The sequence below is a fragment of the Saccostrea echinata genome, unplaced genomic scaffold (assembly GCF_033153115.1).
Source record: "Saccostrea echinata isolate AGI-Se365-2 ecotype Australia unplaced genomic scaffold, CSIRO_AGI_Sech_v1 ptg000015l, whole genome shotgun sequence".
Lineage (NCBI taxonomy): Eukaryota > Metazoa > Mollusca > Bivalvia > Ostreida > Ostreidae > Saccostrea > Saccostrea echinata.
Window position 1 is genome coordinate 14368296 of NW_026889764.1, and position 144179 is coordinate 14512474.

General features: G+C 33.3%; 5 protein-coding genes across 9 annotated transcripts; 3 read left to right on the forward strand and 2 right to left on the reverse strand.

Moving 5' to 3' along the window:
• Positions 1-2714: 2714 nt before the first annotated feature.
• LOC133187651 (uncharacterized) lies at positions 2715-4262 on the reverse strand. The gene has a single exon (XM_061323067.1). The coding sequence runs from the start codon at positions 4260-4262 to the stop codon at positions 2715-2717; it is 1548 nt and encodes a 515-aa protein (XP_061179051.1).
• Positions 4263-10448: 6186 nt separating this feature from the next.
• Positions 10449-18085, forward strand: LOC133187652 (ADP-sugar pyrophosphatase-like). Its single transcript, XM_061323068.1, has 7 exons — positions 10449-10458; positions 13854-13949; positions 14940-14995; positions 17146-17191; positions 17394-17402; positions 17779-17832; positions 17948-18085. Exons 1-7 carry the CDS (start codon positions 10449-10451, stop codon positions 18022-18024), a joined length of 348 nt encoding a protein of 115 aa, XP_061179052.1. The 3' UTR covers positions 18025-18085.
• A 7181-nt stretch (positions 18086-25266) lies between these two features.
• Positions 25267-51325, forward strand: LOC133187903 (uncharacterized). Its single transcript, XM_061323296.1, has 2 exons — positions 25267-25500; positions 49825-51325. Exon 2 carries the CDS (start codon positions 49879-49881, stop codon positions 51007-51009), a length of 1131 nt encoding a protein of 376 aa, XP_061179280.1. The 5' UTR covers positions 25267-25500; positions 49825-49878; the 3' UTR covers positions 51010-51325.
• A 5803-nt stretch (positions 51326-57128) lies between these two features.
• Positions 57129-65617, forward strand: LOC133187904 (uncharacterized). 4 transcript variants are annotated; one of them, XM_061323299.1, is made up of 7 exons: positions 57131-57952; positions 58094-58168; positions 62541-62685; positions 63068-63213; positions 64176-64356; positions 64600-64711; positions 64991-65617. In XM_061323299.1, exons 1-7 carry the CDS (start codon positions 57295-57297, stop codon positions 65351-65353), a joined length of 1680 nt encoding a protein of 559 aa, XP_061179283.1. In that variant the 5' UTR covers positions 57131-57294; the 3' UTR covers positions 65354-65617. The 4 variants fall into 4 exon arrangements, with proteins under 4 accessions (XP_061179281.1, XP_061179282.1, XP_061179283.1 ...); XM_061323297.1 differs by having other exon boundaries at positions 57129-58168; XM_061323298.1 differs by having other exon boundaries at positions 57129-58168; positions 64179-64356.
• A 10410-nt stretch (positions 65618-76027) lies between these two features.
• Positions 76028-83258, reverse strand: LOC133187905 (uncharacterized). 2 transcript variants are annotated; one of them, XM_061323303.1, is made up of 5 exons: positions 81360-81424; positions 79684-79821; positions 79075-79198; positions 77657-77750; positions 76028-77399 (listed from the first exon to the last, which is right to left on the reverse strand). In XM_061323303.1, exons 1-5 carry the CDS (start codon positions 81403-81405, stop codon positions 76458-76460), a joined length of 1344 nt encoding a protein of 447 aa, XP_061179287.1. In that variant the 5' UTR covers positions 81406-81424; the 3' UTR covers positions 76028-76457. The 2 variants fall into 2 exon arrangements, with proteins under 2 accessions (XP_061179287.1, XP_061179285.1); XM_061323301.1 differs by lacking the exon at positions 81360-81424 and adding an exon at positions 83195-83258 and having other exon boundaries at positions 76029-77399.
• Positions 83259-144179: the final 60921 nt, after the last annotated feature.

The window sequence follows — 144179 nt, forward strand, 5'->3', positions numbered from 1 at the left end:
TACAGTTAAGGTCTCCAACAAGTATGATATTTTCATCATTTAATGTGTATTGGGAAACCCACTTCATAACTTTTTTGAAAAATTCTTCTCTTTGATTTTCTGAGTTTGGAGCATATACATTAATAAGAGAGATAACTCTTTTCTCATATTCAATATTCAACAGTAAAATTCTGCTATCAGCAGATCTATGAACATTAAGAATTTTAAACGAAAAATTTTTACTAAATAATATTGAGACACCTTTACTATGTGACGAATCTGAAAAATTATGATAAGAGGAGCCATGCCACCTTGAGTCATATATATTAATTCGATCTTTAACAAAATGGGTTTCTTGTAAAAAAATAATATCACATTTAATATCATTAAGCCATTCATATAATATTAATCTTTTATCATAATTATTCAAACCTCTACAGTTAAATGATAGGAGCTTAATGTTTGCCATTATCTGGATAGTTACCTCTTAAGGTAGCTGTCTAGACCTTGTTGACTTGATTTATTGGTGGAGCCTGCTCTCCTTGGGCGAGACCATGTGCGTCCTGGAGCTTTACGTAGCTTTTCAGCCACTTTAAGCATGATCTTACCCATATTATTTTGACCTGGCCATGCCTCTGGTTTAGTGTGAAGGGTCTGAGTGGCGTTTAAACCGGTTCCCCAGAATTGATCGTACACAGAATGGGCATAGATAGTATCTGCAGTGGAGGAAGTGAGAAGATCCTTCATTTCATTACATTGTTGTAATTTTTCTATAATAATTTCCTCCATGACGGAGGGGGCATCCTTCTGCCAAGAATCAGATGTACGAATAGCTTTTCCAATAAACTTGCACTCTAGTGGAGACTTAGCCTGGCGAATACGTTCCGCTGCCACAAGATCACCGGAGCGCATTGCCTTAGTGAGTTGGAAAGCCTGCTCAGCTGATTTGAAATGCTCTCCAAATACTTTCAGGTCACAGGGGTAGAAGTTAGAAAGGATATTTTGTTCCCCATCGAAGGCTGCCACTTTTGAGTTGTTTTCAATGAACTGGGGGCAAACCTCATCGCCTGGTTTGTGGCCTTCATTTTTACAGACTGAGCACCGGGGTCCATTTTGGCACGCCTTGAAAAAATGACCGGTTTCCCAACAGTTTGTACAAGTAGGGGGCGGTTTTTCTACGAATTGCCCACGGTGGAAAAGAGCTTTGTTGGGTCCCAGAGGTTCTATATATACAAATCTGTTGCCATTTAGGACGCTTGTCATTTTGTTATTTTTAGGGTTCCTAATTTTTTCATATTTAAGATCACTTTTAGGATGGGCCCCAAGCTTATGAAGCATTTCATAGATGGCAGTGTCATCTACAGATAGCGGAACACCGCAAATAGTAATTTTTAATGTTTCGCTTTCTGGATCCTCTAGCACGGCGGAATATGGGTTTGAGTCATAAACTTGAATGTGCTGATTATTTAAATCAAAGCCTTCTATGAGTACTTTGTCTCTGTTTTCCTTATCACTGACATAAATTCTCCATAGGTCACGGTCTAATTGTACGCATTTGACCATGTCGCCTACACAATGCATGACTGCTTCTAATAAATCAAAATTTGTAATTCTTTCATTGGATAATTTTGGCAATTCACTGTCTTTAAGATATACAGGTTTCAGTAGTTGTGCCATTTTTTTCTAACTCAGGGTGCTGCACAAGGTATTACCGTTACAATACCCCGAATGCTTAGTGAAGCTAAGTGAAAAGGTACTCACTGATCAGATATTCACAATAGTCAGGATCCATATATTAATCCATGCAAACACAAAGAAGATACAAAAAGCAAATGTCAAACACTGCTATAAACGTATATACACAATTTGATGCACAAATTTTGCCTCAAAAGCACCTCAAGATGCAAAAAAAGCCAAAAATTAACGGAGCCCAAACGAAAGCGTCCGTTCGTCTCCGTCACGTGACATCAGCTTTCCAATTGCTCCTTGTTGTTTTAGGAAGGATTTCATTGAGAGGTCTTCCACAAAAATAGCATCAATTCCAAGTTCTCTAGATCCACCAATAAAATTGGTTCCTCTATCTGAATAGAATTCCTTCACTTTGCCTCTGATTGATGTGAAGCGACGCAAGGCGTTGATAAAGGAAGATGTGCTCATTTCTTCGATTACTTCAATATGGATACCACGACATGATAAACATGTAAACAACACAGCCCATCGTTTGGAATTCACAGAACCATCACGTGTACGTCGGGTGACAACATTCAAGGGTCCGAAGCAGTCGACGCCAACATAAGTAAATGGTGGGCAAGAAACCAGTCGTTCCTCAGGTAAGTCTGCCATCTTTTGATAAACAAAGTTGCCACGAAGTCTACGGCATTTTACACAACCAGATAAAATGGAATATATCAGTCGTTTGCAGCTCGGTATCCAGTATCCTGCAGCTCTGATAGCTCCAGCAGTCAGATGACGTCCTTGATGACGAATTATTTCATGATAATGAAGCACTAGAAGTTTCGCAATATGGTGTTGATTAGGTATAAGGACTGGATTCTTTTCTCCTAGCGATAATTCTGAACTTCGCTTCAGCCTTCCGCCGAACGCAAAACTCCTGACGAATCAAGGAACGGGTCTAGCCTTGACACTTTCCTGTCTCTTGGTATAGGTTTTTCACTCTTTAGGTTCTCAATTTCTCTACTGTAAGACTCTTGTTGAACCAGTTGAATGATGAATTTTTATGTTTCTTTGTGTAATTTTGGTTGTTCTTCAATGGTTTCACAGTTCACTTTTGTTTTACTTCTAATGAAACGTCTCAGAGTTGAAATGGCTTTCACAAGACTCTTCCAGGTAGAAAATTTACAAAAACGACTCGAGTCCAAAATCTCAGTTGAAATTTGAGTTTTGCCTGAAACAACTTCTTGACGAATTTCTCTGTCACTTTCCGGCTCAATGAGGGGATAAACAGTCTTGGTTTCCTCTGGAACATTTCTCAACCATTGGGGTCCCGTTATCCAGTTTTGTAGAGATGTGGTCAATGCTGTATGTGAATATCTTGTCGCTGTATCTGCAGGGTTTTTATCTGTTGAGACATAGGACCACTGAGATGGAGATGAAACTTTGTGATTTTTTTCTACACGGTTCGAAACATAAACAAAAAATCTGCGGGTGTTATTGCAAATGTATCCTAAGACAATTCTGTTATCACTGTAGTAATGAAACCGATCTCGTGGAATGTTCAAATAGTCATATACTGCTTCTCCTACCTCTGTGGCCAGGACGGCGGCACATAATTCCAGTCTTGGTATGTTGTGACCTTTAAGAGGTGCCAGCTCTGATTTTCCCATAAGGAATCCAATAGAAACTTCTCCCACTCTGTCAATGACTCGGAGATATGCAACGGCAGAAATGGCATGTTCTGATGCATCAGAGAACACATGGACATCCAAGCAATGTGCCTGAGATATGGAAGTAGATACGATCATTCTAGGAACTCTATAGTCGTTAATAGAGTGTAAAGAATCAAGCCAGTTTTTCCATTTTTTCACGTGTTCCTCTGAGAGTGGTTCATCCCAGTCACATCCAGGAGGTACAAGTTCACGATGCAGAATTTTTCCACTGATGGTTGCTGGAGAAATAAATCCAACTGAATCAAACACACGGTTCAGTGTAGATAAAAGACCTCTTCGGGTACAAGGTTTCTCTGCATTAGAGATTTTGAACACAAACATATCACTGTTCAAGTCCCACAACATTCCTAAACTGTGTTGAACAGGTAAGTTGCACATGTCTGTACTACGATTCAGTTCTTTAAGGTCACTTCCTAAGTCATCTGTAGGGAATGATTTCATTACGTTTACACTGTTTGAAATGATTTTATGAAGACGAATATTTCCGTTTTCTTTTAGTGCTGCTTGTGTTTTCTTCATAAGGGTCACTGCTTCAGCTTCTGTGGGAAGGAAGGTAAGTCCATCATCAACGTAAAAATTATTGTAAACAAATTTACGAACATCACAATCACCGACAGCTGATGCTTTATGAAGTCCGTAAGTTGCCACATCTGGAGATGGTGTATTTCCAAATACGTGTGCTTTCATACGATATTGTATCAGAGGTTTTTGAAAGTCATTATCTTCATACCAGAAGAACCTGAGATAATCACGGTGTTTTTCATGAACACGGAATGCATAAAACATCTGCTGAATGTCACCACTGATCGCTATTGCATTCTCACGGAAACGCATGAGGATTCCCACAAGGTTGATTGTTAAGTCTGGTCCAGACATTAACACACTGTTCAATGAAATGTTCTTGTACACAGCAGATAATCGAAAACTCCTCGGATTTGATCTGACTTTTTAGAATTGTACACCATAAAAAGAGGTAAGTACCAGCATTCCCCGGGTATGTCGGATGAGGCAACTTCGGCTGCCCCGCTTGCTAAAACTTTTGACATGAATGCAAAAAAGTGTTCTCTTTTGTGAGGATCTCTCTGCAGACTTGAGTTGAGGATCAAAGCACGTTTCCAGGCCTGTGAATAATTGTTTGGCATCGCTGGTTTAGAATCTTTAAAAGGGAGTGGTGCAGACCAATAGCCTTCAGCATCCTTATGAAACTCTTCATCCATGAGAGTGAGAAATTTGTGGTCATCAACAGAAAGTCCAATCTTGTTGTCAAATGGAGTTTGTAGGAATATGCTGTTATCACTGTCCTTGACACTGATGTTATTCTGACACAATTGGAAGGTGGTACACCGTCCATCATTGAGAATATGCGTTTTGTTTACATTTACTTCCTTTGGGGAATGAACTTTTCCAATACAAACTTCACCAATAATAACCCATCCTAATGATAGAAGTTGGGCAAAAGGCTGACCTATGCTACCAGTTATTTGGTCATGTACATGATGTACATCAGGTAAGTCACGTCCAATAAGGAGTTCAACATTAACTGTACGATCAAAGGGTGGTAAGAACAATGCAATGCGTTGTAGATGCGGATATGAATCAGCGACATCTGAAGTAGGTATTTCAAGGTAATCACTTGGAATTGAATCACATTCAATAACTTCAGGTAAGTTAAATGATGTTCCATCTAAGGATTTCACACACAATCCATTCACACGGCGTCCATTGAATGTAGATACACCAGAGCATGAGGTAAGTGTGTAGGACTTACAGTCTCCCGAAACACCAAGTTGTTCGATCAAGTTAGGGGACACTAAAGTACGGTTGCTTTGGTCATCGATTGTAGCATATGCACGAATTGTTTTCTCTGGGTTTAAAGTAGAAAACACCTCCACCAGAACTATTTTCCCACATGAACGTCCACCAACAGAATTTCCACACAGCTGAGTACAACACGATTTCACTGTTTCATCATTTTCTGGAGATGGCTCCCCGCCATTGTCCGAAGTAGTTTTGACTGCGATTACGGCCGTGTGTGACAGAGGTCTTTGAGGACGACGATCAATATGCATCGCTGTGACATGACGAGAATTACCACATACATCACATTTTATGTCTGCCGTACAATTTTTAGACATATGACTCTGTGAAGCACAACACCGGAAACACAAATTCTTCTCACGTAAGATCCTTTGACGCTCTTGTAGTGATTTTCTTTTGAAGCCACGGCATTCATTCAGTGTATGTCCAGCATTGTGTATGGGGGCAACGAGTTGGCGGTGTTAGTGACGAAATTTCAGCTTTACGAGAGGTGGCATTGCCAGTAGATCTAGGCGTGCTGTACGCTACCTGTGGGTTTGTGGACTGTTGACAAATAAGTCCTGGGTCATTACGCATATCACACATTTCACGGATGAAATTGACAAAGTATGAAAATGGGGGAAATGGTACACAATTCCGTTTCTTATATCCAGCAGCTTGAGTAGTCCACTTATCTTGTAGAGATGTTGGTACCTTGCTAACTATCGGTAGAACTCCAGTGGAAGAGTTGAAGTAGCTGAGAAGAAGGTTATACTGTGGATTTGCCATAGCAGATTCAATTTCTGTAAGAATGTCCACTAGATCATATAATTTGGCATGATCTCTATTCGTAAGGTTTGGAAACAAGTGTACTTTCCTTTTAAGAGCATGTTCAACCATCTCTGGTCTTCCATATCTATCATACAGTCTATCCCATATGCGTTTCAATCCCAGATGTGGATCGTGGGTGTTTGCTGAGCGTAGTGTACGTGCAAACTTTGACGATTCTGGGCCCAGCCATTTCACGAGTAAATCCATTTCCTCTAATGGTGTGACTCCAAGTTCTGATACAATGCTGCGGAATGAAGAAGTCCAAGAGTTGAAACTTTCTGGACGATCATCAAAGTTTGTGAATCTTGTGAGGAGAAAATCCTTGCGCAACAGAAACTTAGAAAAATCGGTTATTGCTGAAGTATTAGACACTACTTGAGGAGCAGGATTAGGAGGTATAAACAATGGCGGAGCTGGATTTGAAGGAATAAACATTTGTGGCACAGAATTTGGATGCACATACATAGCTGAAGTTTGAGAGGCAGGAAGTGGATTGGTACTCACAGGATTATACACACTGATGGGTGGGTTGTGTATTGTGTTTGATGGGTTTTGTTCAAAGCTTCGTTGATTTTGTTGAACGTTGTCAATACCAGTATTTGCAGAATTATGGTTCATTATATAAGCACTGGTCAATTGTTCTTTTGTAGAAACTGGAAGATCTATTTTATGTTCTTCTGATAAATCTGCTTCCGCTGAGAGAATTTCTTTTTCTTGTCGAACAATGCTTATTGTTGTTTCAATGTCGGTCTTTTGTTTTAAAAGTTCACCCTCTTTTTTAATAAGTTCTAGTTTGGCCTTTTCAGCTTGTGCTTTAGCTCTCTGAAGACTGCTCGAACTTGACACATGAGGTAATGTTTCCAGTAATTCAAATTTTGTTGTTTCAAGTTCATTACTTGTTTTCTTCACTATTGAAATACACTTGTTCACAAACATACCAAATTCTTTCCACATATTGCGAGCATCTTCAGTGTTTTGAGAATCAAGATATTTCTTGTAATCTTCTGAGACAATACAAAATTCTTTAAATTTCACATTGAGTAAGCGTTCTACTTCCCTTATTTTTCTGAAGTCTTTTTCACACGAGCCTGAAGTTACTAAGACATCCTCTACTTCATTCCATGCTCTGTCCACTTTTCCCTTTAGTTTTTTACACTGGTCTTGAAACATGGTTTGGCCTTTCTCTGTTAATGTCCGTACTCGTCTACCAAGGGCGTCAGCCATGTGAAAGTAACGAAACCACTATCTTTTTACTATTCCGCCTGGTGCAGGCAGATAGCTAACCATTGACATTGTACAACACATGAGAAGTCAAAGTCACACGAAATAAATTTATTCTTCATGTTGTGTGGGTCATGAGTGTACACTGTATGAGTATGAGTGCACGAGTTTGTTTGGTAAAAAGCTACAAAAAATATAAACAAATGCTTACAAATAAAGTACAAAAAAATAGTTCAAACAGATATAGTATTTAAACACAAGTTGTAAAAAAGTATTACAAAATTTAGTGACCAAAATGACATGCCATACTTTAGAGAATGTTTTTACCATAAGAAAACCTTTTTTATCTAAATAGAAACTTTATAAAATACGTTCAAATAATGTGAAAATATAGCTCAAAAATAATATAAAAAGACTTACATAGTGGTTTTAGGCACTCAAAATGTCTGATGCATTAGGATTTCTAATTAAGAAATAGCCACACCAGGGCTGCCCGGCTGGTCAAGCAGGTCAACAGGAAGTGAGTAACATTGGAGTTAACTCATACCAAAAATAGATACATAATCATAGTATTTAAGTTGTACCATGTAAGTTTTCAACAACAATAATAATAATAGACAACACAATCGAGCTCTTCAAACCGCACGTGATATATTTGGTACGTCTAGACTCTGACATCACATGACGTCGTATGTAATGTTTTATTACCGAAACAAAGTCTGAACAGTGCTAATTTTGATAAAGAACATTAAAGTTAAATTAAAGCTACTATTAATCTGCTATATATCCATTAAACCAAGGTGAGTTAATTTATTTCTTTTTGGAACTTCTGGGTACCGCAAGAACGTACTTTGCGGCGAGATGCAATTCGCATAGCATTATGGGACCACAGGTAACTGCGGAAAAAAAAATCGTTTGGATCAATGTGCAAAGTCCGAATTTTCTCTTCGCCCAGGCGCAGTGACGAGCGGCGCTTCGCGTCGATCGCTGCGCTCGCTATAAAAGAGTAATATATATGTTGACGGTACGATCGTTGGGGCGAGCGCATTGTTCACTTCATTCGTTAAGATCCGCCTCTTCAAACCGCACGAGACATTTGCAACGTCTAGACTGTGACGTCACATGACGTCGTATGTTAGCTGCATTTCCATAAATAAAGTTTAAAAAGTGCACTGATTTTAACAAAGAACGTTTAATCTACTATCTGTTTGCAATATCCATTAAATTAAGGTGAGTTTATTTTTTGTGAATTTTTAGTTGTTGTTACCGCGCGAACGAAGTTAGCAGCGAGAACAAGAAGCGATGCATTGTGGGTCCAGAATTACTGCGGAAAGAATGTGAATTAGTCCGAATTTTCTCTTCGCCCAGGCGTTGTCGTTAGAGCTCGCAGTGACGAGCGGCGCTCCCGCTCGCTGCGCTCGCTAATATGTTGACGGTGCGACCGTTGGGGCGAGCGCATTGTTCACTTAATTTTAAGATCCGCCTCTTCAAACCGCACGAGACATTTGCAACGTCTAGACTGTGACGTCACATGACGTCGTATGTTAGCAGCAATTCCATAAACCATAGACATATAATTTAATTTTGTTCGTATTCTAGCATCTGATTGGTTAATATCCAAAAAGGAATACAAATTATTTCTGTATAACCTGGTTTGGTATGGGAACACACCCCCCTGACAACCAGCCGAATCGTCTGTATCCATGCAATCCTCTCATTTCCAGTCCTCCTGATTCATGGAAAATTCCAGATTTAATAAATGTACCTTTAACTTCAAACAGTAACTCGGATCTTACCACATGTAAACAAAAAACATGGCTGTTAGGACTATGTATCAGTTTTTACCTCCCCTCTCTTCCCATCACTTCTGTTACTTCCGTTACTATGGTTGTATTATTGAGCGGCAAATTTGAACTAATAAAAAGCAACGAAATTTTACACCCATAGTTATTTAATGATTTTAAAATTAAATTATAAGGAATGACTCTAATTCTTGGCCAAATTATTCGAGTATAACCTGGTTTGGGTCAGTTTACGCTGTTTTATAATCCGCTTCGCGGATTATAAAGCGTAAACTGACCCAAACCAGGTTATACTCGAATAAATTGGCCAAGAATTAGAGTCATTCCTAAAATAAGAGAAGTTTGAAAAGTGCAAAAAATTTAACAAAGAACGTTTAATCTACTATCTGTTTGCAATATCCATTAAATTAAGGTGAGTTTATTTTTTGTGAATTTTTAGTTGTTGTTACCGCGCGAACGAAGTTAGCAGCGAGAACAAGAAGCGATGCATTTTGGGTCCAGAATTACTGCGGAAAAAAATTCTATTGAATGAATGTGCAATAGTCCGAATTTTCTCTTCGCCCAGGCGTTGTCGTTAGAGCTCGCAGTGACGAAGCGCCGCTCGCTATTAAGATGGTATTTACAAATGTGTCTTCTGAAATTAACGTACGTAGTAAGCATGGCAAAGCCTGCCTCATGAGCAGATGAGGGGCCCACCTTATGTATGCATTTCATTCGTTTCGATCTAATAAACAGTTCATGTAGGATCCTATTTTTACTATATAAGACTAAAGGAGTTGTAAATATGTCTTTCTATAATTATTTCATCTTGAAAAATATAATTCAGATGTCGTTTCTTCATTCCTTTTATTTACCATCTAGCGTTAACCTTTTATTTATGGAGTAAATTTCGTGACCATAACATTAGATTCATGTATATGAAACTCTAATCATTTTAGATATGGCTTGGTTTAATTAAATATTGTTTATACATGTACACTCTTTCCAAATAGTGTTGAAATCTTTAAAATTGGCTTATGGTATGGCTTCCTGAGACGTCCAATGTACTTTTCTTTAGTTAGGCCCTTGAAAATAGGTTGTTTCTTTGCTTTGGAATACCTTTTAAATTTTGCTGACAACATTTGAACACCTGCCTGGTGGAGGGCTCCTAATTAAGACTTTTACTCGGCACTTATGGTCATTGATCGTTAAGAATCAGTAAGGGGTCTTTTTCGTGCCAACATCTACATGTATACTGCGACACTGGACCTGCGTTTTTTACGGTCTCATTCGACTGACCAGTCTCCACGTCCCACGTCGGGACCTGTGACTTAGAATAAGCTCCTTAACTGCGTCGTGATTCCAAAACGAAACACTAGAGTCACTGCGCCACGCGAGGCCCTTGACAATTTGTCTGTGTACGTACTCGAAGATGATATTAGGTTTGAAAAATATACTCGGATGTCCGATGGTTGAGTATTTGCGAATCTTGTGTCTTTGTTAATATTCGATTTCAATAAAATTACGCTGGCCTGAGATATTTCACAAGTTCAAACGAATAATATTTGTGAATTAATTTACAATACATGTTGCTGGCATATAGCATCTATGGGTGAAGGGGAACAAAATTTGTGAATTTCATGTTCCCTGCCCCCCTGGGGCCTGAGGGGTGGGGCTAAAACCACCAAAAATAATGCAATCTTTAAAAATCTTCTCCTTTACTCCCAGACATCAAGCAGTCAAACTGTTGACATCATTGTAATAAGCATTGAGCCCTCTACCAAAATTGTGAAATTCATGGCCCCAGGGTCAGGGGTTCTGGCCCCAGGGTGGGGCTATATAGATCATATAGTGAAAGTGCATTATTTCTTTGAAAATCTTCTTCTCTGCTCCTGGGTATTAAATACGGTAACTAAGTACATAGTTATGAAGAGCAAGAGTGCCTCTTCCAAAATTGTGAAATTCATGGCCCCAGGGTCAGGGCTTCTGGTGTTAGGGCGGGGCTCTGTAGATTATATAGTGAAAATGCATTTATTCTTTGAAAATCTTCTTCTCTGCTCCTGGGTATTAAATAAAGTAACTAAGTACATAGTTATGATGAGCAAGAGTGCCTCTTCCAAATTGTGAAATTCATGGCCCCAGGGTCAGGGGTTCTGGCCCCAGGGTGGGGCTATATAGATCATATAGTGAAAGTGCATTATTTCTTTGAAAATCTTCTTCTCTGCTCCTGGGTATTAAATAAGGTAACTAAGTACATAGTTATGAAGAGCAAGAGTGCTTCTTCCAAAATTTTGAAATTCATGGCCCCAGGGTCAGGGCTTCTGGTGTTAGGGCGGGGCTCTGTAGATTATATAGTGAAAATGCATTTATTCTTTGAAAATCTTCTTCTCTGCTCCTGGGTATTAGATAAAGTAACTAAGTACATAGTTATGATGAGCAAGAGTGCCTCTTCCAAAATTGTGAAATTCATGGCCCTGGGGTTAGGGGTTCTGGTATAAGGGCGGGGCTCTATTGATTATATAGTGAAAATGCATTAATTCTTTGAAAATCTTCTTCTCTGCTCCTGGGTATTAAATAAAGTAACTAAGTACATAGTTATGATGAGCAAGAGTGCCTCTTCTAAAATTGTGAAATTCATGGCCCCAGGGTCAGGGCTTCTGGTGTTAGGGCGGGGCTCTATCAACTATCTAGTGAAAATGCACTAATTCTTTGAAAATCTTATCTGCTCCTGGGTATTAAATTAAGTAACTAAGTACATAGTTATGATGAGCAAGAGAGCCTCTTCCAAAATTGTGAATTTCATGGCCCCAGGGTCAGAGGTTCTGGTGTTAGGGCGGGGCTCTATTGACTTTATAGTGAAAATGCATTAATTCTTTGAAAATCTTCTCCTCTGCTCCTGGGCATTAAGATGATAAACTAAGTACATAGTTATGATGAGGAGGTGGGCCCCTTCCAGAATTGTGAAAGCCATGGCCCCTGGGTCAGGGGTTCTGGTGTTAGGGCGGGGCTGTATTGATTATATAGTGAAAATGCATTAATTCTTTGAAAGTCTTCTCTGCTCCTGGGTATTATTTAAACAAACTAAGTGCATGGTTATGATGCATAAGGATGCCTTTTCAAAAATTGTGAATTTCATGGCGCCAGGGTCAGGGGTTCTGGTGTTAGGGTGGGGCTCTATTGATTATATAGTGAAAATGCATTGATTCTTTGAAAATCTTCTTCTCTGCTACTGGAGATTATTTAAACAAACTAAGTGCATGGTTATGATGCATAAGGATGCCTTTTTAAAAATTGTGAATTTCATGGCCCCAGGGTCAGGGGTTCCGGTGTTAGGGCGGGGCTCTATTGATTATATAGTGAAAATACATTGATTCTATGAAAATCTTCTTCTTTGCTACTGGAGATTATTAAAACAAACTAAGTGCATGATTAAGATAGGCAAGGATGCCTCTTCCAAAATTTTTAAATACATGGCCTCAGTTTTTGGGGTTCTTGGGGGGGGGGGGGGGGGGGCTCTATTGATTATATAGTGAAAATGCATTAACTCTATTAATTAATCATTAACTAATCCTGTCTGCTCCTTAGTGTTGAGCTGATAAATAAATTGCTTAGCTATGATGAAGATGGGAGCTTCGAACAGAATTTTTAAATCTTGTGGTCCTAGGGTCAGGGGTTCTGGCATAACGAGGAAGGGGGGGGGGGGCTTTTGATAATATAGTGGAAAAGTGTTAATTCTTTGAAGTCCATAGTTATGATGATGAGGGTAACTCTTCCAAATTTGTAAATTTCTTGACCTTTGGTCTTGGGTTCTGGTGTTAGGGTAAGGCTTTGTTGAATCTGTAGTGAAAATGCATTGTACCTGTGAAATTCTTCTCTGCTTCTGGGCATATTGGAAGCAAACTGAGTAAAAGTTTAAATGATATAAGTAAGCGTATTTCTACCAGATTTTTGAACATCTGGACAATTTGTCTAAGCATTCTGGTCCTGGACAGGGCTCTATTAATTTGTATTCTACTGAGAGAAGTTATTCCCCTTTTCCATTCACCTTTGATAATTAATCACTGTAAATAATGTATTTGAAAGATTAATAGAATAAGATAATTATGCAAGAATGTTTATCGTATAATTCAAAAAGTACTTTCTTAGTTTTAATAATCAGGCAGACCTGTAAGTAATAGATAAATAAAAATGAGACAAAAATAACTTATCTTATTAAAAGTTCTTCAAAGACCATAAGAGAGGTCAATGCTAGAGGTCTTAATATGGGTTTAAAAATAGTACAGAAGCACTAATAGTTTGTTAATAGTCTGCATGGTGATAATGTTAAGTGGGGGATAGATTAGAACTTAAGTTATGAGTTGATACTGAATACTAGACTAATTATTTTGTTGATCCTGATCTTCCTACTTCTCTTGCTTTAGGGCAACAAAGCTTCATCTATCAGTGTATTTAACTTCTAAATTGTTGTATTATACTCAGGTGACCGTTAAGGACCTTGGGCCTCTTGTTTATTACATGTGCAAGTGGGTTACAAATCAATGTAATTTTTTCTGCAACGATTGCAACCCTAATTCACCTTTAAATAAAGAAAGACATTTTGATTTGTTTTCTTAATTCATGTATATGGTTTTTTTTTGATTATTCATGAAATGATAAATTATTTGAGTACATTTACCTGTATTTGCTAAGTCAGTGACTTTTAGGCACTGTAGTCTACCATGCATTGGGTACATGTTTTCTTTTTGATAGCTCAGATAGTAAAACAGCTGGCATGAAATTCCCTGATCTTGTGTCCACTTTAAAGTGGTGGTTTATCAGGCCTTCTTATATTATATAGGACTGGTTGATGAGGGAGAATCTCCAGAAACAGCAGCACTGAGAGAGCTGTATGAAGAAACAGGATACACTGCCAGTGTTAAGCATGTATCTCCAGGTAAATTAATGCTTGGTATATGACAGATGTTTGCAACAACATTTAAAAGAAGTAGACCAGTCTGCTTTGTCAAAGAATTTTTTTCTTCATTCTAATTTCCCAGTTTTAATGTACTATGTTGTAGACATAGAATTGAGCCAATTTAAGTTACTTACTCTAAAAATAATTCTCTGGACTCTTGTATCTGACAAGTGCTTGCAAAATGAAACTAAATGTGGCATGGTATTAGTTAAGCATGTTAAGTGATTTTTTTGAGTAGGAAAACCTTTATATATATATATATATATATATATATATATAAGCCAAGAAAAATCACAGGTATGTAATGAATAACTATATTGCTAAAAGTGAATTATAGGTCCGATGGGTCGGATGTTGTATGATTATTTGTCTGATGAATGTAAAATTATGATATACACAAGTCACTATAATGAATTATTTACTTACTTACTTCCTTATATATTATACTTACCTATCATATAACCCCTGACAAAGTCCATGTTGAATACATGGTGATCAAAATTATTTTTGGTACACCTGAGCCAAAAGCTCAAGTGAGTTTTTCTGTTAAACATTTGCCTATGTCTGTTAGAATAATTTGTCTGGCATGTCCTCTGTTAACTTTTCACATATTTGATATCTTCTCAAGAACCAGCTGGATGAATTTCAGCCAAATTTGGCATAAAGCATCAAATGAAGAGTAAGTCTTATATCAAGGAGAGAATTTAAAATAGAAAATAGGGTAGGATGACTAGGATCATATCAAAATCTTGTTCTCAAGAACCACTGGGCCTTAGCATAGGACAAGTAGAAAATTCATTTATATTTGGCTCTTGAATGAATATGTAAGGCATTTATTAAAGATTTATAATATGTAGTTTACATGTACTTAATTTTTTCTGTAAAAGTTTTATTGTTGATGGGATTCATGAAGCTTGCAAACAATAATATTTTTAATGGCATTTTACAAAGATAATTTTTTTGTTACAGCCTCCTGCCTTGATCCTGGTATAGGAAACACAACTGTTCAGCTTGTGTCTGTAGAGGTAGGGAAAGTAGTTCGTTTTTCACCTTCCTCACCCTCCCCCATAGGCACAAACATATATTATTACCTAACCTACTATATAAATTGTAATTATAAGCATTTTGAACTGTTTCCTGATTCATTTTCATGTTTTTGCAAATCATGAAACAGTCAAAACTGTTTACCCAGTCACAGAATGAACTGTTGCATGGCTGAATTGATCCATTATGATGTCATAATTAATTTCCCATACTTTACAGCTATAATATTGAATTATTTATAAATTGAAGCATTTTCATGGCATCAAATTTGAAATTATCATTTGAAGAGTAATCCTGATACCCATATAAATATATATTCATTTAATATCACTTCAAAGAAGAGGCCAAGAACACCTTTTCTGAGGGTAATATAGGAAAAATGTAGGCCCCTTTCACTCACTATAGATCTTTGCATTAAACATCTAATTCAGCGTGTTATATTCAAAACCTCAAGTCATCTTGATGTTGTTTACTAAACAATACATGTAAACATCAGTTTATTAGTGCAAGATAATACATGTACCAAGAAATAATACAAACTTTTGTCGATGAGTCTATATCATTACTTTAAGAAATTATATAGTAGGTTAGATAATAAAACACTTATTTCATGACAACTCGAGGAACAGTCAAACTGTTGTCCCTCGATAATGGGGAAGACCTGGGAAACTGTTGCCCAGGTCTTCCCCATTACCTCGGGACTGTTCCCCTTGTAGTCATGAAATAAGTGTATACACACTTCTCCTTGATTTATTGCTCAGTAAAAAAAAAATTGATGAAAGATTTGAAAGAGCAATTCCACAAAAGATAACAATATGTGGACCACTGGGTAATGGGAATAGAAATTTTTTTTATAACTGTTAAGCTCTATGTCCATCACGTAACCGTCACAGTAGCTCAGTCAATAGAGTGCTCGCTCCATGATCGGAAGATCGTGCGTTCCAATCACGGCCGCAATTGACCTTCTCATGAGGTTTAAAAATGGCGCCGATCGGATGGGACACATAGTGAGCTTGGTCATGTTTGGGGCCTTAAACAAGTTATATTTATCGCCATATGGACGTCTAGTGTGACCTTCCCTGTCTTCTGTATCTGAAATGTGTGACTTTTGATGTTTTTGGGAGATATAGGAGGTATAGGACACACGATATATTAGACTTTGACTTTATCGTGAGTAGTGGTTACTTTCTATTTATAGAATATGTCACAGAACACCTCAAGTGAAACACGAGAGCATGAATTTTCTTGTGTGTCCAGTTTGTGTTTATTTGTGTGTTTTTGTTTAGTTGTTAACAATTTTGCTGCCATTATGTCGGAAAGAGCCACTAGGGCATCTGCCTCTATGAAAATTGAGTCTAGCCCCCAAAGTTTGCATACCAGTCAGTAGAGCGCTCGCTCCATGTTCGGAATGTCGTGCATTCCAATCACGGCCGCAATTGACCTAAGTCAATAAAAAATAGGTAGCAACTGTTCCTTCGCTATGAGACCTTAAAAACCGAGGTCCTGTGTCATATGCTAGGTTTTGGCACAATAAAGAACCTTCACTGCTCAATGGCCCTAAGTGCCAAGTAAAGGTCTAAATTTGAAGCCCTTCACAGGTATATGGTGACGTCTCTATATGAGTGAAAAACTCAAGAAAGGGTCATAAAACAACAACAATCAATCAATCAAAGACGTATCATAGGTCTGGAATGTTTTTGCTGCATCATTGAAAGACTCTTTTTCTTAACAAACATTTTGATGACTCAATTAAAAAGTTATTAAATGCCCTCAGCTCAGAAGTCAGAAACAAAAGTAACTACAGTGTCTATTTTCCAGCATCCCTACTCTCTTTTTACTAAGTGTACAATAGGACATGTATTTTAACATTGCTTACATGTATTTTGACTAAAATGCCCGAATGTCACTCTTATGGCTCTTTTCAATATAAACTCTTAATGCTTTAGTAAATGCAAGATACATAACTCTTATCTTGCTGAAAAGTTTAATGTTATTGTGCAGAAGGAAAAATGATGCTGTACAAATATCAATATGAAAATTACATCCACAGAATGTATCCAATGAAATATAAAAAATATATTGCGTGGAAACTATCTTTTGTATAAGATATTGTGGAATTTCTTCTTCACAGATTGATGGCAATGATGAGAAAAATGTCAATCCAAAGCAGAAAACAGGTTAGTGCTACTCTCTCTGTCTTTGATATTACTGGTTTTTCACTTTGCATAAAAATATCACTCTCTCTCTCTCTCTCTCTCTCTCTCTCTCTCTCTCTCTCTCTCATCAAAATCTCTCTCATGAAAATGTCAATTTCAGTCACTGATTTTCTTTAAATTATTGACTATTAACAGTATTTCTTTTTTTTTTCACTGGTAATAGATGAGACAGGTTAGTGGGTTTTTTTTTTTTTGGATAAAATTGAATTATTTAATTTTTTTAAATAATAATTGACATTGACAATGATTATTTCTGTTTTTTGTGTAATTCTTTCAAAACCCTTTCTTTCATACAAGAACAATTCTAACCTGATAACCCATTATGAAAATTTAAAATATGTGTCAGCTTTAAATTTACCAGGTTCTCATACCAGTTAATTTGCATTTTATCATTATTGCTAGCATGATTTGAGTGTAAAAATATGTTTGAAAAGAAATAAATAAAAGCTTGTTTTCTAAAACATAAGTTCTTACACATTTTTGATATTGTTGAGTATGATTTAAGCTGTGTACCAATAACACTTATAATTTAACATTGTTTAATGTAGAGTTTATAGAAGTTGTTTTGATACCACTTGATGACCTCTTAGAAAGACTGGATGGTAAGCAGTTGATTAACATTTCAGGAAATGTCATCACTATACTGTTACTGTACATGTACTGTTAATGTTTTAGTCATTGCTGTATTGATGCATTACATGTATATCTTTTCTTTAGAATATTCCAGAAATGGACACAGTGTTGATTCACGAGTTTATTCATATGCATTAGGCCTACAGCCAAGGATATCTTGAATCTTTGTACTTATTTATTCATAATTAAGAAATAAATATATATCTTTACCAACTGTTTAGTGTTACAATAATTAAGCTTGATACATGTTAGTAGATGTTTGTTTTTGTCAAAGAAAGGTTTTCTTTTTGATATTTAAAAAAAATTGTTGTAATCACTGTACTAATTAAGTGCAGTAATCTAGTAGAAGAACGTTTAGAAATAAGGCTGAGGTAAGACCTGACATATTCATTTGGTGCTAAAAAAGTCCTGAAAGTTTTTTTTTTTTTTTTTTTTTTTTTTTTTTTTTTTTTTTTTTTAATAATAATTAAGCTGTGTGCCATTTAAAATGTATTGTGCAATTTATCTTTTTTTGTGGAAAGCAAATAAAAATTATGCTTTTTAGAGATGGCCAGTTTATAAAATGTTCATGTATTGTTTGGAATTAGATACATGTATCTAGCTAAATGCCATGCTCATACAGTCACTTTTATCTACAAGAGATGTTAAGAAATCGTATAAAGGATTAGAATCTGGTTTAGAATGATTAACAGAAGTGAAGGAGAAACTTCAGAAGTACTGCACAAAAATATATTTGAGAAGTGGTGTAAATCAGATGTGAATACTTAAAAAAAAAAAAAAAATCACAAAATTTTGCAAAATCTGGAACATCTAAACATACTTTTCAGCACTTTTTTTTCAATCAATCCCATTGATAAAGTTCATGCTTTTTGGCATCAAAGAAGCTGCTTTTTGATAAACATTGGTCATTTGCAAAATTATTTTATCAAAAACATTCTCATTGTACATGCACTTACATGTAAGTACTCCAAAGCTGATATTAAGGAAATGCTTTAGTTTCTTATTGACAATATCCATGTAGTGTTTGGGGATCAAATCTTCCAACAATCTTTTGGAATTCCCGTAGGCCTCGTTATTAGCAGACCTATAAATGTTGTATTGATATGAAGCAGAATTTATTCAAAAACTTCGAAATGAAAAGAAGTCTCTTGCTGTGGCATTCATTTCGACATTTAGATGCATCGACGACGTTTTATGAATTAATGATATTCATTTTCATTCCTACGGTGATTCTATATATCCCTTTGAACTCGAGGTGAAAGAAACCACAGAGTCTTACACATTTCTTTCATATTTGGATATTTTGCTAGAAAAAGACATTTATAGCAACCTTACAACAAATCTTTATGATAATATTGATGATTTCAACTTTTCTATCGTACGCTTTCCTCATTTATGTAGGAATTATCACCTGCATATTGAGTCTATGTCTCCCAGTTGATTCGATACGCAAAAGCATGCTCTACGTACAAACAATTTCTTTAACACAAGCTATTGACAAATAAGTTGATGATATTAGGATATCAACAGTTCTATTTAAAGTCAACATTTTGCAAATAATATGGTCGATACAATGACCTTGTCAGCAAATGCAATCGATCATTCAGTCGAATCTTGACTGACTTTTTCAAAAAAAAAATTTAGACAATTATTTTCACATTGAATTGTCTACGGAATTTCCCTTTACCCTAACATGGTGGGTGTAACAGGCCAGCAGGGGGTGCTCACTCCTCCATGGCATCTGATCCCGAATTTGATGTTTTTAGAGTTCAATGTTTGCTCTGCTCCCATTTTGTATTGTATGGACTTTTGAGCTTTAGTAAAGTTCGTTATCTTCATATACATGTATTTCATTGAATAATTCATGTAGTTTGACATCCCTTGCAAATTAATTCACTCAAATGAGACCTTTGGATGCTGTTTAAGGGCAATTTTTACCTTAAAGTGAACAATTGCAACATATTTGTTATTGACTGAGGGCGAAAGTACATGTACGACCTTCCTCCGATCGCAGAGGAAGCTAGCGCTCTACCGACTGATCTATCGTGCGGGAAATATAAATAAAAATTGAAGAACTCAGTCTATGTTAACGGAGAAGTACGAATTTTAAATAAATTAAGAAATAGTAACACTGAAAGGCTGTATTTATCTCATCTATATTCATTAGTAAAATCTTCTTTTAAAGATTCATTTGTAAGGCAAAACAATGTGTTTTTATGTTCTGTTAATATAGTTACCAAAATTCAGCAAGTACCCAACTGTGACAATGCTTTAATTAAATTACAACCATGTCAGATTTCATAACATTTTAGTATTAAACTGAATACATTAAATATTTATACAGTCAATTAAATGACGTTCTAGAATTTTATTAAATTTTATAACATATCACAACGTGACTTTAATAGTACTGATTAATCTTTATCACGTTACATAACATGAGGTTTTTAATTACACATCCAATATCTTTTAGTCCACGTTTCATCACAACTATAGAGATTTCCAGATTTATAGGGATAGAGAGCATGTTGCCATTTAGTGCAATCTTCAAATTTAGATTTAGAAAAATAACTATTTCAAGTTTTTTTCTTTGAATACGTGGCAAATCGAAGACCATCAAAACTATTCCTGGTGTATTTTAATTTGCTGACACTACCGACTTCTTTGTCTTCTCTGGAGCACGGAAATTAATCCGTGGTCTGCACTTTGTTAATTATAAAAGATTGAATGCTATAACCTTTTCATAACGTTTGCTATTCACAACGGTAACTATTTCATATATATGTACTATGCATATGACAAACCTTTATTGGAGACATTTTGTACATTTACGCTGATTCTGCTTTTCTTCCTTAACAGTTAATGTGCTTGATCTTATGAAGCCAATTGATGAATAAGACTTTTTTATTTATTTATTTATTCTATTTTTTTTTTTTTTTTTAATTTTTGAAAGTTGCAGATATTTCTGTCATGTTAGTTTCGTAAAATTATTGAAACGCATTTTATTTTCATTTGCAACATGTAAATCCTTCTCAACCATTCAGGCATTTTGTCTTAATTAAGCTTGAGAATTTTTTTAATTATGAATTGGCGTTCATGTCCGTCCGTCCGTCTGTTAGCTTTTTCGTGTCCGGCTCATAACTTTAATACTATCAAGCCTAGAATTATATTATCAAACTTGAACAACTGATACATCTTGGGTAGAAGGTGTGTCGCACATTAAAAGTAGGTCACTCTAACCTTTAATTAAAAAGCTATGGCCAAAATGGAAAAAGTCCTGTCCGGCTCATAACTAGAAAACTATTAGACATAGAATCATCAAACTAGGCCAATTTGTGCATCTTAGATAGAAGGTGTGTCGCACCCTACTTCAAGGTCACCATGACCTTAAATTTAAGTGAAATTTAAAAAAAAAAAACTGTCTTCAATCATTTAAATCACACAATCCCAAAAGATGTAAGAGTATGGCAGTAAAAGAAAAGTAAAGAATAAAAGTAATTTGTTTTGATGTTTTATTAGGCTGTAGCATTGTTAATCAATCATAAAAACACAATAAACAAGCTGCAGATGGGCATTTGTTAAGCTCTAACATAACCATTTGAGAAATACATGATGTAGTATTTGTTATAATTAATACCTATACCACTGGAAATGTATGTACATCAAACATTATAAGGAATGGAATAATCACTGAAATCTTTGTATCAAAGTTAACATGATTTTCTTGCACTTTAAACTGTTTATGATAATTGAATAATATTTGACGGGCGTATCATACTGTGGCGGGTCACTTTATTTTTTTTTTTTTTTTTTTTTTTTTTTCGTTTCTAGGATTAGTATACTTGGGAAGGAGGACATAAATGACAGAAACGTTTTGTTGAAGGATTTTCAAGACGTTCAACAGACAATTTCTATGTAATAATCACCGAGACCTCCTTGTCGTTAAAATTAGACTATAAAACTATCATTACCGAAATGATTAAATCGAAATAAAAGAAATGTGTTTGTTGGTTTTGCTGTAATGTATATACATTACTAGTTATTGACACAAATGTTTTATGAGTATTTTCATTAACATGCTATGGCTTATCGAGGGTTTTGAGTTAACTGTACACAATAAAACATAAGTGAGTTCTGTTAAATTAGACATTACGTAGAATTTTATTGAGAAATAAACATATGAGGGTAAAGTGGACTTCAAAGGCTTATTGAGCTAGTAATAAACCACACTCTTTCTTATTGAAAATCTGGGTACATGTAAGAATGGTTAAGTGCTCTGCACATAAAACGGGGTTTATTTTTTCAACGAAAAGTGCATCTGTTTTCAGCATTCAACTTTTCTCATCAACGACGCTAATTTGTCCATCTGCAATAATTTACAAGAATCTGTGCAGATATTACGAATAACACTGTCTTAAGTCATAAACCTGATGAATTTCCTTGCCCAAAATATTTTTCTTAGACCATCAATAGTCTATTTATGTAGTGTTACAACTCTCATTTTAAATATAAAGTCTATGAAAATAACTATTTCTGATAAATTTGGTAAAACTTGAAAAAGAGAAAAAAATCTCTATACCAACTTTTAAAAGCGAGAGATGGTAGGTGCATTTCACTTAATTAAAAATTCCTGTATTATTGAAAATCATATCCTTAATATACCAAATTATTATTTCTGTGATAGAAGGGTTTCTAACTTAACCATTAACAAAGGATAATTTCTTTCATATCTGCCTATATCAATAAACGCTCGATAAAGATTTATCGCACTCTTCAGAATCTCAAGAAAAGAAATTAAAATCAATCTATTTTTTTGGAAAAGATGTTAGACTGGAATGTTGTAATACGCTACTGATTAAACATTTTTTTAAAAAAAATATTATAGTTTCAAGTAGTTGCCTAATGCATTGTGATTAATCAAAGTGGAATTCATCTCAAGTGGATAAATTCTTGTATTTGACTGGATGATCTGAATTAAAGAAAAAAATTATGACAAAATATACACTCATTATTTAGCCTTACCAAACGATTATGTATTACACTTTTAATTATTCTATGCAATGTGCAATGTTTTAACATTAATATACTAGTATTATATCTTAGCCCTTACCAAAAACTGCCTCCTACAAATATTTGCTGCAAGTCTGCTGCAGACATTGTTGCAAACTTGCAGCAATGAAGCTAAAGAAGCCATGACAGCCTATACAAAGCCTTTCTGTTTGCACAAAGTTTACAGCAAACATTTTACCATGCAAATGAGGTCTGCAGCAAACAATAAAAGAATTTTCCAAATATGGAAACCCTGCTGCACCCTTGCGGCAAAATTGCTGCAAACATGCAAATATTACTGTAAATTTGCGACATACATATCAGTTATTGTTTTTGGCACATTTCTGTGTAAGCAGCAAGTTCGCAGAAAACCATTGCCTTGACCTAAGTTATATACTAATCGATCCCATTTGTTTGAAACAATGTAAGTTTCTGAAGTGTTATAGTCTTCTTTATGTTTCTAGACAATGTTTCCGTACTATTTATAATTAAAATGTAATATAAACTGTTTAATTCTGAAATAATTTTACACACTTTAAAGAGATAATTGTTTCATATTAATGTAGTGTTTGCCAAATTACACCTATTTCCAGAAATAGGATTTTTTTGAAATGTGGTAGATATTCCTAACAAAATACTAAAACATCTAAAGCTTCATTCAAACTTTTCAAAATAATAAATTCTGTGTTAACCTCAGTACAATCTTCGTTTCATGAACTGATATGACTTATTTAGTGATCTTGCTAACACTGCAAACATTCAGTTTGGTAAATGCATTCTACCAAATTGCTGTGAACAATAAATTGGCATGTATGCTTCTTGTAATGCTCCTGCAAACATGTTGAGTTCCTGCAAATTTGCCGCATGCTTGCGGCAATCATCTGCGAACGAGAAAATTTTCTTCCTGCGAACAATTTTCTTTGCTGCAAACTTGCAGCAGACTTAATTGCAGCAAACACTACAGTCATGGGAAATGCAATTGTACTCCTCTCGTTACAATCATATTTATGATATAATTTTATTACCCTTATAAGGAATTAATTCAAACTTCATTGTATTTATTTTTGTTGTTTACTATACAAATTAAAGGGGCTGATTCTTCCGAGTTACATATCCACTTGGACATGTGGCGTTGAACCCGTCAGTGCAAAAACGATAAAATCAATTAAAAAATTTAATACGATAGAACATCAAAGATCGTTTCCAGGACTACCCCCTGATAGCCAAAAGTAATATAAGTGCCTGCTTCCAAATAATTTATTTTTAATGAAAGCATTCTAAATCGGTATATGAAGGTGGTAAGAGTGATAAGTCAATTTCTAATTTCCATTCATCGCTACTTTCGAACAAATTTATCTTTGCCAAGGACTGCTTTCTCTCCCAGATTCTTAGAGACTATCAAATATATCTTACCACCCGTGTTTATTAATCTATATTTTGATGAGCGTTTGTCAAAAAATCAGACAATTTTGAAAACATCTGATCTCATCTATCATCTTTCATGTGGCATTTGTTTTGCTTTATTTCAAAAAATTAACATTGGTTTTGAGTCTTTCGACATTTCTGGTTTGTAGTAATGCGAAACATTCACTGTATGTTTATTTTTACAGGTAAAAGGAAAAAAACAGATTTTTTAACATTACCACAATTCTCTTATATGTATGTGATACTTATTTCGTTGAGGTACAAACACTTAAGTACGAAATAGTTTTTAAAACTGTGTCAAAATAGAAGTTGGATTATAACTCTCCATCCTTTTTTAGAATGAATTCAAAAAATTTCATTGTTGGCTTTAATTCATAAGCGTGTCATTTAGTGCCTTCACAGAATGCAATGTAATATGAAAGTTTAACATTCACGTGATCTAATATTAGCTCTTTCACATGTCACGAATGCCAAGGTCATGAGGAATGCAGAGGGGTAATTCATGTAACAGATCTTGCTCGAGCAAGAAATTTGTAAATTTTGAAAGTAAGGGAATTTTTTTTGTTCCTTGCTTAAATTAACATCAAATCTGCAAATATTCCTAATTCAAGGTCTAATTCTCAAGGTCATATAATGATTGCCGGATTTATTCTAAATATCTGTAGACCTTAGAGTAATTTTTTTCTTAAATAGAGCTGTTAGTAGTGATAAAATATGTTGACAACTTTTAATGAAACGCAAAGGTTTAATACAATAAAATATCTCTAAAGGAGACGGAAACGGATTGACTGTCAAAACAAGTCCTCAAATACCGGAGTGAACTGTAACTGTAGTACATCAGTTCTCGTTTCCTACAGAGTAAGGGAGGACAACCAATATATCATGTAATTGTTGCTTCCAATCTCATGCAACGGATGGAGGAGATCGTGAATACTGAGACAATAATACTTCTGCTTCGTGACGTCATTTTTCATTGCAAATGTCGAGTTTCCGGAGCGATCCAGCACTTGGATAGATTGTACACCAAAGTCTTTATGTTAGAAAGGGATAATTGAAAATTGATCCACCGTGGCATAGTAGTGGTGAGGGCAACACACGGAACAGAACAGGTGAAATTTCCGTCTGCACATAATCAACGATGGAAGGAATTTTGAACAATAAATGTAAGTCATAATATTATGTAGCCAGTTGCAGTTTGAATTGAATTTATATTAAAAACGTTTGATATATTACCAATAAGTTCATATTCTAGAGTGTGTATATGTAAATAAATGTTTTTGAAAAAATGAAGAAAAAATTCAATTATTAAATTAATTTCACATGTACATTGTAACATAGCAGAGCGCTTTTCAAACAATTATATATATTATTTTCTTTTTAGATATAAGTTATCTCAAAGGTTTTTATATTACACATGTATCTAATTAAAGCAAGACATTCACAATAGTGAAAGGTATTTCTTCTTTTCTCAGCTGCCTGAGAGAAGACAACGCGCAAAAAGACTGAGATATGTATTATGTCTTTAATCTTCCAAAACCTTTAGGACAATAATTTAGTTTTTATAAAGTGTGTAATTATCGAATTTTAAAGATGAACAAGACATTTTTCCGATCTCCTCAACCTTTCACAACACTAATACTAACTACTATTCTAGCTTTGTCGTTTTAAATGACATTAATCCCTTCTGAGATAAGATCGGATTTTGGAGCTCTCTGTTTTCTTTCATGTTCTGGCTATATATTCCCAGGCAGTGTTATCTATTAGACAGGTTGCTGTGTGATCGTTAATTACATAGGACTTGTTGTTTATGTGTCTTTTAATTAAGTAGTATTCTTATGTGAGTGTCAATGCCTTTTCTTTTATTATGATTTTTTTTTTCAAAAATGGTACTACCTTGCAAATTATTACAGTAACTGTTCTTCCATTTTCTTTGCCTAGTGAAAAATTAAAATACTGTAATAATATTTTTATATTACTCTATTCCATAATTGGAGCATCCCCTCTGTTGATGAAGTACTTAATTATGACTGGAAGTTTGTAATAATTCGGAAACTATGGTTTTCTTTGACTATTTTCATAAATTTAAGCAAGGCCAAATGCCATTAATTTTGTTCCAAAAGAGCATTGTTGTATAGATTTCTTGAGAGGTATATAAACATCTAATTCTGGCTGCAATGAATTTCTCACTTTTTGAGAGAATTTCATCGGAAAATTGATTGCTTTTGTAGAAATAATTTATCAGGTCTAATAGAATAATTAGGTTTTGACATGAAGCCCTATCATGGAACTCTTATCTTATCACATAATTACCTTTTCTATGCTTAGTGCTACAAAATCAATGAAAAGTAAACACTCATTTATTTCTTTTCTTTATTAATCAAAGTACTAATTTGTAAATTCCTCATTAATTTATGAGCAACTTAATTTTCCTTAAGTCAAGCAATTTAATTTTAATAAGATCTAGATTTTTTTCTTTTTAAACATCTATCCATTTTTGATGTCAATTGTTTTTAAAGAAGACATTTTTGTGCAATCTCTCAAAAATTGCATGTACAAAATTTCAATTGCAAGAATCAAAAGTTATCTATTCACTGGCATCGTTGCACAAAAAAGATAATTAAATGGTAACACGAGAACTAATTTATATAAAATATTCCACTTTTCATTTGGAAATTGAAATATCGATCAGACTTAGTACGTTTACTCCGGATTTACGTTGACAGAAACAGATTCTTAAAATATACAATATCATAGATCATAAATGGTCTTAATAACAAAGGTGAAGATAACGAACATTGTTCGATCTCATAAAACCTATAAACAATACACATTTGTGGGGTTGGCACAAAACAGGGACCCCTGGAAATACAAGAGGTGGGAGGTGCCTCCGAAGCGTAAGCGCCCCCTGTTCTGAACCTTATGCAATGATCAGTAGACGGAAAAGTCAAAGTTTCAAGTCGCCCGCGTGGCACAGTGATTAGAGCGTTTGCTCTAGAGTCGCGGAGTAGGGAGTTGATCCTTACGTCGCTGGTTCCAATCTCTCCGCGGGACGTGGGGACTGGTCCGTCGGATGAGCATATACAATCTATCATTAAGTCAAATGCTGACTGATGTTTTTCATACTAATTATCAGCCTATTTACACACTGAATTTCTACGAATTTCCCCTTTATTTCCCGATCATGATGAAATGCAAGGAGCACACGGCGGGTGTGATCGGTCGGCATGGGATGCTCACTCCTCCATAGCACTTGATCCCACGTTTGATGTTTTAGAGGTCCGTGTTTGCGCTGCTCCTGATTTGTAATATTAAAATGGACTTTTGAGCTTGAATACTGTTCGCTATCTCCATATTTCACCCGTAAATCGAGGTCCCGTGTCGCAGTAGGTGCTGGCACGAAAAAGATCCCTCATTGCTTAATTGGCCTGAGTGCCGAGTATAGGTCAAAATTTGCAGCCCTCCACCGGCAAGTGGTGGCGTCTCCATATGAGTGAAAAATTCTCGAGAGGGACGTTAAACAATCAATCAATCAATCAATCAATCAATCGAGGTCCCGTGTCGCAGTAGGTGCTGGCACGAAAAAGATCTCACTACTTAATTGGCCTGAGTGCCGAGTATAGGTCTAAATTTGCAGCCCTCCAGCGGCAAGTGGTGGCGTCTCTATGAGTAAAAATTCTTGAGAGGGACGTTAAGCAACAAAGAAACAAAAACAGAGTTTCAAAAACAATGACATAATAACTGGTATGAAATATGTTGGTTAAAAGACCTAATGATAGGTTGTATTTGCATACAAGATCATTGTAACGACAAATGATTTTACGAGATGCTGACATTAAATGAGGTTTTTGAAATCCCTTTAACATCAACTAATTTGGGAGATCTAAACATTATATGCAGATGATTGGTGAATATATTACTGCATAACTAAGGGAAGTTGTTTGTGGAGAAGCTGAGGTCATCATAGAGTTTAGTTGTTACATGTAGTTGTTCTTTGTCGTCCATAGACAGTAAAACATCCAAATATGAAGGAGGTGTGGCAGATTCTTTGGTGTCTTTTATTTCAACTTCACTGGTATATATCGAGTCGACATACCTGCATGAATGGGACTATATATTATTAAGTGATAAATCGTCGTCGATGTATCTGAAAAAATACATCTGTTATAAGTCAATATTAATATCAAAATTTGATATGTAACAATTGAAAGAAAATATACAATAGCAAATGTAGATATTTGTTATACCTTTAAAAATTAGTTCCTATATAAATCTATACTTAAAAAAAGTCTAAATTTCTAATGTTTTACTGAGCGGTCATAAAAAAAATCAATGTTTGACCGTAGAGTGAGATATTGGATCTGTGGAGGAGACATTAGACCGCTTACGTCACACTGTGACCGGGATTAGCAAAATTTTAATTGCATTCGTTGATATGGAAGCCAGCAAAAGAAACATGTGTTACAAATAAATAAATATAAGGTATAACAAAACATTTATTGACTGTGTTCTCGGGCAAAATGCGTTTTGTCGACCCTTCGAACCAAACTGTTTACCTTCGGCCCAACGGCCTCAGGCAAACAGTTTGGGTTCTTGGGTTCGCCAAAACGCATGTTGTCCTCGAACCCAGTCAATAAATGTATATTGCTAATACCTTGGAAGTTCGGATTTTTCCCTTAATTTGTCCTATAATATTAGATTAAAATTTGGTAAATTTAGAAAATCAACAAAGGAAATTCGGATTGGAATACTAGTAATTAACGTTTTCTGTTCAAACTTATAATTTTTCATTTAATATTAGCAGCACTATTATATTTTCATCATATTTCACCCAAAGAGCTTTGTTGTATAAACATTCGGTATTTTATTTTCTTAATAAGAAAAATATTAAAGTGTATAAATTTTGAAATATTTTTTTCTGAGAAATACTCAAAGGCCACTAACATGAAAAAAGTCAATCACTTCGTTAATAGCACTATGGTCATAGATCAACATTTCAAAATTAAAGTAGTTTTTAATTCCCTTTTTTGCATCTGAGTGAATGTAACCCTTAAATAGAGAAATGTTTCTAACCTTACGTATTTTAGCGGTAGTCATATTTTAGCGCCTTTCACTCTACTTTATGTCCGCTTATTTATTTACATACTAATACAGTCTTTGATGTTAACTAATACTTGTAGTTATCAAGACTAATGTTTGTGGTAATCAGTTAAAGAGGAAGATTGAATTAATTGAACTCGAAATACCTCTAGATGTACCTGTTAATGTCATTCGCTGGACTTTTAAAAGTGAGAATTCAGGGTCATGTTGCCATGAATAAAGAAGTCCTGTGTCATTGGAGTTGGTGAACATTTATGTTATTCTTAAATGTTGAAAATTATAAATAGCAATAGAATACATATCTGTACAGAAATGATTGATAAAAGTATATAAACATTACCCCTAAATGGACAGGAAGTAGGAAATATAAAACTGAAGTGTTCGGATAAGGTTACCTAATTAATTTCTCTATCTTTCATTCCATTCTTTGTAAACCAGCTGTAGAATTTTATGTCTACTCATCTGAGGTTCTGAAAGTCATATGATGTACAAAGAAAATCAATGAATAAAAATCTAATTCTGCTGTTAATGGTGATTAAAATTTTTATTTGGTATAAAATGTTTTTAGGTTGAAGACCTGGACGACAGTTTTATCATTGTCTCTCCATAGCAATAGAACCATCATTAGACAAGATCCTTTCTGGTTGCCGCTAAAACACACAATAAATGTGGCAGTAAAGCCGTATAATTTTCCTTTAAGACCTAGAGTATGATGTCTTTCTCTGCATTAACCACATTTGTGTCAACTGCCATAATTCAATAAAATCCTATTTTCAATCAAAATTAAGTGGTATTATACCTTAGCCATAGAATTAGTTTGCATGAAGAATACCTTATCGTATTTCAGCTGCATGCCTTAATAAGTAATTAATTAGATGATTATTAAAAATAAAGAAGGTGAAGAAGTAACGAACCGTTATCATCCTCATAAATCCTTCAAACAAAGCAAAGTAAGTAAAGGAAAGAAAGGAGTCTTGGAAACGTCAGAGGTGGGATTTCGTCCATAGGAGGAAAGAGTGCTCCTGTCATTCAAACCCACCTTGAGTTCTCTATATTGATCAGGCAACGGAGTAATCAGTCGTCAAAATAAGTATCAAAACAACGACCTGACAATCAGTATGACACATGTCAGTCATAATTCGAGTCAACTATTTGCAAACAATGTTATTATAACGACCATAGAATTTTCAAAATCCTGACAATTGCAATATCAACTTATTCATCAGTAGCCCGCCTTTGTTTAAAACTGAACATTCTCTTGCATTTCGAATCAGTTGAGAGATAAAATTCCATATTTAGGTGATTTTGGAATATTGCTTCTTAAACATGAGAATTTGACGATGGAAAATCGCAAATAAAGTCGTTTATCATATAATTTCAGTTGTAAGTTTGCCGTTGGTGTCAACATTCAGTAGAACAGCTAAATATTTAAGAGTTGTGGCAGGTTGTGTGGTCTTTTATCTAATGTATCCAGTCGACATATCAATTATGATTAGGGAAAAAATAAGCATACAAAAATTCCAAAAGATTGTTTGAGGACCTGGTCTCCCAAAAATTACATAGTTACATAATGTATATTATTCATAAGGAATCCCACTAATTTTTATACGTACTTCAGAGTACTTCTGTGTAGAATCAGAATAATGGACTAACGAAATATTTAAACGATCAATTGACAAAATTTGAAACTTTCCGTATTATTAAAGGAGCAGTTGTCTAGGATATTTAAAATCTTTACCTAGTTTTTAATTTATCATGAAAAATGGTTGTATTAAGTTTCGAAAAGTCGTACATTTTTCAAATTTACTGAATGATCTTTGTCATTTATGAGAATCCGCATTTGATTGACACCACTTCTTTCTTGATATGATGTAGCAATTTAGTACAGCTGACATTTCTCCTTCACATCAATTAATTTTTACTTTTTTAAGGATTAAATATAGGGACTTGGTAGATCATCAGCTGAACATTAATGTATCTTAAAATTTCAAATCTTGCAGGTATTGTATAAATTTTTTAATGAAGTATAGGTAGTTAAATGTTTTTCCTACGTTGTAATAAGAATGTAAAAATTACCCTTTTTTAAATCGAGAACCAATGAAGTAAGGAACCCTACTAGTATTTGTTTATCAGTCGCATAGATCAAAAATTGGGTCTTCATCTCTGCTGGGGACACGTGTTTTTTGTGGGAAAATACTCCTGGGTTCTTCAACTCTTTCATGTACATTCATATCTGATTGGAAGAAACCATACTTTTTTCTCACTTCAATACGCGTGCGTTCATAATTGAAATTGATTAGTAGCAAGCAACATTACTAGACAAAAAATAACATTGTTTAAGTTATCATATGAAAATTATTGCGAGCGAACGATTCCAATACTTAGAAAACAACTTTGTTTGAGCATTTAAGAGCCATTCTCTGTAATGACTTGAACTTTCATATAGGAGCTGTGGCACGCATAGTCTCAGAATTTCTCCAAACTCTCTATGATAAAGGTCTTTGATACGGTAAACTCAAATCAGGCAAAAATTGGTTGCTACGTGTCATGGTTACCATAGCAACATGCCCTAAAGTTTGAATAATGGCATTTTTCAACATGTTCAGAGTCCAACAGTTAACGTTTGCAGCAAAGCAAACAAGTGGCAATGACTGTTTCTGGAAGTTGAAGACCTGATGTCTTAAATGCATGATAAACATGTTTGGTAAATCAACTATTACATACTTTACTATGGAAACAAAGTATTCCAAAGTAATAAATTTGTTCTTTAGATTATATAAAGTCATACGCTTAAAAATAAGAACAATTAAAGGTTGAAATGCAAGCAAATAAAAGACAAAAGATCCTTGTAACATATACAAAGGACGAAATATGATAATTCTTATAGGTTGGCAATGGTTGCCATGGTTTTAATACCACTAAGGGATTTTTAATTTACTCTCTTAGTGTTTTAATCTTATCCTATCTTTTTGAAAAAAACATATTTCTATATAACTGATGGTCAATTTTTAAAGGCGTTGGTGTGACCCTAATTTTCACATTTCAAAAAAAAAAAATCAAATTCAATTCTTTAAATAGGAAATAAGCCGAAAAGATGTACATAAAAATCTGAAAATCATTCTGTTTCCTTGGATACGTACCCTTGTATGTAGGTTCCCGAAACTTTTATGATTGATATTTATAAACATCTAACATGACTTTCAATTTTGACTACAACCCAATCTCTAACTGGATGCAAAAAGCGGGCACATAGGGTTTACTATTGTTATAAAATTAACAAAATCGAACATTTTCCCTTCTTGGTAACCATAGCAACAGTGTTGTATTTTTCAACAAACTTTATCAAAATATAATATTCAACTTCAGTTCTACCAGATAAGTACTATTCAAGATGAGTCAAATAATATGTTTCTTGATTAAAAGGTAAGTAAATTCCTAAGGCAGCCAAAAAAAATCCCTTTAAACAATTGGTACGTTGTTTCTATGTTACACTGCAAAGTAACAATTAATCCCAATTTTTCTTATGTTGTCGGTGTTGCAAGGTCCTAAGGATGTATATGTGCCAGTCATGAATTTTATTGTTTTTCCTCAAGACATTAGCATTAACCCAGTCTTAGCAACATATTTTGCATGGTTACACTGTGTTACCATGGCAACCATGAAAGTTATCACTAGAGTAATATTGCCAATACCTAATTACTTAAGGTCAAATAGTTTTATTGTTTTTCTTTGGGTGTTGATTGAGTTTGATCATGTAACATCTATAATTAATGAATATTGAGCGTTTTTCAGCATTTTTAGCATCTAAAATGTATTCCAAATGTACCCATGGTTACCACTTACTTAGAGATAAATTCTAAATAGTTTCTTTATAGCATAAGTGGCAACAAGGTGTCATGATTTTGTGAGAATGGTTTGTTTGTTTTTCTTAGTCTTTATGAAGGCTTGATAAAGATTCAAAGTAGCTGAAAATCTCAATTTTTCAAATTTTCTGGCTGTTACCATGGCAACCAAGACACATAGCAACGAAATTTCATTTGATATATGTTTCTGGTGTCAAGTTGTAATAATTGGCAAAATTTCATCAAAATAGGTAACCATGCGTGGCAAAGAAATTTAAGTGGTTATAGAGATTGCTATTACAATATGCTTCAATTGTTTTATGTAATGTCTCCATCCACTGGCCAGTATTGTGACCATGATTCAAAATCAGCATCAAAAGCAAAATCAAACGAGTCGATGTCGTATAATGAACAATTATTCACCAAATATTTCAATTGCTTTGTAGTCTGCCACACAGTTCCAACGTCATCGCCTTTTCCATAATATTCATGGGCCTTTATTAATAAATTTATATGAAAAAAAATGGAAATTGTAACTCACTTCTGTTTTCAGTGACTGTGTAGTATAAGGCGGCGCTGCGAGAATTCAATCAGCATCAAAAGCAAGGTTTCAAACCATGGTTAAGTTCAAGGCGGGAGTGCATGAGAATCCTTATGAAGTGAATTGCTCTGTGCTATATATATACTGGTATATATTATTTTTGGATGTCACCGGTCCTGTAACAGTGCCTGGCCGTGCCGACAAATTGAATACCGCGCGTTAACTCCAGGTTTTCTAGAAATGCATTTGCTAACTAAAGAGAAATCTTTGTTTTTCTTGCAAGTTCTCTAAAATTACACACAGCATTCAGACTTTACTGTCATCCTCGTACAATTATCATCTCCCACGCCTGATAATCTGTTGCTTTATCTTAAACCTCGGGAGCATGTCATGCTTTTGTTATGCATTTGTTTTTATGACACTTTCATCCAGTATTGTAAGTAACAATCCACGAAGCTTATGAGAAATTAACAACTTTGCGCTGTGTTTATTTATAACAATGCTATATAATGCTTAATTATGTTGTGGATCAAGATTTTATGTTTTCTTTGTAGAATTCTCTTCATCAATGTCATCGTTTTCCTGTAAAAAAAAAATTAAATCATTCTCAGTACAGCCAGAATTCTTTTCATGCAATTTCTTCTGTACTGATAACCAGGAAGCATTTGATAATACTCTGCTAAAACTAACATTATAATGAATTTATTTACCATCACTCAGTACTAGAAAATATAAAATATATAAATGTGCTGCATATATATATGTAGAAGAAAATTGGCAGATTATTCCATTTAGCAATAAATGAATATCAAAGACTTAATATAATATTTCCATTTCTATTTGTTTTCTCTGTGATAACTCTTTGAAAGTTAGCTGAGTTGATTTCTTGATCATTCTACCGGAATGTAAATTTCGCCAAGCAAAAGGTCAGGAGGTAAGAAGACCTAATATGCATGTAATTCTCGTGTGGCTGTCTTTGTGTTTGACGTCAGTGGGCTGGGACTACTGAAATTGACATGTGAAGCCTCGTGTAATTTAAATCTATTAGTCTACATTTTTAAAATCTAAATTTACAATTTTATTTCACAGTGAAATGGAAATATAAGGAATCACTGTCTAGTTAGTAGAGTATGCCAGGGAATAATTTATGCATAACGGGCTTCGCTTAGGCAGTGATTCCTTAAATGTAAAAGGTATGCATTTTTTAAGAATTATTCAGGCATTGAAAACCCAGAAAATGTGTTTAAACGGTTCATCTAAATGTATGCAATACAACTTACCTCGATTTCATCTTCAAGTTGACAAATTTGACAACATATTTGAATCCTCAAAATGATTTTAAGAAAACAATCAAGTCATTTGATATTCTTCATGATCACTTGGTGTATTTTGGATTTCATTTTGACACAGCATAGTGAAGAAAAGGGAGGATTCTGTTATCCAACACGGTGTAATATTGTACTTTATTTTTATAAATGAGTTTTGATGTCAGAATTTTTAGTTACGAAGGCTGCAGTTCTTCCAAGAATTATAAATTGCACGGGTATGTTCAGGCAGCACCCAGATCGTTATTTTGGAGGTGTGCAATTTTTTGAGAAACGTAACTTTGATAAATTATCAGAACAACTGATAAAATATAAAAAATATTTTTATCATATATTTTTATTATAGACGTCAGAGTATCTATTTGCTATAAGAAATACTCCATCACGACATCATCATTTGACATCTATAACTAGATAAATATGAACAAGTGGAAAATGTAACACTACCCCGGAGTTCGCCATAAAAATGCTGTCAAAATGGTATGGACCTATCAAAGAAACAAATATCCCACACTTTCGTATCAAATCTTACAAAAAGTTTTACAGTTTCTACACATATAGTTAAAGAATTAGTTAAAGAAAAATCATGTTTATCACACGATTCTAGCAACATTATTAAAGAATTTTAAATTACACTCTTTTGAACATTATTATACGTAGTATTGAACATTTGCATCTCTGTTGTAAAAAATGGAAGAGGAAAGACTTATATGTAGCGGGATTTGATTGATTGATTGATTGATTGATTGTATGTTTTTTACGTCCCGCTGGAGAATTCTTCGCTCATATAGAGACGTCACCATATACCGGTGAAGGGCTTCAAATTTAGACCTTTAGTCGGCATTCAGGGTCATTGAGCAGTGAGGGTTCTTTATCATGCCAACGCCTACCGTGACACGGGGCCTCGGTTTTTAAAGTCTCATTCGAAGGACCCGCAACTGTCACTTTAAAGTGTCGGGCGCTTTGCGAAGCAACCGTTGCTACCTATTTTTATCGACTAGGTTAGTCGCGGCCGTGATTCGAACACACGATCTTCCGATCACGGAGCGAGCGCTCAACCGACTGTGCTACTGAGCTGGGATTTGGAAACAACTGCTTGTCTTCATACAAAGAAATTATGGATGAAAATAAAGCAGTGTACCTGATTAAGGAAATTTAATTCCTTATAAATCATATATGAGATATGCAGTGTATATACTGTAAATCATTTTTTATTCGCGAGAACTTAATTTCCGCGTAATTATGCGAGACGTTCTGCTCGCGAAACTTTCATTCTCGAATATATTTTCATAAGTATAGAGTATATACAACAAAACCCAGAATTCGAGAAAATTTTGTCTCACTTATAAATACCAAATACCTATCTCGCGAAAATATGGTATCGCGAAAATTTCGTGATTTATAGTAATCAAATTTCCCATAGTTACCACCTGTATTAAGGGACCTCCTGTCATACATGTATGCGACCATTAAAGTTTACCTTAATTCAACGACTCTCTGTCTTACGCGTAATGCAAATCATCACCTTCTGTCCCAAAGCAGTTTAAGACCTTGAATTTAGCGACTTTTATGCATGCTTTTGATAAGAAAAATAATAAAATGCTCACTCTTGCCCCCACTTTATAATATAATGTTTGCAAAACATACTCAATAATGAAAATTTTCGAAGTGTGTAACCTGGAATAGATTTACTTTGAAATGGTATCGACAAGAATTTTATTTGGGTACGTATTATGTTTCTTTGTTTGTTGTTAAACGTCCAATAAGAATTTTTCACCCACATGGAGACGCTACCATTTGCCGGGGGAAGGCCGCAAGTTTAGACCTATACTCGGCAATTAGGGCCATTGAGCTAGCGCCTACTGCGACATGGGCCCTGCTTTATATTGTCTCATTCGAAGGTCTCCACGTCCCACAGTGGGATTCGAACCCGCGTCGTAAGAATCAACTCCTTGCACCGCGACTCTAGAGCAAACGATCTAACCCCTGAGCCATTCGGGCGACTTTATAAGTATATGAATAAGACGTGGAAAAAAAAATCACTGGTTTGTTTCTAAAATAAGATGAACAGAGAATCTCTGTATGTATTTGGTCATTTTTAAATATTTTTAATATTCCAAACAATCAAGATGAATCTGAATTATCATAACTTTACTGGATTCCAAAACTCCATAAAAATCCTTACAAAGATACATAGTGGGTTCCAATCAATGTCCTGCCAAGCCTCTTTCTTTACTCCACACGAAAATAATTCACAGCAGTGAAGGAGAAATATCAGCGGTACTTTACAATAGTATATTCGAAAAGTGGTGTATTGTAATCAAATGTGGATAATTTAAAACTCCAAGACTTTATAAAAAAAATTGAAATCATAAAACTTCTACAAAATCAATAACATCAAGACTTTTCAACACTTTATACAACCATTCCCCATGATAAGTTAAAGTCTAGGATTTTTGACATCATAGACAGCTGCTTTTTTAATTAAAATGGAACTCGTAAATTTACTTACCTTGTCATTGGTCATTTGCAAAATTATTTTGTTAAAAACATCCTGATTGTACACACAAGTACTCTGAAGTTGATATTAAAAAGATGCTTGAATTTCTGATTGACAATGTCTATGTAGTTTTTTGGAGATCAGGTCTTCGAACAATCTGTTGTTAATTCTCATGGGAACCAATTGCGTCCCCTTATTAGCAGACCTATTTTTGTTTTCATATGAAGCAGAGTTTATTCAAAAACTTCTACATGAGAAGAAGAAAACGCGTGCTGTGGCCTTCAACTTGACATTTAGATATATCGACGACGTATCTTCAATTAGCAATAGTTACTTCCATTCATATGTCGACTCGATATATCCCAGTGAACTTGAAATAAAAGATATCACAGAGTCTGACACATCTGTTTCATATTTGGATAATTTACTAGAAAAAGACTTTAATGGGAACATTATAACAAAGCTTTATGATAAAGTGATGACTTCAATTTTTCAATCGTCAACTTCCCTCATTTATGTAGCAATATACCCTTATTACTTGCATACTGGTTTATGTCTACCAGTTAATTCGATATGCAAGAGCATGTTCTACGTATAAAAAAATTTCTAAGACGAGGCAAGCTTTTGACAATCAAGTTGATGAAACAGGGATATCAACAGTCTCGTTTGAAGTCATCATTTCGCAAGTTTTATGGGCGATACAATGACCTTGTCTTAAATACAACCTATCTTAAAGTCAAATGCTGACTGACGTTTTTCATACTTATTGTCAAGCCATTATTTACACACTGAATTGTCCACGGATTTTTCCGTTCTTCCTGATCATGACAAGGAGCACACGGAGGATGTGACCTGTCGGCGGGGAATGCTCACTCCTCCATGGCACCTGATCCCGCCTCTGATGTTTTAGAGGTCTGTGTTTGCTCTGCTCCCGATTTGAATTGTTTATATGGACTTTGAGCTTGAATACTGTTCCTATCTACATATTTCACATTTTGCTTGAAATATTTTATTTCAGATTTTAATCCACAGGCACTTGTTTCGTATACGGGGCACCCCTACTTATTTTTACCACAAGGTACCTAACTCAATTTCAGGCACCCCCACTTCAAGCTCGTATTTTGTTTATATATCAATCATTAACCTACTTTAAAATGACATCGTTCGCATTGAAAGACATTTTTCTTGTCAAATTAATCGTTTCGGACGTCTCTGGTCGAGCCTCTTTATTGTAAACCACTCATTTCTTCCTCAAAAATTATCTCGATACAAAATAAGACTACGAATCGGATACATTGACTTCCGGTTGGGTTATAAATGAAGGATAAAACCAGAGACCTCGGAAAGGAATTCTCGTAAGTCTCTGGATTTATCCTACATTTATAACCCAACCGGAAGTTTATGTATCCGATTCGTAGTCTTATTTTGTATCAAGACAATTTTCAAGGAAGAAATGAGTGGTTTACAATAAAGAGGCTCAACCAGAGACGTCCGAAATGATTAATTTGACAAGAAAAAAAGTCTTTCGAAGCGAACGATGTCATTTTAAAGTAGGTTAATGATTGATATATAAACAAAATACGAGCTTGAAGCGGGGGTGCCTGAAATTGAGTTAGGTACCTTGTGGTAAAAATAAGTAGGGGTGCCCCGTATACGAAACAAGTGCCTGTGTTTTAATCCCTTTTACCTGTTTTCTGATGAATAAAAAAGTTTGTTTGTAAAAATTTTAATGAATCTCTTGAACTACATTATAATATCTTCTGATATATGTATATAATCAAAAATATGCCAAAAAGAAATAATAAATTAGTTTCATAACAAACCTTGATTGTCAAGTTTGCTATCTGTATCACAGTATAAATAATGTCTTTGATTTATCGCTTGAACTTTTGTTTTCTTTCCCAATCTTATCAATCAATCCTATCAATCAATTAAAGGAATGCGACTCACTCACAGTGTAAGTAAACTTCATCAGTGTTATCACCTTAATATATCAATTATACGTGCCACAGAAGATATGATTTAAAAAATTACTGATTCTCAGGTACAAGTATCTTGAATGCTAATTACTTTCAAACTACAAAAAATGCATCAGTCTGTCTAGATACATATAACTAAATCTGTTCTCAGAGAGATACGCAGTTGTAATCTAGATAGCTTCAGAATGCAAAACTCGAAAGTTGGTCAAGTAAAAAAAAATACTAAGTTTCTTATTGTTAGTGATAAATAGGTGTATCAAGACACTATTATGTCAGAGAATAACTCAGATACAGAAAAAATATACAGAGGTTGTTTATTATTGTAACTCTAGAAACAATTTAGAGATCCCACTCTCATTAATCATTAATACCTAAAAATATATGAAAAATTTCCGCATGCCTCAATTTTAAACAGGATGATTCCAATCATTTTCATTGTGGTTTACTGTTATTCTGAAGTATTTAACAATGGTTACTTTGTGCACTGAATACATGTAAGTGCTACATGCCAGTTCGTTCGTTCTTTTGTTCGATTCTATTCCTGATCTCTAATTATCAATTAATGGATTGTAATTTTCTTTAATTTTCGGACATTTACGTGTATACATCACCATCAAGCAGTTTATGAATAAGAGAAACTCATTCTCTATAGGACCAGGTACACTGTATTTGGTGCTCTTGTATCAATTCTTTGGTTTTCAAATATTATGCGTTAGTGTTTTTGTTTTTAAATTTAAGAATCGAAAAAAAATATCTGCAAAATTCTACGCACGCAATGTTAACAAAAAGATTCATCTTAATGTTTGTATATGTAGACATGGTAGCTGTTCCCCGTCATTCTAATATCTACTTACCTGCTTGCATTCTTATTGCTGTCAGTCGAGGTTAAATCATAATGAATTGACTCCAGTAAATCAGATACATGAAAACGGAGTAATATCGCAGACTTTTATTTAGATTCAAAATTGCACTGGATTTAAGATTGAACAATCACCCTGTTCTCACATATAGCTGCATTTTTCATGGAATTCCAATCAGGTATGTTCTTTTTTATCTTTATTGAATTTGTACTAACTTTATACTTTACAAAGTCATACATGCAGTTACTACATGTAGTAAAATTGTAAATTTCAAATCTACTGATGAAATTCATTTTTAATAATGCTTTGAATGCATTTACACAAAGACATCTTTTAAATGCCAAATTTAATGTTCATTATATCAAATACTTTAAATTTCAACTATATCAATTCTTTGACCTCCTGTGTTTTACAATTTATTTACAATTAACGATTTTATATAGACTTTTGCTTTTCCTCACCTAGATCTGCTCAACTTCAACTTTTAGTTTTCATTCTAGCACAAGGAAACCGAACAGTTATGTTCACATCGTCAAATTTTGTGAATTATCGCTTGAGATTTTTTTTCAATTTATTTTATAATAAAACTTAGAAAGAACGATTTAAAAACAGTTATAGAGTCATATCGTCATTATCTTGTGAATCGTCGCTTGAGACGGTTTTTTTCCCCTTCAATTTATCATTATTTTACGATAAAAGGGAAATATGAAATATTGAAATAAAATTAAGGTCAACGATCAATACTCGGAAAGAACGCGCTTTAAATATATTTAGATTTACATCAACACATCTTGCAATTTATTGTTCATGAATTTACATAAAAATATGAATAAAAAGGGAGGTAGGAAATATTGAAATGAAATCAATGTAAACGAATAATACTTGGAAAAAACGCTTTTAGGAACTTTAGAACTTTTCATTTTTATTTCAAATGTGGTTTAAGCAAAGAATTTAAGTGTTAGCTTAGTTCGTTCACATTGACAAACATTTAATCATAGATTCTTTATAATGCAATAAAAAAGTTGAAGTGGGTAGACAGTTTTTCCTCTGCTTTACATCAATTTTCTAAAAAGCTGAACTCATATATTCCCCATCTCTCTCTCTCTCTCTCTCTCTCTCTCTCTCTCTCTTAATGAAAAGTTACATGTAATATGAACGAAGAAGAAAAGTATACATGTATACGTATATTTTAATGGGAATAATCTGAAGGAAAAAAAACATATGTATATATCTTATGTGAATACATAAATATAACACTGACAATCAAATCAGACTCCGGATCTGAGACTTAAATGTTTACAAAATAATTTGAGACATCAGCTAAATACATTGTGTTAAGATCAACTCCCCGCAGGCTGTGTTGGGTTTGTTGGCTTTATACATTAGGTTGAACAGAAACATGCAGTCACCATCAAACATTTGAAGGAATGTTTACCTCACGTGCAATAGATGGGAATGTTTGATCACTTTTACTTTTAGTAAAATAGGATCGGTAATATAGAGGAAACATTTAGACTTGCACTTGCTTTCTTTTGAAAGTTCACCTTAAATTTATTTATAGTAAGCTTATTTCAACATATTTAAGTGAGTGACACACAGACTGTGCCACATATCTCATAACGTTTTGTCGCTTTATACAAGAATTTCTTTATGCAGATCATGTTTTTTTCTTCAAATGTTGATGTCAATTTGAAAAAGTTGTAATAAGTCAGGTTTACCTTGTATAATATGATTTTCTTGAGATTGAATTATTCTTCTTTATGTGATTTTGCTTTCCTTAAATAAACTTAATTTGTCACGAATTTCCAATAAAAATTTTGTTCTTAATTTATCGATTTTTTTTATACAAGAAGTTTTTTTAAAAAAAAAAAAAAAAAAAAAAAAAAAACCTAGTAATTGTTTGAGAAGCTCCTCTATTTTCAAAACTTTCATCGATTGAATGTAAAAGATGATAATAACATAAAGTGATTGATTTCATAAATCAAGTAAAGGATAAGAATAGTTAACAGCGACTTCGGAAGCATCAAGAGTGGGATCAGGTGTCTAGGAAGAGTAAACACCCCCTGTCGACCGGTCACACGCAACGTGTTTCCTCCGTATCGATCAGGCAAACTGAGCAATTTGTAGTTAAAGATAGAATTAAACACTGGCCTTCCAATTGGTGGGGAGCATTACAGCCAAAACACGACCAAATGATAGATTATATGTGGGAACAAGAATTTTCTAAATTCTGACTTTGAACGAGATAGTTACAACCCTGTAAAATCAACTTATTTGTCACTAGCCTACCTCTAAAAAAATCATCGTGCTCAAAACATGTTCTTGAGTGTCGAATCAATTTGGAGACAAAAACACTTTCTATACAGGTGATCGTATAATATTACTAAATAAATAGCAAAATTTGACGTGGAAAAGCTGAAGTCATCCTATAATTTTGAATTTTGAAAAAAGTCAGTTGGCCTTTAGAGTTTAATGTCAGTATCTTACTGAGTATCCGAGTATGAAGTAGATTTGACATACTGTGTAGTGTCCCTTATTTCGAGTTCAATGTGATTTATCAAGTTGACATATAAATACAGTTAGCTTAAATTCGTCTATATATCCTATTGTTGATCTTAAATAGATTTCTTTTGCTCATGTAGGAGTTTTGGAAGAATTAATTATATTCTGCTTCATAAGAATATACAAACAGGTCGGCAAATAAAAAGTTCTGTCCATTAAAATTCTAACAGATTGTTTGAAGACCTGATCTCCAAAGAGTTTATAAATATCGCCAATGAGAAACTCCAGCCACTTGTTGATTTCAACTTCAGAGTACTTGTGTAGAATCAGAATGATTTTCAACAGAGTAATTTCTTGACGTACAATAACGATACATAAAAAGCAAGGACTTGTACTTCTTATTTGATGTCAATTATGAAATTGATATCTCTATAACTGTTTACACTGAAAGGGCAATATCCTTGCCTTCCCTAATATTTCTTTAATGCCTTACTTCTACATTGAATTCTGTAAGTCAGCAACTAAATCTTCAAGTGGTGCGAACACTTTCTTACTTACAGCTGTTAATCTTCCTGCTTGGAAAGGTCAGTGACTTCTACTCTCTGGTTAATTTTGACACTGTATGTGGTTCAATAGAGTCCATGCTACTCCAGTTCATACCTAAGCTATTATAGCGGCATATTGAACTTGACAAAATCACATCTGGGAGTTGTCTGTATTCACTACAATATCAATTCGCGACGGAACTACTATAGAATTAAGTAAGAGAGATGAGTTTTAGGCACAAATTCAATCCTGTTAAATGCTATTGAGATAAAAGATGCATTGTCTGCATCCGCGCTCTTTAACCAATGGATGATTTGTTCTTACAGTACAGGCGACCCCCTCAAGTTTATTGAATACGGAGATGCGTTAACCAAGGAGATTTTTACGCAGCACATTTAATTCGGTCACATAAGTACCAAAGACTTGGCATCAGCCATATGGATTTCTAAATTTTTTGGTGTTGATGGACATTTGTATAATATCTTCATTTTTGTGGAAGCCTTGATCAAAGTAATAATTCTAATATATATTTTAGAAATCATTTCAATTACATTTAAAAAATGCCAAGTAAATTTATGATTAGTCTTTCGTTATTATTTTTTCTAAAACACTTTTAAAATTATACTTTGATCTATAGTGCTTTTTAAGTCTTCAATCGTATAATTAACATCGTTATTGATATGGCATCTGTCAAGCACTGTCAAAATTCTAATTAAAGCAAGAATATTTTGATTTTAAAAAGAACTTTCTTCATATAGAACAATGTTTTCAAAAAGATGACGATGCGGTGCCATGTTGCTGCAGTAGTTCAGATGTCAAAATAAACAAGTTTAACCAAATTTTTGGGTGCAATTTGTCTGCACGATTCATAAAATCTTGCGGTTTCCTGCTCGAATGCGTATGGAAATCGGCAATTTGAAGAATGTAAATCTTCCTGTTTTGTGGATCTTGGTTTACGTTAAGCAAGGAAAAACCTGAATCTAAACTTCAAATTTAGCATATAGATCAATCATGCATGTGTTTTGTTCTGCTAATCTTGACAATGAAGATGCTAACAAAGACTGCTGACTAAAAAACAGGTAGTGTTTGGATAGCTTCACACTGGCTTTTACACCTTTAGTAAAACTTCGGGAATCAGCTCTGTGGCTACTGAGCTAGTCGCTTTCACAAGGGATCTGACTGGAACAAATCAAAAGTCTGTAATTAAATTGTTATAGATTGTTTGGAATTTCTTAAACATTTGTCTAGTTATATAGACAACTGAATGGAGATTACTTCCTTTAGACAATATGATATACATATGTTGATTTCATTCTTTAAATTCCTTCATCTTTTCTTGTTTGATTAGAATAAGTATTATGTTAGTTTCCTTTCTACTCTACACAACAAGGGAACTCGGTGTCTTTGACTTTATATCACTGACTTTTGCCTGAAAGTCTAATTAGGTCATGCTGTGTAACAATAAAATAAAATAACTTTCCTAAAATTACTTCTTTGTTTAAATTAATGTTACATGTTGTAAGACACAGAAATGTTTAATACCGTGGACATAAGGTCTCTTTTTTACATTTTTTAAAGATATGTCCTATAGCATTAAAACGTCTTCGTTACAAAGATTTCTTACGTCGCAGATTCGAATCCACTGTGGACGTGGAGACCAATACTTCGGATGAGAACGTATAAACCGAGGTCTCGTGTCGCAGATGGTGCTGGCACTTAAAAGATCCCTCACTGTTCAATGGCCCTGAGAGCTGAATATAGATCAAAATTTGCAGCCCTCCAGCGGCAAGTGGTGGCGTCTCCATATGAGTGAAAAATTCTCGAGAGGGACGTTAAACAACAAACAAATAAACGAAGATTTCATTCTTATGATAAAGAAACGTGATGACAGTAGTGAGACAAAAGACATAATTATACTAATCTGAGAGAGAGAGAGAGAAGAATCATTGTTTCGTGTGCTTTATCAAAAATCCATGGTGAAATTCTTTTTCATTTCAGAATTAACGGCATATTCTGGTTCATCTGAAATACATGTACAGTTGTACGCCTGTTTTTTCTACCACACGCAATTAAAGATACACTTTAAAATCAAGAAACTAATTAGCCATATGATTTTTTTTTTTTTTTGCAAAATGTCTGTTGAATGCATTACATCAGCTTAGCATCACATGCATATGTTTTTCATAAGAACGTCAATCATGACCTGCATAATGTATACTACAGAAATCTTAACAAGACGGATATCAAAGACTTTGATAATATTTGGTCAATTTTGTTCGATGATCGCAGGGTTGTGTGAAGAACCGTATGATAAATGACATCAACTCGGATTGTTAGATTAATTACTTATTTTAAAAAACTCTATCTTAGGAAGAATGAAAATTTTCCAATATACAAACTACCTGCATCTTACAGTTAGAACTTTTATATTCCGTCACGATCTTTGACGGAATCAACAATCGAGAGTCCAGATACATTAAATAACATCGCTAAAGAGCGGAACAGATGTACATTGTATGTACACAAAAACACCTCATCTTCAGTGTTGATGCAAGCTATTTACCTGCACTACTTCAGAAACTTCAAAAACAAATTTCTGGAATAGCTTCAAGATTTAAAGACATTCTCTTAAAATCATAACAGCAAAAGAACACAAAACTTTTCTATTTTCAAGGGCTACCTGAAAAAAATCAATACTAGAAATTACTAGTACCTGACTGTGTAAAAGTACACTTTTTAAAAGATTTTTATACATGTGTTTAAATAGTTAGATTTAATAATTACCCGACGATTAATTAAAACAAGTGCTGTTTTTTTTTTATAAAGTCCTTGACTATAAACGTCCAATGACTTTCCTATATGCTATTACGATGAGTGCATGTACACCCCAAGATTTTCTTTTTAAGGGATAATACATCGCGGCGAAAAACCACTGGACGGTAATAAATGTGTTAATGTAATATCCTTCCACATCTTCAGCAAGTTCGATGTTATTTGAATGATTTTTTAAAACCAAAATGTCGATAAAAACTAATACGCATAATAATGCTGGAAACAAATACACGGGGTAACATAAGTTATGCACGGGTAATCAAAACCCATGACCCACATGTTTGGATTGAAGAAACATGTAGCGTTGGCTATTAAAACAGCTTTTTAACAAATACTTGTTATTATCTGCTGATTTGAATGAAAGGAAAGCGTGATAATTAAAATAATTGAAAGACAAGCACTACTCGTAATTACTGAAATGACCAAGTACTGCACGTAAATATACCTATCGTAGTCTATTCCCAAATTTCCAAATAAAACATGGAGATTATTGAAAACTTATTCACTGTTTCTTGAATTCACGGAATTATTAACACCGTGAATATAGCGAATATTAACACCGCGAGTTATTTTCCCCCTATACAGTACCTGACTGTGTAAAAGTACACTTTTTAAAAGATTTTTATACATGTGTTTATAACATTTGTATTAAATTTATATTCAGAAAAAATAGACTATTTTCAAACAGAAATAAGCTTTATATAGAAGGTACATAATATAATCGTAATTTGGTTACCATCTCCAGATCAAATTCCCTCAATTTTTTTTTTTTCAATTTATCAAAAGCTGAAGCTTATTGCATTTAAAGTGAATTGATTTTAAATTATTATTATTATTATTATTATTATTTTGTTTACATGTACATTGACATTAACATTTCCCTTCGCAATGAGAATAACTGCTCCTCTCTCTCTCTCTCTCTCTCTCTCTCTCTCTCTCTCTCCTTATGATTTAGCAAAACCTGTACAATTCTAGCAATTTCAATTCGTAATTAAATTTTGCATCAATTTGATTGTGTTGATTTACATGTTCAATGTTGACACCTAAAACACTTAAATTGTAATAAACGAGTTGGAGCAAATTTATTGGAAGTGAAAATGATTTTTTCCCTGACTACCAGAAAAAAAATACGTAGCAGAAATATATGAAAGATACAAATTTTCTCCTTTTTATCTTGACTTTATTAAATACGAAAAAAGGTTAAGAAAATCACAGAAAATTGCATAAATACATGTCTGTGCTTCTAATTCTCTCAAAGACTACTAGTAAAGCTTTCTTAAAACCTGCAAAACAAAAACTTTTTAAAATTTTATTTTAGCTGTCTTAGTTACACGAAGTTAGCTAATTTTCGTCTTTAATAGAGGTCTTTAGATTCGTACATGCATGTAATCTTAATTCTTACGTAGATCAAAATCAAGTTTTCAAGTATGAACCAAGTCAATGCCGTAGTTAAAAAGTAATTATGAATAATTAGTTAAAGAACATACATGTAGGCTTAAGCTAAAAGTCTTCCTCATCTAAAACATTCTTGATGTTGACATGCATGAGGTATATTAAATGACTGAATCTAAAATGCAAAGCATTTTCTCCTCACGTCTTCGCCGTTGATGCGTTTGCATTGTCATTAAAATTGTATTATTTTGATGAAATCCAGATGTCGATTTATGACAGAAATATGAAAAATCCATGAATATTATTTTCCTTTTGGAAAAAAAAATAAACTTTTCTTTCGTTCATCATCTTGATCATAAATTAAATAATTTACATTCAGTGCCAAAATATCAATGAAAAATCAGAACATGAACGAGACATAACGGAAAGTGAATATATAAATTACACTATTCTTCATGAAACTTCTTACGCGACGTTTTTATATATTTAGTGCATTTATACCTATAACTTCATCTTTTATTCAATAATAATGCCTAGTTCAAATTTTATAGTAATTGAACAACAAGTAAAGAATTGATTTCTCAATATTTTTCCTATTTTATGCTGCATTTGTCGTTGGTACTTGTAATTTCGTTAACAGTGTGCAGATTATTGAATTGTCGCATATGACGTCAAAGCAGTATGCATATGGCGCCAAAATCCGATTGAAATATATATATCGCCGTTATTTGAATGTCAACTCTCAATATCGCTTAAAATATATGCTTGCAACAACGTTTATTTTGTTCAGTATTTTAATAAACATGATAATATTTTTCACAAAATAACGATTTTTTAAGAGCATGCAATAAGTCTTTTAAGGAATCTCTAAAACACTGTTCACTAAAGAGTTCTAATTTTAAGATAGATTTATGCAGATAGAGTGCTCTGCCCTTTGGACTAAATAAACGGAAATCAACAGTAAATGACACAATCTTACATAAATACATGTACATGTATAAGTATTCTTAACATTACATTAGACCAAGATCAAATTATTGAAAACCTTACTTGCATGAATCTGTGAAGAACAGATTATTTTATTAACTACATGTAATACTTCATTGATATTGTCTAATATGAATATTTCTGTTTTCCTGGAGAAATAAGGAAGATATATGTACCCTATGTTAAAAATCTTCTTAAATCAATGAAATATTTTATTCGCAATTGCAATTACTTTTTTTACTTGAAGTTCCACGAAGTTGTTTTCAAGCGAAAATAAAACATTTATGAATAATCGGTAAAGCAACTTTTCAAAAATTTATTTATTGTTTTAAGGTTTAAAATGCGAACAATAGCGTATGCTCAATGCGCAAAAATATAGTCACCCGAAATATAAACACATTTCAGGGTTTTTTCGCATACAATCATAAATTGTAACTGTTATCTTAGGAAAGTTTTTCATGACAAGTGCTTACCATATAGACATTTTTCATAGTCAATTATTTATTTGTTATGCAAATAAGTCTATTATAAGTTTTAAAAAGTTTCCATGATTATAAAACAAAAAGAAAAAAAAGAAAGAAAGAAAAAGAAAAAAGGCAAATGGAAATATACTGTGAATTGACGATATCCAGTCATTAGCTGGAACCTTTCTTATATCTCATATTTACAATTTCAGACTTTATGGATGAGAATTTATAGATTTCCACTAATTGATCTGCCCATCCCCTTTAATTTCCTCTGCTTTTTTGGAACAGACATAACGAGATGTTTACAATAAAAGCGTATATTTCCTTACTAATTACGCTCACGAGACTGCGATCAAAGAACGGTCTTGAAATAAATTAAAGAACTGCTGTGGTTATAAAGAAACACCTTTATAAACAAAATGTTCACAATCACGTTCGATTCCACGTCTTATTCCTTGAACGATGTGGGGGATTTTTCCTCTCCGCGCTGTTTACCCTGCATTTCATGATCAGTTAAAACCGTCATTGGAGCATGTGCTTACAATGGTGCGGCAACGTTTTAAAATTTGTTAGAGCATTTATTATGCCTTTAACTTATTCTTGTTTTATTTTTGCAGGAGGTGTTGTATTCTACGAAGAATGATTTCAATGAATCGATTAGAATTGGAAAAATGACTAACAACAGAACTTTGAACATGAGCTACCTGGAGAGGGATCTATCAGGGACACCTTTTGTGATTCTGAACACTATTTATCCTCCGATTTTAATCGTGGTTGGATTAATATGCAACAGTTTTATTGTTTGTGTCATGCGCACGCGATTTTTCCAATGTCAGAACATTTCCGTGTACATGACGGCACTGGCACTAAATGATGCGCTCAGTCTTAGTATTTCTATGACAACACATTGGCTTTATGTGTCTTTTGAAAATATATATGACAGAGACAAAATGACGGATATATGTAAATTCCTCCAAGTGTATGGATGGGGAAACTGTGATTTCAGCATTCTCCTTTCCACTACAATGTCCGTAAATCGTGCAATTGCAGTTTATCTCCCGTTAAAGAGCAGGGCATCAAAGTATTCTCACAGAAGACCAAAGTTTATTATTCTTTTTCTTCTACTCATTGTCCTTGTGAAAAATATTCACTTTGCATTCTCATCAAAAATTGTCAAATCTGGACACATGAGGGATAAGCTGTGCGATGTTTTTCCGGAGTCTGAAATTTACAAAATATTCTGGGAAAATGTCTGGCCTTGGCTACATGTGAGTTTCTTAGTTTTATGCTTTCTCGTCATCGCTGCTTCCAATGGAGTTCTGGTACGTCAACTCTATGCTTCATCACACTTGGAAATTCGACGTCATCATTGTTCCAACAGAAAAGAAAGCCTGATTGTGTCTGAAGAAGTGCCATCGCCATTGAAACATAGGAATTCGTGTTTCTGTAGCGAAAAGAGCAACGGGTCAGGGGAATTTAGGCAGTGGCAAACAGTTACTCCCATGCTGATTGGGGAATCCATTCTTATCCTCCTTTTAACGTTCCCTTTCAGTATGCAGCTGGCCATTTCTACAGCCGATTTTGGACACTCTGAGATGTTGTTTTCCATAACTTTCTACATGTTGTACACAAATAAATGTGCTACCTTTTTCGTTTACCTCATAACTGGATCTCGTTTCCGCCTCGGATTGAGAAAGATGTTTTATCGCTGTACTCACAGCCGCGGGGCTATTCGGAGACAACACTTTAAGGAAACCTTACATTGGATCAATTCACTGTCCGAGGGAATTGTGTATGGATAGTAAAAGGAAACTCAATAATTTTAATTTAATGAATTGTCGTATTATTTTCTGACTTTATATTTTTTTCATATTTTATTGTATGCTCTCTGAGTTGAATTTTTATGGATTTTAACTTCTACAATTGTTCTTGCTTTTCGTAATCTGCTTTTTGAAATAAATTGTTGTTTGTTTATTCATTGCTTCCATGTAAATGTGTTAGGAATTAAATTTCGTTACTTGACGGTAACCACAGAGTTAAACAAATTAAAAAAAAAAACCAGAATGATGGAAACTTGGAGATGAAACATAATTCAAAGAAAGTCCGTCAATGCCTGGAAAAGCAAATATATGTACATGTAACTATTTGACTTTTTTATTTATTTATTTATTTATTTATTTTTTTTTTTTTTTTCAGAATTAGTTATCCGTATTAATAGTAATTAAAAATTTAACTGTTCATAGAAATACATAATAAAATCATTTGATTCTGGAAACTTTGTTCCAGCAGACAACAAAATAGTTTAATGTACCGTCATGTTGAGTAAATATTTTGCCCCATAGGCATTAATTAGCAACGACGCCATGAGAACAAAAAATGTTCTTTTCCAGTGTTCTTATACAGTGTATATATAGTAGAGGCACAAAAAAGGCAGTTTTCCATTCACTTCTGATCTTGTAATTAATTCAAACAATTTTAATTAATTATACTTTTCTGTACTATCATGTTTTACCATGTTTCTTTATCATCGGCCGCAGGATTCTAAACTATCGGCCGCAAGAGCAGCCGATCTACATGACAATGTATTTGTGATTGTGTCAGAAATGCACTTTGGTAAAATAATTTGTTATTCATAACATATAAAATTAAGAGATTAATGTTTTATAAACTTGCTTTAAACCATGTTTAATTGTTATAACTGTGTTTAAATTTTATTTTTATTTCTCATCCGATAATTATTAATTAATGATTTATAAAAAAGGGTTTACAATAAGTACTCTCCAACATAGGAGTTTGTTATATATGAACGCAAACAGTGGAATTTTCTGGATAATAATTACAGAGGTGAATAAAAATTGAACAGTTGATGGAACTAGTAAAAATTGTTTTGATCATGTTACTGCTGCGATCTATTGACACAATGATATATATTTTTTCTGCACTTTGCATTTATTGTGTTGTATATCATAGCCCGTGCATTAGTCTGTAGAAATCATCGGCATTAACACGTGAAAAATACCAGAGTATCAGCACGTGGAAGGTTTATCTTTTTTGTCATCTGGAGATCTGAATATCAATATCTTCGAAACAATACCATCATTTACCCCTGACTATCGATGAAGCAATTTGATTAACAAATGTACTGAAAATATGTACCATGTCTATTTATCTTTCAATTTAAACATTTAAAAAAAAAATATTTAATTTAACTTTCTTGCTTTTAAGACAGTAGACAGTATGAAATAAAAATGTTCACTCTTTCAACTTAGAAAATCTTGCACCTTCCTTGGACGCCTACTTGTGAAAGTAATTTTTATTAAATGCTTGATTTTGTTTGCGGCCAATTTGATGCTTTCGATCAATCTTACTTGTTTTGTTTGAAATGAAACTTTCATTTTAAGCACAAGAAAAGGCTGCTGTGTACGAGGAGGAGTTAATATATTCTCCACTGCAATGAAGCAATCTGTTTTTCACTTAAAATATTACATAATTTAGCTATACAGGAATAATTTCCTTATTCTTTTATCATGTAAACTGAAAAATATAGGACAAAACGTTTTAGCCTACCTGAGCCGAAGACTTCAGTGAACTTTTCTGGTCAAATTTTCTCCGTTATCTGTCGTTGTCGTCATAAGCCGAGTTTTTTGCAAACTTTTCACATTTTAATCTTCTTTTCCAAAACCACTTGGACATTTTCAACCAAACTTGCCACAGAGCATCTTTTGATGAAGGGGCTTTAAGTTTAGTCAGTTGAAAGGCCACGCTCACTTTCAAGAGAGGATTGTAAAGACACTGTGAAAATTTGATAGCATCATTTAGAAATCTTCTCCGCAAGAACCACTGGGCCAAAAAGAATAGCACTTAAAGTTTGTTCCAATTATTGCCCCTGAAGATAGGGTGTGACGGAAAAAAGGGAATGAAAGTTTTGCGAAGGAAAGTAAAAGAAATCAATGTAAAAAAAATCTTTTCTAGAGTAGCAGGGCAAAACATTCCAAATCTGTGTGGATTAAAGTTTTCTTTTAATTATTGACATTGGGGTAACATTGGATCTAATTTTATATAATATGCTGTAAAAACTTTCATGTGAATGAAGTTCGAAAAGAAAACGTAATGAAGAATAGTGGGACAAACCCTATACAGGTGAGCAATGTGGCCTGTACGCCTCTTGTCCTAGCGAAGAAAAAAGATCTGATAATAAAATTATTAAAGATTGCATTCACACAAATTTGAATAACAAATTCCATTCGTCAATGTTGCATTTTTTACTAATAGGAATGCTTGTAAACATTATACAGTAACAGTCAAATTGTCTATTTTGTATCAGAATTTTCCATTCAAAATTAAGAAAGTCTTGCGATGTTTTTCAACAAAGACGAAAATAGCAAACGACTTGACAAAGATCTAAGCTAATGTGATTCTAATGTGTAATTTGGAATGAAATTTTTATACAAACTATATCTGACGGTGACGCATTAGCACAAAAATAAGAATATAAAGATATATACAACATCGATCATTACGGAGCTGTAGGTGGGAGTTTCAGCACCTCAATTAATGAATCGTTAACAGACTTTGAAAATAAGTTTGGCATTAATGTTATGCAACTGGCACGGTTAACAGTAGAAATTTTACACAGGGTGGGCTAAGTAATGCGATTTCACCTTCCAAATAAATCAGTTATCGTGTTGACACACGATTTCTGCCGTTACCACCGTTTGAAACTGTATTGATAAGATAAAGTCTCAACAATTCTTTATCTAGTTCTTGATAAAAAAAAAATAAAAAATAAAAAGGTAAAATGCTTTAAATTCATGAAATTGGATTGAACTTTATTCCTGTTGAATGATAATTATCACAAGGCATTCTTATATAATTTGAATTTTTTTTACATAATTGCTGGAAGTAACGTAATTTCGGTACTGTAGTAACTGTTCCATTAAACTACTGTTTAATAATTAAACTCGTGTTTACCTTGGATCTCAATTACATTTCTCAATAAACATAATTACAAAGGCCACAAATCTTCGAAATATGATCTTAGAGCTTGTTAACAGTTAACATTCAGGTGAACGTTTCAATAACAGATAATACCGATCTTTGTTAATAGAAGACTTTTAACTATTGTCTTTGTGGATGCTCTGATCCTAACATGTCAGACAATTTGTTTACAATTGCTCACCATCATAAAAAAACGTTCCTTTGCTTGTTCTATCTTCACAACTTTTCATTTGATAAGTAAATGATGCAACACCACTATGGGGTAATCATATCTCTGTCTTAATGGTGTTATAAAAATGAAGACCCCACGTATCACAGTTTTGCAAGGCTAATGGATGAAGTTGCAAAGAATCGGCACCGTCTTTAAAGCATAACAACGTTTCTCATGAACCTTACCATTCCATGATATTTTTGTTTCGTTACTTCACATCTTGTCGATCTATTCTTGATTTTAATCACATTTCATTGTGGAAAAAAAAGGATGATTGCTTCAAGGAAGCAAATAAAAGTGTCTCTATAACGCCGTTAAGTATAATTACAATTTTCATAATTAGATTATAAATGCATTTATTTCCGCAAAATATTACATTGCGTTAGTGAACATGCACTGTGAAATGCAATAATAGGAAATAAGGAAATTATATAATTTGTAAAGTTTTCTTTTTTATGTCTGATCATAAAAAATGAATAACTATCTGGATATGCTCCATTTCAGAATTCTATAGGCTTGTAGGAAGCAATTTCAGTTTTGGGCACAACCAAACTTTTTCAGTTTGAGTGGGCACTATTTTCAGTTGGGTGGGCACTACGAAACATAAATTCCCTGAAACAAAAAAAAAAAGGGAAAAAAAAGAAGTTATTAGACGTAATTACTGAGGGGCACATCCATAAAGGAGCTTTTTACCTAAATACTATATACATGTATACATACAAATCGGCAAAATTACCCCCCCCCCCCATCCACCGGTTCCTACGGCCATGTGCTTTCATTTTTACGATGTTTCATCACAGGAATATAATGACCATTATAGAAATTATAAATCTACATATACATCTGTACAATGTGTCTAGTTATAGACACATTTTATGGTCTAATCAGGGTGTACTTCGATTCCAAAGTGAAGATAAAAACTCTAACTTTTCTGCGCACATGATTTCAGAAAAATTAATTTCCAGTGGATTTTTGTTACTTGTATTTGTAGGTTGTTAAATATCATGCTTATGATGTACAAACTGCTGACCAACCAATGAAGTGAAAAAGTTAATGTATTTTTTTCTTCGAGGTTTATCAAGAAATTTTTTTCTTAAAAAAAAAAAAAAACATTATAATTTAGTAACTCTCTCAACTTCGCCTTGAGCAAGAGATACCCCGGTATACAACTGTATCAAAACGAATGCAATTCTAAGTTAAGACCCTGGTAATTTTAAAATTATTTTTTTGGGATCCATTGACCCGATAGGTGTAGTCAGATGAATAACATGCTAGTCAATTTCCACTTGTTCAGTTATTTAGTAATTATGCAACATGTACAATATAACTTTTTGTAATAAATTATACGCCTTTCCGCTGAAAAGCTAATAAGAATCGTACAAGATTCTAAAAGGATAAAAGGTTACCACTTTTTGCATAAGGAACTAGAAAAAATAGTTCAGTTAGAACAACAATTTCAATTCCCACCATTTTCAATCGGCATATAAAGACAATCATCCTTTAACCACCCACATAAAATACAGCACAAGGTACCACGTACTATCATGAATTCTCCAAATCACTAGCACAAGCGAATCTTCCCAGTGAAAAATGAACTTTGCAAACAAAGTCTGAAATTAAGCGAAGATCACTTATTGTACGTAACAAATAACAACTGGCCGTCTTGCTGCACAGAAGAAATATAGGGCTGCAGTCTAATCAGAAACATCATCATGTTTGGGAAGGAGAGGGTCACAAAGGGTAAGGACCACAGGCACTTGTTTCGGTAATAATTTTTTAACCCATAGTATAATAATTATTATACTATGGGTTAAAATTTATTACCGAAACAAGTGCCTGTGGTAAGGACACAGAACGCGCCCCTACATTACAAAAATATGAACCTCAAAGAAATGATTGGGTTAGCGTCCTACATGACATATATGTCCTTTTTTCTTAATATAAAAATCTGCAATATAGACCTTAGGATGGAAAAGGTATATCCATTACACTTTTCTTTTTATTTAGACCAAGAAAAAAGGATAAGAAAATGTCTAGTTATAATGTTTTTAAGAAATTAAAAAAAGATATAATATATAGATATTTATATCAGGACTATGCAAATGCAAATATGAAAAAAAAAATTGTACTTGTTTAATCTGATGTAGCTGTAAAATTGACTACTGAATGGATTCTTATAAGAACCAAAATAAATCTTAGCACAATGCACATAGAAGTTAATATTACATGACATTGCAAGTATAATATCATAATAATCATATGCATGAATTACATGTACATGGGAGTTTCCAAAGTTGTAAATATGTTTGTGCTTGAAAAAATTTCAGAAATTTATTGTGTTATGATTGCGTTATAAATTTTAATCTCCCCCGCAATGTAGTACTTTACTGTGTAAATATTTATGTTTTGGTGTCAAATTCTTACGTCATTTCCACGGTGCGATGTCTGAGAAGTACGCCCGTTGATGCGAAGCGAAAACTGACAGTCGCCACTTGAATAGAAAAAAACCCTTAGAAATCTTGCACGAAGAAATTCACTGGTCAGCGATGCGTGTCCTTGGTCATCCATCAAACTTCGGTAATGTCGTCACGATATGCAATGAGTTATCATTGCGGCAATCATAGATCAGATGTTATCACTACGCTAATTCATAGACACCATCTCACTTAAAGAGTCATCCCAAAAATATAGGACGGAGACTGAGAGGAATATTTGTGGGAGGAAAGTCAGTTCTATAAAGGTGTCAACAAGATGAATTGATCAAACTTTACGTGAAATTAGACAAAGTGCTTCCAGAGTGTTTGTTGGTATTGTTTTTGTCTGAACAGGTGCGTGCGCGCATTTATCATAATTGTGAGAACATTTGCTGGAGGGGAAAATGGACAATAATTTGCTGGACTTGACGTCTTTGTTAATGGACGCTGATGAGGTCACTTCATCCTCTCGGCCCTCGACACCCTCACTCTTTCTAGAACGGACAAAGGCCTCTTTGGCGCCAGTTATCGGCTACGTTGAAACTGAGGCCGATTTCAAAAACGCTCAGTTCAGCCGACGCAAAAAGAAATTTCAAAAGGCTGAGCGGAAAGAAAAGAAAAAAATCAAAAGGAAGAGAAATAAAAATAGTGATAATTCTGTCCATGATTCCAATATGCAGAATGATGGAGTAAAAAGTGACATTGTGACCGAGGCACCAAAGAAACCAATTTTCGATTTGGCTGGAAATATTATAACAACTGCTCCCTCAGTACCATCGCCGGACAAGGGAAATAATGGGGACACTTCCACAGAGTCTGTTACAACAAAGTCCCCCGGTAGCTGGTTGGACAAAGGTCCGCCTCTGATTTTACTCACAACAAAATCCCCAAAGAGTTCCTCCTCATCTACCACTACGACGCCTCAAGAAGATGTTAGTACAACCAAATTTCCTACAACTCCAAGTGTCTCCACAACAAAAAATCCGTCTGTAACCACCAATGGATTCCAGGACTCCTCTGTCTCTCCATCAACCCCCTCGAGGGTTGATACCGGACAAGAGGGTATGTTGAAACCGAGTACCCCGTCCCCAACTCAAATAGACTTAACAAAAGATATACAGGACAAAATAAATTTAAATCTGAAAAATATTACAAACCAGAACATCACAGACTCAACTCAAATCAATATTGTCATTAATGTAGTGGATAAGGCAGCGGAAAGGAGAAGAAGGAAGTGGTTACGGAGACAGGCGAGAAGATTGAAATGTCCTATAGAAGGTGAGTAATTGCAATAGCAGGGTATTACTCTGTCCATATCAAACTGTAATCACGGGCTTGTCTAAAAAGTACTTTATCTGAAAACCGTTTTAGTAATATTTTGCAAAATGATTTGAATGATTTACGGATTATCACTACTATAAATAAACATGAAACATGAAGTATACAGCATAAATTGAACTTCAAAATGAATTCGCCTATGGAATGACAGTTCAGTGGTCGATATATAATGTGAGAATAACTGATCGGATAACTTGCATTAATTTTAATGCAGAAAAGTAAATTTGAAAAAAAAAACTTAAAAAAAAATAGCACAGTTTTAATATATTAATTAGATTTCTATCAAGGTAAACTGCATGTCGAAAAACACTTTTTTCTTCAAAGTATTTTATAACAACATTGTAAAACTTCCGAATCTCTAGCTGGGATTCTTAGATTACATATAAAAAGTTGTACCATAAATTCTCGTAGTAACTGCATTATCTTTCTCTCATCGCCATGTTCGATATTAATGATATAATTTGCTGTTTGTTTAGATGGGAAATGACATGATTAACTACTTAAGCTGTATTTATTTATAATGTAGACTAATATCGCTTAGGGCTACTCGATTCACATATCCATTGCAAAAACTTACAAGATTCTTAAAAGTAATATTGTAATAAATCACCACAGGCAATATTATTACCGACAATTACCTTTTTTTATTTTCATAGGCGTAGACAAGTAGAACGATGTTTATAAACTTATTACATTCAGTACTCCCAAATAGACTCCTAGTCTGCATTAAACAAGTACTCCCCCCCTCCCCCCCCCCAAAAAAAAAAAAACAAAACAAAACAAAACAAAACAAAACAAACTAACATACAAAAAAAAAAACAAATAAAAAACAAAAACAAAACAAATAAAAAAAACCAAAGAAAGGAAACTTCCCTTGTAAATAATAAATATTATATATTACATATTCTTATAATTAGTATATAAATCAAGAAATCGTCAGTACTGAAATACAAACATGGTATATTTTGACAAATAAAACTATGCATTTTGTGTGTTTGTTGTGTTTGGCTATTAATTATCTGCACACATCAAAATTCAATGACACTTCATGTATATTCCTTGGCAACGATTACTTTGCCCTACATTCACTGTTAGACTAGCAATGTAGTAACAGATTAACACGAAAATGAATGATTCGTTAAAATAAAGAAAGACAAAAAACTTCGAAGAACAATTTTAAAAAAGTATGAATAAAAAAAAGATTTGCGAAATGAAATAATGCTGGTTCCTTATTTATGAATGACGCATATCAGCTGCGAATAATATATATATATATATATATATATATATATATATATATATATATATATATATATATATATATATATATATATATATATATATATATTTAGAATAGCGTATAAAAAATAAAAATCATTATGTTGTTTGCTGATCAAAAAATCGGTGCTATATCTACATCTACAAGTAGATCTTACGGATTACTTTACAAATCTGTTATAACACCGTATGTCCCAAAGGCATATGTTGTACACGGCTAACAAACTATGCTAAGGAACAAAACATGATCAAACATGTTTACCATCTTTCTTCGAAACCTGTGAATCAAAGTAAAATGTAAAAAAAAGAAAAAAAAATCTAATTGCGAACGTTGCGTTTTTGAGGTTAATTTTTGTGAGGGTGAGAGTTTAAGTATAATTGCTGGTTATCGTGACGCTGAGGGTAAGAGTGTTGGTCATGCAGACAGAATTTTGACAGGATTTGATAAACGAGGTACAAGTGACATCATCAGTTGCTACTTGTCGGTATTCCTCTGTGTTCAAGCCGAAACATTATTGTTCAGTGAAACCTTGCTTATTCTGAAAAAGTGAACATCTTACGTATTGTGACTTTAGGGAGTTACGTTTCGTGTTACATGTATACGTAGCAATGCATAGGTTTAAAGATGGATTAAAGGTTCAAGAGGATATATTTAGACAAAAGACAGTGGACTTGCCGATGAACAAAAAACTAATGCAAACCAGGAATAATTTAAAATTTGGACCGTTTAAAGATGGAAGACAAAAGTTTCCAAGGACTGTTCCTGGTAAACAGGGGGACCTGCGGAACTCCAATCTCATTCCAGGAGCTTCGCAGAGAAACCACGTCCCGGCAGAGGCCAGAGAAAAGATAAGAGTACTGGGTCCCCGCGTATTTGACCAGTCTGGAGAGAAAGTAAAAATACAGGAAAACACAACCGAAAAGGTTGGCACTCCAAAAACGGATACGAATCAAAACAACCTAATACCACAGAACGATGCACCATCACCAGGAAATCAAACCCTGGGCAGAACAAAAGGGGATCCCAATTCAGACAAAACGGAGAAAGCCAGAGGTCTGGGACCAAAATCTCTTCCTTTAACTGGGTCGGGATCGGGATATTTATCCGGAAAAAGGAGTAAGCTTGATTGTGGAGACGAAAGTGCACAAGGTAAAGGATGAGGGAGTTTGATATCTGGAACTGCCTGTTCGCATATGAAATTGGCAACTATATTTTTTCTCCTTTTTTTATTTGGCCAGAGTTGATACATAGACTGTTTCTGTCTAGACAATAAATGTTAATTTCCCTTGTTTGAAGTTTAAGGTCTGAAATTTATTTGATAAAAATCTAAAAGGATCAGGAACATGCATTTCATTTATATCAGATGTTAAGACAACATTTCTTGCAACAGATTTAACAGGACTCATTTATTTTATTTTGACAAGACATAAAACAGTGAAAGATTTATTCCAAAAGAAAAAAAATTATCGTCATAAATTACAGTCCAACTACAAGCAAATTAACTTTGACAGCAGTAAAAGAATAGGCCTAATCCCGCGCAAAACCATTTACTATAAAGCATACTATTTTTTTTATATGTATATATTTTTTTTTATTGTTACTTTTGAAAAAAATCATTTTGTCAAATTGTTCATACACCAAGAAATAATGGAAAATTGTAAATGACATAGGAAATTGATACATCACAAGAACCCTATTCTTATTCACGCGTAATCTAATGACGTCGACATTTTCCTCTAACCTGTCCACCACAGCCGAGTCGCGTTTTTTGTGGCCATCTCTGAATTACCTGAATGAGTCATGGGAGATCAAACAAACAAAATAATCTGAAATCTTTGACATTTACTAAATATAACCATGCTGAACGCTACCTCCAATATTCAGCTCAGTGCTAGACGGCTGCGATCTTACAAAGTGTGGATCTGTAGACAATGGAGCGGGGTTTATCGCTGTAAGTCAGCCTCCATTTCTTAATTCATCCTTGAGTCCTCAATTCTGAATAGGAAATACATTAGATGTGAAAAAGAAGTTATCCCTCGCGTGATGACTGTGACGATTCATTCATTGGATTTTTTAAAATCAGATTTTGGTCTTGACTTGGAAGAATGTTTTTAAGAACAGTCTAGTCTTTATTAATGTTCAATCTAAGTTTAAAAAAAATAATGACAATATATTGTCAACAAAGAAAATAAATGGCGGCATTAATAAGGACTTACGATGAAAAAAATTTTTTTGTTCTTAATGATACGAAAACGGTCAATTTCATTATGTTTCAATATTCGTGTATATGTACCAATACGTTTGTGATTCATACGTGGTAAACTGACCAAAGCCAGTCCTTAACTGTACACAGAAAGCTGTTTTTGATTGCTAGTGTGCCGCCATGAAATGAGGAGTGATACGTCAAGAAAAGGAAGTTCATATCGCTTAGGGGCAAATATTTGGTTGATGTGTAGATGTGTACAGTCAAAAGTCACGCAGAGAGAGAGAGAAAGAGAGAAAGAAAGAGAGAGAGAGAGATGTGCATTATTTTTTTTTATAGATGTTTATGAAATGAATATAACATATAATTAATCTTGACAATGAAATAAACATTTTGCATCTGTCTACAAGCCCCAAAAGCTCCTGTCACCTTTTGTCTACAATTAACTAAAAACTCATTTATAAAGGTAACTAAAATGATATCCTTGAGCTTTTCACGGAGTTTTTACATCAGAGATGAGTTCATTTTTAAGTCATTTTCCGTGGAGGCAATGTAAAAAAAATTCTAAACAATGTTAGTTGAAGAACTCTGTGAAAAAGACGACTTCGGTGGTAAGCGTGTTTGTCACAAAAAATGACTTCTATTGCTTTGTGGAATAAGTAATATGGATGTATGCACACCAATTGTTATATTATAGTGATCAATGTACAAAATAGGATAACAGTGTCGAAGGATTAGTTGTGTCCACTATTCAGTTCATAAATACTGGTAAATGATTTTTCCCGCATTCATAAAAAAAATTATACTGATTGTGTTGGTTTATTTTGTAGATTTTCGAAATTCCCCGGGAGGTTACAAGTGCTGTCTAAAATCTGCCAAATGTTTCGAGAATTTACCGGAAGATATAGATGAGGTTACAGAGGCTGGGACCCCAAATGTGGGCCCCGCTGTCGGAAATGTTCCGGAGGCTTGTGGGTAAGGAAAAATAACTTGTCCTTAAAGTTTATTTCTTTTTCACAAACTTGATGATTTAATGCTGGTTAATGTCAATAGAATAAAACAGACATATGGAAAAAGAAAGAGATGTAACAACTTTAAATGACTTTTTTCCAATTCCAAATTTGTTTGTTGCAATGAAATTAAATTTTACAGTCAAGAAATAGAATCTTGGTTTTTTTCCCTTAATTTATTGAATTTTAGAAAGAAAAAAAATTCAGTTAGCATTTGTTGTTACATATAAAGTGCTTGTGTCTTCTTCAGAATGCACAGTTATATATCGAAAAATATAAGTGATAGATGTACGAGAATTATGAAGATTTTGCACGGTTTTTGTAAGCACAATTTGACATTATTTCAGACAAATTGACCAATCCTTGGTGTGTATGGCGAGGGTATTGGCAAAAGACCAGTGCAAAAGTGCGGCAGAAATTGTCAACAAAGACCTAAATGAAGAGCTGCTTATGGTCCAAAAATTCTACAAACAACATTGCCCTGGAAATTCGAGTAATTAGTCTTGCTTTTTTTTATCCGTCATATGCATAGAGTTAATTTTTCTAAAACACTTGTTTGGATCGATCATTTTGAGGAAAATTCAATGTTTTCAATTTTGTTGTTGTTAGTTTTGGCTTATTGCTCGATTGAAATTCTTGTCTTTTCAATTGTACTTTTACACTTATGTATTGAAATTGAAACAAATTACGTAGGGATAATAACTTCCGTACAAAACAGTCAAACAGTCTCCAGTGAAAGTATCATTAAGGATATCCGATCCTCAGCCAGGAAAGATAACTCTTAAATTTATCATTTTATTTAAAAAGTAAAGAGAACCAAAATATTGTATAAGCATATAAAAAAGACGCAATTTTCTCCAAATGCCTGGATACCTATATTTTTTTATCCTAAATTATATTTTATAATCAATTTTTAATTTGAAAATGCCTAGCTGGTGTTTTTATTCGCATTTCCTGAAAATATATTTGAGATTAGACAATTTTCCCTATTCAATATGATTAACTGTAATGATGAACTTTGATGAAATACCATGGGTAAATTCACGTTACTGTGTGAAATCAGAGATATTTTTGAGAGCATTTTCAATTACTAAAAAGCTGATTTTCAGAACCTGAGGATCGGACTACCTTAAATGTATTTTTAAATTGTTCGTTTGAACATAGCTCAAATTATTGCCATTGTAATTTCCTTTATTCACGTCTATTCAGGAAGCTACTCGGAAATGGCCTAGTTCAGATAAGAAAAATGCCATGATTGTGTTTTAACTTGAAACATGAATTCACACATGAGCACAACATTTTCTTAAATTTTGTTAACAGAGTGGAGTTAGATACCTTTACCTAGTGGCTTATTTTATCGCAAAAAAAAAAATGCGAAGCATTACTTTCACCTTGATTTGCCAATTTTATTTTTATCAGTACGAATGTCCTATTTTTGTTTCTGTCTCGTTCTAGTAGTCGGGACAACACCTTCCGCCCCACACGTCCCTGGCGCTGGCGGACAAGGGCAGATGGCTTCTTCCGGATCTGAGACCTCTTTACCGACGTCTGCTGTGATCGGGGCTGCCATTGGTGGATTATTTTTCATCATTCTTATTGTAGCGATAGCCTGCTTTGTTCGAAGAAAAAGATCGCGGTAGGTTTCAGTATTGTATAAGGAATTTTCATGATAATCAAAATAAATCCACCTTTAAGATAATTTCACATATCTGTACTTAATCATTAGAGCATGCAACATTACTTCTATTGGACCCACACAAAATGAACGTTAATGAAAGGAAACTTGGAAAAAAAAATTTTTTAATGATATTTATTGGATTAAGTATTAGAGTAATAATTTAAGTGATTAGTGTCAATTTTTGCAATGATTTTCTGTTAGACTTCCTACTCAAGACAAGGTGGCTTTTCAAAGTTCTCCGACCACATCCGCTCGTTACAAGGATTTCATGAGAACCAACTCGGAAGTGTACGCAGAAATTGATGAGAAACACGTAAGTGGTTAAGGCACAGTTTGAGTTTCATAAGAAGTGTGTTAGAACCCATTTAAGATAACTTATTATTTGTTAATAAGTGACACATATTCTAAACCTTGAGAGGTTATTTTAGAAACGACAAAATGTTCGATAAATATCCATTTTTTAAACATTTAAAAGCTTCTGTTTTGCGTGGGAAGCAGAAGTTCTTATGTCCCAAGTGTCATCATAAAATAGTAGAAACCAATATAAACATGCTTGTTTGATTCACATTTCTATTAAATCTAATGAATCCAGTTGCAGAGATCCTTCAGAGTTAGCAATGACACAACCACGTTTGAGAGAGAAGAAGGAAGTGGGGGAAGCACCGGAAGTAGGCCACTGCCTACAGCGCCCTCTGACGGTGTATATGAAGACAGAGCCGGATATGTTACTCCTAGAGCCAGCAGGGAAAACCTCAACGACAGAGCAGGATACGATGCGCTGTCCGCCGTCTCAATTGATGACGAAAACAGTGCTGAACCTTATGATAAGCTTGCACGAAACCCTGAAAAACCGGAAACGGAAGTTACAGACGGGGATTATATAACACCTGAATCTGGGAAACCGACAGAAAAAATCCCTGACAATTATCATACCTACTTTGTTCTGGAAAAATAAACACTTGTTTCATTCTTTTATGATTCATAACATATTTTCATTTTGCAGATACAGTGTACATGTAGCATTACATGAATTTTTGTTGATTTTACATGCATGCCCTCCATCCATTTTAATTTATTATTTTTTTATATGTGATAAATGTACATACATGTTTATTTTAGAAATTATTTGATATATTGTCAAGTAATGTGTAACATTTAAAATTCGACAAGGTAACTCGGATTTTTTAAGGAATAGTATTTGGTGCTTTTTTCGTAAATAAATGAGTACATGTAAATCAAATTGTTTTTATACACGCACTTTCTATTTAAAAAGAAAGTTTGGGTATATTGTTGTTATCCTGATCCGTTTGTCTGTCTGCCACACTATCTTCTTCCTTTAATTTTTTTTAGATCACCTAAGTCATTGATCAGGTGACCTATTCTATCTGGGGGGGGGGGGGGGGGGGAGGGGGTTCGTAGTCAGTCGTCCGTTATAACATTTGAACATAATCACTTCCTCTCTGGAACCGCTAAATCAATTTCAACCATTTTTGGCATAAAGTATCTTTGAGTAATGGGGAACAAATTTTATGAAATCCATGGTCCCTGCCCCCTCCCTCCTGGGCTTGAAGGGTGATGGGGCTGAAACCATCAAAATTAGTGTGTCTTCTTTGCTCCTGGACATCAAGGAACTGAATTGTTGCCATGATTATAATAAGCACTGAGCCCTCTACCAAAATTGAGATATTCATGGTTCCAGGGTCAGGGTTTCTGGAGTTAGATTGGGATTCTAATGATTTATAGTGAAAATGCATACATTCTTTAAAAATCTTAATCCCCCTGTATATTTAACAGATAAACTAGGTGCATGGTAATGATGGGCAATGGTGCCTCTACCAAATTTGTGAAATTTATGGCCCCAGGGTCAGAGGTTTTCTTGTGGAGTGAGGGGGGAGGGCTATATTGATTATATAGTGAAAATGCATTATTTCCTTGAATATCCTCTTTCTGCTCCTGGGTATTGAGCAAAATAAACTAGGTACGTGATTATGTTGAACAAGGGTTTCTATTCCAAATTTGTGATTTCATTGCCCTGGTGTTAGGACAGAACTCCATTGTTTATTTACTATTAGTCTTTTTTTTTTTTTTTTTTTTTTGGCTATTTTTTTTTCTCCTCCTGGGTGTTAAGGAAACAAACTAAGTATGTAGTTATAATGAGAGAGGGTACTGGTACCTCTTCAAAATTGTGAAATTTGTGGCCCCATGACCAGCGACTCTTATGTTGGAAAGGGGGAGTGTTATTATAAAAATAGTGAAATACATTCATTTCTCTAAAAATATTCTTCTCTGCTCCTGGGTATTCAGCTAACAAATTATGTGCAAAGTTATAATAAGTAAGGGTGTCTCTTTTCAAACCCTGAATTTCATGACCCCAGGATCAGGGGTTCTGATGCTTGGACGAAGCTCTATTGATTATATAGTGAAATGCATTTATTTAATTCTATAAAAATCCCTGCTCTGCTCCTGTGTATTTACAAATGTAGCAAGAAATGCATTGTTATGATTAGCAAGTTTGCCATTAAAAATTATTAATTTCATGCCCCTGGGTCAGGGGTTTCTGTGTCAAGGTGGGGCTCTTTATATGGTCCAGATTGAGAAAATGCATATTAAATTCTTTAAATATCTTCTTCTTTGCCCTTTGGTATTGAACTGACAAACTTGTGTTATGATGAGAAAGGATCCCTCTTCCAAAGTTATGAAATTCATGGCCCCTGGGTCAGGGAGTTTTGTGTTGGGAGGGTCTATTTAATATATTGTGAAAATGCATTAACTCTTTGAAAATCTTCTGCTCTGCTCCTGCGCATCTAGGAGGCAAACTGAGTACAAAGTTGTAATAAGCAAGGGTATCTTTTACCACATGTAAAATTATGGACCATTTGTTCAAGTGATCTCATACTGGGCAGGTTTCTATTCACTTATCTTCTTCTGAGAGAAATTATTAATCCAACTTTAAAGTTTGATTTTCCAACTTTAATCTTGGCTTTTCCAACTTCGAAGTTGGAAATTCCAACTTTAAAGTTGGAAATTCCAACTTTAAAGTTGACCTTTTCAACAATAAAGTTGGTACATGTAATTCCAACGTAGAGGAACTTTCATGTGAATAATGCATATAAGTAATTACATTTATCACCATATTGTGATAAATGATTTTAATACCAGTGCAAGGGCGATTAATCGTGCGTTCTTGGTACTAGTAAAATATTCTTGAGACTGTAAATTTTACATAGATTATGCAATATAATCAAGAACCTAATGAAACCGATTTTCATAGACAATAGCAGAAGGGTTAGAAGGGCAGACATTTTGGAAAGAACAAGGTACAGTTTCAATACAAATCTTGCTCAGTATTTTTCAATATGAAAGTGATGTAAGAAATTAAAACTCATGCTTTCTGAGTTGTTGAAATTCCATGCAGTAAGAATATAAAAATCATTTTTCTCATAATATGACTTCCTAAAGGCTAATTGTGACGTCATAAACTTGTGCATTTTCCCGTATTTTCTTTAAAAGTTGCAGAAGACATCAATTTTCAATGAATTTTTCTCTCAGATAATATAGAGCACATGCATCGCCCACAAAGATTTTCAGAAATATGATTTTTCAAAGGATTTTACACAACATATCCAAAAATTGTAGTGGGCGACAACTGTGGAGAATATTTTCTTAAGGAAAATAACCCCAGAAATGAGTCGTTTTGAGGCTTTTTCTGTTAAAAACTTAGAAATGTACCAAATTAATGACGTCATATATATTTCCAGAATGGTCCTCCTTCATGCCGTATTCTTTCATGATTTTTCACATTCATATACTCAACTCATATTTAAGCCAATTCCATTACTTTTTGAAAACATTAAATTTTTAGGGCACAATAAAGCCCAAACTGTACTTTTTGTCACAAAAATCCGCGCGGGTTCGAATCCACTGCGTGACGTGGAGACCGGCCCTTCAGATGAGACCGGTGTTGACACGAAAAAGGTCCCTCACTGCTCAATGGCCTTGAGTGCCGAGCATAGGTATAAATTTGCAGCCCTCCACTGGCAAGTGGTTGCGTCTCAATATGAGTGAAAAATTCTCGAGAGGGACGCTAAACAACAAACAAACAACTCAGCTATGTTAAGAAAGGAAATGGAAAATGCGATCTTGGTACATTCTTAATAGGTATTATTTTTAAAAATCTTTGTAACAAAGTAACTGTAAACATTTAGGAAAGGTAATATAGATATCCATAATGGATAGGTTTGTGGCTTACTCAGTACCAGTTACATCGCATGTATCAGCTGTGTGTCACGTGACTGGTATAAAAATAGAATTGTTGAGCAGAATGTAGAAAATGAGGCTAGTGCAAGGGCATACGCATGTTTTTGGAGAAAAATATTGATACATATTAAAAAAGATTTGTAAACATCGGCTTCCCGAAAAGTGCTGGGAGCTACTTTGAGCTGTTTCGGAAAGACTCGTAATTATGCCGAAAATATGTATAATAGATCAAAATTTCCACTTCGCTTAAATTCTGTCATGGATAAAAATAATGTTATGCCGACCAGAATCAGCTCCCAGCACTTTTCAAAATATACATAATATAAGCAATTGATATTCCATATTTCAGCTCAAACAGTCTTAGTCTATGCCCTTGCACTTTTGAGGTTAATCAGGCATACTGTTACACGTATCGTGTTAGGGATATTCTTTACATTCTCTGTCTATGTAGAGCTCCATAGCACCTACATAAATTAATAGTCTACATTATTGTTTTAAATAAATTATTTCCTTTTAATTTTATTAATTAGATTTAAACATTGGCGAATGTTTTATATTTATTTAAGCATTTTTGTAATTATTAAACCAATGGATCCACTCCTCTGGATCACTTGTACTTCGTCAAGTCAAGGCTAGTGACGTCATATATGACACAAGATTTGCTTCTAATAACTCGGCAGTATTGTTATCAGATGTTGTGATTTTACAAGCTTTTATAAATAATTGATAAGATAAATGAATGCAAGTTGTTATTTACGCATCAGTATGTGGTTAAATAGATTTTTGTCGCTTATTAAATTTTTAATGACGTCACAATAAAACTTCTCATACGGTGCATCACTAATGTGAACTCAGGCCTTCCTTTAACGTAGCTGAGAAACAAATATCCGCTGCCATCGGGTTGTAATGCCACCCAAATCAAGGAAAATCGGGTAGACTTTACTTTACCGGTCCCCAGATCCGCAAGATCCGCGCGCTCATTGCACTATGACGTAAGATTTACGTCACTCAACTGATAAGGGTTAGTCTTGCACATGTTTTGACTGGTTAGGGTTAGTCTTGCACCCACCTGAGAGATTAGGGTTAGTCCTTGCACAAGTTTTCAACTGATTAGGGTTAGTCTCGCATCCATCCCAGAGATTAGGGTTAGTCCTCGCAAATGGGATAGTCTAGCATCCGCCCGGGAGATTTGGGTTAGTCCTCGCATACCATCCGAGGGATTAGGGTTAGTTTCTTGTTTGTTTTGTTTGTTGTTTTTTTTTTAGATAAATTAAGAAATTCAGTTGCATATCTGTATTTTTTGCAAGATCTAAATTCAGCTTTCACGAATCTCTTTGGTTTGTTTACATGAAAAAATGGCTAAGTACGAAAGAAACGGCACTAAGCATGCGCCGCACGCGCTTCGTTGACAATTATTTTTCGTCTCCTTTTCACTGAATAAACAATATTAACCACTTTTTTTCAGAAAACTTGGTTAAAAACTTCGTTTAAAGAACGAAGTTTTAAACTAAACTTTTAACCGTAGAATTCGATTTTGGGGTCAAAAAGGCTAAAAACCTCATACTTTTAATTTTTTTCGATCGCTCACTCGATCTCATATATACTGAAGTCGCCTACGGAGACACTATATTTTAGCGCGTTTTTCTGGGGACCGGTAAAGTCGTTCCGGAAAATCAAGGAAGATGCGGAAACACAAGTAGACGTGAATACAGCAAAGCGTTTAAGGCTGCCAAATGATAGGTAATTGTAAACGACTGCTGACTTCTTTCAACGTTTCGAATCGAAGAGGCTTAATATCTCTTAATTTTGGGAGGAAAATATATTTCATGCTCATCGAGTGACATGTCATCATTTTTTGATTTTCTTTCCTTTTTTAAAAACAGAATTTAGCTTATTATATCAGGCCCGTAGGAAGCAATCTCAGTTTTTTTTTTCGGGGGGGGGGGGGAGAAAAAAAAAGGTCATCAGACATTTTTATTGAGGGGGCAGCTATGTTTTCTATAGTTAATATCCATATATCGGCAAAATTATTTGGGGGGTGGGGTCACGGCCCCCCGTGCCTTCCCCGGTTCCTACGACCATGTACATACCTGTAGCTCCCAGCCTAAACTCAAACATACGTAATTAACAAGCTTTTCATGACATCAATGGATAGTGCTTATTAAGTTATTAAAAATAATTTTAAAAAGATTCGCAGTTTTTAAACCGAATGACATGCCTTCATCTCAGCCTTATGCATGTACATTATATATTATTATGTGTTATCGAATGGATTTTTAGATCAAATGATGGGTGTGTTTTTTTTTTTTTTTTATCAGGGAATAGCACATGACATTGAAAGATAAATATTTCTCTTCCCTCAACCAGATATAGCTATTTCCTTCCTAGGGATTTTGGATTGAGAAAGTTGTAATCTCCTTCAACGATTATGTATTACATTGTAACTTGCCACATGTACCAGTTCATGCCTGGGCCGGGGAAGTCGTACGTGCATATGTACATGTTCGTGTAGGTCATATAGCGGCAGTATATAGTTCTTAACGATTTTTTTTTTTGCTCCATAAGTTTTTTGTACCCCCCCCCCACCTTCTTTTCATCAGAAAGAAATGCTGCACCACCCCCATCTGCCTGTACTTATAGCGTATAATTCCAGTCTCCAAAGTTTCTGTGTTAATTGTAGCGATAATTATTTTTTCAATGTTTTGGTAATTTAAGTTTCGGAAGAATGATATTTGTGTTTAGTCTATGTTTGTATTCTATCAGACACTTCAAGTGTAAAAATACTATTTGTAATATAATGAAATCACGATCACTTAATATTTTGCTTATTAGTTCCAAGAATGTTAGTAAAATAAACACATGACATGATTTATCGGCGGGAAGTGCAAAGAGGGAGAATTTTTCTGTGTGAAAAAATTAAGTTGAAAGTAGATTTTTTTTTCTGTTCACTGTATCTAGATCAAAATAGTCACTCATATGACCTATTTCTGTTTTCGTTCGTGCGTTACTATTGAACATTTTCAGCTTCTTCTCTGGAATCGCTGAACCAATTTCAACCATTTTTGGCATATAGCATGCATTTATGGGTAAAGGGGGAAAATTGTGAATTTCATGGTCCCTTCCCCCTGGGGCGTGGGCTTAGACCATCATAATTAATGCATTATTTAAAAATATTCTTCTTTACTCCTGGACATCAAGTAATTAACCTGTTGGCCTGACTGTAATAAGCATAAAGCCCTCTACAAAAATTGTGAAATTCATGGCTCCTGGGTCAGGGGTTCTGGAGTTAGATGGGGGGTCTATTAATCATATGGTGAAAATGAATACTTTTTTTTCAAAAAGCTTAATTCTTCGATTCCCTCCTTCTGTATATTTAGCAGACAAACCAGGTGCATGGTAATGATAAGCAAGGAAGCGCCATCCAAAATTGTGAAAATACATGGCTCCTGGGTCAGGGGTTCTAGTGTTAGGGCGGGGTCCTATTGATCATATAGTGAAAATGCATTTTTTTTTGGGGGGGGGGGATCTTTATCTCTACTCCTTGGTATTAAGAAAACATACATAGTGCATAGGTACATGTAATGATGAGCAATGGTGCCTCTTTAGAAATTTTGAAATTCCTGGCCCCTTGGACAGGGGTTCTGGTTTTAGGCGGGACTCTATTGATTATATAGTTAAAATGTGTTTTTCTTTGAAAATTTTCTCTTGCTCCTGGATATTAAGCAAACAAACTAAGTGCATGATTATGATAAGCAAGGGTGCCAATTCCAAAGTGGGAAATTCATTCCACTTGGGTCATGGGTTCTTGTGTCAGGTTGTGCAACGTTGATCAGATAGTAAAAACACATTAATTTCATTCTTCAAAAATCTTCTCTGGCCCTGGAAATAAGCAAACAAACTAAGTGTATGGTTTTCATGAGCAAGGATATCTCTTCCAAAATTGTGAAATTCATAGCCATTGGGTTAGGTTTTTGTTGTTAAGGAGGGTTCCTATAGATTATATAGTGAAAATGCATTAAAACTTTGAAATTCTTCTTCAATCATGAATTTTTAATATATGATAATTAAAAAAAATATTTGATCAGATAGACTTGTAAATAGTAAATAAATAAAAATGAGACAAAATTACCTTAAGTTTGTACATGTACATTATATATTCGTGGAAGACCAAGAAAGGCCTATGTGTGAATTTAAGGAATGTGAAGAGTTCTCTCAATGTTCTTTAAAAGTACTACAGTGTATAACTGTATCATTTAGTCTGCATAGTGATAGTGACATGTATATACGAGGGGTTATCAAAAAGTTCGTGGACTGATGTGATAAAATTAATACTATGTAGTCTGTTCTTAAAAATTCTTAAGGAATATTAACCAACAAAAGTTTAAGAAGTGTTGAAAATTTTAGCGTGATACGTTGATAATTTGCCAAATTATCATTAAATAAAAAAGACATTATATGATCACCCGGCGCTGTCGCTGTTTAGTTTCTTGAAGTCCGACAACGTCATTTTTTCTCAATGTCCGCTCCATCTATTTCATACACTCTACTTGATGAGATTCCCTGTAGTTAAATAACAATTTGAACTGGTCTTGCTTATATGATTTTACAATTTCACTAACAGCTTATTTCAGCTTATTTCAATGCAAATAATATAGAGTGAATGAATCTATACACAAGGAACACTTCTCACTTGATTATGCCAGCATAATTTTCTGGTCTGAGTTTAATATATATCACACATGATCAACGTCACATTTCGACGTGACTGACTTTGGACACCCTGACTACAAAGGACATTAGCTGCGCATCTCTCCTCTCTGTGAATCTTTTCCGGCATTTAAAAAGAAGTACTCTGGATGCATTTTATTTCTATGTAGCACGTTTAAACATTTCTTAGGTCTATTTTTTTTTTTTTTTCAGGGGTAAAACTTTATAGAAGGCTGGAAAAAGAAACTATTCCTCCTTTTGACGTCATTTTCAACCCATTAACTGTTTGGACATTCCATATAAATTTACAATAAAATTTCATAGAACTTAGAGAATGAAGTAAATATTGCAAATTTTACGGAACAAGTTTGTCCTACCACATGAGTGAATTAACAGGATTTTTTTATGACAAATGCTCATATCTAAAGAGTTTTTCTCGGTAACAAGTTCAAAGGTACATAGGAGTTTACATTATAGCTAGTGTGTATTGGACGACACCCGTGATTTATAAGCAGTTAGCTTATCACTGCACGTGTTGCAGGACCGTGCCTTCCTGTCATCTGATATTAAAAAGTAAATTTTTCACAAAACAAATATAAAAAAGCAGTTGGGGAAGGGTTCTACAAGTTTTTATTTTATTTAAAAATTACTTTTGAAAATAAAGTAAGGTTGTACATGTAAATACGGTCATGTTATTAAACAGAATTTTCACTTATATCACTTGATTTGAATTTGTGAATTTTGTCATGTATAGTCCAACATTTTGCTGATTTTCATTTACAAGACTTAATTGTTTATGATTCAATTCATGCTTTTTGAGATTTAATTAAATAAGAAAATCCAACTACACATTTTTATAATCTTTATAAGAAACCATAGAGTGAGGCTTATCAATGGTTTCTAGTGAATTTTTTGGTCTCCATACTAGTGGTACCTACGCTGAAGAAGTGTGAAAAAACGTCATCTTCGAGGTTGCGCCGCCTGGACATACCGTTGCTTACAAAAAAATTAACAATTTATTAAAAAAATAAAATTTATGATTTATGGTTCATTATATACATAGAAAAGATTATGCTAATTAATTGTTTAAAAATGCATTGATGTACCTAAAGCGGTTTTAATTTTATGGCGCTTGTCCACGAACCTCTTGATAACCTCTCATAGAAGTACATTAGTATTGGCAAGTAAATAGATCTATTTATGATTTATCACTGAGTACTAAACTACAGGGTTGGCAAAAAACCGGGAAATACTCGTATTTCCCAGGACAGTGGGAAATACTGGTAATTCCCGGGATTTACTGGTATTTCCCGGGAAATACTGGGAAATAAGAAATAACCTATGTTTTTCATAATTTTAATCATATTTGTCAGGGTATAGACACCTTATTGGCTAAAATATCTAACCGGTATCTCTGTTCCTGATTCAAAATAGTTTGGTTTCCAAGTATTTCATTTTATATAATTATATGCATATGACACTATTTTTCATATTCCAGTCATGAGTGTTATGTGTTTCATGCTTGAGTCTGATGTAGTCTTTAAAGGTCCCAAAGATCCCAGTTGGGGTTTTTATGTAAGTAATGAAGGATCTAAGAAAACTAAGAAAATTGGTAAATGTAGAGTATGGTGTAAATATCATATATAAGAAGAAGCCTTTCAGTTCTACTCAAAGTAATTATCTCTCGATCAAAATAGGAGCATAAAACCTTCCAGAGCAATTTGTTAAAACAACATGATTGATTGTAATAACTAAGGTGTTTATAGAAGGATTGAAACAAGTTTATTTTGTTCTTGTATTTATAATTAATAAACTTAATAATTTTACAAAACTGAAAAGAAACTTGAATTAAAACAACTTCAGTTCTGTTCTTAATATATTGCTAGGGAAACATGTACTGCTACAGAATGCTTATGGGTAGGGGACCTGGAGTAGTGATACACTCCGAATATGTAAAATTGCAGTTTGAGACACGTTCAATATTACTCATCTGTTTTTACATTTATTTTATTTCTGAATTTTGCATAAGATTGAATGAATTAAAGAAACAAATAAACTTCATTTTCGTATTTCCCAGTATTTCCCACTTAAGAGAAAATTTGTAGTATTTCCCGGGACGGGAAATACCGGTATTTACCACTGGTAATTCCCACCACTGGTATTTCCCGGCCAACCCTGCTAAACTATCTATTTTTATTATCCCATGTCATCCTATTATGCTTGATTTGGGGCATCATATCTTCATCTCACAAGGTATTTTGTTTTATTTCATTCTTTAGTGGATACTTTATGATTTATATTGTTTTACACTCAGGTGACCAATAGGGCCCTTGGGCATATTGTTAATATTAATATCTACTTTTGGATGAAAGTATGAGCAGCATTTCTCATTTAAATATAGAAACAGAATTTTGTTAAGCTAATAGTATCATCATGTTCTTTTTTTATCTGATTCGAAATTTTTTATCATTATAATGTCTTTTATTTGTTTCTGTCGAATTTTTCGAGGATGAAGAGAAATATTGCAATGACTGTGGGTTTTCATTGTATATTGTTTCGTAATATCCATGCTTATTTGTTTTTATCATACAATGTCTTAAACATTAATTAATTCAACTTTGAATAGAGGAATTCCAGATTAAGAAGAATGACTAGACTACGAATTCAGACTCTAATATTTATTTATGGTTTCCTAATAAGCATTCATACAAGCGTACTTTAATCTCAAATTAAACAACGTTACTTTTTAATTTTAAGTACTAATCATAAGGGCACTGTTGCTCTCCAACAAAAACTCCATCCCACTTTAAAAAAATGTTCAGCGACATACTTATGGTGACATTCGTATCGTGCAGGGAGGGAATTAACTGCTTAGCATATCTTTCACTTAAAAAGAATTTCGTATAAATAACAAGCAAAAAGCTCCTCTTATAAAAGTAAAAGTACAACCCACTTTGTCAGAAAATAGGTCTTTGTTTCCCCTTTAGTGGATTGCTATCATTAAGGGCCGTTTTCCTCTGATACGCTAGCCCCCTGTATTATCAGAAAACAGCAGTTCGTGTTTATTTACAAGTATAAGGACATCTGACTGAAGTTCACTTTTTCACCACTGCGTAGGCCGGTATTGTACCTCCCTTTTTACTTTTACCTTGAGAGAAGTCCGCCACAACATCAACATAGCTGTGTCTTTGGATTTCAGAGGGTTCTAAATATGATGTTCGATTAGAAATGCCTGCAGGTTGTTCAAGGTCTAGATATTCATTTTGAGGGGGAGTGGGTTCCACCTTGTTCGAATCACTTTCTTTAGAAAGCGTAAAATATGCATTGCTTGCTCTGTTCTGATTTTCACTTCCCTGATTATTTGTGATAGAATCTGTTAAATCTGAATCATCACTGACTAGTCGTTGATTTACGGTCCTTGCCTCATTAGCAACATTTTGATCACTATATTTAGCAGTCAAGCTATTTTCTAGCGCACGTACAGATTCCGATGGAATAATAACTCCTTGAGAACTACTTTTACACAACCCCTTTTCTGAACCGACTCTGTTTACTTTTTCCAATAGAAAGTACCCACCACTCTGTCTCTGGGGATTTTCTATGTCTTTTCCATTATCTGATTTCGCCTTTTCCAGAATAAAGTAATCATCTGTTTTATTTTCTTTGACTCCAGTGCTTAGTAGGTGACTTTCACTCAAAGTGTCGTATGGATTACCATCATAAAATGAATCTTTTGTTGACGAATTGAGATGATGATATTCATTTTTGCGTCGAATACTTTCCGATCCGATATCCGTATATTCATCTATGGCTTTTACGTTATCTTTGTTATTGTAAGCTTCCGGTATGGCCGGAAGTGGTTGTGACCGCTTGTTGTCCGATGTATATGTAATAGTAGTGTCTGTACTACCAGTGCTTTCTCCATCCTCACTCAGGAGTCGCTTCATGACCGAGAAAGGATTGGACACTCCTTTTATTTTTCCTTTTTGCTGTTTCCGGGTTGGCAGCTGTACACCTCCATTATAAGTTGGATCTCTCTAAATTCAAAAATAAAGAATAAAAAAAAAATCCCTAATGCAAATAAACACAACATAGTAAATATCATTTACTTGTTTTTATTAAACATTTTCACATTCTTCTGGATTGAAAGTCTATACATTGAAACATACTCAATACGTATCAAAGTGATTCTCAGACTTAAAGTGCATGTATCTTATTTAAGCAGTGTGATATCACTGTTTTGACAGTGTTTTGTTTTCTTTTGAGGACAATCTTAAGATCTGTTAATAATTACCATGCTCAACGTCTCGTAAGCGCAGCCGTCCTCAGAATCCGTTATGTTTGTTAAAGTGCTTGCTACAATCTTATACTCTCCCTCTATTTCTTTCCTGCAAATTTAAAGAATTTTAAGACTGTCATAATGTTAAACTTATTTTCAAAATATCTGTCAAATACATACATTTCTTCCCTTTGCTCTCTTTTAGAGTGTTTTGTGGATAGAATGTTCAAATTCACGTTAAACTTGCATTTTCGAATCGCAAAATTTTGTGTATATTACACCTTGTACAATATCACGACTCAATATTTAAGGTTGCTTAAGTTAAGTATGCAACAGTTGGGAATAATTTTGAATTATACTATGCTTTATTAAAGGTAATCAATTCCATAATCACATATTTCTGAAATAATCCTTGATCTTTATCTTCAGGAAGCAAGACATCTACATGTATACATACATGCTATGTATTTAATTTATCGAGTTGTTGTATACAATCAAACTCAAAAACTAGCTAGGACACTTTCTCATTATTATTATCGAATGACTGTTTAAAAGTTTCTTAGAATCGCTTTCATGTCTTTTTTCATCTACGTGTACCAGGTATTGAAAAAACTTAACACTTCGATACTGAAATAGGTGAAGATAGCGAACAGTGATCGATTAAAAAAACTACAAACATTACAAATCTGTGAGCAGGGCATAAAACACGAACCCCTGGATGTTCCAGAGGTGATATCAGGTGCCTACGAGGAGTAAGTATCTCCTGTGGACGGGAACCCAATGTACTGATCAGGTAGACGGAATAATCCGTAATCAAATTTAGTATAAAAACAAGGCCTCATAAATGGTAAATAATGTACTTATTCCTCCAATCCACAAAAAATAATTTCACAGATGAAAATAAAAATTGTTATGATACTTTTAGGATATTAGTAACTACTTGGGGCTTTTGCGGCAAGCTCGGAAGAACACCTGATATGTAACTAAGATCATACAATGTAAGAGTTCTACTATATGGAAAAACAGATGGGCCTTCACGTGGTACAGACAATTGTGGAGACCAGCATTGGTGATATCTACCTTTGATCTTTCTTTACTTTATGTCATCTTGTTGAATTCTTTTAAAATATACTAAAAAAACAGACACATTTGTAATGCTTCTCTTCAAATTTTTTTTCTTTAAAATCGGTTAAAGGGGACCATTTGTAGGTGCCACCACCAAAACTTTGTGATACGTAAATTCTAACTCTATAGTGAAAGGCGATTGATTTCAAGGAATAGGCAGTTGTTATATGTAAACAAGTGCCTCTGTCCGTACACATATACATGTATCTAATTTGCGGCCAATCTAAACTCTGAAAGAAGATTTTTATTGCGGCCAATCTAAACTCTGAAAGAAGAATTTTTTTACAAACTCTTTATATTAATAATACCTTTTTCTTCTTTCTTTCTTTGCAGTCGTACATTGTCGAATACAACAGCAGATGACAAAAAACGCTACTATGACGAACGCAACAACTGCTGCTATTATATATATCAAATATTTACTCAAAATATCTGAAATGAAAAAAGTCAACCTTTATCATATATAGATCATGATCACGACTAATTTTTAGTCAATCAATGCAAGACATATAATAGCTTATCAAGGATTTGATAGATAATTATAAGATCATTATTCGTTAAGATCGATTAAAACAAAATAAAATAAAATTGCATTGATGATTGTATTGATAATATTACTTTTTATTTTATAATAAATAAAACTGGAATGAATTAAAATATCTAAAGAATTGTAAATTGCTCGAATATAAGATTGTATTGAAGATATCTTAATTGCATACAAACAGGGACAAAAGCGAGAAAATCTTTTCTCGATATTACAGGCAAAAGGGGAATTATAAAAGAAAATGAAACCAGCTGCCACAAAGTTTCATATCCAGTTCATAAACATGTCAAAAATCTATATTTTGAAAAAGAATTAATAAAAGATCAAAACGGTAGACTTAACATATACATGTAAACGTAACACAGATGGTTACCTGAGCCAGTAATTTGGTGAGAAATGATCGTCGTTAGTTCTGGTGGCGCAGTAGTTTCCGGTGGTGTGTAATTTGCCGAATTGTTGTTCAAATCAAAGTAGTGCATATAACACCTATTCAAATCATACTGATATTTCTCTGAAAAAGAAGAACATCAAATTTCTGAGAAAAAAGTGTCCCAGTCAATTTTAAAATATGTAAAGGGATTTACTCTATGCGCACATACATGTATACTAGTACATGTGCAAATTTTAAATGCATTCTAACACGTGCAACAGCAACATAAGTACGCCACCTATTTATAACAAGAGAAAAAGGAAAGTGTAATGAGATCAATGTGAAATTCAATATTATCAAACACTTGGCTATATGTGCAATAGATCTTGGTTTTAAATGATACAGGTTCTTCATAGATGGGACAGTACATATACAGTAACTATTTCTTACACGTGGGTTTATCTGTATTATTATACTTTATGTTAAATACTAAAATCGGATTGGTTTAGACGCATTAAACAATCCGTAATGTTACCCTCAGCGTTAGCAACACACTTGACAACGGGTAACACAACAATAATGACACATGCCTGCAAATCATGCGCGCACAGTAGAATTCTCAAAACGTCAGTTGTGCGTTTGAAAGAAGCCGAATAAACTTGGCGTCAGTCAAAGCTTGTGTCCGATGTAGCTTACTTGAAAACAACAAGCGACAGACGAAAAATGCTTGCGAGTACAGAAATAAAGAAACTTTAGATGATAGAGGACTCTTTGTGTATCAAACAAAAAAAAACAAAAAACAAAAAACTAAGGAGTCTGTAAATCTTTGAAGCTTACTTATTGAGAAAAACAGAAGTGGTGTTTCAAAGTTTCCTAAACGTGAATTTAACAACGATCGACGATTTTTTTTTTAATATTTTGATTGATTGATTGATTGATTGTTTTTTTTTTTTTTTTTTTTTTTTTTTTTTTTTTTTTTTTGCTGACATCCTAAATTTTATACAAGTACAAGTATTTAATACAGAATTTCCAACTAAAATAACCAAAATACCCCTATATTTTTTCCTAAACTTGAAAATGTTTCTACTAGAAAGGGATCAGAAATATATATACATGTATCAAACTAATGTATTTGTTTCACACACTTAATTTAACATTTTCAAGTTTAGCAAAATATAGGTGTATTTTGGTTATTTTAGTTGGAAATTCTATATTAAATGCTTGTACTTGTATAATACATTTTAGCGTAAACAATCAGAAATAACAGATGTATCATCAAACATACATCTAGTATAAACAAAAAAACACTGAACAAAAAAGCGGCGTGAAGTTCACGGTAATCTCCTCCGGAAATACATGTTGAAAATGATGACGCTGGGAGGAAAGCAGATTATACATGTAGTCAGCTTTTTTTAATCGAAAATCAGAAAATTACAAAACCATAAAACAGCCTACGCCATAAAGTTATTTAATGGCAATGGAAAGAAGGATTTAGGACTTTTAATACAGTTATATCCTGTGGACTCACTCCTAAATTGACTAAAATAATTATTAAACGTTTTAAAAATCATAACTATAAATTGTATTAATGCAGGAACGTTCATTATGGAACTTTATTTGAATATGATAACAAAGCAAAGCCCTAAAATCCACTCCCTCCGACCCTCATTTTAGCTTACCCTGTCTGTCTCTGATCCGAGCGGTGCGGGGTACCCTCGTATCCATTGATACAGTAATAGCTTGAAAAAATTATCTTCCTCAAACATTTATCACGAAATTAATTATCAACGTAAAAGCTTTAAACAAAGACTTCGCCATTAAATTTTGTGTTTGTAATCCCAATTTCCGCCACTAGAACTGTAATAGGAAATCCCCTCTTCAGAGCAGGGCTTCACCATGGAGAAGCTTTAATGTTAACGAGTCATCAAAGTGTAAAAGTTTGTGATGTCAATGTTATAATCCCTTTGCTGAACTATTTTTAATAATCCAAAACTGATATTCAATCACATCGAAACGTCGAGGATTTGCGAAAGCTTTCAAAAGGAAGTTATATATATATATATTGGTAAATATTCAAAATAATATACAGGGAAAAGAATTTCTAAGCAACATCTGTTATAGAGGCTATCCTTGACTTACTGACATATATATGGATTAGGGAAACGATAGATGGGGGAAACACCCAGTTATCAAATCCACACGTGATTCTGATCTTATTTTGATAAAATCAGACATAATTAAGCCCAAAACGGACACCAAGAAATAAAATGAAAAATGCTTTACCAGACACAGGATGAATCTCTGCCATTCAGTTAACTGACAGGTGTATTGAAAGACTACAGAAAGGGGACTGAACGGCTGGCAGAGCTCTGTCATTCAGTGACCTTTCCCGACCTTTCAGTGACCTTTCCCGACCTTTCAGTGACCATTCAGTTGACTGAAGGGTGCAGGTTCATCCTGTGAGAACCCCTCCCTTCCCTTCCCAAATATGGTAAGTAGCTGACTTCTATTTGAGATCATTTGGAATCTGTATTTATGGTTTCTATTGAAAATCATTACAGATGTAATTAGTTAAACATTTGAGTATTTCAAAAAGCTGGTGACTAATAATGTACTGTCAAATTCTCTAATTTTTTTTGTACACTTCGTACAGGTGCCTTTTCATTAATTTCAAGTATTGGGTAATATGTTGCATTCTCTGTACGGAAAACTTTTTTTTTTAATTTGATATCTTAAAAAGGGTTTAGTTAAATAAATGATATAAGTAAACAATTAAAACCATTGAAAAATCAATATACAGTACTAGAAAAATATGTAAGCAAATACGCAAACGCATTTGAATACTAGGGATGAAGTTTGATTTATTAGCTTTTCCGATTTTACTGCGGTATTTAAAAATAAAAACAAGGAACATGATCTTAGATTAAAAGCGCTTAAATTATCAATAATTTGTAACACAATTTGTTTATTGTTTTCCTCGCATATTTTCATCATTTTCCATGTTATTGGAGGAAACTTAAGAATAAACAACGTATGAAATTTGATCACTCTATTGCCCATTGGTTGCATTATATTTAGAATAAAAAGTAACCTAAATCGAATCCTTCTTTACAAGGATAGATTCTTGTAAACATAATAATTGAAAGATTTCACAGATATCTTGGTAAGTTTATCTTGGTAAATTGCACATTTCAGTACATGTAACTTTGCATTGTTCATATGCCTTATAAACTTTTTTGTTGGTGTTTATTTTTAAATGCACATGGTATTTGTTTTTTGCAATTGCAACTTTGAATTTTTATAAATATATCCTTTAGTATCATAGACTGCCTATTTCTATGTAATTGTATATCTACGCTTGTTGTGCATTGGAACAAACAAAGCTTATAGAGCAAATGATGCATAATTGTATGGAGTAAAAGAGGGCATTCGATTTAATGTTATAATTATATAGATAAAATCATAACGTCCAAACCTCTAGACTATGAAGTAAATATAAAATTTCTTTACATACCGAAGCCGTGCATACTATCCTCCATCTTCACAGAGATTAGAATGCTCATGTCACATGACTACACTTAGTGTGGAAGTTGACTAATTACAAAAACATTTAGCGACTAACACTCAAAACCTCTTTGTTCAGTTTCGATAGAATGTTTACTAGTACTTTAAATTTCAGTTGAATTCCATTCTAACAGACAGTTATATTTAAAAGAAAATCCAACGATATAATGATTACAGACAACAACGAATGTTTCCCTATTAGTTATATTTATATTTATGCTCTTAAGCAAACACTTACAAATAACGCAAAAAATATGTCACATGCATGTTTATATTTTAAAAAATACTTCAGAGCATTGGAATACTTTTTTTCAAATAAATTCGATTAATAATTTGAACATCATCATCAAACCCATATCAACTTGACAAAGATGCAACATGTAGTTTCTGAATAAAAGAACAAAGAAGAGTACAGTGTATATTGTACATGTGCATTCGTGTGATTTTTAGATCACCTGAGCCGAAGGCTCAAGTGAGCTTTTCTGATCAAAGAGTGTCCGGCGTCCGTCTGTCGTCTGTAAACTTTTCACATTATCGACTTCTTTTCAAGAACTACTGGGCCAATTACAATTAAAATTGCCACAAAGCATTCTTAGGTAAAGGAGATTTAAGTTTGTTAACAGGAAGTGCCGAGCTCTCTTTCAAGAGAGATAATTAAGAATTTGTAAAAATTTGGTGGCATCTTTTAAAAATCTTCTTCTCAAGAACCACTGGGCAAGGCTAGATGAGACTTAAGCGAAAGCTTCATTACATACTCTAGATTCAAATTTGTTCATATCATAATCCCCGGGGGTAGGGCGGGACCACAAGAGGGGGTCAAAGTTTTACATAGGAATTTATAAGAAATGTCTTTAAAAATGTTCTTCTCAAGAACAGCAAAGCCATGATTAGTCATATTTTTCAGAAGTATCCTCAGGTAGTGTAGATTCAAGTTTGTTTCACCCATATCATGACCACTGGAGGTGGGACAGGGCCACAACAGGGGGATCAAAGTTTACCATAAGAATATAATGGAAATACCTTTCAAAATCTTTTTTTCAAGAACAGCTAAGCCATTATTAGACATATTAATACAGAAGTATCCTCAGGTAGTGTAGATTAAAATTTGTTCCAATCATGACCCCTGGGGTAGGGCGGGGATACAACAGTGGGTCAAGGTTAACATATCAATATATAGCTGTAATGGTTAAGAGGCATTGGAGTAAAAAACGCATTGAAGACTACAAATAGTGGAATGACCTGACAACCCTTGGAATTGACTAGCTTTAAAAGGGTATATAAGGCAAAGTTTTGGGAAAGTCAGGCAATCAGAAGGTAGCAGAAGAAGTTGGATCGAGAATCAGCAATAAAAAAGTTAAGGTATTCCATCCTAATAGCAAAAGATTCAATGAAATCGAATACATAACAGATGTGTAGGTTATGAATACTCAGTATAGTTAGACATATTCCCATTTATTACTATTAGCATGTAAAGGTGGGATGTGTCCTAATTTATGAACTTGAATTTTGGTAAGAGTTATTGCCCTCTGTTTTTAATTAATAAAAAAAAAATCAATTTTAAAAATCGTACCTGGTAAAAAAAAAAAATTCATTTTCAATTGTCATTCTATTTCTTACGTGTTTTAGTGCATTTTTTTCTCTACAGTATTTATTGATATTCTTATTATTTGAATTTTTATTTTTAAAAAAATTGCTCCATACACTTCAATGCAATCTTCGTTAAGTACTTAAGTTCTGAGTGTAGTAAATCTGAAGAAGATTGAGACAACTGCTTCTTATCTATCAATGGGAACCTAGGGGAGTAACACGGTGCAAGTAGTACCTTACACAGTACCCATCTCTAGATAAGAGAAAATTTAAGTACTATGTGATATACCCTCAGCTGTCTTAATAACCATTCCAATCATTAACTCAGACAGAGTAAAAGGAAAACCTATATATCCCTTGAAAGAACCTGATCATACACGTTACGAAGGAAATATCTTTAAAATCTTCCTCTCAAGAAGAACTAAGCCATTATTAGTCATATTTATACAGAAGCAACCTTAGGTACTGCAGAATCAAGGATTCAAGTGATATTTAATGCATTAATTGTCAACTAAAACTAAGCAGTTTTGATATTTCAGAATTTCACAGGGCCAAAAAAGGCCCTAAGTGAACCTTGCTCTTTTATGGCCTGTCTGGGACCTCTTTTTGTTCAATCACTTAAAATCAATAACCATTTCGAAACAGGGAAGACAAAAAAAAAATTTGATTTGATTTAAATATATTTTATAGAAACATAATCAATGGGATTTGACACATTCAAGTTATATCCACCTGTCCTCTCCAACAAAAACAAAATGACATATACATAAACACGTGACGAACAACCAACAAATGTACAATACAAAAAAAAAAAGGGTGCAAAGTAATAAGAAAGAAATTAAGGGAATAGGAGTGTAAGGAGGGAAGAAAGATGGAAGGGGCTGTAAAAGATACAGAATGGTTACGCTGGTTATTCAAAAAAATCTTTTAGAATTTTTTAACATACTTATATACGGCTTTTACATATTGATATTATTTTGGTGAACCAAGTCCCCAAATAGAATTGTGTCGAGGTCTTTCGCTCCTTTGTTATTTCTTATGGTGTGAAATAATTCTTTTCTTATTTTAGCTTAATTTTTACAATACAGGAAAAAATGTTCAGTGTTTTCATTGATATATCATTTAATTTCTATAAAATAATTGATTCTGATTGGATAAAAAATTCTTTTGATAACTGCATCAATAAAATCTGGAGTTCACTTGCACTTAGCAGCCGGAACTACTTTGCTATCTTTACATGTATATTTCCCGCTTCCAGAAGTTCATGAAGGAACAATTAAATACTTTTTCTCTAATAGATATTTTCCTGAATTTCGAAACTTGTCCGTTACGTTCCTGACTTATTTTCTACTTTCGTTTCTTTTTTGAATTATCCCCCTTTGCTAAACAAATCAGATCGTCTGCATGACAACAATACAGTAATGGGAAAGAATGAAAGAAATCAGCATACCTATGTTAAATGTTTGACTTTGAGATAACTGGTATGAACAATAGAACTGTGAAAAAATGTTTTTATGCTACCAAAGCGGGGAAATGCCCTTAATCTGTTTATTCTTAGGAATCGAATGAAAAAAACGACACGGGAAGTTTCTAGTATGCCGGTCCCCAGAATCACGCGATTGCGCATGAGCAGTTATTTCCCTTGCCGTTGCTATGCAGAATGTAAACAAACCGCCATTTTCCCCTCGCTTCAACAAAACGCATTCGATCGAGTGATTAGGGTTAGGGTATTTTGTCTTAAGATTGGAACTGTTTTATAATCCACTCTTAAATCTTCCTGACTTTGGGCTAATTCATGTAATTTTTGCTTACAAAAGGCACTGCCAAGTGCCTTTTGTGACCAAAAACTTGCATGAATCAGCCTAATGTCGAACTGTGCCGATATACCATCTTATAGGAGTAAAGCATGAAACATGCAAAACTTAAACAAACCGTTAATTAAATATGGCATTGTATGCGATCTACGGATTAGGGTTAGAGTATATATAGTTCGGATATTGTAACTGTTTTATATTCACCCATGTTCGCATCTTATATCCGACTTTGGGTTTATTCATGTATATATGTAATTTTTGCTTACAAAGAACCGGAAGAACAGGAAGGTTTTGCGAAACTTGGATGAATTAGCCTTGGTCTAATGTTGAAACATACCCGATATTGTGCGCTAAGTTTTGGCAAGTAATTGGTAAAAGCGACTTACCGTTTACTTAAGCTCGATATCCTAACCTCCTAATGTCCATATTCAGAATATTTTTTCTTTCAAATCAATGGTGATGCACAATAAAATCAACCAATTACTAGTCATTAGTTATCACTTGTTAAATCCCTGCATTTCTCACAAAAATCTCGCAATTTTAGTAGCATTTCACTTTGAGTCCTATCAGCTACTTCTTCACAAGTCTTCATTACGTCAAAACACAAGTGACGCACGTCATGAATATTTATGAGATTACGTCAAAAACTGATCATGTGACTACATTCCTAAACAACGCAAAATGGAGTTTTATCTACTCAACAAGTACGTTATTTTACGTTATTTTGCGAAACCTTTTAATTCTCATTTAAAAAACTGTGTTTAAAAACCAGTTTTTTAAAACCCAATTTTTCACAAGGAACACGATTTTTGGCTCAATTTTGCGATTTGTGGCCTTTTTTATCGATTTTGTCGATCGCTCACGCGATCGTATTATATTATACATGTATTTATAGGGACCGGTATACTAGAAGTGTTCCAACGACACTGCATGAATGAGGACGGAATTCTTTCAATGTTAAACAGTAGGCAACAGACTCTTTCAGATTTTACAGCATGGACAGGTAATGACACGTATTTATATGTTCGGTTTGAAATTCAGATGAAGAGATGCGCAAATGAAATCCAAAATTTCTGTGACTTATAGAAAGAGTTGTTAGGATATTTGAGTAGCATCCCTTTAAATTTACGAACCTTGATAGCTTACCGGGGAAAATATACCCATTGGGATATAGCAAAAAATTAATAACAAAACAGGTAAGTTTTTTTGAGTTAAATAACTGTTAATTATTGTTGGAAAAGGTTGGTATATAGTGACACGACAATATTTGAGAACGCAATCTGATTAAAATCAGATCCTTTGATCCGCTCACATACATCGCTATACAAGGATCTGAAGAAACCTCATTCAGGATCATCTCCCGGTGACCTTTCAATGATCCAGTCAAACGTTTGCTTGTTAGAATTTAGAAGTATCTCAGAATACAGTTACAGAAGTGAAAGTCCCAATGATACACGAACGGAAAATTGTGACCTGGTTTCCGTAGCCTGTCAAAAGAATGACCATAGTCTTTTCTGTACAGAAATATATTTAGTACTTGCTTTTGCCTTGTTTTTTAGCTCTTTGTTTTGTTCGAAACGCTTAGATCTTCTCCACAGCTACTTTCATTTCTACATCCATTTTCCCGAATGTTGCTTAAGTACGAGTTCTCTGATTGGTCAAAATTTTAATGAATATTTTTATAAGAAAGGTCACCAGGAGATGACCCTGAATGAGGTCTCAAGCGATCTATGTGAGCGGATCAAAGGATCTGATTTTAATCAGATTGTTTGAGAACGTTGTTTCTTCGTTAGGCCTATAGCCATTTTGAATTTCAGCAACATTGTTGTGATATATTCCTACGCACTGTTTTTGATGCGTAAATTTAATAGTAAACTGAAGGAAAGTTTCATTTTATTATTTTAAAATCATAATTAAATGATAAGAAATGAAAGTAATATTTTTTTCTTTGACCGACGCTACGCGCATTGATGACGTTTTCCGTCCAAATTTTTTCTTTGATACGTCGGTCAAAGAAAAAAAATATTACTTTCATTTCTTAAATCCACAAGAACACTGAGTGTTATCTGAAAGCCTAACCTGAAATAGAACTGACTTAAGGAGACTTACATCGTGTCAATTGAGTTCGTTTTTTTATCACCATAAGAAAAATATAATTTGGGGGAGATTTACTTTTAAAGAGTCTTTCTTTTAAGCATTTGCAGTATCAAGGTTTCTTGACTTTGATTATGATCCTATTGCATTTCCTAACAGACATGCGAAATTAGGGGACAAAAAAGTAGTCTTAGGGATATACATGTGTATAGTTGTAAAAATTATTCATCATTTTCGTTAGTAAATACCTTTTTCCCACGAAAATTGATATTCATTTATTGCAACTGGACACACTTTTATGTTTTTAAATAAGACAACATGAGATTAAAAGGGGCGGGGTAACATTCAAATTTCTCCTAGTGACAAGGGAAGTATCTTTTATAGTATATTTTTGAAAAGAGAAAAAGGTTTGGTTCTTTTTGCAATTTTTTAAGATGGTTTTACGATGAAAATCACACTGAGTAGATTTTACGCAATTAAATTAAAGTCAATAGAAATTTAATTTCATATTAGAACATATCATATCGGTTTAGTGTGGAAAGGAGGAAATAGTGATAGGCCAGAAGTAGGATTCAAGCTTTGGATCACAATACTGACTGTAATTAATGTCCTGAATAATGAATTTGTTTCCTATTGTACAGAACTCAACAAAAGAACTTGCAACCTGAATAAAGTACAACAGTCGGAAATTCCTTTAGGGTAAATCGCCACCATTATACAACACCCTCTTTTGAGGAAAATAGTCAAAATACAAAAGGAAGAATTAGTTCTACACAAAAACTTCATTTAATGGATCTATAAATTATCTTTTTTGAAATACTTTGATTTTATCATTGAAAAATTATTTTATTCTCTTAATTATTTGACATATTTTTTGGAAAGGGGGGTGGGGTGGGGTGTAAGAGATACGTGTAATGGGATTTTTTTTTTTGGCTGCAAATAAAAATAATTAAGAGCGAAAACTTTGTGGTTAATTTTTGCATAGTGAAAATATCAAGAAAACATGACGTCAAATGCATATTTTATTTTTTAGTAATAAATTCAATGATAAAATCACATTTCAAAAGATAAATTTAAAGGTCTGTCAAATGAAGTAAAGGGTGGTATAGATTCGGTAAACAATGAGGTTACTTTTTTTCTCTCATTTTTAGACAGGGTTTACTCTGAATTAGCAGGAGTATCTATGTAATATCCATTAAGATTTATCTTTCCTTTACTACATGTAACACTTCAAGTACTCTTAGGTACATATTAACATGTGTGTAAAGGACACTATCTAGTTAGATGTATCAATGCACTTCGACGTTTTCCCTTTTTCTTAAAAAAAAAAAGAAAAAAAAAAAGAAAAAAAGAAAAAACCTTTTCAACGAAATTTTGTGATGCTATCAATGTTACCAGTCCGAATATTTAATCAATATTCAATCAAATTCATGAAGATGAGAATTTGCTAAAATTTTTGTATTAGGAAATGTGGACTTATTACCGTCCTTATCGCGGAAGTGTGCATGTTACAATCTTTGGACTATGTGCTTTCTCTCCTTTGTTATCGGTAGAAATCCATGTGAAAATTTTCATATATGTCATTGTGCATCACCAGGGATATTATTTGCTGGCGATTAACAAGCAATTTACGTACATTTGAACGATTAAACAATACTTTTATGAACTTGGTTATTGTTCGTCGCTCTCTCAGACATCTCTGCAATAGACGTACATGTACGTGAAGATTCTTCACGTATATTCTAAATATTCCAAGGATCTGTTCAACCAATATTATTAGTTCTAGTTATACTTAGTACATGTCTACCTTAAAAGGATCAAAATTAGCGCTAGGTAACATCATTCGAATTAAAACAGACGCACTATTTTCGACCAATCATTGAGATACTCTCAGATTAATAAGCCAATGACCGACTAAGAGGTAAATGTTTAAGAAGATAACAGAGATAAAGAGAAAAACAAAAGAAAACTGCAATTGATGAGATTGATACTTCATTTTTATGACAACTGCTTAAAGAGTTTCTATATTTTTATAATTTATAATTTCTGCCTGCAAACATTTAAAAATGCAGCTATTTTGCATGATCTAATATACGGTAACGCTACAGTCTAAAAAATAACTTTGAAAAAGCGGTGAACCCACCACTAGGAATATGTTTGCATAATTATTACTATGCCGTATAAATTGGGTAGCTATTTAATTCATTCCTTATAATTTAATTCATTTAGTGTAAGAAAAGAAGATGATTGCCCTTAAAAATGACTTTAAATTGTTCAAAATTTAAATGTAACGTCAGGCAGATCGATATGTTTTTGACGCAAATCATTGTGACCTAGGCAACCCAATTTTACGATATAAAGTAATCTTTTATCCAATCAAAGACCGCGTCTCTGTTTTCAGGGATACCTGAACCTAGCGAAGGACAAGATCAAAAAGACACTGACCAGATCGCACTTAACATTATTTACAAATACAAACTAGAAGGTACTGGACATCAACCTCTGTCTAAATTCTCCATCTGTAACTCCCATCGCCTGGGCCCAAAACCACGACCAGGAACCCGAGCTCCACCGAGAAACATTATTGTGAAATTTGTCAGGTATAGAGACCTGCCAATGTATATAATAACAAACGTAATTTGAAATCTTTCAACCAAAACCCATCAAATACCTACAAAATTTATGTCAATGAAGCCCTCACAAGCAGGAGAGCAGCTCTGTATGCCAAAACCCGTAAACTTCGCCAAGATCGGATTTTTCACTCCTGCTGGACTTATGAGGGTAAACTCTTTTCCAAAATAACTGAAAAGGGGAGGGTATTCCACATTCAACATGAAAATGACATTACCAAAATTGTAAGTACAATTCCGCCTCATGACCTCACTCATGCCGTTACTGAGACTACCAGCCAGGGCTTAGACACTTCAACGCCTCTTACTTGATATGGAATAAACAATTTATACCATCTGTTCAACAGCTGATTTCCAGCTGTAAATCATGCTCAATTAGACGCTTGTCATATATGTCCAGTAAAGCTGATATCTGTACATGTGCCAACAAAATATTTATACTAGTATATATTCATATCTATTTATATATAGATATATATTCATATCTATTTATTCCATATAAGCTGTTAGACCTAAAGCATCGCTTTTTTCCCGGCACGTCGATTTACCCAAATGGACCCAAATGGAAATTCAAAATGGACCCAAATGGAAATAAAATGGAACCAAATGGCAATTGAATGGAATATTAAATACATATTGTAATAGTGTTGGATTTGTACAAAAATAAAGTAACAGAACTTGCCAGAATATATATTTTAACTTTTATTTAAATTTGTTATTCAAAACCTAGATCCACCCCTTAGTTTTCCCTTACCTGTACATACATATATATACCTAAGGGCATTGGTCAGATGTTTTGGAAGTGGTTATTGTTATTTTGGTTTTTATTGGTTATTGATTTGAAAGGTCTGATTCTATTGGTTTTATTGACTGGGTTGGAGTTTTCCCGCTTTATTATGAGCATTCTTTGTTCAGAGGTTGATTTGACCAGACTTTATATATATTCATAAAGACATTTTTGACTTTGGACAGATTTCCATTTCTGGTAAGTTACTAATATTTCATATTTAAAATGTTCATCCTATAGTATGCAAAAGTTATTTCCATTTGCACTTACTAAAGTGAATGAATGAATTTGAGAGAAAGCTATTTTATGATGTATATTTATTATTGATTACAAGATCAATATTAAGTATTTAACAGAAGTAATTTGATGTTAATCAGATTATATGTTTTTATGATGATCAAAGATATATTTGATGATATTGTTCAAAGTGAGCAATTGATATATATTTTTAAAGGGATAATATTTTTAAATGAATTGTATTAAATTACAGATCACCATTCATGTAGATACTTGTATAACAAATTCTTGGGAAAGCCTATTCCCATAGAATGGTGAGATTTAGATTTATATGTTTTTAATCTTAAATATTTTTTATGACTATTATGGGAGTAATTAATAGCCATTCTCTGTAAGCATTTAAACTCTTATATAGGGAGTGTGGCACGCTAGGTCTTAGATTTTTATGAAACTTGGCACACATTCCTATATTGATGTATGAAACTAAAATTCATAATAAAATGGTTGCTATGGTCCATGGTTACCATGGCAACCAACATACATTTTTCATGGCCTAAAAAAAGCTAAATTTTGATGAAAAATGACCCTTTTTGACTAATTAAAAGTCTTTAACACAACAAGATATTTACATGACTTCATCTTTTTGCCAAAATACATCATTTTTATAGTTCTTTAGATAATTTCTAGTATTTGAGTAACTTTACCTAATAGAAAAAATATCGCCCGTTTTTAGGTAGGATTTTTCTGTGGAAAAATTGTAGATTTTAAGCTCTTTTGAAAAGCCTGGTGTAAAATTTTGCGGACATATGGGAAAAATTAAATACATTGGTTTGAAAGTCCATATATAGTTCTAATATAAACTGCAAAGAAACACTTGGTATTCATATTTTGTTTTCGTGTTACCATGGTTACAAACTTATGCTTTTTTAAAGAATTCTAGACAAGGACAATAGGTATTTACAATCAGTTTCCATATAAATACCTGAGTATTTTAAAATGAATTGAAAACAAATCTAGTTATGTGGTACACAATAGCAAAAACAAAGAGAAAAATCAATTTTCATGACAAAAGGTCAAAGGTCAATGTCAAAATGGCTCGATTTAGATAGAAATTTAAGGAAACTGAACACATTTTTTCTGTGTCCCAACTAATACTTTTGTTTTAAACAGCATGAATAAACAAAATTACCATTCTGGTGGGCAATAACTACATGTAGCATCACCTGAATTGGTAAATACAGACAGAAGGTCAAAGTTCAAGGTCACAATGGTATATAAAAATTGCCTTTTTGTCCACCGCTTTCACTGAAAGTGGGGGATATTGATTTGGGTCTGTCTGACCATCCATCTGTCCGTCAGTCTGTCTTTCTGTAACATTTTAGTTTCGGCCCGATGTCTCGAGAAGCCTTTGAGCCTTTGCAATTAAATTTTGCATTAAAAATCCCTATGGCCTAGGGAAGACTCCCATTGATTTTAAGGTCAAAGGTCAAGGTCATGAATTCATAAATTCAGTATGTTTAAACACTTTATTTCTGTGCGATATCTCGAGAAGCCTTCGAGCTTTTGCATTGAAATTTTAAACCACAACTCCCTATGAACTAAAGAAGACCCCTATTGATTTCGAGGTCAAAAGGTCAAAGGTCAATGTCAAAAATTTATACATTCTGTTTGTGTGTAAAACTTTCATATTCGAGCGATATCTCAAGAAGCTTTTAAGCTTTTGCAATGAAATTTTATATCATAACTCCCTATGGTCCAGCCCGCTCCTCTGAAAGTGTCCCGTCCCCCACCCCCACCACCCTACGACCACCACCCCTCTAGATCCGTAAATGCTCTTCTTTTTTCCTTAAGCAGGGGACACAGATTCTCTGAATTAGCTTGTTAGTATTGCATTTATACTTGGATATTGTGAAAGCGTATCCTGTTTTATACTGAAACTGGTAAATAAATTACATTCTCACCTTTAGCTTGATCCATATATAATGTGAAAATGCTATGAGAATGTTTTTTAAAGGTCATTTATTGATAAAAATGTAGCCAAGTCAAAATATTGAAAGCCTATACACTTACCATATTGAATGACTTGTACGTAGAGAATTGTGCTACATGCATGTAAGAAATCTTTTGTTGTTTTTGTAGACTAAGTCCTTGTTCTAAAATGTACATTTTTGACCCTATTCAACAGCCCACACTTTTCCAGTGACAATCAAATTATGTTTTCCTGTGACTTTTTTCAGAGAAATTGACAGAAAAAGCCTAAATCCATTTTTAAAATACTTTGCAATATTATTCTTAAAAACTTGAAAATTTAGAGACATTGATGATGAATATTTCAACCCAAATATGCATGGGTTTACACATAATATGTCTGCTTTTTCCCAAAATTTAATAATCTGTTTTTGTGCTTTCTTGAATTTATGTCGGTTGCTTAATTTGAGTTGGTTGGTAAGCTTGATGGAATCGTACACCTTATGGTGTGTAATGTAAACATAATTTCCAAAGTTTAGTCCTGTTAGTCGATAATGTTGAAAATAAATAATATGTCCCTGCCTTATATCTACGGTTTTCATTTTATTTAAAAAAATGAATATAGTAAAGTAACCAATGACCAGGACTTACTCCATCCCTTCCAGGTACCATATAAAAAAAAAATCCCTTGTAAAACGTTAAGAGGCGTTATTTATAAATATTAAAGGATTCCGAAGTGATTCATTCATAAGTGATACAAAACCCCAACCTGCCCCCATTCCCGGGGTATAGATTTTTTAAATTTAATTTTATGATTTTTTTTTTTGGTAGAAAGGGGGGGGGGGCTTGTCAGAAATTTATTTATGTTTTCGTTGTAAATAAAATACAGCTAGACAGATTTAAAATTAATCTTACTGCTACAAGGTTCAATCTAAATGTATCTTAGTCTAGAGAAATGATAAACCGTTAACTTTAAATATGATTCAGACAATTTGTATTTCTATGCACCCCCCCCCCCCAAAAAAAAAAAAATGAAAGTATAATTTTGACTGTTCGACAGGAATCAAACAAAACATTTTTATTATTGGCCTTAACAATTTATTCTTTTTTTATTGGGTAAAGACCTTTCCTTTAAAGAAAATTCTTGCTTCAGCAAAATTATCAATTTCTTTCTAAATGTTTTCAAAATCATTGAATAAAAAAGCAAATTCTGAAATATACACTCATAACTTTTCTCTTTCTTTGTGATACAGATAAAGGCAAACAGTAGGAGGAATTTATTAAAAAGATTAAATTTTCTGTTACATCCTTCACTAAAAACTGGTTTTTAGGTGTGGATTTTTTTTCTACATGTAGCCTTTAAATAGAGATAAAATATACTTTTTCGTTCTTTAATTTTAGATGGGGGTGTAAAGAGCGTTTGTTTTTTCCTAGTCAGATTATTTATTTTCGTGGTAGTGAAATCCTTATTATTTATTTCCAAGATGATCCTGGACAGATTATTTATTTTCTGTTTCACCTTAAAAAAAGTCTGAAGAGCCAAAAAAAAAAAAGGAATACGCCCAAACTCTATTTCGTGGGAAGGGGGGGGGGGCACTTATTTTGGTAATAATTTTTTTTAACCCATAGTATAATAATAATACTTATTATACTATGGGTTAAAAAATTATTTACCGAAACAAGTGCCTTTGGGTGGGGGTGGGGGTGGGGGTTGTAGCACTTATCAAGGATAGATTATTTATTTTCCTGTCAGTAGAGGACAGATTATTTATTTTCAACAATTTCAAGAACAGATTATTAGTTTCTAAAATCTGTCAACCCCCCCCCCCCAACAAATCAAATGGTCCTCCCTTTAATGACAGGCATCAACTTACATCACTTCATTCAATATAAACTTGATACACCTGTACTTTGTTGTTGCCAAGTCTATTTTTTATCCAACTTTCAACTTCCAGTTTTGTATGATCATTTAAATGTAGCTTGAATCTAATCATTTAGGTAAAATCAAAAGCCTACTTCTCTCACATTATAGTGTGATCATGTACATTTCGCCATTGTTCACACATCAAAATTACTCTTTTGCATCCAGGAAATAAACAAAGAGGTTAAAATTTGTACGCACATTAAATAAACAGAAAAAACACTTGATTTTACTTGAAATCCAGGATATATGTTGACAATTGTAAACAACTTCCAGTCAGTTTTGTCCAATGATTTTTTTTATCTCTCACACTAAAGAGCTCACAATTATCAAAGGGAGATAATTCAATTTTTAAATGAATGTCTGCTATTTTAATCATAGATTTCTCATATTTATAGACTGAATACCAACAATGTTTTTAAATGTCTTTTAAAATCAGATGTCATACTTTTTATTTCTGTGAGTATCATGAATTGAAGTAGCCGCATTTCATTGAATAACATTCCTAAAAATTGCATATTTTCAGAAAAAATCAACTTTAGACACTGTTTCCATGGTAACTACTCAACATTCATATGATCTAACAATATTTTTTGGAGTAGTTTATGAGGTGCTAAATTCCAGCCAAATTTGAAAAAAATCTATGACTATGCGTGCCACAAAAGTTTAAGTGGTTACAGAGAATGGCTATTAATATGTAAAGATTTATATATTCAAGAGTTATCTCCCTTTGATGACAGTGTAAATATTATAAATGATGATAATCTAATTATTATCTTCATGTACATGTAAAATAATGAACATTGTGTGTGATAATTATTTACATTATATTTATTGTTGTTTTATGATATTTACAGGGCTAATACAACATAATACAACATAATACAACACAATATATATATAATCACTCCACTGTGCAATAAATCTGATGAACCCTGACAGGAGTGTTGTATTTACTTCCATAGTGATACCCCTGTTACAATATTATCGTATTATCAAGTTGTTACTTATTTAAAATGATGAAAATAATAAACTTACAAATGGAGAATATTAATTATTCATCTCTAATATTGTATTTTAGAATACGAATTAATTTTCTTTCGTATTCTATATATCGGCAAAATTATTGGGGGGTGGGGGTGGGTGCACAGGCCCCGTACACCCCCCCCCCCCGTTCCTACGGCAATGAAAACTATATAAACTTTTAATTGAAAGACTTCAATTTTGTATTCAATGATATGCAAAAGTTATTACAAATAGAAAAAAGATTAATTCGTATTTTAAATTACAATATTAGAAATGAATAATTAATATTCTGCATTTGCAATTTCATTATTCTCATCATTTGAAATTAGTAACAAATTGAGAATACGATAATATATGTTTAATATTCCATTTGGGTCCAATTGAGTTTCCATTTGGGTTCCATTTGGATAAATCGACGCACCCTTTTTTCCCCTTCTTATGAGGAGGCAATTCTTTCTTATTTGTATATACGTTATCTACAGTACTTTTGTTTACTCTTTGTGTTTTCTTAATCCGGAATTCGGATTTCTATATCAATACCGGTTTGGCAATTATATTGCTCTTGTTTTTTTCCGATTCAAGAGGTGCATGTGCAGTGTTGGATTAGGACAAACACCACCAAATGTTTTCCCAAGTTAGATAACTGCACTGAGTCTTCTAAAAATATGCAACTGGAAATCCCCAACTCTCTTTCGGCTATTTTAGTGTAATACTGCGTTACGTGCAGTTCTAATAATAGGTGTCAATTAGTAAGGTAGTATACATTGTTACTAATAGGTGTCAATTAGTAAGGTAGTATACATTGTACGAATATCCGCTGTTAGTGGATAAAGGTCGTTCTTATCTCTATACACTGTAGTTCACACAGGCGCTTGACGTTTTTAACCTTTCTTTCAATAAATAAAAAAAAAAACCATACTATAATAATAACAAGGTTCGTCACGGTCGCCATCTTGAATTTTTCAGTTCAGCTACTTCGCCTCGATTTTTAGTCTACAATGTGTTTAAAATTAACGGATACAACCTCAAGTACTTACTTTAACTATGCCTCCATTTCCGGGCAATTCAACTCAAATCACATTAAATCCTCTCTAACTCTTAAAATGTGGCTTCAAACTCAGTCTACTGCTACCGATTCCGTGAAACTTAGAAAAGGGAGGCCGGAAGTTGATGTTAGAACGTCACAATCCGGGAAAGCCCTTTTCTGATTGGTGGATATCTTGAGAGTTATTTAAAAATGGAGCTTGAGCAACTGGTACGTATTTTATAAATAACTTAGTAATATATATTGATACATCTATAGTCCCCATCTGTTTGCAAATAAATATATATTTAGCCTAAGACTGTGTACTTTTTCAACTGCTATAGATCTAAGAAACACTGAAATATTTAGGCTGAATAGTATACACTGTATTTTACATACAGAGGCGTAGTTACACACCTGAGGGTAAATGGGGGCTTAAATCCATATAAAAATTCAATTATATTGTCAAAACATAAAGGCGTTTACAATTTAATTCTGAAATTTGGGGGGGGGGGGGGTCTGGCAGATTTATAAATAAATTAAATTGTCCTTCACTGACATGGAAATAAAGCTGGGAAAAAATTGCCAGCCCAGCCCAGCCCCCCCCCCCCCTCCGGAATCAATTTGTCCTCCTTTAAAAATAAATGAATGGCAATATGATCTGTGAGGCCACCCGTAGGTCTTAGGCGAATCCTTGATTGGGGGGGGGGGGGCTCCTGGCTTGTACAAATATTTCAATCACATTCTTGCAGGGAATAGCATGGTATTTGGCTTTTCTTTCAAAGGGAGGGGGCGGGTCCCCTGCCACCCTCTAAATCCGCCAGTATACTATTTGATCAAGCCATTTGACGATAATTAAACTTAATTTCTCAAAGGTCTTTAAGTTATAGAATTATTAATGTGTTATAGAACACTTACTATAGATTAATGATTTATTTGGACTTGGCAATGATTCAATAAAAGATTTCAAATAGACGTAATAATATAAAATTTGATTCGAAATAATGACAATTAATAATTTGAAACAAAAATATTTGCCGGATGATGCTAATATTTTTTTTCTCAACAATCTCTCTCTCTCTCTCTCTCTCTCTCTCTCAGACCTAGATTTTTTTAAAACGATGTGTAGTAACGCACTTGCGTACTTGCAAAGACAGTTTCGCGCCTGTAGAAAGAGGGGACATGGAGGTTCAGTGATCTGGGCCAGCTCACCACTGTGATGAAAAATAAAACATACACATACCTATCCTTCTTTTTTATAATTTTCATCGCTTCCAAACACTGAAAATAGTACCATTATAGGAAAGAAATATTTATGCCAGAATGCAAGGGCTCTGTGGTTTACACGGGAAATTAGTAACCAGAATTCCAGGACCAAGTTAATTGTTTTTTCTTCAACAAAATAAAAGAAAAAAATGTTTCACATATTATTTCTGATGATTATGGAAAGCAATCGGCCTGCTCAGCATTCAACATGTCGAAAAAGTTTGTTACTGTCTTTGCATGATTTTTCCCGCGAAACGTCATATTTCTTTTAACAAATGAAATTAAAGTAGAGGGAATTCTCATTTACATAACAACATCAACTTCCGGCCTTCCTTTTCTAAGTTTCACGGAATCGGTAGCAGTAGACTGAGTTTGAAGCGACATTTTAAGAATTAGAGAGGATTTAATGTGATTTGAGTTGAATTGCCCGGAAGTGGAGGCATAGTTAAAGTAAGTACTTGAGGGAAACGGTTGTATCCGTTAATTTTAAACACATTGTAGACTAAAAATCGAGGCGAAGTAGCTGAACTGAAAAATTCAAGATGGCGACCGTGACGAACCTTGTTATTATTATAGTATGGGGGATTTTTTATTTATTGAAAGAAAGGTTAAAAACGTCAAGCACCTGTGGTAGTTCATTAAAAAGTCATGTCGGCACTGTGTAACATGTAGCTAACAATTGCAGCAGTGATAATATCGAAGAAGTAAAAAACCACAAATGGTGAAAATACCTTAAAAAGGGTTAATTATATGTCTTGTAATATAGTGATTGTTTAAAACCCAGATGGGATTTTAATAACTATTTAAAACTCTAACTGGAATAAAGTTATTTATTTATTTAGTAGAAAATTTCGCATAAAATTGATATACAATGTACTTATGTTCTATATGATTTATATCCATATTAACTAATATTTTTCTTCTAGACCCTTATTTCAGACAATGTAACTAAAAACAAGTCTTTCTATTATCACCCTTGCACCATGCAGAGAGCTATCAATGATGTTGATTTTCGCATCTCAGTATCAATTAGTTAACAGACTTGAATGCATTCATGGACTGTCTATATTCGTGTATTCTAAACTTGTTTCGCAAGGAAAGGCAGTTTGCGGCTGTACGTACATGTACATTGTAGGACACATAGTGGCTGAATCCACTTAGAGAGGAAAACTAATTTCTCGGAAATATTGATAACAAATATGGTGCTTTTTGTGTGCTGTGCGCAAGATATGGGGAAAATACAAAACCTTACTTAAACGTTCTCAGTAATGAGACAGGTGTGTGTGCGTTGCCGATTTTGTCTGCTTAGCAACTTTATGAGCACTAAATAAAAACAGAATGAAACAATGTTGTATACCTTCATGAAGATTAGAAAATGGGGTTTCATATTTGTTCATACTTGAAATCAATATACTATCTTCTCTTTTTTGGAGTTGTTGAATTATTAATCATGGAACTAGCAGAAAAAAATACGGATCAATTATTTTCAGGATTTCTTTCCAAGGAGCACACCAGTGCTGTGGATATTTTATTCGTATCAGCATGTTTTGAGTGGTAGCTATAATAATATATCATACCTAAACAAGTAAAGATTAAGCTAAAGCACCAAATGTCCGTAAAAATTACCGATGCAATTTAAAGTATTTTAACAATAAAGAGTAAAAAAAAAAATACTCGAGTTTTTAATGACATATTTTTATTCCGAAGAAAAAAAGTATAAATTTTTATTTTAAAAAAAAAGAAGTGATATTTACAAATCAGCTACACATTGTGAGATCGACAGAAAGGACTAATTTTCGACGCAAATACATTATACATGTTATAAATCATGTACATGAAAATCAAAGATAAAAGGATAGCACTGAATGTGTTTTCATCAAACGAAGACGACAAATATAATATCCTTATACTCATTGTATATATACCTATTATCTCTGACAAAACTATGTAAATTCTTCAGGTGCTAATTTCCTAGATTTTGTCACATGTTGATGCCGATATGTTGCACAGCGCGATGAATGTGAAGTGTAAAAGAATGTGTAATGCACAGTTGTAGCATGTTCAAAACAAAATGTAATACTAGTCTATTCTTATTTATCATTAATTAATACCGGAGATTGTGTAAATATCTTACACACTCCATTGAATGTATTTCTTGTAAAATCCTTTCTGTAAAATCGTAAATTTATAAATCGCTTATGAGTATGAGAAAAAAATTGAGATATAATTAAAAAAAACAATTCAGACAGAATATTTCGTTATTTTAAAGATCTTTTATTCATAACTTTAAAAAAATGTTATCAATAAGGATTTTTTTTATCGATATGCAATATGTTATGCAATAAAAAATAACATCTGCATTTTCTAAAAATAAAATCACAGTCACCAATCATAGGCGCTTGGTTTCAGTTCAAATCGGCACACGATTGAAGGGCGTTATTCAATCATTTTTGAAGCTAGATCTCATCCGACACCGGTAAGAAAATTGTAGATATTGATTAAAATCAAGTGTGAACCGAGACACCCCCCTGAAATCCAAGGTGGCAACTGTCGTACCTTGGTTCTTGGTTCTTGGTTCTTTTTTATATACAGTAGATATGATATTTTTAAAACGTGATAATTTCAGCGATTTTTTATATTTATTTTAATGAGTGTATTCAGACACACCTAGAAAAACACATAATACACAAAATACACCATCCATGCACCTGAAACCAAGCGCCTATGTCACCTACAGCAAATCTTCATTTTGAAACACTAGTGAATACGTAATGAATTTATTATTAAAAATTATCACCAGTGCTGTAGTGTCTCAGGCTAATAAACTGAAACTGAAAGCAACGGATGTGACGATTTCTAATTAATGTAAAATGTAGAGGCGCCTATGAATTACACGTAGAGGCTTGAGAGGTCAAACTTGTTCTATCTGCAAAGATTTAATGATGTTAAAGAAAAAGAAAACTAGAAGCGAGTGCTGCTCGTAACTGCAAACTAGCTCTTAAAAGAACGCTGGGGCGAAGAGTAAAATTCGGACTGTGCACATTGCTCCAAATGAACTTTTTTTCCATAATAACTTCCGAAAATGCAATTTAACACAAATATACAGTTTCTCCATAACTGTGGTATTGCTCTTTCCTGCCATAAACAAAGTAAACTTCAAAGATAAAAAAAAGTGAGTTGCTTTAATCGAATTTGCTGAGAGATAGTAAATTTGACGCTCAGGCAAAAATCAGTATGAATTTTATCTTGACTTTAAAAACGTTTATTCATTTTTTGGCAGTCTGTTGAGTGAATATGTAAAATTTGTTCCAAAAATATTAATTGATAAATGTATTTCAAATTCCTAGCGTATAATACATGTAACGTGGAGAAATGCTTTGAATAAAAATATGTATGACTAAAATTCCAAGATATTAAATTTAACGAATGTGTAGATTTGTAAAACTTTCTATTAAATATCTTTAACCACAAGAAACAGTCTCCCATAAATCTTGTTTCTTTATGATCTTATGACCAGTTTTTAAATTGAATGTTTTATAATTTGCATTGTTTAATTTAAATATGTTATAAAAAATGAAATTGTAATAAATACTTTTGAATTGAGAGGTTATTACTGAACTTTTCTTAAAAGCCAACGAGTAACATACCTTATATAGCAACGTATATACGACATCATGTGATGTCACAGTCTCGAACCTTCAAACATATCCTCGTGCGGTTTGAAGAGGTGGATACAAGTTTTATTTTGAAGTAAATGTGTATCAAACAACTGTGCTCGCCCCTAGCGTTTGCACTGTCAACATATTACTTATTCCAATACAATAGGCAATTTAAATTCAAAATAATTCTAATGAATGTCAAATTGCAAACATTGCTTAGCGCGTTCCAGTACTTTCAGTACTTTGATTGATATTTGTCATAGAAATTTTGCTTATTAGGTCTGGTGTTGAACTAAACCCTGGACCAAATATATTGAAACGAAACTTACGTATTGCGCATAATAATTTATGAAGTTTACTTCCAAAGCTTGATGTTGTATCAGCTGAGTTAATTATCTGATTTTGAAAAGATAGAAATCGCTTCGGAGGAGGCATAGCTTTATATATCTCTAAAAACATTCAGTTTTCAGTAAGGAAAGACCTTGACAATGGATTTATGGAGATTCTGTGGTCTGAAGTTATAGTAAATAATAATAAATTACTTGTAGGTGTCATTTATAGGCCACCTAACTCTAGGGTAGAATATTGGGTTCATTTTTTATACAACTTATAGCAAGCTCTAGACTTAAAGATTCCAATAATATTATTAGGTGATTTTAATGTTAATATGATGTCAAACCAAAGTAGACAATTTAAATTTTTGTTTCAACGACTCAACTCAATAAATCTCATAAATGATGCTACTAACTTTACTATGAGTACTGGGACATGTATTGATTTAATTATAACTAACAATACCAGCCTGGTTGAAAATCATGACATAACAGCACCATTCTGCAGTTCTCATTGTGTTGTTAGTGTTGACCTCAAATTCTCTGTCTACAAACAGTATGCTTATAGAAGGGTGGTAAGAAACTATGAAAATGCAAATTTTAATGCATTAAACGAGGAATTTTTCCAAATCGATACTTCATTGTATTTTTTCCCGTTCTATTTCCTCGCATTTTTTAAATGTTTGTTTAATTAATGTTATGCAGTGTATTTACCTTGACCTTGCTGTAGGGAGAGGGCTAAAATAAGATATGCCTGCTGCCTAATCCCATTCACTTTATGTGAATGAAATTATGTATAAATAAAAGACCGCGTCAAACAAGAATTAAATTATTGTAATTTGATTTCAGATCCGTAATCTTTTTCAACTTAAAAAACATTAAAACCATAATAATTAATTTGTGCCATAATTTCAATTAATGAATACACATATGTTCTACTAATTTGTTTGCAATTTATGTTGCAATGATATTTTTTCTCTTTGACCCCCCCCCCCTTCAATATGTCACCTAAACATTCCATTCCATGGTATTACTATGTAAGTATTTAGTAGTTCTTTACAGGCCTGGGGTCCTTTTTACAAAAGAACTTATGATTAAGACCAAAATTTAATTCTGCTTATAACTTCTTAATTTACATTACATTGAAAATGGTTTTAATATTTTTAAAAGGAATATGGTAAGATATTTTTACGCTAGCAATTTTGAACAGATCGAATCATTTCTTTCGCAAAATTTTACAATCAACTAGTTTTTGTCTTAGTCGTAAGTTCTTTTGTTAAACGGGCCCCTGGAGTTCTTTTTTGGTTATAAGCATGTAGTAATCGTCCACTGATTTTGAAATCAAACAACAAAAGATCATACTGACATACAGATCTGTACATGAATCTAAATACCCTGTTAAAAAGCATTGGAATCGCCATGTGTACACTGTTCAAAAGATTGACTCCAATTAAAATACATGTTTCTAACGTTAAAACCTATAATCCGGGATTATTGAATTTTGAAACACCCACACTATTTCTAAATCGGCATCAAATTTAAACATTCAGTGACAAAGAGATTAAAGATTAAGCCCTCGTTAATTCTGAGGTTCTAATGATTCTGTACTGCATTGGTGCTTCGTCCGTACACCATGAAGGGAGGTGTTTGGTATCTATTTCTGCTCGGTTTGACCACAGTGCTCGCTTCGCCAGTAAGTTATCGTGTTGACCATTGCTTTGTTCGATATCTATTTTGTTTGCATACGACCATAAAGATTTCGAAAAAATATATTCAGGTGCTATCTTGAAGGTTCTTAATGTCTAATTACTTCTACAAAGAAATCTCCAATTAATTTCGTTAAAATGATTTCGCATAATTATTTTATATCAATCTGATAATAGAATATCTTTCAACTCTTCCTTTGTATCAGTTACCCATTTACCTCTCTATTTATATGTATGTCAAAGGGAATGCGCAGCTCCTGTTGAATATTACACTGTAATGGTTCGAAGTAAAATTCACTAATGCAGTTTCTCTAAGAGAATCTGATGTTAACACAGCACAACATCACGCCTTGGGCTCAAAAGCCATTTGCGAAAGACTTATAGGTCTACAAAGACTTGTTTTTTTTTTTTTTCATAATAATATCTATAATTAAGGAATAACTGTCTTATTTTTTGGATTCATGATGTGATCAATCGAGTGGCTTGCGTGATAATTTGCATAAACGCCGAAGGCGTTTATGCATAAAATTATCACGCAAGCCAATCGATTTATCATCGTCATGAATCCAAAAAATAAGACAGTTATTCCTTATATTTACATATGCTCTTGATTCCGCACGTTCACGTGCTACAAGCACCGCTTCTGTCTCTATTTTTCCCGCCCCGCTCGTGATTCTTTTCAACCACGCCTATCGATGAACCAGTAGATTTATGTAGAAATAAAGTATTTTTACTATTTGTAGTTTTATCTCGGACAAAGACATTGGAAATGTAATTAAATATTATTCTTTAAACAAGAATTGTAGGATTAGACATGTACTTTGATAACCATAATATATGTGCACATTTCATTTTCGATCTTCATTGAGACTCATGCAAGAAATGTACAGATGATATCTTTGTCCGTAAGTTTGTAATATGTATTTACATATTATGATATGTATTTACATATTATATTGCAATAGTCATTTCATGTCCTGTTATAGAAATTGAGCTTTAGTAGGAGCTGTAGAGCACGCATTTAGTTTGCAGTAACTTTTTTCATAATCAGATCTATATAAACAGAGGTGAGAAGATTGCACTGAATATTCAGGGAGTACTATTTAAGGAATAACTGTCTTATTTTTTGGATTCATGATGTGATCAATCGAGTGGCTTGCGTGATAATTTGCATAAACGCCGAAGGCGTTTATGCATAAAATTATCACGCAAGCCAATCGATTGATCATCGTCATGAATCCAAAAAATCTGACAGTTATTCCTTATATTTACATGCTCCTGATTCTGCAAATTCCCGTGCTAATAACCCCGCTTCTGTCTCTATTTGTCCCGCCCCGCACGTGATTTTTTTTAACCGCGCCTATCGATAAACCAGTAGATTTATGTAGAAATAAAGTATTTTTACAATTTGTAATTTTATCTAGGACAAAGACATTGGAAATGTAAATATGTTCCATTCAATCATAAATGATTTCGCTTACGGAACAAATTGAAGAAAACTTCATATGTAACAAAAGAAATGAACAACGTTTTTCAGTGAACCTGATGTTATTAACAACATATTAGCTCTGGCTGCAGACATATTCCAGGATGTCCGTTAGGGCACCATCATGGTAAATATATCTACAGAGCTAATGTTGTTCATGATACACCAAATTCAAAGAAGAACGTTGTTTATCACTTATATTAAATTTTGTATTTCGTGATGTTGTCGAGAATGTCAGAGGAAATCCTGACCTGGATAAGGGCTCGGCTGGTTGTCTTCATTGGGAAAAACAACATCAACAGATCTGATTAATCCGTCTTATTTCCATTAAATCATGGTATTTGCATATAAATCCCCGTTATCTGCCTACACACCGAACCGTCTTCAAAATCTCGTATTTTTTTTTTTAATTTAATACAGTTTTGACGTCAAAGTGTGTTGAGCCTCAGTGAGAAATATAACATTATCATAAAAAAGAATGTCTTTTATATTGATTTTAATTACAACATGTTTTTTAAAAGTCAGTTTTAAAGTTGAAATCGATTTTGAAATAGATACATGCAAGGAAATTTCGCCTTGCTTGAATTTAACACACAAGCTCGTGAAGAATCATTGTCTTATATGCGTAAAAATGTACAGATATATTAAAGATATATAGTGATAGCGACTCTATTTAATTTGGAGAAAGTTTTATTGTACAAATGAACGCAACCGGTGAATACAGGCTGATTAAGGGAGAAAAACTTAATTTTAAGGGAGTTCTATGTGTTCCATTTAATTATAAATGATTTCACAAATATAATGAATGGAAGAGGGATTCAGATGCACATTTGCCTCTTTTTAATAACGAATTGTAACAAAGAGTATTCAAAAGTAGGAGTGCACATGCAAAATCAGTGTTATACAGTCATGTATACATATTTTTAATAATGCATTTCACGTTCAGGTAAGAAGAATTGAGAGCAGAGGCTTCGGACCAAAATCACTGTCACGTAATGAACTTGAAGAAGGTAAGGTGAACTATATATAAAGAATAATGCCTCAAATTGCAAGTAAAGGATTTCTTGGCAATTTATATGTTCAAGTTTTAGAGTTTACCTGAGGAAAAGAAAATTATTTACCTTCAAAATCTCTTTTTACAGCAATAAAGCATGTCCCAAAGGAAACAATTCGGTCTATTGCCAAACAAATGAACGAAAAGATCAAGGATGCTGTAGAAATGGTAGAGAGAATGAGGAAAATTGAAGGTAATTGTTAACACAGTTGATTAATTCAACCCTCAGTCTTCAAACATTAAACAATGTAAACGGTGGGTAAAAAAGCCAAGACATCAGTTGGCTAAGCAATGTGAGCTAAAACAAATAATGGCTTCAACACTGAACATTTATTTTTGAAAATTTGAATATACCCAGTCTTGATTGTGTATATTCGAACAAAACACGAAATATCATACAGTTTATCGTGATTTTACTAACCTGTTAAATGGAAAAGGGTGGGCAGGAAAAAGGTTGAATGTGAATGTTTTTTTTTTTCTATGCAATGCTGTGTATTGAATATGAATCTGCAATATTCACGGTTATTTTTTTTTCTTGAACCTTATTTTTATTGTAGTTTAAAATGCAGGATATTCGCAAAGTCTCGATCCTTAACTCCTCAAAAATGATACCTATTTTCCCTTTCATAATTCAATCTATTCTTTCCTCTTAACGACCCTTTCTACACTGCACACTAAAGAGTTCTAATTTCATTGTATTTTTATGCAGTTAGATTTACATTTATTTTCCCTTTGATTTGACTGATATGCATAAATTGGAATCTATGGCATTTGTACATTCTGTAATCAATTCAAATTTTCTTTAAATTTTATTAAACCAAGATGAACCAAATGAATACTTCATTTGCATGTGATTTACCAATTTAAGTACGCAACAGTAATTCGATCTGTTCATCAATACTTTTTTGTTTGTGATCATTTTCCACGGGGCAGAATGCCAGGTACCATGTCTTGAAGATGAATTAAATCAACTCAGTATCTTCACCTCTCTACCATATAATTTTCTTAAAATTAAAAAAAAAATCCTTAGCATATAGAGGGTCCATATCAAAACAAGCAAATATAACAACAGATTGACTGATAATTTTAAATGCTTTTAAATTATATTCTGATATTTTCCTTTAAGAACCAATCCGTGAAGACATGAAACCGCATCCGGAGCTGATGAAAGAGTCAGGATTTTTAATGGAGGACTCCTCGGAAATGTCAGATATCTTAAACCGCCTTCCTCGTGGGTATTTTACCATATATCTTCTTGTGACTACCATTTATTGAGAAAAAATGCACTTACAGGAAAAAAACCAATTTAATGCTCTTTAATTAAATTCTTTTTAGATCTGGAAGTAGAGGATATGCATTTTTTGCAGACGTGCATAGCGAGTAAGTAATATATTAGACGTGCATAGCGAGTAAGTAATATACTAGACGTGCATAGCGAGTAGGGCTGTCACGGTTCCAAAATTTTTCGGGTCGGGTCGGTTCTGTAAATTTTCGGTTCGGTTCCGGGTTTTTCGGGTCGGTTATTTACATCTATTTTAAACCTTAATTTTTTTTTAATTTAACTTGAAAAATCTTTATTTGTTACATTAAATTTACGTTGAAAACAAGTCTTAACCATGCGAACGTCTAGACATCGGTGACTTGGCCTAATATAAGCCACAACCTGACCATTCCTGCTCGTTTAGATAATTATCTAATACTTCCGTGACAAGTGTTTTGTCATGGAATGAAGTAGATTTCAGTTGTGATGTTTATTTATCATTCTCATCGTCATCATTCCTTTGATTTCGATGCCATTTTTTGTATTGAACAGACTCTAATATATAAACCAGACCCGAACCGAAATCCGGAAAAATGGAACCGGAACCGAACCGAACAACTTGGACCGCGGTTCTCGGTTATTTCGGGTACTCGTGACAGCCCTAATAGCGAGTAAGTAATATATTAGATGTGCATAGCGAAATGGTAATATACTAGACGTCAATAGTGAATAAGTAATATAAATGTACTAATTTTTCTGCTGATAACATTTACAGCAGAAGTATAATTAAATAAACTAACATTAAGTCTTCCTAATAAAAATGAATAAGATATCTGAAAACATTTAACATTATACCTTTATACATAAATATCTAGACATCCATCAAATAGAAAGAATCTCAACAGGTTTTTCTAGATATCTTTTAGTAAATCATAATTCTCGAAGGAATGAAATGATCAACTTAATTTTCATTCTTAAAAAATCTATAAAATAACAAAATTATTCTGCACTTCATATAGTAGTATTTGTCATTTCTAGGAGCCAAGGACACGAATTTCGATGATTTCGATAATAGGCGGGACTTATTAAACGAAGTTCTACGACAAGTTTTTGATTGTGCAGCCATTGGAATGTCTCTTCTGGAATCAGAGACCAATTTGGAAGGGTTGACAGGTGCTTGCTTTAATTTGGAGTCAAATATCATACATGTAGGAGTATATACTGGAAAAAAAATGTTTTCTTTAAAGCGTATTCAATTTAATTCTTTGCAAGCGCACTAATACCAATTCACGAATTATGAAACCCAGCTAAAATCTGCATCAATATGAACAGAAAAAGGTTTGAAAAAATTTTCAAAATAATACTGTATATTATTTTTTCCTATAAAAGAATTCTTTGTTATTTATTATATATTAAAAAGCTTGTTATTTCAAATGCTTTTTCTCGGAGTATTATTGTCCCAAGGTTCTTCGAATTATTTTCTTTTGCAACCCCCTTTTATCAGTGGTTTGTAAGTATTCTTCTTCTGTTCAGATGAGCAACTGACCGTTGATGAGGTGGTTGATCGAATGGAGAAAGTCCAGCAGATGTCGCTCGAGTTTCTCCATCTCGGTGGGTTTGTCTTCAGATTCTCCAGAAGGGTAGAAGGTTAGTTTCGTTTGCGTCCCTTTCAACACTGTAAATAAGGAAAAAATACCTGATATTGTAATTAAATGTACTATATATTTACATTTTAAAGAGGACTTTGGAAAAGTCTCAAACAACGAGCTGGTTCATGGTAGCGACGATCAGCAAAATGAAAAGGATGGTGAAAAAGACAGTGCGCAAGAAGAAAAGGATGAATCCAAGAGTGTAAAGCAAAAGGACAAGGATGACGTCAAAGATGGTGGACAAAAAGTTACAGATGGTGGGAGAAATGCAAAAGAGGAAATCAATACATCAGAAGCGAATAAGGATGAATCAAAGGGAAACACGGGGTCCAGTCTCAAGGATGACACTAATTTCGATAAAGCTGTACAAGAATTGAAACGGCTTTTTGGCCATGATGATTTAGATTCACTCAAGAAGAAAGTCCCAAAACCAAAAGTTATTAAAGACAAATTATCAGATGTTTTGCACGGAGTGAGTGAAAAGAATGGCAAATCTGGCACGGGAAATGACTCACAAGACGGAAAAACTGGCACAAAATGGGATTCGATAAAATCAGAAGTAAAGGCTATTCTGGAATTTAACAAAGGGGTTAATAAGGATTCTACTGATGGAATTAAAAAGATTCCTAGTGATGTCGAAGGTATAGACAAGAAACCCAGCCCTCAGCCTAAGGTCGATGATAAAACAGCAGATGAGGACGGAGGTGGCAAAATAGATCGGAGACAGTTATTGGGTATTCTCCAAATCCTGGCCAAGCAGCGAGAAATTATGAAAAGAGCACATGTCAAAGGATAAGATGTGGTAAAATGCATTGAAAATTAAACAAAACTATATTTTCGTTAAAAATCAATGAATGTAATTCACTTTGAATATGTAATGCACCATGGGATTCTTGAAAGCAACTGTGAAATCGATCAATTGTAGTATGTGATCTTATGAGTACATTTTATTTAATCTGAATTGTCATAATAAATAATCAATACGAGTTAATCCATGTATCAAATCTTCCAGTAAATAGTTTCTGGCCATTCAATTTACAGACTGGTTCCTGTTTAATATGAAATTTTTGATTTGATGAGCATTCATGACTCTCTCTTTCTTTCCTTGCTTAACTACGACTCCATTATGCTTTGTCAGACAGCCTTGCTTGTACAACCATTAAACTCCCGCTCATCCGTATTAATATAGAGAAGGTTTTTACTGAGTTATAAACAATTCGATCAAAGTTTTTTTATATTTTGATGTATTTTTGAGATACAAGAATCAATAAAACCAAATAAGAACAATGATCTCATAAGTACAATTAGCATAAAATCTGACTTGAAAAGTTACATTGCTTAATTAGGGTTAAACACTTTTGATCATTCCCGAATATAGTCAACTAATATTCAGATTTTTATTATGACATGTCTTTCATATAAATCAGAGATACATAATTATTCCTAAAAAAAAAATTGAAGTTAATTACCATTAATATATTTTGGAGAATTGCTTTAAATCTTTAAAAAAAAATTCTAATTGAAATATCTTTAATTAATGTCAATTAAAGTTTTTTTCTAAAGTTTTAAAATATCGTAATTACTTAAAAATAAGATAGTACTCTATCATAGTAAATGAAAATAAAACAATACATCCTACATGTATACTAGGATACATTAGCTAACTATATTAGTAAACTATAGTTTTATGTCGTAATGTTTCAGGGTTCGGAAATTTTTCCTTTGAATGGTGACAATATATTATTCTAAAGATTTTAAAATCCGAATTGGTGAATCCTTTCCCTTAATATTTTTTATTTCAAAGTATTTCACAAAATTATTTCTTTATATTTAAAAGCTTTTCATATAACAGTCTTGGAAATGAATTCGTTTTGAACCGAATATCTTTCTGCATTAACAACGATCGTTTATTTGGGTCAAATTGTTACAACTAAAGTGTTTCTGACATATATTTGTTTCATAAAAGTGCTATGACCGCTTTGTCGTTTTGCCAAATTTAATTTCTTACAAATGTCGAATTGCATCAGAATTAAATGCATTAAAAGAAATTGTTCACCCCTAGATATTCTGCCTGATAATTAAGAAAAACTTTGATAGTTTTGTAGCCTAGATGATTAATGTTTTTTAATTCTTTATATTTTGCGCAGTAAAAATGTCTTTAGTCCATATGGTTCAATGTCGAAGGAAGTCAAGGTATTCATAGGAGTTTCTATGAAAAAAATTGCTTTCAAGTAGAGTTATCTAAAGGTTTAAGCGCTTTCACTGTTCTTTTTGCATTTAATTAACTTCCAAGGACGAGTGTTCATGCAACTTTTATGTGTATCCAAAGCAAAACAAATGGCTTTGTTTCAATGAAATATGAATCATTTTTGTAGTTTATGGTAACAATGTCTTACAATCTGATCATCTTTTCACTGAAAGTCAGCATTTCGTAAATTCTATGGTCGTTATAATGACCTTGTTAGCTAACATAACCTATCACTGGGTCGTATTTTGGCTGACGTATTTCATACCAATTGTTAGAACTTTGTTTTTATGCTAAATTTTTCAACAAAGTGTTTCGTCAACCTGATCACGGCGGGTGTGACCGGTCAACAGGGGATGCTTACTCTTTCAAGGCACCTGAACCCACCTCTGGAATTTCCAGGAGTCCGTGTTTTTAGCCCTGTTTACAGATTTGTATACTATTGTGAATAGATTTTTTTTAGATCGACCGCTGTCTGTTATCTTCACCTTGGTCAAAACAAACAGACATCAACATTACTTTGGGAAAAACAAACAGACATCAACATTACCCTGGTCAAAACAAACAGACATCAACATTACTTTGGTCAAAACAAACAGACATCAACATTACTTACCAATATTTACATGCGATATGATTTCTCTTTAAATTCCATTGAAGAAAGTTTTAGCAAAAATCAGTGTCAACGTCGACCGATGGGGATTCAAATTAAAATCATAAGTTATTATTTTAAGTTAGAATGCGGCATGAGTCATGAAAAATCGTCAATTTTATTGGGATGAAATAAATGAATAGTTTGAATGGAAATAGTTCTAAATAATCTAGTAAGTAAATAACTGAAAACATTTTAATTTTAGATTTTTTTCCCCCTAAAAATTCGATAGTCACAATATGTGACTTCTCAGGGCTTTATTACATGCATCACTAACACTATTAATATTTTAAACAAACCTTTTTGACATTATATGCATACTTGTATGTAGACAACACCTTTGAATTCTTTATTAAAATTGAACTCAGAAATTTTTATATCATGTAATTGGTCAATTACAAAGTTGTAAAAATCATTATAATTCAACATACAATACTCTGAAGTTGATATTTTAAAGAATAGACGCTGAAGTCCCTCAATAAAAAAAAAATTGTGTACTTTTGAGACCAGGTCTTCTAACAATCTCTTGAAATTCGAAAATGGCACTAATTGTGCTTATTTAGTGTTCTGTTTTCATATTTTTATGAAACAGAATTTATTCAAAAACTTTTACGAGGAGAAGAAAACGCTTGTAGTGGCCTACAATTCGACATTTAGATATATCAATGACGTTTTATCGATGAACAGTCGTTATTTTTGTTCATATATTGACTTCATATATCTCAGTGAACTCGAAATAAAAGAAACAGCAGAGTATAATTCAGCATTTGTTTCATATTAAGATGCTTACTTTCTATAGAGACGTAAATGGCTAGCTAACAACAACCAAGCTAAGCTTGATTACAAACATGATGACTTTAGCTTTTCCATCTTCAACTTACTCCGATTATACAGTAACATTCCAATATCAACTTGATATGGTGTTTATGTCTCCCGGCTGATTTGGAACGCAAGACCATGTTCTGAGAACGTTAAATTTTAACCAAAGCAAGCAACTAAGGAATATGTTACAGGATTTCAAAACATTTTGTTAAATGTCAGCGTTTTTCAATGATACATGTAATGTTTCCCATCAATTTTAGGGATTTGTTATTACAGCTATTTTTGAATACTTATTACTCCCGCTCACAGCGGGTGATAATTCGATTGACATGGGATGCTTATTCCTAATAGGCACCTAATCCCACCTCTAGTGCTTTAAGGGGTTCCTGTTTTTTTTTTTTTTTTTTTTTTTTTTTTTTTTTTTTTTTTGTTTTGTTTTTTTTTTGTTGTTGTTTTTTTTTTTTTTTTTTTGATTAATTTATGAGACTATCACTGTTCGTTATCTTCACCTCTTCCCATCTTTTTTCTTGTTGCAGATTAACGGCTCAAAAACTAGTTTTCTTTCGTTGCATTTCAAATTTTAAATGATATACATGTATATTGAAATAATTCATGGAAGGTTTTAATTGAAGCTTTGAATTAAATTACAACTTAAAGTCTGATTTTTACATTCTAAAAAAGTTTTAAAATGATAGGCAAATAACGGAAAAACAAACAAAATCTGCATATTACATTCTCCAAAATTAAAGTTGCTAGTAAATAAATGGTTTAAAATAAAATAGAGTTGTGAATAATCCTTGTATTCATTGAAGATTTATTCAAACAGCAATGTGTCGATGTAAAAGTACTGCTCCGTATTTAGAGACATCGTATAACCAAGTCAACTCAAAAAATTAGAAAGACTGACCTTTATTACTTGGTTAAAAACTATTATTTTAAAATAGATTTTCCCCCTTTGAAGCTCACTTAATTAAATCATATCTTGATTATATATTGATAATAATTCATTCATTAGCAGGATAGAGTTATGAAACTTAAAAAATGAAATATAACCTAACACATGATTAATCATATTCGAATCTTTGTTTTGTGGTATACATTAATAGGAAACCAAACAGGGTCATGTCACCATGTCCTATACATGTATTCTCTTTTTCAAATCAATTTTACTCTCACCTATACCGAGCTTTTGGGAAATAACAAGCTCTGTATGGACGCAGATTTTTAAGTGTGCCGAATCAGGGATATATAATTATTCATACAAAGTCATCACTATGGAATACAGAATCAAGTCGGCTCGGGTGTTTGATGAATTATTTATTAAAAAGAAATAAAAATCTTTCTTCCAGAAACCAAGTTTCAAATTGTCTTATAAAATAAACTCTAATGAAAATATCATTAACTATAAATCAGTCCAGAAACTAAGTTTCAATTTGTCTGATAATGAATGGTCTGATAATGAAAATATCGCTAACTATATATCTGTCCAGAAACTAATTTGTCTGATATAATATACTCTTATGAAAATATCATTAACTATAAATCAGTCTAATATCTTATTTTTCCTGAAAAAAATCCTCTTATTCCTCATTAAGACTATAAACGTCAGGTTCCATTTCAAAAAACTTCTTTCTTTTAATGAGTCTTATTAATTTTGACTCTCAACTGAACCGATTTAGCTATAAATCTCAGATCAATTAAGGGCATCATGTATGAACATTTGAAAAATATTAATAATAATAAAAGAAAGAAAAAACACCTTATTTGCAATATCTGTTTATTTCAAATGGTCTTAGTGTATTCTGTAATTCTCTCAATAAAAGCAAATGTTATGTTCATCCCAAGATGAAATTTTAAGTCCTGCAAATCAGCAACTTGACATTTTCTATAAATAATATTGTTTATATGAGTTCTATAAAAACCTCATAATTTTATCATTTAAATCTGTATTTGACGTTACAAGCAAAACATTTACACGTTTTCCTTAGTGCGTATTAAATGTGGCACAAATACCGTCATATCTAATAGAAACAAATTTTCCTCACTCAGCGAAATCCCAAGTAACACTGGCCTGATATTGCATAAACAACCAGTAAATGAAATTTATCTGATCACGGACTGCCTGTAATTTGATTTCGTATTGATGTGTGCTCCCTATTGCGCCGTTGACTTCCATTGTAGGTGTGGGAGGACTGAGGTCAATATACGGTGAATCTCTTTAGCCCCGGAAATATCCGGATATTAGAGTTCTCGCAATTTAGTAACGATATAGGTATTTGTGGTTTTCAGGAACAAGAGAGCTTTATTGTTCTTTGGTTTTACCGAATGAACGGAAATAAGGAAAGATTAAGAATACAAAAGATTTTTTGTCATCGAAATATCTAGATCGAAATATTTCGTTACATCAGATATTTTCGACAGTTACTGTGTGAAATAACAATAACCAAATTTCATGTTGCTTTTATCAAAAGGAGAAAATTATTACCCCAAAAATAAAATCGACCGTCTGATCTTGTGATACATGCATTAGCAAAAAGTTTCGGAAAATTTGATGTGTAAAGTATCGAATTTGACTATTATAGTTGCTTATTAGCGCTTTCATGTATTTTTATTTGATTTTTAATGAGAAGGTTTTCGCTGTCAATAGATTGGACCATGATGAATGGAACATTATTGTCCAAAGAATGATATTTTTCAACTTTTTAATTATGTGAGACGTCAACGTTAAATATTTTCATGTGCACAACATTGCTTGATTGCAAATTACGCTGATCAGGGGACACAGGCTATATTACAGTTACATTTATTTCAAGTACATTTTTATTTTTGATGGCATTTTAGTATTATATTTAGAAATAGTGAACTATTTTGAGTACTGATTTATAAATAACATACGCTGTTCATAACGGTACAAGAAAAACTCTTGCTCGTCATAACCATACACTAAGTTTCTCTTGTAACTTGTCTCTCAGGAGCAGAGAAGATTTTAAAAAATGCATTTTTAGGTCACCTGAGTCACTCAGGTGACCTATTGCTACATGTATCCGTTCTCGTCCGTCTTCGTGCGTCGTGCGTTAACATTTGAACATTTTTAGCTTCTTCTCTGAAACCCCTTAACCATTTTCAACCAAATTTGGCATATAGCATTTATGGGTAAAGGGGAACAAAAATTTTGAATTTCATGGTCCCTGCCCTCCTGGGGCCTGAGGGGTGGGGCTAAAATCACCAAAAATAATGCAATCTTTAAAAATCTTCTTCTTTACTCCTGGACACCAAGCAGTCAAACTGTTGGCATCATTGTATAAGCATTGAGCCCTCTACCAAAATTGTGAAATTCGTGGCCCCAGGGTCAGGGGTTCTGGTGTTAGGGTGGGGCTCTATAGATTATATAGTGAAAATGCATTTATTCTTTGAAAATCTTCTTCTCTGCTCTTGGATATTAAATAAAGTAACTAAGTACATAGTTATGATGAGCAAGAGTGCCTTTGCCAAAATTGTGAAATTCATGGCCCCAGGGTCAGGGGTTCTGGCCCCAGGGTGGGGTTATATAGATCATATAGTGAAAATGCATTATTTCTTTGAAAATCTTCTTCTCTGCTCCTGGGTATTAAATAAGGTAACTAAGTACATAGTTATGATGAGCAAGAGTGCCTTTGCCAAAATTGTGAAATTCATGGCCCCAGGGTCAGGGGTTCTGGCCCCAGGGTGGGGCTATATAGATCATATAGTGAAAATGCATTATTTCTTTGAAAATCTTCTTCTCTGCTCCTGGGTATTAAATAAGGTAACTAAGTACATAGTTATGAAGAGCAAGAGTGCCTCTTCCAAAATTGTGAAATTTATGGCCCCAGGTTCAGGGATCTGGTGTTAGGGCGGGGCTCTATAGATTATATAGTGAAAATGCATTAAGAGCTGGCTACGTTAAGACCGATTTACGGCCCTGTAAAATCGGCAAAAATTAAACGCACGATTACATTCTATCAATTGTATCAATTAACTGTTAAGGTTTCCCTGTGTGTGAAATAGGAATAAATTTTTCTCAACTCACGTGCCCTTTCATTTATATAACGTTCAAAACCGGTATAATATTCCGGAATTCCCCTATTTTGGACGTTTTCCTCCTCTTCAAGTCTATATTTCGATATGGCCGCATTCGAGTATGTATGCGAAACTTTGCAGAAAGAACAAATACACTATGATTTTTAATATTAAAGAGAAAAAATAACCTTACAAAAGTGCGGCCACATCCGTTTTTACAAAAAATTGAAGTAAAAAAATGCTGCATTTTTGGATAGACGTCACCTTTTCTCCACAATAAAATCTATATTTTTAAAGAAATTAATTGCTTAATTCTATATCTGAAGGCTTTATTGTTTTTTGATTGTCTTTTAAATTCAATTCTGCATTTGAAAAAAATAATCTAATATAATTATTTATGCAAATGAAAACCATATGAAACTTTCTCAGTGAAATTTACTATGGGACATTACATGTAAATTATTGACGCACTGCATTGAAAAAAATGACGTCACAAAGAGCAATCATGTTGAATATATATATATACTTGAACCATTTTCTTCAGTCTTCGCAACTATGATAGATATTCAATCAATATTTACAGCGTGAAAAAGTAATTTAGTGACATAAGTTGGGATGGTTCAGACAATCAAATTAGTACATTTAATCCTACATGTACAATTTACATCCAATTAAAATGCGCGTCTCTTTCATAGTGGACATTGACTTTATTTGACTTCAAGAAAAGATTATTTTTAACATTTTTATTGAAAATCATCAGCTTTCTTAAGTATGTTATTCGTTTTCAATTTATATATGTCTGGGATTCATGAATGTCAAAAGACAATAGCTAACTTTTTTTCGGGAGGGGGGGGGGGGGGAGGGAGGTAGACTTGAAGCTTGGCTTACATGTATAGCAGTCACCATTTGAACATTTCTTTTCAAAACTTGTTATCCTTTTCACTGTATTGTTGCAGATTTTTATTTGACAAAATTAATTATGTCAGAAAGGATTCTAGTGTTTTATCGCGTATTCAGGAAGTGTTTTATATATGACTAAATACTTCTAAATCTGCCACTGCCGACCTACATTTACCTATTGAAGGTCAACAGCTGGGAATGGAAAAGTTCTTACATGTATTTATACTTATTAATTGTATATATTTATCATGCTGATCGGAATATTGATATCAGTGTTTTCAAGTAAAATTGGGTTTAATTTATAATTTACAAGGAATTTTAGATAATTATGTTGACCAAGTTTATAAGGCTTAAAAAACGTATACAGTGGTGTACGCTTTCGGTATTTTCTACGCAAATTTAAGTGAAACATGAAACAGCCTTTTTTTTTATTGTCTATAAATAAAGATTATCTGTTCCCAGTTCTGTAAGAAATACAAACACGATCTTGCATTACTTGTGGACAAGACACCCCCTTTCCGCTCCATAATCGATGGTTTAACTCGTTATTTTCTTCCAGAAATTGTTTTCCTAATACATTTTAAGGCATTCCAAGTCTTGAAATGAAAAAAAAAAAGAAAGAAAAGATTACTCTATAGATATTTATCTGTATAAAAAACGAATGTACATATTAACTACATGTACACTATTGTTAATCTTGAAGTAAGCGAGTATTTTTTAAAAGGATTTTATCCAGATTATCCATAAAATAATAGTAATATATTTCATAGAAATATGTTAAGTATTCCAATAGATGTTCATCGGGGCTGGAGGAGCGTCCTGTCCAATATCACCTCTGTGAAAACGGTGCACATTATCGCTAAATGTTAAAGATTCAACGTCCGTCTGTGATGATAATCCGTTCCAGAAAAAAAACAAATTAAAAGTATTTTATCGTTATTACAAGGACAAATGCACAAGGAAATGCCCTAGAGAGTTATTGTATCCAAAAGAAGTGATAAAATTATCACTGTCACCGAAATATATCAAATACATGTATCTTACCTATGGCTGTGTAACATGTAAACATAGGGAGGAGTTCTAAAGAAAATCTTTATTTTAATGCAGTTTTTGTCTTAGTAGATGACGTGATGTATCGTCTTGCAATTCATGTCAGCAGTTTGTTAGGTATATTTTTTTTTAGGATTTTTTTATCATACACTAACATGAAAAAGAAACATAATCAAGCTAGCCTAGTGTTATAATCCAGGAATGGCAAGGATAACTCTATAAAGAAGCACTGTGACGTGTTTTGCGTATTGTTCCCACAAGTAACAAAATAACATAAGATTTCGTAAAATTTGATAACTGAACTAGAAATAAAATCTCTATGTAGCTTATAAAAAGGGACGTGAAAGTGAATTTTGATTCTTTTATATGTGAGTGTTCTGTTATTCTGCATTTCAATTATTTGTATTTTGTCTCTATGTAAATAGAAGGGGGGGGGGGGGCTTACTGATAATCAAGTTATACATGTACTGTAATGAGTACCAATAAAAAATTATATCAAGATTTTGATTTAAACTAAATACATCCCTTTCTAATTTCCTTTGGCTCCCCACTGGACTGTGACCGTTGATCGATCTTTTACTGATCGATATCAATGGAAGTGTCTGCCGTTTCATGCTGCATTGCTTTGAAGACGACATGCGCACATTTTCATACCTGACGCGGATAAACTCTATATGCAAATCATACACATATTATATCCTTATTTTTATAACTTTTAGTTTTAGGGAATTATGCCCGTTAGAGTGTACTACAGGCTTCTGAATCTAAATTACTGTGTTTGTCTCTAAAATTAAATTATTAGCATTGGCTATATAAAATATTTTGTTCATCGAAAAATTGATCTAAACAAATCGCACACCCTTATTTAAGCCTTCGGAGATTCACGGTTTTTATTTGAAGCAAAATTTTTCAAGGTCTGTAACGCAAGTTATGATAAGGCTATTCCAATTTTTTTTCTATGTGCAGTGTACGTTTTTTTAGCTCACCTGAGTCACTCAGGTGACCTATTGCTATCTGTTTTCGTCCGTCGTCGTCCGTCGTGCGTCGTCCATCGTGCGTCGTCCGTCGTCCGTCGGTCGTAAACTTTTGAACATTTTCAGCTTCTTCTCTTGAACCACTGAACCAATTTCAACCAATTTTGGCATATAGCATCAATGGGTGAAAGGGTACAAAAATTGTGAATTTCATGGTCCCTGCCCCCCTGGGGCCTGAGGGGTCGGGCTAAAACCATCAAAATTAGTGCTATCTTTAAAAATCTTCTTCTTTACTCCTGGACATCAAGCAGTCAAACTGTTGGCATGATTGTAATAAGCATTGAGCCCTCTACCAAAATTGTGAAATTCATGGCCCCAGGGTCAGGGGTTATGGTGCTAGGGTGGGGCTAGATAGATCATATAGTGAAAGTGCATTATTTCTTTGAAAATCTTCTTCTCTACTCCTGGGTATTATTGAAACAAATTAGATACATAGTTATGATAAGCAAGGGTGACTCTACCAAAATTGTGAAATTCATAGCCCCAAGGTCAAGGGTTCTGGTGTTAGGGTGGGGCTATATAGATCCTATAGTGAAGGTGAATTATTTCTTTGAAAATCTTCTTCTCTGCCCCTGGGTATTATTTAAACAAATTAAATACATAGTTATGATAAGCAAGAGTGACTCTACCAAAATTGTGAAATTCATAGCCCCAGGGTCAAGGGTTCTGGTGAAAAAAGGGGGGGGGGGGCTCTGATGATTATATAGTGAAAAAGCAAAATTTCTTTGAAAATATTCTTTTCTGTTCCTGGTTAAAAAGCAAAGAAGCTAAGTGTATAGTTATGATGAGCAAGAGTGCTTCTTCCAGAATAGTGAATTGCATGGCCCCTGGGTCAGATGTGCTGGTGTAAGGGTGGGGCTCTTGATAATATAGTGAAAATGCATTAATTCTGTTAAATAGTCCTGTCTACTCTTAGTGTTAAGCAGATAAACAAAGTGATTACTTATGATGAGCAAACTTCTGGTCCCAGGGTGAGAGGATCTGGTGTTTCTTGCTGGGGAGGGGGGGGGGGGCTCTATTGATAATATAGTGAATCTGTAATAAAAATGCATTATTTCTTTTAAAATCTTCTCTGCACCTGGGCATATCAGAGGCAAAAAGAGTAAAAGTTTTAATAAGGAAGAGTATTTTTACCAGATTTTTGAACACCTGGACCATTTGGTCAAGTGTTCTGGTCCTGGCCAGGGCTCTATTAATTTGTATTCTACTGAGAGGAGTTATTCCCCTTTGCCATTTACTTTTGATAATTAATCACTGTAAGTAATGTACTTGAAAGGTTAATGGAATAAGAGAATTATGCAAGAATGTTTATTGTATAATACATAAGGACTTTCATAGTTTTAATGATCAGATATACTTGTAAGTAATAGATAAATAAAAATGAGACAAAAATAACTTGTCTTTTTAAATGTTCATCAAAGACCAAGAGAAGCCAATGTAAGAGATATTAACAAGGAATTAAAATAGTACAGAAGCACTGATAGTTTGCTATTTAATATACTGTATGGTGATAGTGATAAATGGGGAACGGATTAGAATCTAATTTATGAACTGTTAATGAATACTAGGCTAATTATTTTGTTGATCCTGATCACCCTATTTTTCTTGCTTTTGGGCAACAAAGCTTCACCTTTCAGTTCATTTTATACTCTATGGATCCTCTAAATTGTTGTATTATACTCAGGTGACCGTTAAGGCCCTTGGGCCTCTTGATTTATAACCGGTCTCCTCTTGCGGTTTTAACATAGAAAGTGATTGTGTGTAAGTATATTGGGGATTGTTCCTGGTTAGGGTATTTTACATGAATCATGCAGTAAAGTGGATCCACTGGAATAAATCAATCACGATCTATAAAAGAAATCCTAACATCAGAGAAATTTTTTTAACGCAGTTTAAGACACCACGTAACCCCCCAATAGTGAGTAATTTATACGTTTATGAAAAAAAAAAAATAGAAAATACGAAATTAATAGCGCTGCCATTTGTTGGAATGGAAAAGGGGAGTGGTGTTGATGGCTTTTTCATTGCCAAAAATCCAATTTTGACAACTTTATATGGGACGTTCCAATTTTCTTTTTAATACTGATTCATGTATTTTCAAAAATTTCAATGTAACTTCATAGACAATGCGGAAAATGATTGAAGAAATCATTAGGACATTTTTACATTTAAAAAAAATGATAAATTTGATACGAGCACAATTTTAAGAGAAGTACTACCTTGCCTCGTCTGTATGGATGAATCAAGCTTCATTACCTGTCTGATGAAATCGTTTGTACACAATAAAATTATATTTTCCTTTAAATTATTATACTCCTTCCAGCTATCTAAGATACATTACGATGAATTGAAATAAAAGTTCAAAATTGTTTTCTGGAACATAAGGCAGGTTAAAGTAAATAGTTTCCGGTTCAGAGAATTTACAGATTTCTTTTAACGTAACGTTAAAATCAGTAACGCCGTGATGACGTTATCACGTCAAAATTTGTAATTTCTAAAGAAAACTCCCCATCTTTCGAGACCTCTGACGGAAAAACGGTTTGTGATAGTTAAAAAAAATAAAATGATTTTGAAAGTACACATCGTAGGCATGTTTGTAAAAAACTGAAATCAAATTTGCAGACAGGGCCGCTCTGTTATACTTAACGTACCCAGTTCTTCTTTGAAAATCTTCTTTTCTGCTCCTGGGTATTAAATAAAGTAACTAAGTACATAGTCATGATGAGCAAGAGTGCCTCTTCCAAAATTGTGAAATTCATGGCCCCAGGGTCAGGGGTTCTGGCCCCAGGGTGGGGCTATGTAGATCATATAGTGAAAGTGCATTATTTCTTTGAAAATCTTCTTCTCTGCTCCTGGGTATTAAATAAAGTAACTAAGTACATAGTTATGATGAACAAGAGTACCTCTTCCAAATTGTGAAATTCATGTCCCCAGGGTCCGGGGTTCTGGTGTTAGGGCGGGGCTCCATAGATTATATGGTGTAAAGCATTAATTCTTTGAAAATCTTCTTCTCTGCTCCTGGGTATTAAATAAAGTAACTAAGTACATAGTTATGATGAGCAAAAGTGCCTTTTCAAGAATTGTGAATTTCATGTCCCAAGGGGTCAGGAGTTCTGGTGTTATGGCGGGGCTCTATCAACTATCTAGTGAAAATGCATTATTTCTTTGAAAATCTACTTCTCTGCTCCTGGGTATTAAATTAAGTAACTAAGTACATAGTTATGACGAGCAAGAGTGCCTCTTCCAAAATTGTGAATTTCATGGCCCCAGGGTCAGGGGTTCTGGTGTAAGGACAGGGCTCTATTGACTATATAGTGAAAATGCATTAATTCTGTGAAAATCTTCTCCTCTGCTCCTGGGTATTAAGGTGATAAACTAAGTACATAGTTATGATGAGGAGGTGGGCCCCTTCCAGAATTGTGAAAGCCATGCCCCCAGGGTCAGGGGTTCTGGTGTAAGGGCGGGGCTCTATTGATTATATAGTGAAAATGCATTAATTCTTTGAAAATCTTCTTCTCTGCTCCTGGGTATTATTTAAACAAACTAAGTGCATGGTTATGATGCATAAGGATGCCTTTTTAAAAATTGTGAATTTCATGGCCCCAGGGTCAGGGGTTCTGGTGTTACATGTAGGGTGGGGCTCTATTGATTATAATAGTGAAAATGCATTAATTCTTTGAAAATCTTCTTTTCTGCTCCTGGGTATTAAATAAGGTAACTAAGTACATAGTTATGATGAGCAAGTGTGCCTCTTCCAATATTGTGAAATTCATGGCCCCAGGTTCTGGTGTAAGGGCGGGGCTCTATTGATTATATAGTGAAAATGCATTAATTCTTTGAAAATCTTCTTCTCTGCTCCTGGGTATTATTTAAACAAACTAAGTGCATGGTTATGATGCATAAGGATGCCTTTTCAAGAATTGTGAATTTCATGGCCCCAGGGTCAGGGGTTCTGGTGTTGATTATATAGTGAAAATGCATTGATTCTTTGAAAATCTTCTTCTCTGCTACTGGAGATTATTTAAACAAACTAAGTACATGATTATGATAGGCAAGGATGCCTCTTCCAAAATTTTTAAATATATGGCCTCAGTTTTGGGGGTTCTTGAGGAGGGTGGGAGGAGGGGGGCTCTATTGATTATATAGTGAAAATGCATTAATTCTATTAATTAATCATTAATTAATCCTGTCTGCTCCTTAGTGTTGAGCTGATAAATAAATTGCTTAGCTATGATGAAAATGGGAGCTTTGAACAGAATTTTTAAATCTTGTGGTCCTAGGGTCAGGGGTTCTGGCATAACGAGGAAGGGGGGGGGGGGCTTTTGATAATATAGTGGAAAAGTGTTGGTTCTTTGAAGTCCATAGTTATGATGATGAGGGTAACTCTTGACCTTTGGTCTTGAGTTCTGGTGTTAGGGTAAGGCTTTGTTGAATCTGTAGTGAAAATGCATTGTACCTGTGAAATTCTTCTCTGCCTCTGGGCATATCGGAAGCAAACTGAGTAAAAGTTTAAATGATATAAGTAAGCGTATTTCTACCAGATTTTTGAACATCTCGACCATTTGTCTATTAGAAGCATTCTGGTCCTGGACGGGGCTCTATTAATTTGTATTCTACTGAGAGAAGTTATTCCCCTTTTCCATTCACCTTTGATAATTAATCACAGTAAATAATGTATTTGAAAGGTGAATAGAATAAGATAATTATGCAAGAATGTTTATCGTATAATTCAAAAAGTACTTTCTAAGTTTTAATAATCAGGCAGACCTGTAAGTTATAGATAAATAAAAATGAGACAAAAATAACTTATCTTATTAAAAGTTCTTCAAAGACCATAAGAGAGGTCAATGCTAGAGGTCTTAATATGGGTTTTAAAATACTACAGAAGCACTAATAGTTTGTTAATAGTCTGCATGGTGATAGTGTTAAGTGGGGGACAGATTAGAACTTAAGTTGAGTTGATACTGAATACTAGACTAATTATTTTGTTGATCCTGATCTTCCTACTTCTCTTGCTTTAGGGCAACAAAGCTTCATCTATCAGTGTATTTAAGTACCAGTCCACATAAAAATCAGACAAAGGGTGATATATGAGGGTTCTCAGAATTTGATGATTTTCCACACATAGATTTGTTTTGAACTATGAACAATGTATGTAAAATGAAAAATGTTTTGAGTCATGGTTACCATGGAAACCCGGCCAAAGAAATTTCCTTAGCAACCGGCAATTTTTTCCATGTTGATGGACAAAAATTCACCTATCTTTAAGGCTTAAAATAAAATTTTAATACCATGAAAATTATTCTCAATTACTGGTGTAATAAAGATACACATTTAAAGTGTTTTAATAATGCAATGAAAGAAATTTAGGTCTTAAGTTAGTTCTGTGCTAGCTATTGGAAGGTACACATGTTTTGCAATTTCTGCTGATTCAGCATTTTTCGTGATTTTGGCAATATTCAAGGCCAAATTTAAAAAAAGGCCAGATTAATACAGCTGTTGCGTGTATTTCACATAAAAGCAGGTGAATTTCTCTTTCAGAATTTGAAGTCAAATCCATGGGCCTTTTTGAAAATTGAATCTGTTGCCTAGCAACAAATATGGGCATTTTGATACATAAAATGACAAACAATGTAAAAAGTTTACGGAAAAATCAAATGAATTGTTATCTACAAAAACGAAAAACAAATCTTAAAATAGTAGTATTAAATTTGGACTTCCTAGCAAATTATTGAATATTGTATAATTATTTATCTCCATAGCAACAACAGGTTCTCCATAGCAACGGGCAAAGAAAGTCAATTTTGACATGTATTCATGTAATCTTATTAATATTTATTCAAATTAAGTCAGAAAAATGTCGTTGAGCAAAATTGACAATGAAATGTTGGTCTTATTAAAGTTTATTTTTGGTATACTTAATCAACCCATGGCAACTATTACCAGTACATGTACATGACAACCAATGTGCACTATGCCTCCTGTAAGACAGATCTGACTTTGGGATGATATTGTTTGTGATGGAAATGAATATTCAATTAATGTGTTGATGATTGTATATGTTGAGAGAGCGGAAAGAATATAAAATGTTCTATCAGTTGTTGTCATGGCAACATGCAATCTCCTAATAATTAAGCCATGGCAATATGCAATCCCCTTAGCAACTAAACATAAAAATTCATAATTCACCGAAAAAACATTCCAGTTCAAAGTAGGTATGAATGATGTCGAATGGAATGTAAAACAAATTCTGCAATACAGACAACTAAAGCATGTAGCAGGTCTTTTCAAAGTATTTTATTGCTTTATACACCTTAAGTAACAACACTTGAAAAGTTAAGAAGAATTAATTTCATTAAGAATGAATGTAACAACAAATCTCTTTTTTTTTTACTCCCACTTCGACCAGTGCATGTACCATTTTAGCCCTCTGTGTAAATTCAGAAGTGTAACTTATTAAAGCTCTCTAAAATGAATTGATCAAGATTCCTCAAATTAATTACTGATACAAAGAAGATCGGCGAACAAGGCAAGCGAAGTGCCTATAGTGTAACAAACATAAAGGTGAAAAATTAAATCTCAATTACAAAATTTTCTTTGATATATATCATCTAACATTAAAGTATACTTTATGTAAAATTTCCACAATTTGCAAAAATCTCACGAAGATTGAAATTATTTGCCTATGAAATAGCATACATACACACTAAAGATGGCAAAACGATCATTTTCTCATACTATAACACATTTTTTTGATATGAGTGGGTCATCGCTCCATTTTATTGAAAGGTTACCGTCAAAGTTTGCATAAAAATATACATTTTTGGTAAACAAAGACAAGGAGCAAAGACCCACTATACCTTAAAAATACACTTTTATGACACAACATTCGCATCCTCTAAGAAATACTTTAAGTCCATTTAGTCAAGGGTCATATCACAAACATGATTTAAATGCCACTATTTATCAGGAGTTGTATAGCGTAGTGGTTAGCGCGTTGGTATCAAAGGAAAATGATACTCAGGATTTTTATTGCTAGGGGGTTCGATCCCCATGAATACCCCATTAATTTTTAATAATGCCGGGAAAATTTTCCTCGGAAAAGTTTTATCATAATTTCAGGAATTTCAATAAAAAGAAATTTACTAATACTAATTTCACAAATTGAATTTGGTTTTTTACATATCTGAAGCTATAGGCATTCTGCACGCCTTGTTCACCTACTCCTTACATCTATCTCTGATCTGTTACCAAAATAAGGATGTATTCCATAAATAATGTTTTTCATGTAATTTGTACACACACATTAGTGTGTATTGTGGATTAACTCCAAGACATGTGCACGATATTATGGGCATAGTTTCAATGGCTGCATTTCATCTCCGGAATTTTTTGAAATTTTCATCTTTTATTTCCAACATTTTAAAGTTTTTATCTCCGACATTTTTTCAAGTAGTACTTTTCTGCAATGAAAGCAGGATTGAAGACTTCACTTATGAAAAATTTTAATCAATAAATCATGGAGAAATCATTGAAATCCAAATAATGAGTTTTGCTTGAAGCCAAAATAATGATTAAAAAGATTCCCTGAGACACATGTAAGTATTGTGAACTTTTTTAAATGTTCAGATTTAAGTTTGAAATCAGATATGCTAGGATATAAATTATAGGGTCATACAGAAACCAGTCGACGTAAAAACAGGCCCATAGGAAGCAATTTCAGTTGAGGGGGGTGGGGGGCAACCAAACACTTTCATTTGGGAGGCACTATCAACTACCAAAAATTCCTTGGCAAAAAAGGTCATCAGACTTTATTATTGAGTATGCACAAACATATTGTAGCGAAGTTTTCTATAGTATTCTATATATTGGCAAAATTATTGGGGGGGGGGGGCACGGGCCCCCGTGCTCCCCCGGTTCCTATGGCCATGAAAAAACCATCATCGTTGAAGGGATTCTCTGAAGATAGAAGAATGTTTTATGTTTTTAAAAACAAAGACATCACATATGCATGTACATGCAGCACAGGGAAAAATGCTATAAATCTTAATGCTACCTGTATAAATGTATTGTATTATATGTTTTTATTTATATTTTGAAAACGTAGTTTGAAATTAATTCTTTAAAAATTCTATTTCCACCTATTTGGCTAACATAAAATTGCCAGAAAGATATCCTGCAAATATTCTGGAAATACAAAAAATTGTCGGAAATGGAAAAAAAAAGTTGTCGTAAATGAAATTAAAAAATGTCGGAAATGCTATGCAATATACCGGAAATGAAATGCAGTGAAAGAAAAGGTAGAGATTAAGTGAGCAAGCACATAAAATTATACTCTATACACCTAATAAAACCCTTAACCCTGGTAATGTTGATCTAACATATATTGTGTTCATTTGAGATAATTTCTGTTTTTCAAAAGATCAGATATAAGCTTGTATCTTTTACTTGTTGTTAAGAAGCTGACATATACTTTTTTGTCTCTGTGTAAATCCAAGTTATTTCATATCATGGTCTTAAGAATTGGATGAGGTTTAAAGGGGGGGAGGGACAAGTGGAAAAAACAACCTCGAATTTGTTACATGTACGTAGGCGTCTATGATAACCCATTTTAAGAAACATTTGAATAAATGTAGGGAGACTTTTTTTACAATGGAGTATGCAACTGATCTTCATTGAATGTAAAGATATTAAAATATACTACAGAAGGAACAATCAACTATGTTTGGGTTTTCATAAAATGTCAGCCGACGGTGAAAATCAAACAGCGGCTCAGCAAACAATGATCGGGTAAGGGTTGGCCTACTTAGCGATTTTTAACATGTAAAGGCATCGGTGTTCCTAGGAATTAAAAGGACATTGGCAAAGTTCCTGGTTATCGTATAGAATTTTTCAAGAACTCTTGAGTAGGTTTAATTGTATTAAGCAGGCTATATTCTGGATTGTTTAACCTACCAAGCCAACCTTCCTTTTTAGATTTTGTCATATCAGTGTTTTTGCAATTCTCAATGCATTTCCTACCGGTATGTAAAATGTTGATAAAAGGGACCTACATAATTTTTCATCATAATATTTCTCCAAAACCCACTTATTTCATTTAGTTTTTGTATTATATACATTACTGTATCTTCATTTCCTGTGACTTATAGATATTTTGACTGAAAATGTATATATAAGGCATGGACATACCAGCACCGATCTTTTTTTTTGGAGTTACTTCCCTTAACAGCTATAATTACATATTATTCATAATGGTCAAGAGAGTCAGACTGATTGATTGATTCTATCATTTAATTGACTAAATTGATTGAAACACATTGTTATAAAAATATTGGCATGGATTTATTTCAATTTTTATTCGTTGTTACTAAATGCTGCTTCCTTCATACAACATAGGAATTGATCTCAGTCTGTCTACCTTTCAGCATATATCACATCTTTACTCTTCCCAGCATACTGAGCACAACTATGGTAAATGACGACCTGTTGGTTCTTTGTCCCCTGAATACAATGTATAAAAAAGCCATTACTACTTTTCTTTCTTGCTGTATAGATGATTCTACCCATTGAAGGAAGTACATGTGCTTTTGTTTACCTCTGTAAACATTGGCTTTAATTGGTTTTCACCGTTTAGAGAATTCTACACGGGAGATCACTCTCAATCACTATTTCATAAGTAAAAAAAACCCATGTATTAAACCTTTTTTCTCCGGAAAACCTTGACTTGCCAATGTCCTTAATGTGACTACTCTGCATCGCCCGATACTAGAATCGTCTGATTAAGTTTTTCAGCCGACGATACGATAATAATTTGGTCGCCCGACCATCGGCTTAAATCATTTAATAAATGTGACCTAAGTATTACTCGAGGTTATTGATGCATAAAACTCTATATTTAGATATGAACAAACGTGTTTATCCTCTAACTGTTTGAAAAGAAAACTCTGCAATCTGTAATAAGTATAAATAGAATAATTAAATCCTGATCTTCCTACTCAATTTGAATCCTCTTACCAAATATTATTAGATACGTTTCCATAGTAACGATATTCTTTTTATTTATCTATTTATTTTTATGAGGAATAATTGTTACATTGTAATGCTTTCTGTAGTGATTATTTGAGAGTCGTACATGTATCCCCGAAATCTGTGACGAGTGCCAAATCTTTCAATACAGCGGTTACAGAGAATGAATCCCATACTGACAAAATTGCTGGCTATGTGCTAGGAATCGTTGCTATGGGTTAAATGAGTACAAAAATATTTTCCTAAAACAAACACGACAATGTCAATTTTTCTCAAACACATATTTGTGACTTGATTTAATAGATAGATTTTACAGGTTTACATGAATAGGTGTCAAAATTAAGTTTCTTTGCCTCGTTGCTATGGGGAAGTGTTGTTGTTGCTATGGAAATAAGTCAATGTACGATATTCAATAATTTGCTACAACATTTTACATTCTTTCCACACACTCAGCATATACAATTATCAGCACATTACTTGAATATTCAATTCCATGACAAACAATACGATCCCAAAGTCAAATCTGTTTTACAGGAGGCATAGTGCACATTGGTCGTCATGTACTGGGAATCGTTGCTATGGGTTGATTAAGTACCACAAAAACTTTAATAAGACCAACATTTCATTGTCAATTTTGCTCAACGACATTTTTCTGACTTAATTTGAATAAATTTTTAATAAGATTACATTAATACATGTCAAAATTGACTTTCTTTGCCCGTTGCTATGGAGAACCTGTTGTTGCTATGGAGATAAATAATTATACAATATTCAATAATTTGCTAGGAAGTCCTTTAATTCTACTATTTTAAAATTTGTTTTTCGTTTTTGTAGATAACAATTCATTTGATTTTTCCGTAAACTTTTTACATTGTTTCTCATTTTATGTAAAATGCCCATATTTGTTGCTAGGCAACAGATTCAATTTTCAAAAAGGCCCATGGATTTGACTTCAAATTCTGAAAGAGAAATTCATCTGCTTTTATGTGAAATACACGCAACAGCTGTATTAATCTGGCCTTTTTTTAAATTTGGCCTTGAATATTGCCAAAATCACGAAAAATGCTGAATCAGCAGAAATTGCAAAACATGTGTACCTTCCAATGGCTAGCACAGAACTAACTTAAGACCTAAATTTCTTTCATTGCATTATTAAAACACTTTAAATGTGTATCTTTATTACACCAGTAATTGAGAATAATTTTCATGGTATTAAAATTTTATTTTAAGCCTTAAAGATAGGTGAATTTTTGTCCATCAACATGGAAAAAATTGCCGGTTGCTAAGGAAATTTCTTTGGCCGGGTTTCCATGGTAACCATGACTCAAAACATTTTTCATTTTACATACATTGTTCATATTGCAAGAGAAATTTATGAGTGAAAAATCATCGAATTCTGAAAACCTTCATGTATCACTTTCATACAATTTTGTCTGATTTTTATGTGGACTGGTACTTAACTTCTAAATTGTTGTTTTATACTCAGGTGACCGTTAAGGCCCTTTGGCCTCTTGTTCACTATATGATCAATTATAGAACCCTGCTACCTGTTCCTACATGTATGGTCATGAACTTTGGAAGAAGCATCCTTGCTCACCAGAACTGTGCACATGTTTGTTTCATGCAGGAGCAGAGAGAAGGATTTCAAAGAATTAATGCAGTTTTACTATGTGATCAATAAAGCCTTGCCCTAATTCTAGAACCTCTGGCCAAGAGACCATGAATTTCACAATTCTGGAAGAGGCTTCCTTGTTCATCATAATCATTTATTAGTTTATCATTCTAATAACAATGAGCAAAGGGTAAGATTTTCAAAGAATTAATACATAAACACAATATGAACAATAGAGCCCCGATCAAAAATAAGAATTTCGACTCAAAGCCATTCATCTAATACCCAGAAGCAGAGGGAATATTTTTTAAAGAATTAATGCATTTTCACTATATGAACAATAGAACACCGCCCTAATACATGTACCAGAACCCCTGACTCAAAGCCATCAATTCCACAATTATGGAGGAGGCATTCTTGCTCATCATCAGAACCATTCACTTACTTTTTCTGCCTAATACCAAGTAGCAAAGAGAAAGATTTTCAAAGAATTAATGCATTTTCATAAGTGATCGATAAAGCCCTCCCTAAAACCAAAACAATGGGCCATGAATTTCATATTTTTGAAAAAGACCCTTGCTCATCATAACCATGCTCTCAGTTTGTCTGTCTTATACCCCGGAGCAGAGAAGATTTTTCAAGGAATTAATTGTATTATCCCAATATGATAAATAGAAACCAGAACCGCTGTCCCTGGGACCATGAATTTCACAATTTTAGTAAAGGTCTCGTTGCTTGTTAGAATTATGCAAAATGTTTGACTCCTTGATGTCCAAGGGTGAAGAAGTTTTAAGATTTTAGAAGATTGCGTTCATTTCCGTGGTTTTGGTCCCACCCCTCAGGCCCCTAGGGGCAGGGACCATGAAATTTACAGTATTTTGTGTTTTTCTTCACCCATAGATGCTTTGTACCAAATTTGATTGAAATAAGTTCTGTGGTTCAAGAGAAAGAGCCGAAGTTGTTCAAATTAAAGTTTACGAACGACGACGGACGAACACAGATTGCAATAGATCATCTGAGTAACTCGAGTAATAAGTCGAAAGACATGTTAGTACCAGTGGCACTTCTGTTTTCGGGAGAAAATAGGTATAATAAAGCAAATAGCGTATGAATTCCAGTCAATGAATTAGAGATTAAAGAGAAGATTTTGTCGCTTTCCAGAATTAATACAGAGTTTTAGAAGTATATAAAAGATTCGTATTACACAATTAAACTTAAGACAAAGTTCTCAATAGCCTGAATGTGATAGAAAAAAAATTGGAAAACCCACATGAACAAATTTCTAACTGACAAGGCTTGCAAAAATATAATCTTTGTTTCTAACGTCCATTATATCAACTGTATAATGGAAAAACTTTCCAGCAAAAAAGGACCAGTCGATAGGTTCTATTTGCAAACAAGATCATCATAATGACCATGGAATGGTTAATAGTTGAAAACCCTGTAAAATCAACTTATTTGTAATTAGTATGATGCTGACCATTCCTAAATGCTGTTTCAAAGATATATGTCCAGCCAAGCTGCTTGTAGCTGTTGAGTTAAACACTCTTAAGGCTTGCCGGTATCTCTGTGCAGACCAGAAATGAGAATGACTAGATAATACTTAACATTTGTAGTTGCTCGGCTTTTAAGCTGTGACTTTAATTCATGGTCATATCTTCAGAATCAAGATTATTGCAGCAATTAAGTTTAAAAGTTTATGTGATCAGTATATCAACAGTCAGAAATGGAAGTGATTATGAAATTACTAAGACAAAATGTTTCGACCTCTAGATGCAATAAGGGGCAAATCTAAAACATTAACTAAGGTTTTAGGATAGGTCCGATAACAAAAATATTCCTACTTTCTTTAAAGCCATCAATCAAAAAGTAGTGATCGTAATTTGAATTTGTGTGTGTGTGTGTGTGTGTGTGTGTGTGTGTGTGTGTGTTTGTTGTAGTTGTTTGTTTTTTTTTTTGTTTTTTTTTTTTTTTTGTTTTTTTTTTTTTTTTGCTACGTCATAGCTCAGATCTCAAAGTCATTATAATAACTGTTAAATCAATTACTTTGTCTACCTTGAACGTGGAGGTCACAAAATAACACATTAGAAAATTTCTTGCTGTGTCCCTTATCTTGGAAGCCAAAACGAGAATGACACATATAATATATTCTGTTTCTGTTTATTAAAAAAACACAAAGTTTATATGGGAATAAGTTTCTTTACTCAAACAGATTTTAATTAAGGAACGTTTAAAGATTTGTGTGAGTTTTTGGTGTGTAAATCACACAGACTTAACACAGGCATATTTCATGAAGATCTCTAACGCTTTACAAAAAAAAAAAAAAAAAAAAGAAAAAAGGTAAAATGCCTGCGTACAAGTCTGTGATTTACACACCAATAGTTCACACTAAACTTTAAAAAAATTTAATACTTATATTTTATACTTTAAAAGCAGCAAAAATATATTCAATGTTTGAATTTTTATCGTTCTATTTTTTATGTACGTTTCTAGCCTCACTGTGACGTCATTTTAGCGCACGTTTCTCCGCGTATATTTCTAAGCTTGAGTATGTATACACGAAAATGACATTCAAATCAATTTCATAGTTGGTCAACAAGAAAAAACAGCAAATGTTAATACATGTATATAGCGATACACTTTTCTTCTAAGAATGTTTTCATAGATTTGCCTGTCAATATTTCAATTGTTTTTTTTTTTTTTTTTTTTTTTTTTTTTTTCGAAAAAAAAAGAGGGAATGAAAACACTTAAATACCTATAGCGACGTTTTCATCCATATCTGTGTCAGCATACTAATTTATTCATTAACAGGGAAGTGTTACGCAACAAATTTCAGACCAGATAAAAAGGGAGTTGTTGACATTACTGTACAGAGATTACTTCTTGTGTTTCGTCGAAGTGCTAATTCCTTTCGCTTATCACTCGATTTTTAATCTCGAGGTACAAAAATAGAGCGCATTCATGCAAGTTTACTTTAAGTGTAGAATTACATGCTTTTCCTCAGATAATTGTTTCGGAAATAAATAAAGTCCATTACGGATTCCGTATTGGTCTGAAATATTTATGATCAATTGTCTCTGACTAAATGGTTAAATGTATAGGGTAAGAATGTATCTTAAATATTTCTTTTAAATGTTTTTATCAATTAACTCCACAAAATGACCACTTTCCATTAAAGCTGATTTTTATTTATACAATTTAGTTATACAGCTTTATTTTCGATTATATTTTTTCCTCGTTTTCGCCAAAGGCAACACAATTTAATGGTCACTTTAGTTAAAGAGACACCGTGACGTAAATTAGGAAAAATTGACAAATTAAAGTAGATGTTTTGCATGACACATTCAAATTTTGTTCAATACTTGAAAGTTTTATGTTTCAGAAAGTTATAACTTTTAGAACCAAAAAAAAAAATCTACTTTTATGGAGAAAAAAATATTTTGTCTGGCCCCAATTAACACGAAAATATTGTTTCACTTAGACCCCCCCCCCCTTTATTGTACGCGTGTGCAGAAAAGTAGAAGAGGTTACCATGGTCTTAAGTCTCAAGAAATGAATGTCTGTAGACCAAAGATCTCGATAAATCTTCAAAAAGAATTATCATTTATGCCGGAGCAGATTGGATAAAAAAATTCTAGCAGCTTAGAATTATCAATTCTCTTAAATGTAACTAAATGTTCTGTGGACTTCTACAGGGTGTTTTATAATATATGTTACATTTTGAATCTTCAATTTGACAATTAAACTCAAGAAAAAGATACAGAAAAGTTTTTTCTTATTAATTTGATGCATATAGCCATAAGATTCATTATGCACAATTACTTACAAAAATATTAAACACTGGATGAAAACAGTAATGAAAATTAGCGAAATTTCTAAATTACGTCATTTTTATAACATTGAATTTCACGACATCAGAAGCCTCATTACATGTTCTAAATGACCTCTACCATTTCAACTATAAATGAAAGTTGCTTCTTGGAATTTTTATGACCTTGTCACAAATTTTTGCTTAGACACTCCTCATTTGAAGGTTTATGTTCTTTTTGAGCTCATTCAGTATCTGTGGTCTAAGATTGTATAGACCCTGTTTCTATTTAACCTCTACAGAAAAAGGCCCAAAGATCAAGACTGGGAAATGCAGAGGTTAAATTCTTATATCCTTGGGGTATTATTGAAATTTTGTATGCTGGTAACTTCATAAAATATTTCAAAGTTTAATATAATTATGCTAGAAATGCTGAAATTGCCAGCATCAATTTCTGAAAACATCCATCTGCACATTTTTCAGGAGTTTGCTAACTACCTAAGTGATATCTCTTATTAAAAACAAAACGTGATATCACCCATTCGAAAATGTTATAACACTTATTAATATCTAAAGGCGGTCTGGAAAGTTTTCTGCTTTGATAAGTGACAATACTTATTCAACTTAGTGTATTTATAAATAATAAGTAGTATTAAATTCAAAATCGCGATATCAACTTTTCAAAAATAAATTAGCAAATTAAAATGAAAAAGGTGATACCACTGATTTGAATAAGTGATGTCAATAATTCAAGACCTTCATTTGAAATCAACAACTCAAAAAAGTACTCACCTATTAAATGATCACATTATGAATTCACTAAAGAGTGATAATAATTTCTAAATTTTCTCGTATCTAAAATTCTTAATTCCAAAATCATACTAGAAGTTTCTATGCTACAAAATCAAACACATTCTATAGGAAATTAAAAAAGTATTAAAAGAAATCAGATGTATATATAAAAAAAATATTAACGACATTTATCGGCAAACGATTCTTTTCTTTTTTTCCCTTTGATTGGTAAAAAGAAAACATGATTTACATAGTTCATCTCCCCCCCCCCCCCAAAAAAAAAAAAAATGGGGGGAAAACTCACAAAAAAAAAAAAAAAAAAAAAAAAACAACAAGCAAGCAAAAGAAAAAACAACAACAAAGCCTAAACAAAAAAGCAGAAACTTTATCTCTGGATGTGAAAATCTGAAAAATGTAGTGTCAAATTTTATTTATAGTTAGGATTTTTTTTCAGCAGAGGTGAAAGTCATCCTAATCTTTAATATCTTTCCCTGTATATTGAAAGGTAAACTCTCAAGGACATGCTGTAACATAAAGGACAAGTTGTCATGCCCCGAATCATAAATTGATCATTCAAGTGACTAATGGATAATGATAGAGGAAGTGCAAGATACATTTCAACAATGGGGCTTTCCATAGCTTCAGCAACACTGTGTATTTGTTATTTTGCACGTTTTGCAAAATTTCAAGATAACCTTTCATTTCTATAACGGGGCCTGACCATGTGATTCATTCGTGAGAAGGGACGGGCTAATGACATTAATTACCTGTTTTCTTCAGAGTTAATATTGATTGGCGTGTTTATCGGGATTCCGCGAAACATGGTACGCTCTTTCCCGCGTTATGATGAGAATTTGGTACCAAAACCTGCGACCTTGAAAGGTCTTATCTTGGCCGATAATCCAATTATTTATTTTATCTATAGATATAATGTTCTCGAAATTACAGCAATATATTTCTCTGGTTTGTGTGGGTACCTTAAATAAGGGAGGGCTATTTTCGATTGCTCTTGTCAATCTTTATATGAAACTGCTATTCACATGAGAGTCGTAAACATATTGTTCTATAAATTTACTGACTTTATTTGACAAGAATCATTCAGAGATTTGGTGCCGAACAAGTTAAAAAAAAAAAAAGAAAATGAAAAATCTTCTGATCGGAGTACTGCTGATGCTTCTCGTACTGATGTCACATGTTGACGCAGGTAAGCATTATTTTTTCATTTTTTATTTGAATATCTTTTGTAAAGTTTCCTTCTCCATATTTCAAAAATTAATTTTTTCAAATTACTTCAATTACTGGTTATAAAAATTTTATTTTTTAATATCTTGTTTATAATTAGTATCACTGAAGGAGAAAATGACTGTATGGTACCTAGAACAACGAAAGTTATCTATCCATTTTTCTTATACATAATGTATCTGAACTCATGGATTTACCACTATCAATAGCAATTTTTTTTTTAATAATTTGTACTAAGTAACAAGTAATAACTATAGAAACAATTATGATCTGTAATGGTTTCAGAAGGCTGGGAGGTTAACTGATACATATCATCTTCAATCGTGCTTTTTCTTACTCATCATATTCAACATTTTGGCACTGTAAAAATCACGTACGCGTGTAAGCTTGCATCCAGTAAATTCTTCATTATTAATCATTACTAAAAACCAGCAAACTCTCCTTTAGGGCAACGATTATTTTTCTTATACTTAATTTTCTTATTCTTTTTTTTTTTTTTTTTTTTTTGAAAAAAGGGCACATCAAGAGCGATTATATTTTATGGATCAACTTATTTTTAAAGCACCTGATATATATGTGGAGAAATATCTCCAATTCTGGAAAAAGTTTCTCCAAAAAAAAAAAAAAAAAAAAAAAATCTGATGAATTCAGTCATTTTTTGCATTGTGTGATACAAGTACATCTTATGATCTGGAATTTAATCAGTAAATATCGTAAAAAAGGAGGAAAAACGTTCCCTGTTCAACATCTTGTAAGTTATAAGAGTAATTTTAATCAAAAACATTCAAAGGTGTCATTAAAAGTCCTGCTGATACATAAAAAAATGTTTTTCGGCAATGAACTCGAACGTGATACACAGACAGACACAGATGTATATAACTTTCTTAAAAAATTTCCTTAAATATTTTTTGTAAAGCACAGAGACTTTAGAGGGCTTAAAATCTACCAGTTATCTAAAATTGACCATTCTTAACTCAATAGTCCTAACTTTTACACTAGTTTAACCGAAAACTGTAAGAGTAGTCCTTATCCCAAACATTTTGCTTAAAATAGCAGTAATGTGGTAAATACAACTTGACTACACAAATGTATGAAAATGTGAAAGCATGTAACATTAAGGGTGCCCTACGTTCTTTCATGTGTATGGATTCCATCCTTTAAAATGATACCAGAACATTCAAATTAACTTTAAATCTATCACAATATTACTTGCAAAAATACATGTATATTCTAGCGTATTTTTTGCATTTGAAAATATTAACTGCAGGGAAATCTCATAAATAAAATTCAGTATATTACATATGTCTGATGCCCTTCATCACATTCACTACTTTTATTTTATAGATGCCTGTATCGATTTTGTGAGAACATACCTCGAAGACACGATATACAACATTCCTCTGCCGGAACTTTGTGCGTAAGTATCTTTCTTATTATTCTTAACCCTCATGATCAACTTAACTCTTTCTTCAAAGGTACCCCATACATGAATCATATATAATACATATATGATATTGTTTCTCTACACAGCCAAAGGGAGAACATCCTAACATTCTTAGGCGAGCAGAACATTTGCAAACACCCAAAGTATGTAAGAGCCATTTCTCGTGTGGTGGATTACATTGGAATTCTTGAAATGGGCTGTCAGGTGGTGTTTGACGTGGATTCCTTGTAGAACAGATCTCATTGGACGGAGGATGTCACGTGGAAAGTCTGTGATCGCATCTAATATGAAAATGCACTTAGATACTTTCTATTTATAAAACGATATAAAAAATTTAAGTGAAGTTTTTTGTAAACCTTTCAGTTTTGCTAATATTCTTTTTATACATTGTAAATTATATATTTACATATGGTTTTTATTTATTGTATTAATTGTATATTTATCATCATGTTTAAATTCTGTTCTTAATGGGGTTAAAGTTGATGAAACGAATGTACTGTACAAGAAAATCGGCTGGAGACTTGTAAACACATTGAATAAACACTGTATATATTTTATTTTCATTTGCTTACACCTCACCAATAAAGGCCAAAGTTAACCATCTTAAATAATAAAATCAAATATTCAAAACAATGCCATATAGTTTCGTGTGTACCTATCGAATTTAAAGCTGGGAAGTTCTTTGGTTTTCTACTCCGCGTTACATTTGAAATAAAGATATACGTGTAATATGTTTTATGTATTTTTTGGATAGTATTATAAAGCATCCTTCATTAATTTTATCCTCTAATTATTGCATTTATTTACTAAGTACAGTGTCAATTACTACTTTTCACAGAAACGAACCAAAGGAAACATAACATTTACAAAAAGAGACCTTATAAAGCCCGCCTTTCGCCCATGACTAAAATTTCAAAATTGTAGAAATTGTCTTCATTATAATTTATCATTTAACTTTTAGGGGATGGGGGGCTTACAAAAGCATATATGTAGGGTGTCCAAGAAGATGGACACAGTCCTCATGTGAACAAAGTGCATGAAAATAAAGTGGAAATCTCGTAACTAAGGATGACCTATTATAAAGTCAAAACTTTTCTCGTTTTTTTTTTTAAGAATCTGATAATTTTAAAAGTTTTTGGACTTACCTACAGCTTCACAGATGGACCTTTTGAGGTTTTCATCAGAAAGCTTCCGTATGCTTTTTGCTGAGATGAGCTAAAAACTGGATTTCAGCATCATTTATGAAGAAAATGAAATAAGAAATTTAACGAACTTAATGAACTTATAAAAGTTCTTCCGTCTACTCCCGGTTGCATGAATTCTGTCCGTGAAAGTTTTGAAAAAAAAAAACTGTAGGTTAATAGTTAGGGTCAGAGTCAAAATCCAGAGTTTAATCTTTTCGAAAGGTCTTGAAATAGGCAATGTGCAAATCAAATAATTATTAAAGATCCTCTCTCATTGAAAAGTTATCAGCATTGTTAATTTTTTGTTAATTTCTTTAAAAAGTTAAATCAGACAAATTCAAAGTCACGGGGTGACTCATAGACGGTACATTTGGAAAGGTCTTGTAACAGATAATGCACATGTCAAATACTAGTATAATCGCCGTATCATCTCTCATCCAAAAGGTTTCATTAATGTTAAAATTTTTGAAAATTACGTGAAACTTCAAGCTCAAGGAAATGAGGTTGAAAATAATAGTACATTTGGAAACATCTTGTCACAGATAATGCACATGTCAAATATGAATGCCCTATCTTTTCTTCTTCAAAAGTTAGCAGCAATGATGATATTTTTTTCAAATTCACATCACGTACTTACTTAGATTTATGTTTAAATAAATAAGAAAAATAGCTTAAATTGAACAACGAAAATTAATTTAATAAGTACGCATCTGTTTTCTCACTTTTTAACTATATATGTAAAGAATTATTTCATGACATGTATACCCCTGAAAAATAATGACATGTTATTGTATACCCCTGAAGGGTCTGTCGGAGTGGTTACGACCCAAATGGTTTCTATACACACAGATGATAGCAAAAGGCGTAACTTCCATGTAACCACCTCTCAGCGGACAAGCCACACCGATTTAATAAGAGAAGCCAGTATATAGTAGAGGCAACACAGAGGGGATGTTACAGAATATTTAAAGGTAATAATACACGTTTTAAATATATATGGTACATGTAATCGTAATTTACTGCAGTATATATATATATATATATATATATATATATATATATATATATATATATATATATATATATATATATATATTATAATATTCATGTATATATTAAAAAGTCTTCTATTAAAAAAAATACTGATTTAAATTTATTTTAACAACTAAACTAACCACCAAGATTTTTTAAAAAGCGACAGCTATTTCTGTTTTATTAAAATAAATCTTCATGGTTTCTGTCTTTATAATACTTACAAGGACACTACTATAGTTTTTAAAGTAACTATAGACTAGTTCTAAATAGGGATAAGATGGACCCCCCCCCCCCAAAATTAAAATTTTTACCTTTATCATTTACGTTGTTTGAAATTTGGTACTGAAAGTATAAACTTCTTACTTAATTGAATTGTAACTAGAATCTGAAGTGTGAAAGTGGTAAAAAATGGCGATGTTTCATGACGTTACGGCGCACCGTATAGCAGTTCAATTAATGCAGATTAAGTAATGACGCCTTAAGACGCTTTAAATGATAACAGAAGATAACAAAATATAAAACTATGCATATATCACTAATAATATCACTATGCATATATCACTAATACTAATACTAATACGATACAAGTGGATGGGCATTTTTTAAGCGGAAGCGTTTTGATCGAGTCCCCGGGTAGAACAAAACATACATACAATTGTATTGCCACAGGCAATATTTAACGAAAGACACTATCACAGCAGACCTTCGAAAAAGGTTCAATGAAAATGAGAGAACCTTCCATAACTTACTAAAACAAATCTTCAAAAGGCCCCATGTGTGTGCTAGATTGGTTCCTAGACTGTAGACTGCGGAGGAATTAAGGAGAATTCGAGTTCGTGTATCAGTGAAATCCCTATAGTTTTAGTATTTTTTTTTGTTTGCTTATTCAGCATTTTTCTTGAAGGAGATGGGTGAACAAGGCGCCAGAATGCCCGTAGCTTCAGATATATAAAAATCATAATAAGTTTGGGAATTTAGTATTTAGAGGTATTTAGAGTAAAGTTCTCATTATTGAAATGTATGAAATTATGAAAAACAAAACTTTTCTGAGGAAAATTTTCTCGGCAAAAATTATTCTGTTATAAAAAAAAAAAAATAATGTGGTATTCGTGAGGTTCGAACCCTAGCAATAAAATCTTGAGTATTTATTTAAACAATATTTTATTATGATTAAACATAACTGGATTGGACAGCAGGCACTGCCTATATAAGTCACAATACAGGTCAAGTCATACATGTTACAAGTAAATATTAATTACATAACATATATACAAGTGTATATTCTAAAGATATTTATTAAAAAAAAAAGATAAAATAAGTAGGAAAAAAATATAAATGAGCTGATGATACTATATAAGTTTGCATTTTAACATATATGACTGATAATTATAATACCAGTACAAATGTGAAAGTTAATAAGAACACATAAATAGATGTTGGTTCTGTGGTTTGACAAGATTAAAAAAGAAGAAGAAGAAACAATAGCATGCAAATCTACGGAAGCCGGTTGGTGCCAGGTAGAAAAAATATTTTATCTGGCGGCCGCCAGA

What these genes read in the sequence shown, in the direction of transcription:
- LOC133187651 (XM_061323067.1), bottom strand. Translation starts at nt 4,262, where the DNA reads ATGTCTGGACCAGACTTAACAATCAACCTTGTGGGAATCCTCATGCGT.
- LOC133187652 (XM_061323068.1), top strand. An exon ending in TGTTAAGCATGTATCTCCAG is followed by an intron (nt 13,950 to 14,939) that starts GTAAATTAATGC and finishes TTTTTGTTACAG; the next exon opens with CCTCCTGCCTTGATCCTGGT. An exon ending in CCTCTTAGAAAGACTGGATG is followed by an intron (nt 17,833 to 17,947) that starts GTAAGCAGTTGA and finishes TCTTTTCTTTAG; the next exon opens with AATATTCCAGAAATGGACAC.
- LOC133187905 (XM_061323301.1), bottom strand. Translation starts at nt 83,243, where the DNA reads ATGAGCATTCTAATCTCTGTGAAGATGGAGGATAGTATGCACGGCTTC. An exon ending in GGATAGTATGCACGGCTTCG is followed by an intron (nt 79,822 to 83,194) that starts GTATGTAAAGAA and finishes CTTCTTTTTCAG; the next exon opens with AGAAATATCAGTATGATTTG. An exon ending in AAGAAAGAAAGAAGAAAAAG is followed by an intron (nt 77,751 to 79,074) that starts GTATTATTAATA and finishes TTAAATTTGCAG; the next exon opens with GAAAGAAATAGAGGGAGAGT.
- LOC133187904 (XM_061323297.1), top strand. Translation starts at nt 57,295, where the DNA reads ATGGACAATAATTTGCTGGACTTGACGTCTTTGTTAATGGACGCTGAT. An exon ending in ACATTGCCCTGGAAATTCGA is followed by an intron (nt 63,214 to 64,175) that starts GTAATTAGTCTT and finishes GTCTCGTTCTAG; the next exon opens with TAGTCGGGACAACACCTTCC. An exon ending in CAGAAATTGATGAGAAACAC is followed by an intron (nt 64,712 to 64,990) that starts GTAAGTGGTTAA and finishes TAATGAATCCAG; the next exon opens with TTGCAGAGATCCTTCAGAGT.
- LOC133187903 (XM_061323296.1), top strand. Translation starts at nt 49,879, where the DNA reads ATGACTAACAACAGAACTTTGAACATGAGCTACCTGGAGAGGGATCTA.